This window comes from Apodemus sylvaticus, chromosome 11, assembly GCF_947179515.1.
Source record: "Apodemus sylvaticus chromosome 11, mApoSyl1.1, whole genome shotgun sequence".
In the NCBI taxonomy this organism is placed as follows: Eukaryota; Metazoa; Chordata; class Mammalia; order Rodentia; family Muridae; genus Apodemus; species Apodemus sylvaticus.
The window spans coordinates 104,250,286-104,372,668 of record NC_067482.1 but is presented as its reverse complement, the minus strand read 5'-3'; the positions used below and the strand labels follow the sequence as shown (position 1 = coordinate 104,372,668).

At 39.9% G+C, this 122,383-nt stretch overlaps 1 protein-coding gene and 1 pseudogene across 1 annotated transcript; both read right to left on the bottom strand.

Annotated features, from left to right (window-relative positions):
• Nucleotides 1–3,066: 3,066 nt before the first annotated feature.
• On the bottom strand, nucleotides 3,067–4,039 carry LOC127696812 (40S ribosomal protein SA-like; annotated as a pseudogene).
• A 28,404-nt stretch (nucleotides 4,040–32,443) lies between these two features.
• On the bottom strand, nucleotides 32,444–100,382 carry Efemp1 (EGF containing fibulin extracellular matrix protein 1). Its single transcript, XM_052199173.1, has 11 exons — nucleotides 100,256–100,382; nucleotides 99,033–99,122; nucleotides 92,001–92,049; nucleotides 91,481–91,867; nucleotides 50,106–50,228; nucleotides 46,372–46,491; nucleotides 45,277–45,396; nucleotides 44,019–44,138; nucleotides 39,533–39,656; nucleotides 39,253–39,448; nucleotides 32,444–33,105 (listed from the first exon to the last, which is right to left on the bottom strand). Exons 1-11 carry the CDS (start codon nucleotides 100,271–100,273, stop codon nucleotides 32,944–32,946), a joined length of 1,509 nt encoding a protein of 502 aa, XP_052055133.1. The 5' UTR covers nucleotides 100,274–100,382; the 3' UTR covers nucleotides 32,444–32,943.
• Between the last annotated feature and the right edge of the window lie 22,001 nt (nucleotides 100,383–122,383).

Genomic DNA, 122,383 nt, shown 5'->3' with positions numbered 1-122,383 from the left:
TTTGGGGTGTGTCAAGGTGTTGGTGTAAAATAGTGCCCCTCCTTCATGAGAGGTGTTCTTGGGCATCAGGGATGAGTATACTTGGGTGCCTGCCTAGAGAAGGGACCAAGTGGATGCAGTCAGAATGAGTGGAGGTGGTTGGGGTAGGTGGAGAGTAGTTGTGGAAGTCTAGAGAGGGGCAGCATGAGTTGGTAAGAAGATTATCTTGTTTTCTTGGTTTAGTCATTGTGACTTCATAACATTTTTACATTAATAACTCTTTCACTTTGTTTTTCTGCTATTAATAAATATAATAAAAATTATGATTACTAGTAGTCTAGACACCATGAACTATTAATATAACTGAGCTTGAATCACCTAAAAACAGTCTCAATTGGGTAGTTGTATCTATTAGGCTGGTCTGTGGCATGTCAGTGGGAAATTGTCTTGATTGTTAACTGATAAAGGAGGGCCTAGTGCACTACAGGTAGCATTGTGTCCTGAACTGGACATCCTGGGTTGTATAAACTAGGTGGCTAAACATGAGCAAAAGAAAACTAGCAAGTAGCATTCTTGCATGGTTCCCACCTTGATTTACTTATCTGAATTCCAGTGATGGATTGTGAACTGTAAAGTCAAGCCAAATGAGCTGTTTCCTCTCATGCTGCATTTGTTAGTGATGTTAGTCACAGGAGTGGAAAAGAAAGCAGAACAGCTAATATTTGAGTGATTGCAGGTACTAAGCTCTCTTCCAGGTGTTCTCATGTATATATCTTATAACTCAGTGGTTTGGTAGATGTACTATTATAGTCCTGTTTTTATATATGAGAAAAATGAAGCGACAATGAAATAGTATGACTAATCAACCCTACCAAAGTGATTCAATGATGTGAGCAGTAAGTATTCAAAAACTACTATAGATGGTATTTTAAAGTTGTTAGCCCTGCATATTTTGAAAAGAAACAAAGCAGGACTAACACATCAATAAATCCCCCACACTATAATGACTGCTTCAATCTCAATGATTGTTTTTACTTAAATTGTTTACATCCTCTTGATTTAATTTTGGTAGGTCATTGGTGTCTGGAAAACTATCGATTTACTTTAGATTTTTCATTTTTAAAAATATGTTTTCAAAGTATTACCTAACAGTTTTCAGGACTTCATTGCAATCTGGGCAACTCCCCTTTTATCTCCAATTTTTACTACTTTTGACTTCTCTTTGCCTCTGTCTCTTTCTGGGTTGGTTATGGGTTTGCAGATCTTATTTGTGTTTGTGATTTTTTAAAGACTTCTGTTTGAGTGTTATTTCTTTCTCTACAACTGTAAAAACGAAATGCTATGTTTGTTTAAACATATCCTCTACATGTTTAGTATTTATTTCAGATAATTCTGGCCCACAAGGTCTTAGATGTGATCTCTCAGTCATCTGAGTTTCTGTATGATTTAGTTACATCTGCTTGTTACCATTTCCCTTACTGGCCTCTGAGTGTAGTATTTTCAACCTTGTCTTCTATCTATGATATTAAGTCTATGAACAGTTTTCTCTGTTGTGTATTTGTGTATGATTCATTGGGCTTCTCACTTCTAATGCTTTTTTCTTTTTCTCCCCAATCCCCATTTCCTTGCTGAACTTTACCCATGTTGCTAACCTGTTCATCCATGATCCTGCTTTTGCCACACATTCTGTTGACCTTTTAGACATTTCTCTCCAGTTCCTATATTGAAGTCAACTACTCGTTTGTATCCTCATTTACGTCATTTATTTTTTGTAACAGAAAACCTTTAAAAGCTTCATCTGGCACGTCACCTATTTAACTGTGTTTGAGAACAATAAGGAGTTACCAACTCATTCAGGAATCACATTACTTTGGCTTTCCATGTTGTATGTTTTCTATGGTGTGTGTTTCTACGGTACTATTTGTGTATCTGTTGACAGGAATACTTTTGTTTTCTTGAGTGGGAGTAGCTTCTTACTGGACAACCCACTCTTGGCTGAATCAAGAGCAATTCAGCAAGGAGAAAACTAACTACTTTAGGAAAAAGTTTCTACTGTAGTGCTACAGAGGCTTTCTCTGGCTGACCTCTCTCTGTTGATTTTTCTCGTTCTCTTTGTTCTTCCATCTAACTTTTAACTTCCTTTGTGGTTCTTATCACGGTGTTTCTCTCCTCAGAACAGAGTTGCTCTTTTCTGTCTTTGACCTTTTTCACTTGATCATAAGGAAGCAGGATCTAGTTCCACCATCTTACCTGGAAGCAACTTAAAAGGACAGACATTTGACAAAGAAACCATCTCAATTTGACTAATTTAAGAAATGGATTCTGTTTCAGAAGGGCTCCTGTGACATTACAGTTCCTTTCCCACTGGTTAATTAAGTGGCCACTATTGGAAAGTGATCTTTATTTCCTACCTATTTGGTTTATTCCAATCAAGCATAATTTGCACTAATATCTTATTGAAAATAAAATAAATTGTGAGCAATGTCCTAAAGATCCAGATGCTGGGGCTAGTATTCTGAAAAGGAAGTCTTCTGAGATGTGGAGAAATGGTGCTATAAAATATATGCTAATCCTCTAGATGACCTGAGTTTGTTGGCGCCTGTGTAGTACAGTTCTCAGCTGCCTAGAGCACCAGCTTCAGAGACTCTGGCTTCCTCTTTCAGCCTCTGGGGGCATATACTCATACACAAGTACCTATGTTGAAAATAAACCTTTAAAAAGAAATCATTGTGGCTGCTTATATTATGTCAACTTGGGTCCCCAAAATTGTTTGCATAGCCACCATGTAGGAATTGGGGAATAGTGGCCCTAAGAGGGCTGCCAAACTGGGTCCAGGGCAGCCAAGATGAAATATAGGATTTAGTGAGTAATAACTCAGGAACATTGGAGAGAGGTGGATTGGCCACATGAAGGTTAGGAAGTAGCCCAGCCATTGAGCTGTTTTAGGGATATCAAAATGTAAAGGCTGTCTCTCTCTCTCTGTGTGTGTGTGTGTGTGTGTCTTTTATTTGAGAATCTAGAACATTGGGGCAGGTAGCAAAGAACACCACCACCGCTGGGGTTGATTAAGTAAATAATTGGGTACTGCTACAAATCATCTAGGAGGAAAATCCAAATTCTTTTTTTTCCAGTTTTTAGGGACTTTATTTTCCTCCCCCCTTTTCCCCCTTTGTTCAGGTGTTTGCTCAGGACCACCCACTCAGTGGTGGCTCCAACACACTCTGTGGCCTGTGTTGTGGGAGCTGCTGAGCAGTCCTCAGTGGCTACTGCACACTCCAGTCTTCCAGGCAGGACTGCTGGATGGGCACAGAGGGTACCCTCAGACCAGTCGGCCACCTCAGGCTGAGTAGCAGTGAACTCAGAAGCTGGTGCCGTCCATTCTCCCTGGAATTCCTCCTTGGTCACAGCCTTCTCAGAGGTAGCCTGCTCCTCTCCTTCTCAATCTCCTCTGGGTCTCGGTAGAAGTAAGGATCAGGCATAGCCTCCCATGGCTGCTCACGGGAGACAGTACCTCGATGTGGAGTACTTCCCTGGCCAGCATTCAACACATCAGACACACTGAGTGAGCTGCCTTGCTGTTGCATGGGATGGCAATTTCCACATAGCACAGGGGAGAATCTATGTTATACAGAGTAATGGTGACATGAGGCCTCTCTGTGAGGGACTGGTGATCAGCCCTGGGATCTGTCATCACTAGAAGCCGTGGCTCCCTGAAGGTTGTTTGGATCTGGTTAGTGAAGGTCCCAGGTGTGAATAGGCCAGCAATTGGAGTGGCTCCTGTGGTAGCAGCAAACTTCAGCAGAGGTGACTGGCCATTGTTCCTGGCGGAGATGATGCTGACGTCAGCAGGGTTCTCAATGGCAACAACAGCTCGAGCTGCAAACAGCAGTTCCTCCCAGGTCCTCTTCAGGTTTATGATGTAGATACCACCACTTTTCCATTTGTAGATGTACTGCTCCATCTGAAAGTCAAGGTTGGTGCCACCTGAGTGGCTTCCTGTAGCAAGGAATTTGAGGACATCCTCCTCCTTCATCTGCAGGACATCAAGGGCTCTGGACATTGTGTGCGTTTCCTTTTAAGTTATGATGGGTACCAAGAACAACGCCATATGGACCCGTCCCTGGGTAGTGCAGAAAAGCCCACATTCTTGAAAAAATATCATCATCGTATAGTTGGAGTTCTTAAGCTGAAAACAACTATGTAAATTAGATAAAAATTAACTAGTGAATTAAAACGTACCATATTGGTTAAAGAGGCTCTTGAAAACTATAATACTTTTTATTTTTATTTTAGTTTAAGTAAGCAGTTTTATGACAAATTACAAGAAAAGAAATGCCCCAAATTTTGTATATAGGAAGTCCCTTTGTTTTTAGTATCTCTGGGAAGTGAGTATGTAAAGTAATCTTTTGCACATTGCTTAATCTGTGTATGCTAAGCCTGCACATAGGCAGTGCCAGCCGAGGAGTGTGGAGCCCTTGGGGCTAGGCAGCTTGCACGCAAGTCCTTGCTCCCCTATTTACTCACTGTAGGACTAGCAGGACCTTGGGAAATTATTTAACATCACTGAGCTCTGGTTTCCTCATTTTTCAAACAGTACACGTGGTTTTAATTTATACAAGGTTGTGAGGACTTGGTGTAAACCAAGCATCTGAATAATTCCATCTATCACCAGTATGACTAGGTATAAGAGAGATTGTTTTGCTTAATAAAAAACACCATCTTACTTTTTATGTGTAGTTGGTGTTTAGTAAATGTTCGTTTCTACATCAGCTGTTAAAATTCTACCCATTTCCACTTGAAGGCTCTACAACTCTGAGCACTACAGTTTGGGATGATTAAGATAATTAACAATAACGCATTTTTATATTGTGACAAGGTGACAAGTTATAGATTCTAGATATTTAAAATAGAGGCAACACACAGAAAGGAAACATTCTGAGAAGGCACTTGTAAGAATGCCATCTTAGTAACAGTTCCCCATGTCTCCCTTGTTTCAATCAGGTAAATGCTGATGTTGGACTAAACCCCTAGTTGCTTTCCAGAGCTCCAGATGTATATGACTCTTTTTCCTGTTTGAAGTTTTTCTTTGACAGCTGGTTCTACTTTTATGATGCCATATAATCTTGGGCTGTTGTCAGACTGGCATGAAAGTAATCACTTATTTTTGCCCACTGGGGACTGTTATTGGGACCCACAGTACAAATTTAAAGCCACCCAGGAGAGAAGTATGAAGGGGTACAAGCATTGTTAATTTTAGGCACATTGGTGAAATGACAAAGCAAGGTGCTGAGTTGAGAGGCCACCGGAGAACGGCTTAATGCTAACAGCAACTCAGTTACTTCTTACTGACCTAAAGTTTCTCCAGACAATGAATTGCAGATTCAAACTGCTGGAATTTCTATTTTCTTTAATTCTGATTTTCATGATCTTGTCCCCTAAAACTGAGAAAAAGCTATAGCTTAAAGGCATATTTGTTACCAGTGTTGAACATTACCACTGTTAAGGAGGAGTCATATTTAAAATGCTCTGCTGGGCACTGAGTAAATATTTGCCAGTATTCCGAGAAGAATGCCAAGGAGTTCTGAAGCCTTAAGCGGAATGCTGCTTAGGCAAGAGTGGGGGAAGGGTGGAATAACTTCTGTTCACACAGCTGTGAAGCCAGATTTTGAAGCTCTGAGTTGAATGTCTCCAAAAACTACCACGTGACCATCATGTTCTCTGTTTTTGTGTTGGCAACTGCATCTCTTTCAAGCTGCCTTAGAACTCTTCTGTTGACACTTTGTAAGAGCAGAATTCTCCTCTACTGGTTTGTGTTTTGATCTGTATTTGAAAAAAGGCATCATGGAAACACAGGTCTGAGGGGGTGAGGCGAAGCCTCCCAGCTCACACTGAGGGCTCAGCAAGTTGCTTCATGTTGGCAGTGTACAGCCGCCTCTGCTCTGTCCGCTTGTTTGAAACACTCATAAAACAAAACAGGCTCATTAAATATAAGAGGGTAAATGAAGCTGGCAGTTGTGCCTATTCAAATAGCCTTTTCTTCTTTAGATGTTTACACTCTAGGAAAATAAAAAGCAAGAGACAAATATCTGCTTATCACTAGTTATTCAGAGCCTCCCTTTTGCAGTTAGTGAGGTCAGCCAGGCTTTGGAAGATGAAGATGTTTTGCTCCAGTCCTAACATTAATCTCGGCCACTAAAGTCATAACAAAATGAAAAATCAGACAGGGATTTCAAGTATCATGTTTACATGTAAGGAGAAGACTATCTCACATAGGTTTGTCTCTGCTTGGGCTGACAAGACCAGCAATATGACTATCTTGTAGATAGCTCTCCTTAGCACTTTCCACTCTCTGTTTCTCTTTCCTCTTGAGACCCCACCCCTTCAGCCACACGCAAATTTGTTTTTTTTTCTGAACCCATAGTTTCCATTTTTTAATGAGCTAAAGGTATGCTAAGATGTCCAGATAGCTTTAGTTCTCAAAATCTCAGTTGGTGAGGTAATCTGCAATGATGCTGCACATCAGCAGGCCAATGTGAGGTGACTAGAACTCAGTCTTGAGAGATAGGATTGTTTCTGACTGTGAGAAAGAGCATTCCAGATTGGGTAGGGGGAAGGGAGAAGTTGGATCAGTAGCACAGAGCTCTTTCTAAGCAGTGGATACATCTTGGGTTTTCCTTAATTCGGCCTGAGGAATATTTGAGGCTGTTGACGCCTCCCTTCACTTTGAAGAGCTGTCTTGGCTTCACGGGCCCCATTTCCATCTGGAATTTCTCCTCTCTGCTTTCTGGATGGCATTTTTCAGTCTCACCTCCAGTTCTTTATGACTATATGTGTGGTGCTGATGCTGCAGGACTGTCTCCTGCCAGGCTGCTTTTTTCCGCATCCAGTTGTCCATGCCTGACTGCTGTCTACTCCCCTGCAGCTGACTCTTCTTTAGTTTGGAATATTCAACTGAAATTGAGCTCATTATGTTTCTAGAGCTCCTTTTTTTTTTTCAGTTTTGTGCCTCTGTGCATAAGATGCGGGGAATTATTCCAGGAAGGCAGCAGTCACATGAAGTGATGCTTTCTTTCCCGTCAGCTCTACAGAGAAGTGATCTCTTTGCGCCAGTTCACATATATTTTGTTTGGATGGCAGCAGTAGTCACTTTTTTTTAATTTTGAATTTCAGCATTTTTTCTCACTGCACAGCACCTAGTAGGTTTCCCTAAAAGTTCCAATATTATTTTCACGTTGTTTTTTCCTTCAGGCTATGTGGCATTCTTCTTGTTCTACGGATAGTGTCTATATCCCTCTACAAGGCTTGTTCTTTCCTTGTTCTGGCTCTGATGATTTCTCTTGCCTCTTCTTCTGCAACCAATTCTCAAGTCCCTTGAGCTTCATTCATTCTGGAATGCTTTGTGATGCGTTTTAATATTTCTAGAACTCTCAATATGATTTTCCCTTAGCTTACTCTTCTATGTGCTTTCTATAATCTGGGCTGGAGAATTACTGCTTTATTAATTCATTTTCTGTTGCTGTAAAAAAACACCTGCAGTTAGACACTTATAAAGACTAATTTTATTTATCATATTTGATGCACAGTTTTGAGGATGGAAATTCAAGACTGTATAGCTCTGTCCTGTCAACTAATGGTAAGGCCTCATCTTTGACACAATATGCTGAGCATTGGACTGAGAGTGACATGTCACACAGAAACACAATAGTACAGAGATTGGGAACAACAATGACTCACTCAGTGTACACTTACTACAATCCCATAAGAAGCTTAGCCATATCTGTTTCTCATGATCCACTCACCCTACAGCAAGACCCATATTATACATGGTTCATTATTTCATCCTGCCACATTAGGATCCATGCTTCCAATGCAGAAGCCTTTAGTAGACACTGAAACTACATTTGAACCACAGTAACTGCTCATATTGTGTTCTGCTGCCTGTTTGCTCTCTTATATCCCATTAGACCAATCTTTTTAAAATTTTGTAACATATTAGACAACCAGTAAGATTCTCTTTTTGGTGAAAAAAGATCAGTTGAGAACATGAAACATCCTTCTGGAATGTTAGCTCAGCCAGTGTGACTGGAGCATAGGCTGTGGAAACAACAAAAATGAACCCTACGAAAGAAAGGATTTGAGGTTCATAAGTTGTAGGTTCTGAGCACAAGTTCTGTGAGGAAGAGACCCATGTAGGATTTTTAATTGGGGAATTCCCTTGGGATTAATAACCATGAAGGAATGAAGGAAACAGGATAGGGTAGAGGAAACTTTGAGCTAGATGCAGTTGGAAAGGGAGATTCAGCTGGTCCTGTGTGAAGCTGGCAAGGCACTACAAAGTTGTCCAAGACTGAAGCAAGAGGGCTTAGCCTTTGTGTTCCTCACAGCCAGCATTGCATGTGGGCTGCCTCCTGGGAGAAGATAGAATTTGAGACAAACAGCTCCTATTGCCAAAGGAAACTTCTGGAAAGGGATTCAACTGTGACCTGTCAGTAGCCAGAATTGCTAACATCAAGGGGAATAAATATACTGGTGTGAGGGGGAGGAGGATAATACCTCAGCATTCAGTACCTTGGGCCTAGTTAATGCCAAAATGAGCAATTTATACTTTATTTGATAGGCTATGGAATACCATGGAGGGTGTTTACTTTGAGAAGTAATGTGAGTCAGAGTGTATTGGGAAGATTAATCTAGCAGGGGTGTTTGGATTGGATTGGAGGAGGGGAAATTAGAGTCAGAAAGGCCAGTGGGAGACTTTTAAAACAGTGAGGGCAAGGAAATAAAGGCCTAAACAAAGATGCTGGCAGTGGAAATGGAAAAGGTGGGTGGTAGTAAGAGATATAATACAGCTAGATTCACAAGCTCTGGTGACCCAAGGTGAGATATGTGAAAGGAGAGGTCATAGCTAGCGGCCCAGCTGAAATGTGAGGATGTGTGAGGCTCTGGCATTAGGAACTGAAGGACAACAAATGCACATGGATAGATCTGCTCAGTTTGCAGTGTGGTAGCCACTGAAACAGAACTGTTTAATTGTTGGTCGATCAATGATGAGTGAGGGAAGTCATATATATAAGAAGTTAGGTGGTGATTTAAAAGTGGTTATATATCATTATAAGCATCAACGGAGTATAAACACACTTAATCCAGGGCGACAGAGATGAATCATGATAGTAGTCCAGAGTTATTCGCAGAGAGGTGGTGTTCTGTGCGCATTAGATGGAGGTCTAGTTTTATGATGTGGAAGGAGAGGCAGAGGACGGAATGGTGACACTGGGCAGTGAGTTGAGTGACAACTGAGAGGTAGGGATAGAGCATGAGAAAAGATCAGTTAGGTAGATTAGAGGTTCATTTAAGGAAATACTGCTTTGAGAAGCTGAATTATTGATTGTGGATGAGCTTGAATGACATGCTAAGCGACGAGAAGGGTACAGGAATTTAAGAGGTTTTTGGTACAATTCTGTCTCTGCTTCTAAAGGATGCCCCATTGATTGCCAGTGTGTGGGTCTCCATAAACCCACACAGCTGACCTCTCCACTTAGACACACTCGGTGCCTTTCCATGTAACTTGTGATGAAGTAGACTTCTTGGTCATTGGAAGTTTTTCAGCCAGTATGTTCTGAGTCTTTTACATCCAGGCTTTTCCATCTCAGCTTTTGCTGAGATCCAAAGAATCTGTGGTCTAGTTGGTCAGACAGCTCAGTAGCTCACTCTAAAACGTAAGTAGCATGTATCTGCAAGTGGGAAGTCAGTCTGTGTAATCTAGCTGTTAGTCACGCCTGCCACAAACACTGCTGAAAAGCTTGACCATGGTCTATAAAACTGTCAAGGTCTGAGACCTGAACTGTTTCAACACCAAATAACTTGTTACTGAAATTCCTGGGACGATAACAGGCTGTATGTCTGATTTTCTGGGATTCCTTTGCTCCAGACACATTCTGCAAAGCTGACTAGCTTTGTGTCATTTTATTTTCTGTTTCTTGCTTTTTTATATTCAACACAATATATATTTTTATACCAATCATAAATATAGTAGACATGTTATTAAATGAACATAAAAAGATAAAGTCTTTTTGTTTGTTCATTTTGTTTTTAGTAGAGATTAAAATCTTGTCTCTTACTGTGGTAGAAACCCAAAATACGAAAAATTTCTAGACATTGGAGTTCATTGTAACAAGGTTGTACTTAAGTGTCCCTCACATCACAAAAGAATTTTTCCTCTATAGTAGCTAAGCTAAGAGTTGACAGTTCTGCTGCACCAAGGAATGAATTGTAGGCACAATTATTTGGATACAGATTTTCTGCTATGGTCAAAGCTATTTGACTTGAGAGATCATCATCACTCTCAGCCCACAGGTAACAGATCACATTGATATAAGAAATGGTTTATGTATTAAGATAGTCTATCCATGAAGACATTCATCAACTGTTTCAATGAACAATGGCTCTGCTTGGAGGGTGGCACAGACATTAGATGAGGGTAAGATTCTGATTCATTGGCCATTATGATTTTGAAAAGCATTCATCTCAGAAAAAGAGTAACTTCTAAGGTCCTCTTATTCAAAATTGATACAATAGTTATAAATATCAAGCAAATCATTCACTATCACTTTTTGTAGTTCTCTTACGATCCACCTCTAAATTAATTGTCTCCATTACTTTTGGCTGTATAAATAGTTTTGAAATATCTAAGCTGTTCTGAAAACCATAGTATAGTATCAAAACATCAAATAAACAATCCTACTTATAGAGAGGCTGAGATAGAAGAAGCATGATTTCAAGACCATTATGTGGTTATACAGCAAGATACTGTCAAGAAAGTGTATATGGATTGTGCAATATTGGACCTATTTCTCCAATTACCAAATTAGAGCGACCACTGGATGACAGCCAACAAATTTCTAATTCCTTGTATTTTTGAATTTCAGTCTATTAGGATATGTTGGTAATATTAATTTTCATATTGAGAGATAATTTAGGAAAAGTGATTGTTACTTCCTGTTTTGTTGTTAGAAGTGGAATAGTGTTTGTGTAAGTTTGTTGAAAGATTACTTTCTCGCTTTTGCTAGGGTGCAGTTTCCCTCCTTGTGTTGAAGTTTTCCATTATCCTTTGTAGGGCTGGATCTGTAGAAATATATTGTGTAAATTTGGTTTTGTCATGGAATATCTTGTTTTCTCCATCTATGGCAAGTGAGAGTTTTGCCTGGGCTGGCATTTGTGTTCTCTTAGGGTCTGTATGACATCTGCCCAGGATCTTCTGGCTTTCATAATCTCTGGTGAGAAGTCTGGTGTGATTCTGCTAGGTCTTCCTTTATATGTTACTTGGCTTTTCCCCCTTACTGCTTTTAATATTCTTTCTTTGTTTAATGCATTTGGTATATTGATTATTATGTGACAGGAGGGATTTCTTTTTTGGTCCAGTCTATTTGGAGTTCTGTGGGCTTCTTGTATGTTCATGGGCATCTTTCTTTAGGCTAGGAAAGTTTTCTTCTATAATTTTGTTGAAGATATTTACTGGCCCTTTAAGTTGGGAATCTTCACTCTCTTCTCTACCTATTAATCTTATATTTGGTCTTCTCATTTTATCCTGGATTTTCTGGATGTTTTGGGTTGGGAACGTTTTGCTTTTTGTGTTTTCTTTGACTGTTGTGTCAATGTTTTCTATGGTATGTTCTGCACCTGAGATTGTCTCTTCTATCTTTTATATTCTGTTGGAGATGCTTGCATCTATGACTACTGATCTCTTTTCTAGGTTTTCTACCTCCAGGGTTGTCTCACTTTCTAATTTCTTTATTGTTTCTATTTCCATTTTTAGATCCTGGATGGTTTTGTTAATTTCCTTTGCCTGTTTGATGGAGTTTTCCTATAATTCTTTAAGGGATTGTTGTGCTTTCTCTTTAAGGGCTTCTAGCTCTTTACCTGTGTTCTCCTGTATTTCTTTAAGGGGGTTATTTATGTCCTTTTTAAAGTCCTCTATTGTCATCGTGATAAGCAATTTTCGATCTGAATCTTGCTTTTTCAGTGTGATGGTGTATCCAGGACTTGCTATGGTTGGAGAATTGGATTCTGATGATGCCAAGTAACCTTGGTTTCTGTTGCTTATGATCTTACACTTGCCTCCCACCATCTGCTTATCTCTATTGCTGCCTGCCCTCGCTAATATCTGACTGGAGCCTGTCCTTCCTGTCATCCTGATTGTGTCAGAACTCCTCAGAGTCCAGCTGTCTCTGTGATCCTGTGATTCTGTGACCCTGTGATCCTGAGATCCTGAGATCCTGAAATCCTGAGATCCTGAGATCCTGAGATCCTGAGATCCAGGGTTTGTCTGAGCTCCTGGGAGTAAAGCTGACTCTGGGACCCTGTAATCCTGATGCGACCAAGCTCCTGGGATCCTGGGATCCTGGGCTTGTAAGAACACATTCGAGTGGAACTTCTTCTGTTTGTTGTGGGACTGACTGCAGAGTTTATGCCCAATGTCTGCTCAGGGCTCCAGTCTAGACAGACTGGAAGGAACAGGTGTCAATGGTCTGGTAGAATTCCTGCTTACCTGGGTCCCGCTACCTGTGTTGGAGCAAATGTTGCATCCTCCTCACCTCTGGTCGAATCTATTTCTTACTTCTTATGTATCATATACTTTAATGTGCCATGGAGACTTGTGTTACCTACCTCTGAACACTCACACTGAAGAAGAATCGGATCTGCATATGACTTCACTGATTTAGAAACCAAATCTTTTGACTGGCACTTAGACAACTGAAAGGCAAACTAAACCACACAATTTTGGTTATGTCTTGGAGCAGATGTCTAATTTTACCTTCCTCCAAAGTGGTTATAGGCCACTTTGAGGTTTCTCACTGCTATTAGCCATGGCATCTCTTGGTTTGTTCCCTTTCTCTAATTTTATTATAGAGTTTTTGAAATATCTATGTGAACTACTGCTTAAAGGACTAACATTTTAAGATCTATTTTCTTTATTATTTAGTTTCTTGGAACAAGGAATGAATGCTATATATTAGTTCCCTATGGTTGTTTTACAGGTTTAGAACTAGGGAAAATAAGCAACTGGTAATAAGAACAGTTACTTCTGGTAATGTAAAATGGTCCTAGTGTGTCTGTAGCTCTTCTCACAGTTAATTGCATGAATTCTCATTCAGCAGAAGAAATGTGCCAAACCATGAGCAATTTAGACACACACACACACACACACACACAGTGGCAACTGATATGTAACAGTTTCACATTAATCCCCAAACAAAACAATATTTACTGTTTTATTCATTACTAACTTTTGTCCAGTAAAGGATATACTATTTTATTTTTTGTTTGATTTATGAGAAGTCTGTGTAGCCTAAGCCACAAACTAACGGTCATCCCACTCTTGCCACCTTAGTGCTGGTCTTACAAAAGTGTGCCTGCTTAGGAATTTTCAAAACATATTTATGTTAATAACTTCTTTGACTGGCTTAAAGAGTACATGGCAGTAATCCAAGGAAATAACAGGCACACATTGTGTTTCATATTTATTTATAAATCATAATCATTTTGTATTTACTGATAAATCATAATTGTTTTATATTTAAAGTGTTTTGGATTTAATTATAAATCATCATCATCGTGTCCTTGATTATAAATCATAAAGTCTAGTTCCTAAGTATCACTAAGTCTCTCGGGGTGGTCTTGCGTGCGGTGAGCCGGGCAGGCATGGAGCCGGCAGTCTGCTTGCCTCAGCTTTGTCAGAGCTAGGCCTGACATCACAGGCCTAGCTCTCCTTGCCATGGCTCTGCATAATTTTTATATTTCTACTTTTTTCTTAAAATGAACTTAATAAACACTAGAAATATGACTATATTTTCTTCTGTCTTCTCTGTGTATGGTGTCTATAAGTAGACTGTGACAACAATAGACACTTGGATGTCTATTGAAGGAGATAGTATTAAGAGAGTAAGTTGCAAGACTGGGCCTGTTGTCAGTCAAACACAGATTTGGCAGAGGTTCACAAAGCCAAGTCCCCGATGAATAGGTATATTTGGGGGAGGAGAAGGCATTCTCTTTAGCTGTGTTCTCATGGGTGAGCCCACCAGGCTCCAATGAACCATTCCCACATGTAATCACAGAAACGGTCTTCCTTAATCTTGGTTTGGTAACAGTAGCCTGCCTGTTGGATTACAGAAGCCAGAAACGCACATTTATTATTGACATGCCCATCTTCCTACACTCTCCAGGACTGATCCATCATCATTTCCTTGATTTTGTCTCACGAATATGTGGACTCTGCTGCCTTCTCTCCATGTTCTTTACTGGTGCTTCATGCGCTCTCTCAGTGGATGTCCTACCTGCACACACTCCTACCTCTTTGCAACATTTTCTAGCAAAACCTTTTATCTCTTTAAAATGGCTGAAGTTTCTCATTTCTTTAAGAACAAAGCTAGAATGTCAGTGAGTTCTACATGTATCTCAAGCTTCACCCCTTAGACCCAGCTACCTCAAGGTTCTAGTTTCTCTTATTTTGTTCCAGAAAATATTCTTTCCTTTCAAAGGCATTTGTATGTATATATCCTGTTCTGAAAACTGTCCTTACAAATTCATTTAATTCTTACTAATCTGTAAGAAGAGACACTTTGCTAGGGAGGCCTGAGTAGATTTTTAGATGTTTCCCAATTATAGACTTGTGGAATATCTCATAGCATTTTTTTTTAGAAGTTGCCACAGCTTCAATTTACAAATTATATTCATTTTTGAGATTATTTCATTAGAATGTTTCTCCCACTCACACAAATGATACATTTTTGAAAAAAAATAGAAATGATGTCTTCTTCTGCAACCAGTGACACAGGAGAAAACAATAAGGAATAATAATAAGAAAAGACGGAATAAACAGCTGATTGGAAAGAGATCTGTCACATGGTCAGCAGGAGGAGTCAGAACCTTAGTTGGAAGTTATGAACCACAAGGTTTATGAAGCTTCTTACCCTGTGCTTATGCTCTGCTGTTTTGTGTAAGCTTCCTTGTGTTAAAACAGCCTTTTCCTGAAGAAACCCAATTCTAACATCTTCAAAAACAGAGAAGGGCCTTCTTTGTGCCCTGGATTAGCTGCCCTTAGCTGGGCTGCCTTGGCTAATATTCAGATTCTGGAGAAAGAAAGTTCTTGTTTCCAGTTCTACCATGCCTGATATTTGGCAGTATCCAAATCATTGGAGCTGCCTTTTTACTAGTGAAACCAAACACTAGTAAAAGCACCCCAACTCCTCTAACGGTGAATTACTTCCCAAGGCCTGAAATAGCAAGTTGAAAGCTCCTGTCAGTAATGACTATGCAGGAAATGATAGCCACTTTAAAATGTTAGACTCAAAATATTCTCTTCAATCGTGTAAGCATATTTTACATTTATTGTGTCCAGTGTTTGTATGTCATTGGTAATCTGTTTCCTTAGTACTTAGTCCAGTTTGAGATTCATGGTGTTTGTCCAGTGAAAGATGTAAGCACCATAAGGCAAGATCCAGAGGTGAAATATAATCAGAATATATGCAGCCTGGAAGTCTTTTCTTTTTCATTAACAATTAATTTATAGATTTAAGAAAGAAACAAAGACAGTTAATCATCAGAAAAACACAAGTGAACAGAATGATGATACTCTAAGGAAACCACCTACAGAAACACCCACAGACAAACATATACACACATACAAACATGCATGTATACACAAACACACACATATACACACATACAAACACACACAAACATGTAACACACACTACACTTATACACATACACACAGACATGCATACAGTATTTACACATTCATATCTGCCTGCATGAATGTCTGTGTACAATGTTCATTCCTGGTACCCAAGGAGACCAGAGGAGAGACTCAAGACTGGAGTTCCAGACAGCTGTAAGCTGTCATGTGGGTGCCGAGAATCAAACCTAAGTCCTTTGGAAGAACAGCCAGTACTCTTAACTGCTGAACCATCTCTCAGGCCCCTGAAATATATCTTAAACTTTTGAGTTTGAGTTAAAGCTGCATACATTTAAATCTTCAATTGTTACCAAGAAGATTAAATAATGCTGATTGGTGGAGTCTGAAATCAAAAGTCTTATCTTGTGCCCTTCTCTGCTAATTCAAGTGTTCTAAGACCCAGATTAAGCGTCTTCTGTGTTTTAAAAGTAGTAGTTCTTCTCCAAAACTCACATGGAATCTTGGTTCTCAAAATAATAATATTGAAAGGTCCTCATAACAATGTTTTCTAAAGTAATAGTAGGTATTGAATGGTACTGAGACATTTAGAAGTCAATACCAGAGGACGTTTACTGGGTCAATTCATCTTCATAAAGAGATTAATTTGGTCTCATAGAATCTTGAAGAATTCAATTAGTTCTTGAGAGAGAGAGGTTGTTATAGGAGAGCAAAGCATGTCCTACCTCGATCCCATAACTCGCTGGCTCTATGACCTCTTCCATATTACTCTGCATTTCTATATGTCACATGATACATGAGCATGTCCCATGCTAGGACATAGCCAGAATGTCATCATCAGATACTGAAAAGATGGGTCTACCGAACTGTAGATTTCCAGCCTCTAAAATGACAAATTTAAGACAGTAGTTCTTAAGCTGTGGGTGATAACATCTTTTGTGGGTGGTCAAATGACCCTTTCACAGGAGTCACTTAAGACAATCAGAAAACACAGATACTGACATTATGATTTATTTTTATTTTTTATCCTTATTTTAATGATTTTTTTATTCAATATATTTTTTATTTACATTTCAAATGATTTCCCCTTTTCTGGCCAAGCCTCCCTGAAAGTCCCATAAGCCCCCTTCCCTACCCCTGTTCTCCCAACCACCCCCTCCCACTTCTCTGTTCTGGTTTTGCCCTATCCTGCTACACTGAGTCTTTCCAGAACAAGGGGCCACTCCTCCGTTCTTCTTGCACCTCATTTGATGTGTGGATTATGTTTTGGGTATTCCAGTTTTCTAGGTTAATATCCACTTATTAGTGAGTGCATACCATGATTGATCTTTTGAGACTGGGTCACCTCACTTAGTATGATGTTCTCCAGCTCCATCCATTTGCCTAAGAATTTCATGAATTCATTATTTCTAATGGCTGAATAGTACTCCTTTGTGTATATATACCACATTTTTTGCATCCATTCTGTTGAGGTCTACCTGGGTTCTTTCAAGCTTCTGGCTATTATAAATAGGGCTGCTATGAACATAGTAGAGCATGTATCCTTATTACATGCTAGGGAATCCTCTGGGTATATGCCCAGGAGTGGTATAGCAGGATCTTCCAGAAGTGATGCGCCCAGTTTTCTGAGGAACCGCCAGACTGATTTCCAGAGTGGTTGTACCAATTTGCAACCCCACCAGCAGTGGAGGAGTGTTCCTCTTTCTCCACATCCTCACCAACACCTACTGTCTCCTGAATTTTTAATCTTAGCCATTCTGACTGGTGTAAGGTGAAATCTCAGGGTTGTTTTGATTTGCATTTTCCTAATAACTAATGAAGTTGAGCATTTTTTAAGATGCTTCTCCGCCATCCGATGTTCTTCAGGTGAAAATTCTTTGTTTAACTCTGTACCCAATTTTTTAATAGGGTTATTTGGTTTTCTGGGGTCTAACTTCTTGAGTTCTTTGTATATATTGGCTATTAGCCCTCTATCTGATGTAGGGTTGGTGAAGATCTTTTCCCAATTTGTTGGTTGCCGATTTGTCCTTTTGATAGGGTCCTTTGCCTTAAAGAAACTTTGTAATTTTATGAGGTCCCATTTGTCAATTTTTGATCTTAGAGCATATGCTATTGGTGATCTGTTCAGAAACTTTCCCCATGTACCGATGTCCTCAAGGGTTTTCCCCAGTTTCTTTTCTATTAGCTTCAGAGTGTCTGGCTTTATGTGGAGGTCCTTGATCCATTTGGATTTGGGCTTAGTAGAAGGAGACAAGGATGGATCAATTTGCATTCTTCTGCATACTGACCTCCAGTTGAACCAGCACCATTTGTGGAAAAGTCTGTATTTTTCCCATTGGATGTTTTCAGCCACTTTGTCGGGGATCAAGTAGCCATAGGTGTGTGGGTTCATTTCTGGATCTTCAACCCTGTTCCATTGATCCGCCTGCCTGTCACTGTACCAGTACAGTTTTTAACACTATTGCTCTATAGTGTTAAATCAGGGATACTGATTCCCCCAGAATTTCTTTTGTTTTTGAGAATAGCATTAGCTATCCTGGGTTTTTTGTTATTCCAGATGAATTTGAGAATTGCTCTTTCTAACTCTATGAAGAATTGAGTAGGGATTTTGATGGGTATTGGATTGAATCTGTATATTGCTTTTGGCAAAATGGCCATTTTAACTATATTAATCCTGCCGATCCATGAGCATGGGGGGGTTTTCCATTTTTTGAGGTCTTCTTCCATTTCCTTCTTCAGTCTTGAAGTTCTTGTCATACATATCTTTCACATGTTTGGTAAGAGTCACCCCAAGGTAAATTATACTGTTTGTGGCTATTGTGAAGACTGTCATTTCCCTAATTTCTTTCTCAGCCTGCTTACCCTTTGAGTATAGGAAGGCTACTGATTTGATTGAGTTGATTTTATAATCTGCCACTTTGCTGAAGTTGTTTATCAGCTGTAGGAGTTCTCTAGTGGAGTTTTTTGGGTCACTTAGGTAGACTATCATATCATCTGCAAATAATGATACTTTGACTTCTTCCTTTCCAATTTGTATCCCTTTGACCTCTTTATCTTGCCTAATTGCCCTAGCTGGTACCTCAAGTACAATATTGAAAAGATAAGGAGAAAGGGGGCAGCCCTGTCTAGTCCCTGATTTTACTGGGATTGCTTCAAGTTTCTATCGATTTAGTTTGATGCTGGCTACCAGTTTGCTGTATATTGCTTTTACTATGTTTAGGTATGGACCTTGAATTCCTGTTCTTTCCAAGACTTTAAGCATGAAAGGATGCTGAATTTTGTAGAATGCTTTTTCAGCATCCAATGAAATGACCATGTGGTTTTTTTCTTTGAGTTTGTTTATGTAGTGGATTGCATTGATGGATTTCTGTATATTGAACCAACCTTGCATCCCTGGTATGAAACCTACTTGATCATGGTGGATGATCGTTTTTATGTGTCCTTGAATTCGGTTGGCAAGAATTTTATTGAGTATTTTTGTATCGATGTTCATAAAGGAAATCGGTCTGAAGTTCTCTTTTTTTGTTGGATCTTTGTGTGGTTTTGGTAACAGCGTAATTGTTGCTTCATAGAAGGAATTGGGTAGTGTTCCTTCTGTTTCTATTTTGTGGAATAGTTTGAAGAGTATTGGTGTTAGGTGTTTTTGGAAGGTCTGATAGAATTCTGCACTGAAACCATCTGGTCCTGTGCTTTTTTTGTGGAAGACTTTCTATGACCCCTCATCCCAGGGATGCAGGGATGGTTCAATATAAGGAAATCCATCAATGCAATCCACCACATAAACTCAAAGAAAAAAAACATATGATCATCTCATTATATGCAGAAAAAGCATTTGACAAAATTCAGCATCCTTTCATGCTAAAAGTCTTGAAAAGAACAGGAATTCAAGGCCCATACCTAAACATCGCTAAAGCAATATACAGCAAACCAGTAGCCAACATCAAACTAAACAGAGAGAAACTTGAAGCAATCCCACTAAATTCAGGGACTAGACAAGGCTGTCCTCTCTCTCCATATCTTTTCAATATAGTACTTGAAGTTCTAGCTAGAGTAATTAGACAGCATAAGGAGGTCAAGGGGATACAAATTGGAAAGGAAGAAGTCAAATTATCACTATTTAGGGGTTATGGGACTGTTTAGATGATCTATTTGGTCCTGATTTAATTTTGGTATTTGGTATCTGTCTAGGAAATTGTCCATTTCCTCCAGATTATCCAGTTGTGTTGAGTATAGGCTTTTGTAGTAGGATCTGATGATACTTTGGATTTCCTCCATTTCTGTTGTTATATCCACCTTTTCATTTCTAATTTTGTTAATTTGGATACTTTCTCTGAGCCCTTTGGTGAGTCTGGCTAAGGGTTTATCTATCTTGTTGATTTTCTCAAAGAACCAGCCCCTGGATTCGTTGATTCTTTGTATGGTTCTCTTTGTTTCCACTTGATTGATTTCAGCCCTGAGTTTAATGATTTCCTGTCTTCTACTCCTCTTGGGTAAATTGGTTTTTTTTGTTGTTGTTGTTGTTTGTTTGTTTGTTTGTTTCAGGGCTTTCTGGTGTGTCGTTAAGCTGCTAGTGTATGCTCTCTTCATTTTCTTTTTGGAGGCACTCAGGGCTATGAGTTTTCTTCTTAGCACTGCTTTCATTGTGTCCCAAAGATTTGGGTATGTTGTTCCTTCATTTTCATTAAATTCTAAAAAGTCTCTGATTTTTTTCTTTATTTCTTCTTTGGCCAAGGTGTCATAGAGTAGAGTATTGTTCAGTCTCTATGTGTATGTGGGATTTCTGTTGTTTTTGATGCTATTGAAAACCACTCTTACTTCATAGTGATCTGATAGGAGGCATGGGATAAGGTTGATCTTCTTATATTTGTTGAGGTCTGTCTTGTGACCAATTATATGGTCGATTTTGGAGAAGGTACCATGAAGTGCTTAGAAAAAGGTATATTCTTTTGCTTTAGGGTGAAATGTTCTATAAATATCAGTCAAATCCAATTGGTTAAAAGTTTCAATTAGTTTTACTGTTTAGTTTCTGTTTTCCTAATTGGTCCATTGAGGAGAGTGGAGTGTTGAAGTCACCCACAATTATTGTGTTAGGTGTAATGTGTGTTTTGAGCTTTAGTAAAGTTTCTTTTACAAATGAGGATGCCCTTGCATTTGGCGCATAGATGTTCAGGATTGAAAGTTCTTCTTGGTGGATTTTTCCTTTGACCAGCAAGAAGTGTCTTTCTGTGTCTCTTTTGATGACGTTAGGCTGAAAGTCAATTTTATCTGATATTAGAATGGCTACTCTGGCTCGTTTCCCGAGACCATTGGCTTGTAAAATTGTCTTCCAGCCTTTTACTCTGAGGTAGTTTTTGTCTTTGACACTGAGGTGTGGCTCCTGTATGCAGCAAAATGTAGGGTCCTGTTTCCTTATCCAGTCTGTTAGTCTATGTGTTGGTTTCTGCGCAAAAGGTCCTGTCTGTTCTCTGCGCGGGCCACGGGGATGTGGTGGAGATGTGGGCCACAGTGAGATACACTAGGCCAAACAGTTCCACGTGGGACTTTATTTAAGATGGGGAAGGGGTAGCAGGCAGGAACGAAGGAGAGAAAGAGAGAAAAGAAAAGAGGCCGGGGGAGAAACACTGCCTGGTTATATACGGGTGATGATGTAATTACCAGTAAAGGTGGACCTGGAATGGAATTCTGGGTATATGGTGGCTGTTGCCTTGGCAACAGACCTATATACATTGTCTTAATTTTTGGTTGTATGAAGTCACAAGCCTCGCAGGTCTCGGTACCTACACTATGTCTTTTTATTGGGGAATTGAGTCCATTGATGTTAAGAGATATTAAGGAATAGTGATTATTACTTCCTGTCATTTTTGATGTTATTTTTATATTTGAGTGGTTATCTTCTTTTGGGTTTGATGAAAGAAGGTAACTATCTTGCTTTTTCCAGAGTGTAGTTTCCCTCCTTGTATTGGAGTTTTCCTCCTATTATTCTTTGCAGAGCTGGGTTTGTGGAAAGATATTGTGTAAATTTGGTTTTGTCATGGAATATCTTGGTTTCTCCATCTATGGTGATTGAGAGTTTTGCTGGGTATAGTAGTCTTGGCTGACATTTGTGTTCTCTTTGAGTCTGCATGAGATCTGCCCAGGATCTTCTAGCTTTAATGGTCTCTGGTGAGAAGTCTGGTGTGATTCTGATAGGTTTTCCTTCATATGTTACTTGGCCTTTTTCTCTTACTGCCTTTAATATTCTTTGTTTAGTGCATTTGGGGTTTTGATTATTATGTGACGGGAGGTATTTCTGCTCCGGTCCAGTCTGTTTGGAGTTCTGTAGGCTTCTTGTATATTCATGGACATCTCTCTCTTTAAGTTGGGAAAGTTTTCTTCCATAATTTTGTTGAAGATATTTGCTGGCCCTTTCAGTTGTAAATCTTCACTCTCATCTATACCTATAATCCTTAGGTTTGGTCTTCTCATTTTGTCCTGGATTTCCTGGATGTTCTGGGATACAAGCTTTTTGAATTTTGCATTTTCTTTGACTGTTGAGTCAATGGTTCCTATGGTATCTTCGGCATCTGAGATTCTTTCTTCCATCTCTTGTATTCTGTTGTTGATATTTGCATCTATGGACCCTGATTTCTTCCCAAGGTTTTCTATCTCCAAAGTTGTCTCCCTTTGTGATTTCTTAGTTGTTTCTACTTCTGTTTTTAGATCCAGCATGGTTTTGCCTAGTTCCATCATTTGTTTGTTTGGGTTTTCCTTTAATTATTTAAGAGATTTTTGTGTTTCCTCTTTCATGACTTCTGCCTATTGACTCAAGTTCTCCTGCATTTCTTTAAGTTTGTGTGTGTGTGTGTGTGTGTGTGTGTGTGTTTCTTCTTTATTGGCTTCTATCTCTAGAGCCTTATTCTCCTGAATTTCTTTAAGTGATTTTTGTATTTCCATTATACGGGTTTCTAGCTTATTCATGTTCCCCTGTATTTCTTTCCGAGATTCATTTATGTCGTTTTTGTGTTCTTCTAGCAACATCATGACCAGTGATTTTAAATCAAAATCTTGTTTTTCTGGAGTGTCCTTGCTGATGTTGGAGAGTTTGGTTCAGACACTGCCATATTGTCTAGATTTCTGTTAGTAGCGTTCCTGCGTTTGCCCTTTGCCATCTTGTTCTCTGGCATTAGTTGGCCTTGTCTCTGGCTGGAGTTTGAGGCTCCTGTGAGGCTCTAGGGTGATTTCTGCAACACTGGATGGCTGGGTTTCCCCTGTAGCAGATTGCTGATATGCTGTCCTCCTCTTGGGTGCCCTTGTATCACTAGTGTGCCTTGCTCCAGATTGTGTCTGTGAACCAGGTGGTGCCAGCTTGCTCCTTCAGAGAGTGCTGATGGTGTATGCTGCGGGACCTTTTCTGAGCGATGATCACTCTGCTGGGCAGCAGATCTCCCTACCATGTTGGTGCACACAAGGCTAGCCTAGCTGCTCAGGCCCTGAGTCTAGGCAAAAGCCTGGCAGGCCAAGGTCCCAGGAAAGTTCCCCTTGGGCTATGAGTGTTAACTGGTTCTGTCAGGTGTCCAGGATGGCAGCATGTGTACGCTCCCTGAAAGTGCCGGGAGAGTCTGCAGCGCTAACAACCTCCTGGCTGGGTTGGCACGCAGATGGCCCACCAAGCAGCCCAGGTCTTGGAGGCAGTCCAGGGCCTGTCGGGCCTAGACCCCTGCTATGTTAGCCTTGGGCTATGCCTGTTAGCCGGCTTTGCCTGCTAGAACTCTCTGGCTTCCTGTAGCCAAAATGGCGGCGCATGCTGGGCCAGGCAAACAACCTCCTGGCCGGGTTGGCACACAGATGGCCAGCCCAGAGCCTGGGTGCAGGCCAATGCCCATTGGGCTTAGACCCCCACGATGTTGGCCTCGGGTTATGTTTGTGTACCTCAGGCTGTCTGATCTCTCTAGTGTCCGAGAACCAAGATGGAGGCGAGACTCTCGTAACTGACTGGTGGGAGGCAGAGTTCTGATGTGGCTTCTGTCCTGTGAAAGGCCCTGTAAATCCACCTCCGCTTGCAGCCTGGCTGGCCAGAGAGAGCCAGTGGTAGTGGGCATAGGGCCGGCCTGGACCCTGCCACCTTGATTCCACTCGACATTATGATTTATAAAAGCAGCAAAAATATTGTTGTGAAGAAGCAATGAAAATAATTTTATAGTTGGGAGGGGATAACCACAGCATGAGCAAAATATATTAAAAGGTTGTAGCAGCGTTAGGAAGGTTCAGAACCACTGAAACAGAAAAGAGGATAAAAGAAAAGATCTCTTTTTATTGTGAGGTGTCTATCCTTAGGAATTTTGTTTCAGCAACAACAAAATGGACTAAGAAAATATTTTATAGTTCTTACAAAAGTCCCATGTCTGTAGCAAGAAGGCAGATTTGTACTCTCATTATCAGAAGTGCATTTAAGTTTTGAACAAAGTGTGCACAGATCTGGAGCTCATTATGAGGGCATGAGGGAAAAAGAAGTACAAATTTTTGTTTAAAATAGAAATTACAAATTAAAAAGCTGCCAAAAATAGAAAAAAATCACAAGGTCTGCAAAAATACCCTCTAGCCTCTAGCTAACTGCTGACCACTTTGTTGTAGCATGTTTCACAACACTTTTATCTGTACAGAGTTTTGTGTTATTTTGTATAGGGAGAATAGCAAGATACCCAAGTCTTGCTTCTCATGTGGTTGGGATTTTCTTAAATTGATACTTATAGAAGCTTTTTTTGGTCTTCATTAATAGTTCATAAATTAATAGTTCATAAAATGCCAAGCATTTTTTTCATACTGCCTAATTTGGGATGCCTCTGTCAAATTTCTATCTTGTACAATCTGTGAGTTTGGATTGAAATAAACTTCCTTGTCCAGAAATTCCTATGAATACTCTTTGAAATGGAAAGGCTTGTTAGTGGTGAGTGCTGTCAGTTCTTTGTCTTATGTCACTATTCATTTTTGTTAATGTCTACATTAGAGCAACATCTGATTCCTAATATGTAGCCCTGATATACCTTATGCAATGTTCAGGACACCCAGAAAATATTTTTAAAATTATTCATTGTCTTTTTTGCATGATTCATTCCTCTCTGTTAATTGTGTATGTGCGTGTGTGTGCGTGTGCATGTGTGTGTGTCTGTGTGTGTGTGTGTATGTGTGTGCATGTGTGTGTGTGTGTGTATGTGTGTATGTGTGTGTGTGTGCATGCCTCTATCTGAAGGCCAAAAGCCAACCTTGGATGCTATTTTTCAAGAGGCAAGGTCTTTTGTGACAACCTGGGGCTCACCAATTTGACTAGGCTGGCTAGCCAGCAAATCCCAGCTAGCCCCTTCTCTGTCCACAGTGGACAGCATTGCTGGCATTCTTTCTATATGGGCACTGAGGTCGAGCTTAGGTCCTTGTGCTTGCATAGGACCTTGCACTGTCCCCACAGGCCCATTCTTCTTGGCCACTCCATCCGTTTGTACTGTTGGGTAACTCAAGAATTTGGTCATTACTTCTTTTTAAAAATGTATTTCCTTTCTCAGTAAACTTCAGCTTTTGGTATTTGGCATTATCTGAAGCTCTCTTCCTTCCTTCCTTCCTTCCTTCCTTCCTTCCTTCCTTCCTTCCTTCCTTCCTTCCTTCCCTCCCTCCCTCCCTGTCTCCCTCCTTCCTTTCTTTCTTTCTTTCTTTCTTTCTTTCTTTCTTTCTTTCTTTCTTTCTTTCTTTCTTTCTTTCTGTCTGTCTGCCTGTCAGTCTGTTTTTTCTTTTTTTCTGCCTTTAGCTGCAGCTGATTCATCATTGTCAGAATAGATTTTGGGAATCTTATAAAAATGTGAACAATATTTTTATCATGAGGTACATTGAAAACTGTGCATACAACATAAAGTCTATCGGGGTCACATTAAGAATCAGGTGTTCTGATTAGCACTGTATATCTCTAGTGATTGTAAGAATTCTCCATGCATTAGCTTTTGGCTCTGACAAATAATTTTCCCTCCCCTCTCCTCCCCTTCCTGCCCCTCCCATCTCCTCTCCTCCCTGCTCCCTCCTCTCTCCTCCCCTGCCTGCCCCCTCCTCTCCTCCCCTCCCTGCCCCCCTCCTCTCCCCCCCCTCCCTTCCCCCTCTCCTCCCCTCCCTCTCCTCTCTTCCTCTCCCTGTCCCCTCCCCTCTCTTCCCATCCCTGCCCCCTCCCCTTTCTTCCTCTCCCTGTCCCCTCCCCTCTCCTCCCTTCCCTGCTCCCTCCTCTCTCCTCCCCTCCCTGCTCCCTCTCTTCTCCTCCCCTCCCTGCCCCCTCTCCTCTCCTCCCCTCCCTGCCCCCTCTCCTCTCCTCCCCTCCCTGCTCCCTCCTCTCTCCTCCCCTCCCTGCCCCCTCCCCTCTTCTCCCCTCCCTGCTCCCTCTCCTCTCCTCCCCTCCTTGCTCCTTCCCCTCCCTGCTCCCTACCCTCTCCTCCCCTTCCAGCTCCCTCTCTTCTCCTCCCTTCCCTGCCCCTCCCCTCTCTTCCCCTTCCTGTTCCCTCCCCTCTCCTTCCCTCCCTGCTCCCTCTCCCCTCCTCCCCTCCCTGCTCCCTCCCCTCTCCTCCCCTCCCTGCCCCCTCTCCTCTCCTCCCTTTCCTGCTCTCTCTCCTCTCCTCCCTTCCTTTCTTTCCATCTCCTCTTTTTTGCCCTCTCCTCCATAGAGGAGGAGATATAAATATTCTAAGAACTATGTGTACCCAAATTTGAGTTCCATTTAATGTGTATTGTCATGACTGTGGACTATATAAGTGCTCCCTGCTACATGTTTCTTACTGCCTCACCTGTGCCCCAAATGCTTCTGACCTACTCCAGTGCACTGTAACATGAGAGAAATGTGACAGAGTGTAAAGAAAAAGGTGCTATGCCACAATCAGCTGAAGTATATATGTTACTTCTACAAATTTTCCATGAGAATGTGACCAGGTGGACATAGAGATTGGGTAATTTCCAGCATCGTGGGAAGGGCTGACAATGCAAGGGCTATTAATGCTTCAGCATTGTTTGTTCCCCTGAAGATGACATCTTAGAGTACCCTTTTTCATATGGCAGTCACATACTGATTAAGGATGGCTTCAAGGTAAGATAGACGCCATGTTAAACATACGACACTACACTTTCTGCTTAGGTTCCTTCTGCCTAACTCAGGGCATCATCTTGAGCATGATGGTGCCTGATTTGCTAGTTGACAGTTGGAGGAGAAGAAAACTTTAGTAGAAGAAGAGAATGAGAGAAGATGGGAGAAAGTTAAGAGTCAAAGATGGGGTTCATGTGACAGGAGTACACCATGCCAGGGAGTGACAAAGACTTTAGTTCCCAGAGTCCTCTGAGCTTGGCCTTCAACAGATGCTGATGCTCCACCCACATCCTATCCCATGTTTACTGGGGATTATGGTAGCAGTTTGTAACATTCTGATAGCATGCCACATAAATGAGACTTTCACTTCAGCCAAAGGGATGTTTTCAGGGCCAGAGCACTCACTCACTTGCAGGTAGTTGCTTGCTACACAGTGGTATGTGATGCTCTAGTCTGTTTGGCCTCTTATGGGACACTTCCAAGGTGAATTTCCTGGGATTGTTTGTGGGTTGGGGTTGGATTCTAGATCTGAGCTCCAGTTTTCTATGAGCCCTTATTGGCTCAAGATATATATTTCCCTTCTTTTCTTTCCTTCCCTCTTTCTTCACCTACACTCTCTGAGAGAGAGAAGGCTCTCTGTCTGAGCCTCTCAAACAGCCTCAGCTCAGGCAGTGCTCCTATCAGGGTATGATTGTGGAGAGTGAAAACTGAGACACCTAGCAAGTCATTTGCAACATGAAACATAATCTAAATACTAAAACAATAAACCCATGGAATACAGTTTTTAAGGGAAAAAACAATTTGGAGACACCTACATATTCATTAAATCACTTATCCATGTATGCATTTATTTAAAGATAATGCTGGTCTTTCAGAAACTGAGTTTTGTTTTTGTTTTTGTTTTTTTAAATAAGACAAGTGAGTATTCCATTTGGGTCTTTAAAAGTCTCTTGCATTTATGTTCCAATTCTGCCTTATTAAAGAAGTCTGTTAAACATACACATGTGCTCACAATACAAACAGTTTAACCAGGCCTCTGCATTGACTGCATACAAGAAGAAGGTCAGCTTTGGGCTTTTTTTTCTGCTCAAGAAATCTTGCTAATTTAGTCTGCCAGCCAGATGAAACAGGATTGGCCTTTTTGTAAGCAGATATATAACAGTTTGGTTTTGTAGTTCACAGGTGTGGCCCCTAGCTGGGGGCATGGACACCTGCCATAGTTCAGGGATGATGATTTAGGATAGAAATATGTGCATTAGAAATAATTCAACATGTTAATGGAAAGTTTTGCCTCTTGTGGGCTGCTTATGTATAACATGCAAGCAGTTGTTCTATATTTTAAAAAGAGTGTTAGAAAGTTAAAGCTCTTCAAACCATGTAGAGCTGCTTGAACTCTAGGAGACATGAATCAGTGATAAGCTGATGTGGGGGATCCCCTCCAGAGAAAGAGCCCCACTTACAATCTTCAGTGTCTTAGAGATAATCAGTATTTCTAGGCCATTATTTAGATTCATGAAATCATCTCTCTCAGAGAGAGGGGACAGATGGAGGTGCTTTCTAGTGCTGTCCTACATCTTCATGTTTGTATTTTAAAATAGTTATTTTAAAATATTTTCTTTAAATTACATCTATTTATTTGTGGGGTGTGTGTGTGTGTGTGTCTAGAAGAAAATTTATTGTAGTCAATTCTCTGTTTTCATCCTGTGAGATGGTGATTGAACCCCAGTTTCACACTTGGTAGCACACACCTTTACCAGAGATCTTTTCTCTCTCTTTCATTCAAACCCACCATGAGAGGAGTTAAGGACCCTGCTGACAACTGAGGTATTCACCATACTCCCCTTCTCCAGGATTCTACAGGAATGTACCTTTCTGTGATGCTTGCTGTACATATTCTCTCCCTCAGTAGTAACTTATGACTTATTCTTTGTATTAACTTTTCCTTTACTCTGATTTATGTGGTAACATGAGCTTTGTAAGCTTTTCATCCAGTACCTTGGGCAGCAGAGTGTTAAATCTAGCGCATCTTCTCCACTCTCTTCTAAGAGTTCCTACATGCAGAGCACTCTATTCTAACTTTTACAAACAAGCTTTTGTTTAGAGTTCACGTAGAATCATCTCCATAGGATTATTCTTTCCATTTCAAAGCATTGAGAGATATTTTGTGCAAAGCACTTCAGTCTCTTTGGAATTAAAGAAAACAAAGTTGTTACAGCTCAAGAAAATAAACAACTCTCAGTTTTGAGTATGTATGGTTTCAACTTGACATTGGTTGATGGGGCTGCTGATAGCAGATCATGTGACTGCCCATAGTGCAGAGTAGAAAGGCTGTCCTTAAAAGTTGGGAGGAAAGGAATTGCCTTGTGATGTTGAGATTAGTGGTATGGCTAAATTCTTAGTATCTTACTCCGGGTTCAGGACCTTGGCGTTGCCTTGAGCAAGTGTTGGAAGCCTTGAGCAAGTGTTGGAAGCCTGAGGAACTGAGAAGATCAGATGTAAGTTCATGAGTCCTTTGATTACTTGAGAATGAGGATGTGTGACAGGAGAGATTTTTATTTTAAAGGAATGGAAATTGCATGTTGTCAAGCTGCTTGGGATGACGATTTGGCAATGGTGGGAAAACCCTCTTTTGAGAGGACTTAATCACCAAAGCTTTTCTGTCTGTTGTCAGACCATCCATATCCATTCAGAAAGCACGAAAGTCTGAGCCAGGTCATGAGTATTAGACTGGATCTAGATCAGTCGTCACTCTGACGTTCACTGCGGAAAGGCACAGATATTTCTCTGGAAGTACATTGCACCAGGGGAACATGTGGCTGCCTCTTCTGTGCATAAAAGCAAGGCAAAACGACTTTCACTGAGTAAACCTCTTTCATTTAGTAGCAGTGGAAAGGAAGGACTGTGGCGGCTCTGTTGGTGTGCGCTGGTTGTCAAGCCTAATGACTTGAGTTCAATCCCCAGGGTGTGAAAGGAGACACAGTTTGCCACACTCATCCTCTGACTTCCATGGGCAATGCTGTCCACCCCAACATTTAAAAAGACATTATTTAAGACTGAATATTTACAAATGCATTTTAAAATGTAATTTTAAAAAGTCTGTGGTTAAACTGGATTTTTTTCCCTTTTCTCAGAGGATGAACCCATACAGTGAGAATCTGTTTTTGCATGGGAACTATTTTCTTCCATAGTTATAGAGTACTTCCCAACAATGGCCACTTTCACAGAGCACCCAGGTACTTTGAAGGAGCTCTCAATGCATCCATGGTGTGGGGATTAAAACATTTTTTAAAATTGGGAAAACAGCTTTTTCAACCTTCCCTTTTTATAGATGAAGTAACAAAGGCACTGAGAAGCTATTGCAAATTGATCAAATCTCTTGGATGTATATGATTAGAACTGAGGCTAGAATCCTGGTTCTTCTGCATCACATTGACCAGTGTTAGATGGGGTTACAATAGAAATCCTCAACGACTCTCTGCCAAGTAGAAAAAGTCTAATTATAACTTGGACAATGAATCACTGGTGTAGTTCCAAGCCATGGGAGTTGCTTCAGATCAATGACTTTTAAGGACAGAAGGAGAGAGCTGTAGAGCTGTAGAACAAAGCAGGCCCTGGTCTTCCTGCAGTGGGTCATCACTCATTTTGAATTTCAAACTTCAGTCAAAGAGAACATACAATTTTCATGTGTCCTGAGGATTGTTCACCCATAAAGGAACTCATGTGTTAGCTTCCCCAAGTTCTTTGCAAGTCACTGATCCTAGGAATTGGGAGTGGGATGTATTTACTTGCTATTTAGCAGAAAATGGGTTAATTTCAGTTCTGAAATGGGTGGATAAATAATCAGTTCCTTGTTAAAACATATTGTAAGAAAAACTATAGGCAGAAACAATATATGAAGAGATGTCTAATAGTTGATGAATAAGTGAGCAAAATGTTTATGCAATGGACACAAAAGGAATGTATTACAGACCTAAACTATGTTGTAAGAATTACAAATACAAGGCTGTCAGTGTATTTTGAAACATGTGGAATGAAAGAAGCCAGGCATAAAAGGCCACATGTGTGTTTCTATTTGTAGGAAACATCAGAATTGGCAAATCAAAACAAGTAGCTTAGTGGGCTCTTTAACAAAAGCAGGAGCCGAGTGGTACTGGGGATAATGATAATAAGCTCAGGTTTCTAGCAAATAAAATGTTATGGATCTAGAGAGAACTAATGGTTACACAGTTTGGTTAGTGTGTTGTGTGCACTGAAGTGTACACTTCAGAGCTGCCCACACTAAAACAGTGTGTGAGCAATTTAAAGAAAGGATTTCCTCAATAGGACTGCAGAATGTCATTCTTCAGTGTGTTTGGTTTGTGGGTTTAACCAGGCTTGGACTAAAGAAGTCACTTATTTGGCAGATAATGGTTTCTGCTAATCTAGGTAATGTATGCAGTATATGCAGTGTTTGAAAATGAGGCAAGAATATTCTATAGATTCCTGTTACTACTCAGTCTCTGGTGAGCTAGAAACGAGACTGTCTTTTTAAGATGGAAAAGGGCTTAGGCTTTGGCTGAAATATTTGCAAAGTTTAAAATGCCTATAGAAACCAGCATGCTGCACATGGTGATTTGATGCTTTGCCAAAACATCTGCCTTCAAACTGATCATTACAGTAAAGGCCAAAACAAACATGGTAGATCACCATTTTCTTAAGTGTTCTTGTATTAAGCTCTGATTCAAAGGATTTTTCTGCAGGCAGGGAAATTTAGATAGATTAAATGTAAAGTTGAGGTCATGTGGACTGTATAGTCTGTGTAGCAGGTGAGGGCAGGTGTGGTTACTCAGCAGGGTCTCTCTCCTCTATTTTTGTCCTGAAACTTACAAAGCTCACCCCATTCCTACAGTCAAGGAAGTGGTATTTTGTTCCTCACTGAGGTTTCTTTTTAACAATTCTTGCACAACTGATAAATTCCAAAAGGCATTTGTTTGCAGTAGCAAGAATACTTGTGACAATCTCATTTATTTGTGCTTTTAAATAAGATGTAAGAAAATATTGGTTGTACATATTTGTGTGGGGGGGTTGATTTTAATAGTCTTTGTGCATCTTTGTGACATATATGTATATATGTGACATATATGTATAATAAACAAAAGAATATTTATTTTTATTTAAAATATGATACATCAAAGAGAAGCAGTTATTTTAAACAAGCAAGACATCAAATATTTTTGTAGAATTGATCAGGAAGAATAATGTAAATTCTAAGAGTAAAAAGCCCCCTTTTTCTCCCTCTCTGAGTGCAAGAACAAGGGTCATATTCTTGCTGACAAGCTAGAGGCTTGTTAGGAGTCAGGCTTAGACACGGAGTGTTGCCAGGGAAACGCCTCTCCCTCCTTGTGCTCTCTAGGGCAAATGCATTTCTTGCTTCAGGGATTCTATTATCTGCACTTAACTTGCTCCTTTGCAGAATTCCAAAATGGTTTTGAAAGAAGCTATTTTCTCTACTATTTCAAATAGACTTCTCAAAATTTTGAGAATAAAATTTTTGGGGATAAAATTTGATTTTTTTTGGAATTGTGGGTAAAATTTCTGACAAGGTTTAAGATGCCATTTAGAAACTAACATACTGTACAATATTAATTTCCTGCTAAACAAGAAACAAGGACCTTTAAACGTTTCATTAAAATACAGACCAAGACGAACATGGCAGATTCTCATTTTCTAAAGAAATATATCTTTATTGATTTTTCCCCATTTTCTTACAAAGCAGTTAAAAACAAACCCTCCTTCTTGCTCTTCATGTTAAGATGGCCAATCCTCACGAGATGGTCTGTGGAGGTGTATATTTCTCTATACACCACAGAACAGTATCATTGCTAATCCTCATGAGATGGTCTGTGGAGGTGTATATTTCTCTATACACCACAGAACAGTATCATTGCTTGGTCCCATTTTTGTAGGAAAGAATCCAAGTTTCACTAGACAATATATGCTTAGTTCTCTTAAAAAAGAATGCTGGGTTAATGTTTAATTTACACACAGTGATAAAGATAAACATTGACTCTTATGGATTAAATGCCCAACTCCTACCCTAGTCTAAGTGCTTGAATATAGATGTACTGGACATAGCTATAAATAAAACAGAGTTTTAAGGTAATGATATTCTTTGGTTGATTTAAATGATTATGGTTGGCTTTATATGAATAAAAGGTTAAAATGAAAATGGTCCCACTATTATTGTCAATCTTAACACAGAGCTTGTGCGGAAGGTCCCTATACTACTGACTGTCAGCATCTCCAGGTCCACGATGTATTCTCTTGGTCCTGATAGAGTCTTCACAAGCACCAACATTGCACTCACAGGGCTTGTTTGCTAAAATAATAAGAAAAGAAGGGTTAGTACAATGATTTTTCATGGGTTAGAGTTTCTATTGTTGTTGTTGTTGTCATTAACATACCTCCTGTGATTATCAGGGGAAAATAATAGGTTAAGGAAGTGCTGTTTATTCCCTGCCTGCTTTTAACTTTCATCTTTTCCCTACCCAATCTGCACTAGCTCTAAGGCAAGGGCTTGCTTTTAAAATTCTTATTTTCCCCACATTTCTTGTTAACATGTGTTAGCATTTTAAATATTTTTCTTTGTTATTAACATTTCTCTACTCATGGATTGAATAATTCCAGTCTCTCAAAAGAGTTCACATGAGAATGTGATAATATTGAAATTGGTAAAGAAAGTAGTCATTTGTTATTTTGTTAATGTTGAGCATTTGTTTACATTCTGGTGAATAGGGAGTCAGTAAATAGTCAGGCATGGTAGAACATGCCTTGAATCCCAGAGGCAGAGGCATGCAGAGTTCAAGACCAGCCTGGTCTACCTAGATGAGTCCCAGAACAGTCAGAGCTACACAGAGAGACCCTGTTACAAACAAACAAAAAATAGACAGACAGGTAAGTAGTTAATTTAAATAGAACGTGACAAATTTTTTGTTATCTGGATATACACAGTATGAGCACAAAGGAATATATACATACATACATACATATATACATATTCCTGAAACAATGAGGAAACAAATATTCCTTAGAGCAGAGGTTCTCATCCTGTGGCTTACAATCCTTTTGTGTATGAAAAACCACTTCATGGGGGTCCCTTATAACCATTGGAAACACAGGTGTTTACATAATGATTCATAACACTAGGGAGATTACAGTATTGAAGTAGTAATAAAAATAATTTTATGGTTGGGTTGTCACAAAAACGTGAAGAACTCTATTAAAGGGTTGCAGCATTAGGAACATTGAGAACCTCTGCCTTAGAATCATCAGGGAGCAAGAGAAACTCTGGAAATTAATGTGTTCAAAACTGGACATGGAGTGAGCATTGAAGGGTGAGGGAGTTGTTTTGGAAGGGTCAGTAAGTGAATGAATGAATTTGGACACAAAGGATAGAAGCATAGATTAAAATTTAGCTATCATTACAAGGGACTCACATTAAACTAAGACAGATTACAGAGCCTGGAAGAGGATGGCATTAAAGGAATGGACGGAGGAGAGAAATGGAAAATGAAGCTAGGGCAAGAGAGATGCCCTGGTGGTTAAGCTCAGTGTTGCTATAATGTAGCAGGTTGGTCTAATGTTTCTTGTATTCCAGTGTTAATTTATATTCCCCCCAAACTGCTTGAGAGAGTCACAGATATGACACTGAGGGACCCCTAGCGCCTATTAATTATGATTAGTAAATAAAGATGTCAGCAGCTGATAACTGGGGAGAAGAGACATGGACAGGGTTTATGTTTCCCAGGATTGGGGCTGTGAGGAGGGCAAAGGAGAGAGAAATAAGCTGCAATGGAAGGGTACAGGAGAGAGAGCTGCCATGGCAGAAGAAGAACGTGCAAGAGGGACATGGAGAGCCACCATGGAAAGGGCCAAAAGAATGTGGCCCAGAGAGCGACATAACTGGAGTTAAGAGCAGCCAAGACAGAATATAGAAATTAATAAGTAGTAAGTTGGAGTTATTGGTGGGAAAGTCGATTCTAACAGCATGGAGGTCAGGCAGTTGCCCAGCTATTGTGCCACTTAAGGCATTTTAAAATATAAGGCTGTGTGTGTATCTTTCATCTGGGGAGCATAAATGGTCAAAGGCAGGAAGAAACTGCGCACTGAGATTTATTTAAATAATTAAATCAACACTCTAACATAAAGAATGGAGTTCAGATCCCAGAACCTACTCACAACTGCCTGTAACTCCAACTCCTGGAGACCTGACACCCTCACCGGGCCCCTGCACCTAGACAACATGTGTTCATATACTCATAAAAATATATACATAAAGATAAATAATTTAAAAACTAGAAAAAAAAAGTAGAGAAGAAATAGATGCTTAAGTGAAAAACATGTAAATGGACAGCAGTTTCCAGCAAAGCAAAGGAAAATGAAATATTGAAATTGAAAAGTGTCCTTGGATTTAACATTATGATTGTCATTAATGACTTTTCTCCAACAGAAACTTAAGTATTTAAACCTAGTGACAAAGAAACATGCAAGTTGGCACAACCACTTTCGAAATCAGTTTGGAGGTAAATTGAACATAGTACTTCCTGAGGACCCAGCTAAACCTCTTCTGGTCACATTCCTATAAAACGTTCCAATATATAACAAGGGCACATGCTTCATTATGTTCATAGCAGCCTTATTTATAATAGCCAGAAGCTGGAAAGAATCCAAATGTCCTTCAACAGAGCAATGAATAAAGAATATGTGATATATTTACACAATGGAGTACTACTCTGATATTAAAAATGATGGATCCATGAAATTCTTAGACAAATGGATGGAACTAGAAAATATCATCCTGAGTGAGGTAACCCAATCACAAAAGAACACACATGGTATATACTTATTGGTAAGCGGATATTAGCCCTAAAGTCCAGAATACCCAAGATACAATTCACAGACTACATGAAGCTCTGAAGCTCAAGAAGAACAAAGACCAAAGTGTGGGTGCTTCGGTTCTTCTAGAAGGGGAACAAAATATTCACAGGAGTAAATATGGAGATAAAGTGTAGAGCAGAGACTGAAGGAAAGGCCATCCAGAGACTGTCCCACCTGGGAATTCTTCCCATGTACCGTCACCAAACCCTGGCACGATTGTGGATGCCAGGAAATGCCCGCTGAAAGCAGCCTGACGTGGCTGTCTCCTGAAGGGCCTGACAGAGCCTTGCAAACACAGAGGCAGATGCTCACAGTCAACCATTAAATTGAGCATGAGGTCCCCAGTGGAGAGGTTAGAGAAAGGACTGAAGGAGCTGAAGGGGTTTGGAGCCCAATAGGAGGAACAACAATATCAACCAACCAGACCCTCCCCCCCCTCCAGAGCTCTCAGGGACTAAGCCACCAACCAAGGAGTACACATGGCTCCAGCTGCATATGCAGCAGAGGATTGCTTTGTCAGGCATCAATGGGAGGAGAGGACCTTGGTCCTATGGAGGCTTGATAGATGCTGCAGAGTAGGGGAATTGAGGGTAGGGAGGTGGGAGTAGGATAGGAGGAGGAGCACCCTCATAGAAGCAGGGGGAGGAAGGATGGGATAGGGGGTTTCTGGGAGGCAAAAATCTGGGAAAAGGGATAACATTTGAAATGTAAACAAAGAAACTATCCAATAAAAAAGAGACAAAGAAATGGCAAAAGGTGAGGAAACACACCTAGCCTTCCAAGGAAGAAAAGAGATGGTATAACATCTAGAGGGAGAAACAAATGGAATAGGGTTCCAGAGGAGACAGAATGAAAAGTACGTGGTGCTGGGTTGGTCTTGACTTACAGCTATAAAATATCACTGGAAACAAACCAGATGGAGAATACAGAGGTACATTTTCAAGGGTAGAACAGGAAATTTATGCTGGCTAGTATCAAAGCAGGAAGTGATTCACCTACTAAAAATGTAGGGTATAAGGCTTACTAAATATGGGGACATTTGAGAACAAGGGCTGAAGAGAGGAATAAAAACATACAAGAAGCACAACAGCATTGTTGTACGTACTAGGCACCCATCTGGGAGAGGACACTAAACAGTAGCGTCAACCTGTGCTTACAAGCTTGGTAAGAAATGTATGTGGATCTATTGGGGTTGCGGCTGGAGAAGTGAGGTGCTGGTGACAGTTCAGAATGGGACTGAGAACATTCAGAAATGAGGATTCCTAAACAAACTTTAGGCCATGGCTGAGGTTTGGGAGTTGGTGGCAGAGGGGTAGGTGCTGAGCACAATGGTGAGTGAGATGATCAGTAGGCCTCAGATCAGGTGAAAAGTCTTCGTGACTTAGCTTTCCTTTAGTTTAGGTCCTCTTCTGAGCAATGTGAGCCATCTATACTCGTCCTGAGTGATCTTATCCATAAGAGTGGCCTCTACTTAGGCCAGAGAATTAATCAGTAAATTGACCCAGGGTAAAATGGTACAGTAAAAAGTTCTTTGAAAGAAGGAACTGTGCAGTGAATGTTTTCTTGGTTTCTCAAAGCAGCCAGCACCGGGCTGAGGACACAGTAGGCACTCAGCTGGTGCCTGTTGACTGATTCCTAGGCAGGGAATGCTGTCTACTGGCGGAGCCTCAGTGCAGAGATCACATAGGACTTGATTTTGACAGTGTGACAAATACTTTAAAAGCATCTCTTTATATTATTTTAAGTTATTTTTCTTATTCTTAGTCTTAATTTGAGGTGAGATTTTTCTCAAAAAAAAAAAAAAAAAAAAAAAAAAAAAAAACCTCAGACTAGCCTCACACGTTCTGGATAGCCCAGTCTGGCCTTAATCTTACAGTCTTTCTGACTCTGTCTCATGAATGCTGTGATTTCAGGCATGTGTATCTATGCCTATCTTTAAATATTTTTGTTTTGATTACAAATAAATTAATTTGATTTGCAAACAATTTAAAACTACCTAACACTGTAACAAATTAGTAATGGTTCATTATTATTCATGAAGATGGGATGTCTGGAAAGTAGATCAAAACACCCATGGCTCACAGCCAACAATAGAATGAGAATAGGGTCCCCCATGAAGCAGCTAGACAGAGGACCCAAGGAGCTGAAGAGGTTTGCAGTGCTGCAGGAGGAACAATAATATGTATCTACCAGTACCCCCAGAGCTCACAGGGACTAAACCCCCAACCAAAGAGTACACATGGAGGGACCCATGGCTCCAACTACATATGTAGCAGAAGATGACCATTTCAGACATCAATGAGAGGAGAGGCCATTGGTCTTGTGAAGGCTCAATTTCCCAGAACAGGGGAATGCAAGTCAGGAAATTGGGGGGGGGGAGGTGAGCAGGGGAAGAGGAGATGAGATAGGGGGTTTTCAGTGGGGTAACATGGAAAGGGGTTAACATTTGACATGTAAATAAAGCAAATATCTAATAAAAAAAGAAAAAAATTCAATTTTATCAGAAAATGTTTATAATTATTCTTTCAAGTAACTTAGTAATGTTTTTATGTCTACCATTTTATCTGTATAATTTTTCATGAAAAACTTCAATTTTTGCATGTTTTTCTATATATTTCTTCAATTTTATCAGAAATATTTTCCATGTGAATCTTTAAGTTTATTATAAAATATTTTTAATTCCTCTTTCAATTATTTTAGAAATTTTTTTCATGTCAATCAATTTAATTGTATTATTTTCTCTGAAAATATTAAACAACACATTTTTCTATAAAATAGAAATGAAAGTCAAGCCAATAAAAGCAGATATAAATAAAAATAAATTTCAAAATATCATGTTTACTATAGTGAAAAAACCAAATTGTACTTCATCTAATTGCATGATGGATAGTCTGGGAAGTTTTCATTTTCTTAATGGATTAAAGTTCAAACAGAAAGTTTTAAAGACGCTTTTGAAATGGGCCTGTTGTGTTCTCATGCAGTTACTGAATTGTGTAAAACTCATGCAGAGACAACTTCTACCTAGAATGGCTCAAGTTTAAAACATTGTATGTTAATGAAATGTATTGCTTTCACTTGATCTTAGCCAAAAGGCCGAGAAGCCTTTGTGTAAGATAATGTGTTGCTTTCTATTATGAAAAAAAAAAAAAGCAATTGATTTTGTGTTGAGTTTTTCTCATCAGAAATTAATTACTTCTAATTTTCTGACAAAGAAATGGGTGTGGAGCAAGAAGGTTAATACATCAAGGGACAGGATAAATATGTAAACAAGGAAAGCTTTCAGAACATTTTATCTGCACAATTGAACAGCCTGTGCTTGCAGTACCTGCTTGGGCTATGCTTGTGTTTGGGAGTTGCACATAGCTTTGTTGGATGCTATGACCTGGAATTGGGATGGCTTTTTGGAGACTATTCAATATTTGAGAATCTCACTCTTCTTTGAATATCTAATAGTATTACCACATATACTCCAGACAGCAGAGCACAGTGTTTACACATGAAACTCTGTAGGTTTTAATTTAATCTCCATGTGAGTGCACACAGCAAATGGCCACCTTTACAACCACTAGTGTTACCTAAGCATACTTACTCGTAGGTAGAACTCTCCATTTTCATTTCCAGATTTAATCCGAAAAGTATTGATGGTGTTTGCATAAATCGTTGTGGCCTGTATCTGAAAGATGTCTGACGGCACGGACCTGTCAGAGCGGATGCTCATGTATTTGTAGAGTATAGACTGGGGCAGCTCTCGGCACATATTGTTTGAGACTGGGCAAACACATCGGCTGTGGGGACAAACACAGAAGCAGTCACAAGTTTGGCTCGGGAGGACCAGAAAATACTTATGTTTAGAGGTTCTAGTGTCTTACTTCTCTGAGGTTAGAACATAGGGTTCTTGACATGGGTTTCGTGGGTAACAGCGGAAGCCGCCATGGTAATTCCAGCACATCTCATCTTCTCGGCATTCATTGGTGGTCTCACATTCATTTATATCTGCAGTCATGAGTTAGAGTTTACTGACATTAGCAAATTGTATAAGTATCAGATTCTGGGTTGTAAGGAAATGCATTGGGGGAAATCTGGACTGTGGTCAGCTTACTTTAATTTATTTTTATTTGTTTGGGGTGGGTGTTAGGGTCTTGCTATGTAGAGCAGGCTGGAGTAGAAGTCACTATGTAATCAAAGCTGGCTTTGAGCTCAAAATTCTCCTGCCTTAGCTTCCTAAGATCTAAGGTTACATGTGCATACCACCACACCTGGTTTGTTCAGTTTGGTCTTAGACACGAGACTGGATGCAACCTAAGTTTACTGCATTTATATTAGTCACTGAGTCACTGAACAGGGCAGTTGACGGTACATTAGCTCTCACTAGTTGTCTGACTGTTTAATTCAAAGTCAAACACAAACTACTGACTTTGCTTATGTGAAAGTAAACAAAACACCAACAGAAATTCATCTCCTGTCCCAAGGAGCTGATAACCTAGCTGAAAATAAAGATACAGCAATAGTTTCTTCCAGAGTAAACTGTAATTAAGAGGTAAGGCTATAGATCAGATGTGCAGCTAATTATGTGTGGAGGATTAGGGACCAGAAAAGAAGAGGGGCGTCTCATGTAGGGCTTCAAGAGTGGTGTTTACATGGTTTCTCATGCATAAAGAGGGGAATGCTTCCCAGGAGAGAGCAACTGTTTTGGGAGCCTGGAAAGAGGGAGGAAGAAAGGGAGGGAGGGAGGGAGGGAGAGTGACAGAGAGAAGGAAGGAGGAAGGGCAGGAGAGAGTTTTAGTAACAGCAGACAAGGGGCAGGCAGGGCTCTGGGTGGGCACTCTCCACAGGATGCAGGGAAAGATGAACTGTCAGCAGAGGTATTTTAGGACTGTGTCGAAGGAAAAGAGACTAGCAACAGTGGAAACAAGGAAAAGGCAGTGTCTACTGAACAGCCGGATGAGGAATGAGTCTTGGGGTGAGACTGATGGTGGTTAGACCAGGCTGGACAGAGAATGATTCTAGATTCAACTAATTGGATCCCCAGATGACATCTGAAGAAAAGGTTTTTAACTAGCAAGCAGTATTATATGTTAATAGCAGCAATATTTAATGTCCATATCCTTATATAATTACAGCTTCCTTTCCATATAAGCAGTAGTTCCTATTTTGTCTCATAGAAGCCAGCTCTGAATCATGCCTTCCTACAAGTGAATATTTTCATTCCTTTAATTATCTTTCTATAAGTTATTTACCTAGTCCTACTTCAACTCAGCTATGGGCTAGGTGCTGAGATATAAACTCTTTTGAATTTTTATACCTGATATAGTCCATTTACAACCTTTGTTACTTTCTATTTTACTTTATTGCTTTTTCATTATTAGATTATTAAAATCTGTTTTCATTGTATGACTTTTACTCCCCTAGTTTATAAGCACCTGGTGGAAGGATTACTATAGCTATTCCTGAATTTTTTCATTGATGGATATTAACTTAATTCAGTTGTTTCTCACACAAGCTGTGTGAAGAGAGGTGAAGAGGATGTCTCAGTGTGGAGGAAAAATAGAGGATAAGTTCAAGTTCACAAAAATGGCAGAAATAACTCTATTGTGAGAATTTTAATAAATGTATTCATTAATTTATTTATTTACATCCCAAATGTTGCCCCCCAACTCCCAGTCCCCTTTGTGCAGTTCTTTCCTCCATCCCTCTCCCCTTCACCTCTGAGAAGGTGCCGCCCCAGGTATCCCTCCACCCTGGGGCATCTACAGGATTAGGTGCATCCTCTTATACAAAGACCAGACATGGCAAAACTCTGCCCTCTGCTATATATGTCTTGGTGGGTTGGAGGGGGGACTCAAACCATCTCGTATGTTTTTTAATTGGTGACTCACTTGAGAATAGTTTTATGCCTTGTCTTTGAAGGAAAGCAATTCTATTAACCTTTAGCTGGCTAAAATTTTCTAGAATCCAGGAGTACAATGGAAAAGCTACACAGTTTCTAAGAATGAGTTACAGAAAGTATCTTCTTGGCCTGATTACAGTTAAAGAAAGAATACAGATTCTATGGAAGTCACTACTGACCTGTTCACTAAATAGTTTTACCTTTTTTGTAAAGTGAAGGCGGTGTTCTGCTATAAGGAATACTAAGATTGGTTCATAATATGGAGACAGACAATGGCAAAAGGAAATCTGAGGCTATGACCTTACTCAGTAGTACTTCCAGTAACTTAGGATCTACAACAGCTATATCATTCTGGAAATTTTTTCAGGAACAAAAGATTATTAAAATATCCAATATGAGGGGGGCGGGGCTGAAGAGATGGCTCAGTGGTTAAGAGCACAGACTGCTCTTCCAGAGGTCCTGAGTTCAATTCCCAGCAACCACATGGTGGCTCACGACAATCTATAATGGGATCTGATGCCTCTTTTAGCATGTCTGAGACAGCTACAGTGTACTCATATACATACAATCAATAAATCATTATAAATTATTCAGTATGTCTGTGTGGATAAGTATATCTTCTTTTGCCCCTCTCTAGATATCCGAATGCACGGTGCTCTGATTTTTATGAGCTTATTGTCATGAGAACATCTGAACTTCTCAGAAGAAGATAAAAATCCAAATAGGTTTGATTTTGCTTCGTTCTTATGAATGATGCTGGAGCAGGGTTTCAATAAAGGAAAGTATTTGCTTTAAATGTTAAAAGAAGGCAATTCTTTTTGAATAAAAGATATTTTGCTTCTGTGCATCTTCAACATAATGACACCCATGAACTTATAATTTTAATACTTGTTTTTAACCTAAATTATAACAAAAATATTTCTGAAGATGTAGCTCAGGCAAATAAGATCCTATTATTCATTAACTTAAATATGTCTTTGCTGACTATCAAATTCACTAGTGATTAGAAATACAGAAATTTACTTGAATGATTTCAGGGGAATTGGTTAAACTATTTGACCGCTAATAATTTCCCGCATGGTAATATATATTTCTCAATCAGGATTCAGTGAGATCATTGGAATGCAATGTTTTCCCACAATTAACATTTGCAGAGTTTATAGTAACCTGGAAAAGATTAAAATATGTTCATTGTGCTCCCGATCACATTCTGATTATGCTTACACCTACTGGCTAGAGACTGTGTATCTACTATAAAATCCCAGGTCTTGGATGTCCTCTGAGTTCATAACTTCCTCCATGCAACTGTGATGTTATTCTAAGAATCCACATGCCCTTGGTCTTGTTCTTTTAAAAATAAGTTCTTTCCTGTCCTCATGTATAGTCTTTCTAATTCCAAGTAAAAAAAGACTCTCTAGAGATTTACTATTGCTCATTTACATTGCTAAGTAGATTTCATCAAAACACTGTGAACTGTGTAAATCGTTTCATGTGTTTTTTTGGTTCATTGCCACACTTTCCCTTTCCAATGGGGAAAGCCAGGGTTTAGAGAAGTCTGATTATTTGTTCAGGCTGTACAGCGAGAACGCAGTAAAGTTAGATTCAAGTAGGTTTTCTGTAACTGAGTTCATAGTTTTCTTTTTTCCACTGTTTTGTGTAAGATATTAGATCTTCTGGGATTATCTATGTTTTTTTAAAATTATTTGCCAATCTTTCTTCCATTAATACATCATTGAAGGTTAGGGGAGGAGGGTGTATATTTTGCCATCTTCCTTCCAGAATCTGAATCATATTCTGTAGAGAACTCTCTCTTCTTCCTACATGAAGATGTAAGGACCACCTGGGCATTTGAGACTGGGTCCATGTCATTAGACATTTTCAGATCAATACTTGTTCAAACATATTTTAATGTCTATCATGAAGAGTTTTCTTTTCCTTGACACCTAAAATTCTGCCTTATTTGGCTGGGAGTGATGACATATGCCTGTGATTTCAGCACTTAGGAGGCAGAAGCTGGAACACTACATATTTGAGGCCAAGCCTGAGTTATATAGCAAGACCCTCTAGGCCCCTCCAAGTGTACAGAATTCAGAAGTTGGATATTTCAGAGGCTTTGAGGGTTGTTGAAGGTATGTCTAAAATTGGTGTCTAAACTCAAACCTCAGTAAAATATTTTTATAACTGATTTTTGGTAGACTATTGGAGGTATAGTTCCATAGATTTTAAGACATTATGAGACAGAAAATTTATTTAAATCACATTTTTTTTAGAAAGGAAGTTACTTTAAAGCTTGGAGAAATTCAAGGTTGCCATTGAGTCTCTCTTTCACAAAATGGGATCTGTTACCTTGCGAATAAGGAGCTCAAACTGTGCAGTCAAGGTGGAAAAATGAAAGTCTGAATCCTGTAACTCTACTTACATTCCGGCTGGCTAGCTGCATGTTCACCTAATGAGAAGAGTGAGCTTACCCTGACAGGTTCTGCTTCGCACCACTTGGTAACCCTGTGGGCACATACATGAGAACGTCCCAGGTTCATTCACACATTGATATTGGCATAGGTAGCTTGAGGTTCTGCATTCATCGATGTCTAGAGAGCCAGAGAAAAGAATGGACAGAGAGCTGAGAAACTTTTCTGCCACTTGCTTTGTAATACATATTTTTATAGGCTAAAGAGTATCAAAATAGTAAAACCTCTAAAATAGAAGAAATACAAGGCTCAGTCTGAAATCTTGGGGTTATGTGCAGCAGCAGGATCTGCTCCCCTCTCTACCTCCAAGCCTGCACGGATTTTCTTACAGTAGTTTTCACTGAAGCTAAGCAGGTGAGTAAGTGGGATCATGACAGGCACTCTCCCCTTTGGATTCTACAGACCTACTCAGGTAGCAAGTTTGTATTTGCCTGTTTAGAAATGGTGGGACTCTTCTGCTGAGCTCTGCTGAACTTTGAACTTCAAGTTCCACCCCTGTGCAGCTTTGCAGAGGTGACATCTTGGCATGATATGGCCTCTTGGGGGAAGAATCACTTGCATTTCAAAATTAGTGACCATCTTATAGTTTGCTAAGCAAGGCAGAGGCAGCAGTCCCAAGCTGGTCCCTTATGGTTTCAAACACAATTGCATGGTTTGAGATTTTTTTTTTGGATGGATTATAACCTATGTGATTCCAAATAATTGTGGACAGACTCATGAAGGAGGTATGAACATCAAATGTAATGGCATCCTCTTTGTGATGTCTTAAACATGCAGAATTTCCCAGAATGAGCATATGTACTGGACTGTGAAGGTCACCCACTCCACTGAGTGTCTACCTTTCTATTTATTGGAAACTTCAATTCAGACTTCTTTAAACATGTGTTCAAGTTACACAGCACAGGGATAAAGCAGAGCCAGGGGTCAGGTCTTTTGGTCATCACCACATTCTCAGCTCTTTATAAACCAAAATGTGCAGATTCTATCTTGACAAATGTTGGCTGGGGTCTGAGATTCTCAATTTCTCATAAGCTCCCAACAGAGGCACACTTTGAAAATAAAGACACTCCTAGGCTGCACTTTGTGTTCCAGATACTTGATGCATCTTATCTCTTCTAGTAACAGACTCAAAAGCCAAGCTTTTCACTGAACTGCAGATATAAGATTTCAAGAACAAGTTCAGGTAAGAAGACCATGACCAGGCAAGATGACATAAATAAGTTGACCTTTGCTATAAGATACTCAGAAAACATGTTACCTTCACAGTTGAGCCTGTCACTGCTCAGTTCATATCCTTGGTTACACTGACAGATGAATGAGCCAAGAATGTTGTAGCATTGCTGAGCACACTGGTTGCTGGCATCACATTCATTTATATCTGCAAGGAAAGGTTTTAAATCTACATGTGTCTCTGTGCATGTGGAGCTGGACATTTTTAAGCTCAACCTTGTTCTTTGTGCTTATACCAACTGATGATAAAGTGTTCCCTGGCTGGACAAACACACTGGAGAATATACATTCAGTTTCTCACTTTCACAGTTGTTGGAACAACTTCAAAGGTCCATCACACAACTCTTTTAGAATAACCATGATATATATTTGCTAGGAATGACAGTTTGATGTTTGATAAATCTACCCACAAAGAATTTAATGTTTCCAATAAACATGCATTCCAGCCAGCATCTATTTTCTTATATTGTTCAGGTTCAAAATGCGAACTCCATAAATAATTATTATTAAACATTTGGACTGATATGGTCTCTCAGCATACAGTTGTAAAGGGTTATCTGAGCTATTTACTGCTTTTTAAATGTTTTCTGTTTAATTCTTTGACAATTATAGCATAAGCCTGAGACCCATACAGTCTTGCTATGTTCCAACACAGAGAAAATACTTTGAAAAGGCATTTTCCCTTCTGCACTAGATTCCTTCTGTCAGTCTTAAAATAATGGATCATCCACGACTCTGCACTTGGAAAGGGAAGAGCCACATAAGGGTCATGTGCACTGTTCATGGAAAGTTATACATATGAACTTCCAGCAACCCTTTGACCTCTTCAGCACTCTATCACACTACTGACTAATTGAGGTATATGTATCTTGAGATCTACAGTCACATTTTTTAAATCTACCCAGAGTGAACTATTACCAAGGTTAAAAGAAATGTTTTCCATTCCTATATAATGTGTTTTAAGAAACAGATTAGCTATTGTCTTTTCAACTTTATGACCCCAAGGTAAGCTGATGAAAACCCGTTCACAAAGGAGCACTGACTACCAGAAATAGTGGCACAAGGCTTTCATTTCCTGGAGGCAGAAGCTGGTCGTCTGGATAACAGTTCTCGTAGGACTTACCCACACAAGTGTAGTTGTTTGCTGCAAGCTGAAACCCGGGACTGCACTGACAGTAGAAGGAACCAGGTGTGTTAACACATCTTTGGTGGCAATACGGAGGCACTGTGCATTCATCTATATCTAAGTAGATAACACACACACACACACAGAATCAAGTTGTTAGCTGGGCATAAGTGGTACATGTCTTTTATTCTAGTACATGGGAGGGAATGAAGAGTGTGTATCTGTAAATTTGAGGCTAACTTGGTCTACAAATTCAGTTCTATGGTAGCTAGAGCTACATAGTGAGTGAAAACCTGTCTTGAAAAAAACAAAACCAAAACAAAGCAAAGCAAACCAGCAAAAACAAACCAAACAAAAACCCAAACAACAACAAAAACAGAACCAAGTTGTGTCTCAGGAAATTCTCAGTAGAAATAATGTAGAAACATCTCAGGAAGACCTTGAGTTAGAAATAATCTTCCACTCTCCCTCCCTCAGTCTCTCTTGTTTAGCCTTTCTCTTAAAATTAGGATATATGTGTTTTAAATATAATTTTTCATTAGTAAAGTAAGACATTAAGAAAAAAATACCACTGTCACACCCAGGTTAGCAGTGAATAAATGAGCTGAGATGTAAAAAGAGAAGAGTAATTGAGACTGTCCCACACACACATGAGGATATCTGCTTAGTGCATCAAAAACTCAATTAAAATGAGAAAGAGAATGGAGTGATGCAGTACCTAGTTAAGAGAGAAGAGATGTGGGTGGGATCAGCTGGTGACTGTTGCTTTGCCGTTTAAACATTTATAGCTTGATGTCCAGAGCGTGAGAGGAAAGCTTGCCATGTGTATCTTAGAAGTTTTGTTAGCATCAAATGAAAGAACATCATGAAAGAAAAGGATGCTACACAAGTGACCTTTTGAGAATGTCCTGATGTTGGGTGAAGTGTTCCATCTTGTGTCCTCTGATAAATATTTCCAACTATGAAGTGCTCAGCTGAGAACTTGCAGGGATGGACCCTCTTAGAATCATAATAAAATATCATTACTATACTCTGTGTCCTTTGCCTTACAGAAACTTTGTAATTTTATGAGGTCCCATTTGTCAATTCTTGATCTTGGAGCATAAACTATTAGTGTTCTGTTCAGGAAATTTTCCCCTGTGTCCATGTACTCAAGGCTCTTCCCCAGTTTCTCTTCTATTAGTTTCAGTCTGCCTGGTTTTATGTGGAGGTCCTTGATCTACTTGGACTTGAGCTTAGTACAAGGAGATAAGAATGGATTTGTTTGTATTCTTCTGCCTGCTAGCTGCCAGTTGAACAAGCACCTTTTGTTGAAAAGGCCTTTTTCCACTCTATGGTTTTAGCTCCTTTGTCGAAGATCAAGTGACCATAGGTGTGTGGGTTCATTTCTGGGTCTTCAGTTCTATTCCATTGATCTAGCTGCCTGTCACTGTACCAATACCATGCAGTTTTTAACACTATTCCTCTGCCGTACTGCTTGAGGTCCAGGATACTGATTCCCCCAGAATTTCTTTTACTGTTGAGAATAGTTTTAGCTATCCTGGGGTTTTTTGTTATTCCAGATGAATTTGAGAATTGCTTTTTCTAATTCTTTGAAGAACTGAGTTGGGATTTTGAAATCAGATACACTGAAACTAACAGAAAAGAAATTGGGTAAGAGCCTTGAGTACATGGGCACAGGGGAAAATTTCCTGAACAGAATACCAATAGCTTATTCTGTAAGATCAGTAATAGAAAGGAGTAGAAGAGACAGACAGAGCACCGAGATGCTCAATGGCCTGTTGATTTCAGTCGTCCGTGGAGTATGGATCAGTCCATAAGACATACTGAAACTCAGAATGCATGTTTAGCCATGGCAATTGAAACCAACACATCATTTTTTATGTAGTCTGATGCTTTTACCGAAGTTATCAGACTATAACCAATTGGAAACTTCTAAAAGAGTTCTATTTCATCTTAACTTGATGAGGAAGGAGAGACTAATTAGATTTGGATAGAGCATGGCTTCTAGGGGAGGTGACTCTGAAGTAACAGTGGACTAAGGGTTTGGAGAGGAGTGTCTCATTATTCTGGCAAGCATCTGTGGAGACAGATGCACAAATTTATAACCACTGAGAAGAAACTGTGTAGCTGTGCTGGTGCAATATAACTGATGAGAAAGTACGTTCATGTTCTACTAAGGAAAGTGGAATTACCTTTGTAGGCAAGGGCAAAGTCAGCACACACATGATCAGATATGAAATTATTTTTCTACTTTCTGATAATGACTGTCACTATGTGTTACTTTGTCTTAGTTTACCCTGCAGTGGGCTGTGTTGCTACTGTACTGTCATGCCTTCAGTGTTTATTTTCTTAGCTAACCCAAAGAGCTCTGGCATCTGTGGAATTTTCCAGCACTTTTCTTCTGCATCAAAGCTTCCAGAATTACAAACCCTGTTCTTAAGTCTCGGTACCCATTCCAGCATCTAGACACAACCTGTGGCAGCTAGAGAGCTATGGTCCACGAGGAGCTAAGTGCTGACATACTTGTGTCAACAGCTCACTTCCTCAGGTGGAAATTGATGCTGGCTGCCTGTCCCCAAACTCTCACTTGTTCCTAAGAGAAAATCTGGCCTTTCCACTGGTCTGTGGTAAGAGTTTGGGTGTGTAAACAGATGGGCAAAGGGAGCCAATCACAGTTTCATGTCTTCTGCTGGGCCTCTTGCTTAAGCCAGAGTGCTGTTTTACTTCAGTGCATGCCAGCTGGCCTTCTCAAACTGTATTCCTCAATTCATTCAGAATGCATGCAGGTGAGACACACATGTACGGGATACTGTGTGGGGACTGTGGCAGTAACAGTGACACAAGCTGACATGGCCTCAGACCTCAGGGAGGTTTCCTCTCAGTCCCCTCAGGCATAGTGTTTCATTCTGCACTTGAAACACCAGCAAACACTTGCAGTGTAAAGAGGCTTTAGACTAGTGGTTCTCAACCTGTGAGTTGCAACCCGTTTAGTGGTTGCATATCAAATATCTTTCATATCAGATATTTATATTATGATTCATGACAGTAGCAAAATTACAGTTTTGAAGTAGAAAAAGTAATTTTGTGATTGGGACTTACCACAGCAGGAGGAAGTGTCTTAAAGGGCTGCAGAATTAGGAAGGTTGAGAACCTCTACTTTAGAGTCTGTTAACTTATGCCTATGATCCCAGTCAGTCAAATGGCACAAGACCATACATCTGCTGAGCACTGCCACTCTTGACCAGCTCCTGAGTTGGGACTAGTGCCATCTCAGCAGGACAAATGAACAAAGCAATACACAGAGCACTTAAGTAATCATGGACTCAGATGATTTAGTGGTAGAGCGGACATTTGACCTCAGCACCTGTTACATGCACCATGTTCTGCTGTGCAGTGGAAAATGAAGCCCCCATCACAAGTATGATAGTGACACAACTCCTAACTTAAAATGTAGTTCTTAGTTGTCTTTACTGTTCCATCCAGACCAGAGTTTTGCTTTCACTTAGTCTTTACACTAATATAGTCTACATCCTATATACTATATCATATTTAGGACAGGTTCAACCTTAAAGTTCCTTTTGCTAGTTGAAAACTTCTAGCAAATGGTTATATAAATATAATATATATAAATAGAATGTTATATCATTCTTCAATCAAGTAGGAGGGCTTTGCTTTGATGCAGAAAGATTCCCAAGACAAAATTCTTAACATTGCACTGAAGAACTTACCCACACACTGTTCACCTCGCTTCTGATACCCAGGAAGACACTGACATGTGAAGGAGCCACGTACATTGATACACACTTGGTCCGTTCTACAGTTGTGGGTCCCCGAGGTGCACTCATCAATGTCTAGGAAAGAATTCCAGTTGCTTGTGAAACATGGAGGTTCATTTGCATGTCATTTGCACTTTGGTTTTCTTAAACTGAATTTTATTTTATTCTTAAAAGGTATTATCATACATTATGTTGAAGGTATTTCAAATGAAAAAATATTTTAAATGTTTATAAAATAATTTCAGAGCTTCCCAAGTATACACCTGAGATTGATGCTAACAGTTCTCATGCTTATCTAGCACCTTTGGCTGCTTTCAGCTACAGCAAAAGCCTCATTCTGTCTTTTTCCTTGTATCTGTCACCCACCACTTTATGAGGAGGCACGGGGCCTTCCCCAAGAGAGTGTTATACATTCACTCATCAGGGATATACCGATGATAATTAACAATAGCTACTTGGAGGGCTGAGGCAGGAGGATCTCTAGTTTTGCCTGGGCTACAGAGGAAGTTCAAGCCTATTCTAAGCGCTGCCTCAAAAGTAGAAGTAAAATGGGAATAGCAACACGCATGCATAACTTTTTTATTATGAAACTCAAAATGAGAAGTACTAATTTGGTACAGTGATAGGCAGGCAGATCAATGGAAAAGGATTGAAGATCCAGAAATGAATGCACACACCTATGGCCACTTGATCCTCGACAAAGGAGCTGAAAACATCCAATGGAAAAAAGATAGACTTTTCAACAAATGGTGCTGGTTCAGCTGGAGGTCAGCATGCAGAAGAATGCAGAATTGATCCATCCTTATCTCCTCGTACTAAGCTCAACTCCAAATGGATCAAGGACCTCCACATAAAGCCAGACACTCTGAAGCTAATAGAAAAGAAACTGGGAAAGACCCTTGAGGACATCGGTACAGGGGGAAAGTTCCTGAACAGAACACCAATAGTGTATGCTCTAAGATCAAGAATTGACAAATGGGACCTCATAAAACTACAAAGTTTCTGTAAGGCAAAGGACACCATCAAGAGGACAAATCGGCAACCAACTAATTGGGAAAAGATCTTCACCAACTCTACATCAGCTAGAGGGCTAATAGCCAATATATATAAAGAACTCAAGAAGTTAGACCCCAGACAACCAAATAACCCTATTAAAAATGGGGTACAGAGCTAAACAAGAATTTTTACCTGAAGAACTTCGGATGGCAGAGAAGCATCTTAAAAAATGCTCAACTTCATTAGTCATTAGGGAAATGCAAATCAAAACAACCCTGAGATTTCACCTTACACCTGAATGGCTAAGATTAAAAACTCAAGAGACAGCAGGTATTGGCAAGGATGTGGAGAAAGAGGAACACTCCTCCACTGCTGGTGGGGTTGCAAATTGATACAACCACTCTGGAAATCAGTCTGGAGGTTCCTCAGAAAACTGGGCACATCACTTCCAGAGGATCCTGCTATACCACTCCTGGGCATATACCCAGAGGATTCCCCACCATGTAATAAGGATACATGCTCTACTATGTTCATAGCAGCCCTATTTATAATAGTCAGAAGCTGGAAAGAACCCAGGTATCCTTCAACGGAAGAATGGCTGCAAAAAATGTGGTATATCTACACAATGGAGTACTATTCAGTCATTAGAAACAAAAATGGATGGAGCTAGAGAATATCATACTAAGTGAGGTAACCCAGTCTCAAAAGATCAATCATAGTATGCACTCACTAATAAGTGGATATTAGCCTAGAAAATTGGAATACCTAAAACATAATCCTCACATCAAATGAGGTACAAGAAGAATTGAGGAGTGGCCCCTGGTTCTGGAAAGACTCAGTATAGCATTATAGAGCAAAACTAGAACAGGGAAGTGGGAAGGGGTGGATGGGAGAACAGGGGGAGGGAAGGGGGGGCTATGTGACTTTCGGGGAGTGGGGCTCCAGAAAAGGGGAAAATCATTTGAAATGTAAATAAAAATATATCGAATAAAAAAATACTGAAAAAAGAGAAGTACCAATTTGATCATATTCTGAGAGAGATACATTTTTGTAGGTTAAAATACATATTTCCCTAAGACATTTTACTGTTAGGAGTAATTGATGCATGCGTCTTCTGTTGGAGGAAAGTCACAGTTCTGGAAAAGCAGGTTAAAAGTATTACAAAATGTATTATTTCTAGATGACCAATTACTTCTGCATAAAACCAGGACAGGCTTGCTGAGGACAGAGAAGAGGCTTGTTAGATCATTACTGTTGGAGACCAGGGAAGTGCCTTAAGGTAGTGGGTCAGTAATCATTTAAAATAAGAGCCTCTAGGAACAAGAATTATTTATGCCCCCTGTTCCCATCTAAAGCAGAGAATGCACTTTGTGTAATTTTCCTTTCAATTTTTCTGTGATTTTAAGGGGAATTAAATTGTTGCACTTACACTAAGCAATGCCATAAGGTAAGCAGTTGATTTTATAGTAAGGTTGTTCTGAGATGACCACTACACTTAGCTGGGTGTAGAAATAATAAGATCAATTCTTTCCAAAAAAAGAGGAGAAGAGGATAAGGATACTCAAATATAGTACGCTGCTCACTGGGCAATAAGCTAGTGGATTTTCTTTGACATGTAATTCTTTGAACCTGATTTTAAACTTTTAACTAAGGATTTTGTTGTTGTTCTGAAATGTATTAACACTATTACTGCAATGCTATTTTCCAATCCACCACCAAGTGACCTTTCTAGGTACAAGGCCCTGGAGCAGCAACCCTGCTGGGAAGTTACTGCTGCCTTTCATGCCTCATTATTTTCTCAAATGCACTTGATGAAAACTTTTCTACTGGGGATTCTTTGGAGCTTTATAACTTACTAATGCAGAAATGACAGCAGAATTCCTATTGTTTTATGTCAGGAACATTTGCCAACATTTGCAGTGATAACAGCCCTGAGAGATATAGCCCTGCTAGATTCAGCTGTGGCAAGTTCCCTCTGTCCATGCTGGCCAGAGATCAAGGACGTGGGCCACTTGGCACTGCTAAAGGAGGCCTGGCCAGCAACGGAGGCTTTTCTTTTTGTAACCACTCTGTGCAAATCATGTTTCTCATACCCTGCAATTTCCTTCCTACTTTCCCACCGTTTATTTGGAGTGTCTTTGATAAACTGACTAACATTTCCATTGGGATCGATGTATCGTAAAAAAGGTTTTGAGCATACAAACATGCTCGGCTCCTTCCTAAGAGTCTGCTTTATTTAGCTTCTGAAGATAATTATTTAACAAAAATATTTGGTGAGTTACAGTAATTTAATGAAAGCAAAGCTCCAAATACTACTAGTACCACCACTCCAACTACTCCACTACATTGTTTTCCTTTCTTTACCCAAAACAAAAGAAAGCTGAGCTCGAACTCACCTTGATCACAAGGAAGTGACTGTTAACTGGCAAGTGTCTCTTTTCACTCACCAGGACTTATAAATGCTAAAAGCAGCTTCATCTAATTTTTTGTTTATAGCCACTCTGACTACAGTGTAGAATATTCATTCTCCTGAGCTCCCACACATAGCAGGTTATTTAATGCTGAAGAATATCAACAGACTTAATTTCTGTGGACTGTCTTTACTTAAAGATATATATATATATATATATATATATATATATATATATATATATATGCCATAATGATTCCCCAGCATGTAATAAGGATACATGCTCCACTATGTTCATAGCAGCCCTATTTATAATAGCCAGAAGCTGGAAAGAACCCAGATGTCCCTCAACGGAGGAATGGATACAAAAATGTGGTATATATACACAATGGAGTACTACTCAGCCATTAGACACAATGAATTCATGAAATTCTCAGGCAAATGGATGGAGCTGGAGATCATACTAAGTGAGGTAACCCAGTCTCAAAAGATCAATCATGCTATGTGCTCACTAATAAGTGGATATTAGCCTGGAAAACTGGAATACCCAAAACATAATCCACACATCAAATGAGGTACAAGAAGAACGGAGGAGTGGCCCCTGGTTCTGGAAAGACTCAGTGTAGCAGTATAGGCCAAAACCAGAACAGGGAAGTGGGAAGGGGTAGGTGGGAGGACAGGGGGCTTATGTGACTTTCGGGGAGTGGGGGGCCAGAAAAGGGGAAATCATTTGAAATGTAAATAAAAATATATCGAATAAAAAAAAACAATAAAAAACGTGGAAACTGAACAATACTCTACTCAATGATACCTTGGTCAAGGAAGAAATAAAGAAAGAAATTAAAGACTTTTTAGAACATAATGAAAATGAAAACACAACATACCCAAATCTATGGGACACAATGAAAGCAGTGCTAAGAGGAAAACTCATAGCCCTGAGTGCCTCCAAAAAGAAAATGGAGAGAGCATACATTACCAACTTAATGACACACCTGAAAGCCCTAGAACAAAAAGAAGCTATTTCACCCAGGAGGAGTAGAAGGCAGGAAATCATCAAACTCAGGGCCGAAATCAATCAAGTAGAAACAAAGAGAACCATACAAAAAATCAACAAAACCAGGAGCTGGTTCTTTGAGAAAATCAACAAGATAGATAAACCCTTAGCCAGACTGACCAAAGGGCACAGAGAAAGTATCCAAATTAACAAACTTAGAAATGAAAAGGGAGACATAACAACGGAAACTGAGGAAATCCAAAAAATCATCAGATCCTACTACAAGAGCCTGTACTCAACACAACTGGAGAATCTGGAGGAAATGGACAATTTCCTTGACAGATACCAAATACCAAAATTAAATCAGGACCAACTAGACCATCTGAACAGTCCCATAAAGCCTAAAGAAATAGAAGGAGTCATAGAAAGTCTTCCAACCAAAAAAAGCACAGGACCAGATGGTTTCAGTGCAGAATTCTACCAGACCTTCAAAGAAGAGTTAACACCAATACTCTTCAAACTATTCCACAAAATAGAAACAGAAGGAACACTACCCAATTCCTTCTACGAAGCCACAATTACGCTGATACCAAAGCCACACAAAGATCCAACAAAGAAAGAGAACTTCAGACCAATTTCCCTTATGAACATCGATGCAAAAATACTCAATAAAATTCTTGCCAACCGAATCCAAGAACACATCAAAACGATCATCCACCATGATCAAGTAGGCTTTATCCCGGGAATGCAGGGTTGGTTCAATATACGGAAATCCATCAATACAATCCACTACATAAACAAACTCAAAGAACAAAACCACATGGTCATTTCATTGGATGCTGAAAAAGCATTTGACAAAATTCAGCATCCTTTCATGCTTAAAGTCTTGGAGAGAACAGGAATTCAAGGCCCATACCTAAACATAGTAAAAGCAATATACAGCAAACCGGTAGCCAGCATCAAACTAAATGGAGAGAAACTTGAAGCAATCCCACTGAAATCAGGGACCAGACAAGGCTGCCCCCTTTCTCCTTATCTTTTCAATATTGTACTTGAGGTACTAGCTCGGGCAATTCGACAACATAAGGAGGTCAAAGGGATACAAATTGGAAAGGAGGAAGTCAAACTATCATTATTTGCAGACGACATGATAGTCTACCTAAGTGACCCAAAAAACTCCACTAGAGAGCTCCTACAGCTGATAAACAACTTCAGCAAAGTGGCAGGTTATAAAATCAACTCAAGCAAATCAGTGGCCTTCCTATACTCAAAGGATAAGCAGGCTGAGAAAGAAATTAGGGAAATGACCCCCTTCACAATAGCCACAAACAGTATAAAGTATCTTGGGGTGACTCTTACCAAACATGTGAAAGATCTGTATGACAAGAACTTCAAGACTCTGAAGAAGGAAATGGAAGAAGACCTCAAAAAATGGGAAAACCTCCCATGCTCATGGATCGGTAGAATCAATATAGTTAAAATGGCCATTTTGCCTAAAGCACTATACAGATTCAATGCAATACCCATCAAAATCCCAACTCAATTCTTCACAGAGTTAGAAAGAGCAATTATCAAATTCATCTGGAACAACAAAAAACCCAGGATAGCTAAAACTATTCTCAGCAACAAAAGAAAATCTGGGGGAATCAGTATCCCTGACCTCAAGCAATACTACAGAGCAATAGTGTTAAAAACTGCATGGTATTGGTACAGTGACAGGCAGGAGGATCAATGGAACAGGATTGAAGATCCAGAAATGAACCCACACACCTATGGCCACAGACAAAGAGGCTGAAAACATCCAATGGAAAAAAGATAGCCTTTTCAACAAATGGTGCTGGTTCAACTGGAGGTCAGCATGCAGAAGAATGCGAATTGATCCATCCTTGTCTCCTTGTACTAAGCTCAAATCCAAATGGATCAAGGACCTCCACATAAAACCAGACACTCTGAAGCTAATAGAAAAGAAACTGGGGAAGACCCTTGAGGACATCGGTACAGGGAGAAAGTTTCTGAACAGAACACCAATAGCGTATGCTCTAAGAGCAAGAATTGACAAATGGGACCTCATAACGTTACAGAGTTTCTGTAAGGCAAAGGACACCATCAAGAGGACAGATCGGCAACCAACAAATTGGGAAAAGATCTTCACCAATCCTACATCAGATAGAGGGCTAATATCCAATATATATAAAGAACTCAAGAAGTTAGACTCCAGAAAACCGAACAACCCTATTAAAAAATGGGGTACAGAGTTAAACAAAGAATTCTCACCTGAAGAACTTCGGATGGCAGAGAAGCATCTTAAAAAATGCTCAACTTCATTAGTCATTAGGGAAATGCAAATCAAAACAACCCTAAGATTTCATCTTACACCAGTCAGAATGGCTAAGATTAAAAATTCAGGAGACAGCAGGTGTTGGAGAGGGTGCGGAGAAAGAGGAACACTCTTCCACTGCTGGTGGGGTTGCAAATTGGTACAACCACTCTGGAAATCAGTCTGGCGGTTCCTCAGAAAACTGGGCACCTCACTTCCAGAAGATCCTGCTATACCACTCCTGGGCATATACCCAGAGGATTCCCCACCATGTATTAAGGATACATGCTCTACTATGTTCATAGCAGCCCTATTTATAATTGCCAGATGCTGGAAAGAACCCAGGTATCCCTCAACAGAAGAGTGGATGCAAAAAATGTGGTATATCTACACAATGGAGTACTATTCAGCCATCAGAAACAATGAATTCATGAAATTCTTAGGCAAATGGATGGAGCTAGAGAACATCATACTAAGTGAGGTAACCTAGACTCAAAAGGTGAATCATGGTATGCACTCACTAATAAGTGGTTATTAACCTAGAAAACTGGAATACCCAAAACATAATCCACACATCAAAGGAGATACAAGAAGAAAGCAGGAGTGGTCCCTGGTTCTGGAAAGACTCAGTGAAACAGTATTTGGCAAAACCAGAACGGGGAACTGGGAAGGGGTGGGAGGGAGGACAGGGGAAGAGAAGGGGGCTTACGGGACTTTCGGAGAGTGGGGGGGGCTAGAAAAGGGGAAATCATTTGAAATGTAAATAAATTATATCGAATAAAAAAATAACAATAAAAAAACAATATAATTGAAAAAAATAGATGCCATAATGCTATTATTTGGAAGACCCATCATTGCTTGTTTATACACCCACACAAAGTCATGTCAACCATTATATATTTCTAAACTCTCTCATGCTCCTTTTCTACTTGCTTGTGTCTGTCTTTCTATTATCAGAAGGTACAGTGTGAGCCGTTGCTTACTAAGCTGCACAGTCATTGCTTTTGCCTTTGTTGTTTGTAGGCAAAACTAACTTCCTCCATCTGCATGGTCAATGCCCCGCTTCATTTGACAGGAAAATGACTCAGGTCGGCCATTTTCTCCTGAGAATCTAGGAACAAGCACTCTGAGGAAAGTATTTTTTGTGTTTGTTTCTGTTCATCTATCATTTGCCCTTACAGTTAAGCTCATTTTTCCCTGCTTACTATAATGCATCAAATGTGATGGGTTTTCAGTAAATGTTTACCTAATTAATGGATCAATGAATCATTACTGTTTCCTGGGAACTGGTATTCAAAGTTCACAGAAAGTTGGACCAGTGTTTTAGATTATGGAAGTAAAATTCTTAAGGCAGAATAACGGGTGAGACCCAAGGAGCACAATAGAATCAACAATTTGCCTCTGACTGGAAACAGGTAGAGCAGTAAATTGAGTCACAGGAGTCTCATAGCCTGACCGCATCACTCAGAGCAAGCAGAGGCATTGCAGAGGAAGCATTTTCTGAAGGACAATCAAAGGGGTGAGCTGGTAGAGGAAGGAAGCCCCACAGGAAGAGACACGGGGACTGCAGAGAATGGCAGAGTTCTGAAGCCAGCATGGCTGCGGGGGATGTCTGTGAGAAACCTGGTGCCAAGCTGGGCAACCTGTGCTCATAAATGCTTGCTCAAGTCATGAGCAAAATTCAGAGACTTCAGTGTGAGATTTTGAGGGTTTTGTATTGAACACCGTAGTAAGTAACTCTCAAAGAAGCAGCCATGGACTAATGCTAACATTACCAAAGGGGAGGGGGAGGCAAATAACAGAATCTGCTTCCTAAAATCCTGTAACACTTTTAATCATGCTGATGGAGAGAGAATAGCTAAAGGCATTATTTAGTGATTTTCACACACACACACACACACACACACACACACACACACACACACACACACCTACAGTTCCCTTTTTGTGGTTGATAAAATTTTAGGTCCCCTTGGTACTTTAAATAATTCAGCATAACAATCTTTAGTGAGCTCTCTATCAGGCTGAGCCCCAGTCAGTGTTACCGCAAATCTGACCTTGTTGCACAGCTGACATAGGGATAGTGTCCATTCCCTGGTGTTCCTTAGGCCCTGCGTAGGCCTTTGTTCTCTGTATTTGGCTCCTTCCCTGCATTCTGACTCATAGTTTCCAAATCCCTGACTCATGCTGCTCCTTCTCTCTTATGCAATATTTTAATCTCTGCAATGTTCTTTTCATAATTTGATAACTTACCACGACATGGAGTCACTTCAGTGTGTGTTATGGGCAAGGGTAACCTGTGGTTTGAGTGCTCCTTACAGCCATGTCAGCTCACTGGCTTTGTGCTGCTTTAGTTTAAGAGATGACTCCAAACGACTTTTGAAGAAGGCACTATAGACTATCAGTAAACAAACAGAAAGGAGGAAGGGAGTGAAGCTCTGGCATCAGTGAACTTTTCAGTAAGAGAAGTTGACTGGATAAGGGCTTCAAGGATTTGGAGAATTGGTTTCATTTTCAAAATTATCCTAGAAGATAAGAAAGTCACAACAAGACCAAAGGACATTGTGTTCCATCTCTGCTTAATTTAGTAGTGACTACTTGTAATTACAGTCTTTGTATGCCATTAAAGTTGATGATTGAAATCTACCTAGAGGAAAGTAGTAATACAGGTTTCTGTAGACATTTCGTAAAATTCTAAATAAATTGGCATCAAGTAGATACACACTTTGCTATATGGAAAGGTATTATTGAAGAAGTTGGATTTCTAAAGCTCTGACTTACTCCAAGGAGCCTCCCGAAACAGGTGGTCCTATGATCTGCAGTTAACAGGTCCTATGATCTGCAGTTAACAGGTCCTATGATCTGCAGTTAACAGGTCCTATGATCTGCAGGTAACAGGTGATACGGGAGCATGGCACTTAGATGTACAGTCAGCCTCATGGGGTTACTGTAAACTGAAGTTCAGCTCCATCCAAGGTTTCCCTTTGTTCCTTGCAATTTAGTTTGTCAGAGACTTCTTTCCCAGGAGTTGTGTGTGGGTAGCAAAGGGTGTGCTGCTGCCATGTATATTTAAATTTTTTCCAGGATTAGAGAGGATTGTTAATTATGTCATGACTGGTTTCTTCCCTGTGTTTCTTCTGGTTAGAGTTAGATTCCTAACTCTCTGTGTTTTGTTTCTCTTCCCACTTTATAGTCAGTTATCAACAATTTTTGTCAAAGATTTCCTGGTTCCCTTTTCCTTCATTTATAGAGCTGGGATCAGATTTGTCTGGGCAAAAGGCCCAGTTCCAGTTAGCTTTTCACCCTTCTGGAAATCTCAGCAAGAATTTACCCATGCTAAGCAGTTTTACTCTTTTAGTAAAAGAGATATTTACTAACAAGGGAGAACTGTCATCATCATGGCCAGAGTAGATTTATAGTTCTAGATTCTTATCAATTCTGGCAAAACATAGGTAAAAATTTGGTGTGCCTTCAATGATAAACAAAAACATTATCAAAATCAGCTTTTTGCCCTCTTGATGGTTCAGGCTTTATTCTAGGAGATGACCAAATCAAGTGTTCTGTAGAATTTTGTGATATGTTGTTCCCATGTGGAAGAGAGCATACCACATGTGTTGGGGCTAGTCCTTCAACAGTGAGGGTGGATTTTCACTGAAGATGGACCCCTGCTCACTGACATTCCCATGAGATGAGAGATTTCATGTCTAATCAGATGGAGTTCATCATATCATTAATAAATGTGGGAAGAAAACCAAGTGGTGCACATGAGTGTTGAATCTGTTTTATCTGTACTACTCACAAAGCAGATATACTCATTAAGTCACTGGCTGACATGGGAGAGGAGCAAGAAAGCAAAGCTTCAAGTACTCATTCTTAGTGCTCTCTGGGCACTGGCAAAGTGAGGCTGACCACAGCCAGAGCATGAAAACATCTTCTACAGATAAATACTGCAGTATTGGGGTATTTTCAGGCATCTGTGTGAATGTATCATACTCAGATGAACTCTTTTTTTCCTCAAAAATAATTACTCACCAAATATATTTAGGGAAAGATGCCCTAGAATAGGGGATTCTGTGCCCATTGATCCAACTGTAACCTTGGAGAGCATAATTATTTTGAAATAAGCAGTGCTACCAGTCTTTGCTTTGGGGTAGCTCAGTACTAGGAATAAAAACCCTTTTGTGTGACAATTCAAGTTTGTTCCATACAGGTTGGTTATCTGTTTACAAATTGATGATCTTGGGAGTGATTATGGTCCTACCTATGGCATAATGTGGTTATATCCAGTTGTGTTCTGCTGTTATCTCCAACTGGCCAGTTTTTGGCCCCCAAGTCAGATTCTGGAGAGTGATAAGGCACTCCACATTCTGAGCTTCCTAAATCTGCCAGGAGCAATGCGACTTGAGTTTTGGGCTCCTTTCTGGAGGCCTTACTGGATTACTCAGTACCCCAAGCAAAAGCACACACATTCCTGACAAGTTCCTTCAGGCAAGCCGTCACTCACAGTCACAAAAGCTTCTGGCTATGGCAATGCCAATAACAACAAGCATGGCCTTGCGACCTCCTAATTACATGAGCCCAGTTATATTCTGGTTCATTCAACACTAAGTAGATTTTGTTCCTGCTAAGCACACTACCAAATGGTGAATATAACTTGGCATTATTTCTCCAACTCGTTAAAGGCCTTATGACTTTTTAAAAGTACTCATTCGCAACTCTTGATTTCAGACAGTGATACCGTATTGATTAGATTTTCCTGCCCACTTTATCACTTATGATATTTACACACAATATTCCTTATATATTTTTCTGACTTCCAATGTAACACTTTGTTACACAGTAACAAACTGTTAAGGTAAAGGGTTAGGGGGGCTAGACTCAAAAATATTGCAACTACTTCTCTGTATTTCTGTTTTAGATTCAGAATTCTTTGGAATAAAGAGTAGTAGAGGATAGATGTGTGGGTAAATTGAAGTGAATAATGGTTGTAGAAAACAATAATTAGTTTTTCAGGGCTGAAGAGACAGCTCAGTGGCTAAGAACACTGTTTGCTTTTCCAGAGGTCCTGAGTTTGATTCCCAGCAACCACATGGTAACTCACAAACATCTGTAATGGGATCTTCTGGCATGCAGGCATAGATGCAGATACTAATGTATATAATAAAAAATCAATAAAATCTTTAAAAAATAATTACTTTTTCAGAGGCATAAGATGTTTAAAATTAAAATATAAAGGAAAGTATGTGATTTGTAAAATATTTAAAATAGATGGATAGAGAGTATTGGGAGGTGGCTTGGGGGGAGAAATCTCTTGCTAGAAAGGTGTGAGGACCAGAATTTGGATCCCTGGAAACCATATAAAAGCCAGATGTGGTGCTCATTTCTGTCCTCTCAGTGGAACTCTGGTGATCTGAGCTGCAGAGACAAGATAAGTCCCCAAAGTTCAAGAGCCAGCTATTCTGACTTTCATAGTGGTAAGCAACATAAAACACTCAAAACAAAATGGAAGACAAAGACAGACACCTAGCATCTTCCATGCTTAGGGAGTAGGTTCCCCTGTATTTTCACATGTGAGAACTCACACATATGAATACCAACATATATGAACACAAACACATATGATCATAAATGCATACAAACACTAAGCTGAACTCCAAATGGATCAAGGACCTCCACATAAAGCCAGACACTCTGAAGCTAATAGAAAAGAAACTGGGAAAGACCCTTGAGGACATCGGTACAGAGGGAAAGTTCCTGAACAGAACACCAATAGCTTATGCTTTAAGATCAAGAATTGACAAATGGGACCTCATAAAATTACAAAGTTTCTGTAAGGCAAAGGATACCATCAAGAGGACAAAACAGCAACCAACAAATTGGGAAAAGATCTTCACCAATCCTACATCTGACAGAGGTCTAATATCCAATATATACAAAGAACTCAAGAAGTTAGACCCCAGGAAACCAAATAACCCTATTAAAAATGGGGTATAGAGCTAAACAAAGAATTTCCACCCGAAGAACTTCGAATGGCAGAGAAGCATCTTAAAAAATGCTCAACTTCATTAGTCATTAGGGAAATGCAAACCAAAACAACCCTGAGATTTCACCTCACACCAGTCAGAATGGCTAAGATTAAAAATTCAGGAATCAGCAGGTGTTGTCGAGGATGTGGAGAAAGAGGAACACTCCTCCACTGCTGGTGGGGTTGCAAATTGGTGCAACCACTCTGGAAATCAGTCTGGAGGTTCCTCAGAAAATGGGCACCTCACTTCCAGAAGATCCTGCTATACCACTCCTGGGCATATACCCAGAGGATTCCCCAGCATGTGATAAGGTTACATGCTCCACTATGTTCATAGCAACCTTATTTATAATAGCCAGAAGCTGGAAAGAACCCAGGTATCTTTCAACGGAAGAATGGATGCAAAAATGTGGTATATATACACAATGGAGTACTATTCAGCCATTAGAAACAATGAATTTATGAAATTCTTAGACAAATGGATGGAGCTGGAGAACATCAGTCATGGTATGCACTAACTAATACATGGAATTAGCCTAGAAACTTGGAATACCCAAAACATAATCCACACATCAAATGAGGTACAAGAAGAATGGAGGAGTGGCCCCTGGTTCTGGAAAGACTCAGTGTAGCAGTATAAGGCAATACCAGAACAGGGAAGTAGGAAGGGGTGGATGGGGGAATAGGGGAGGGAAGAGGGCTTATGGGACTTTCAGGGAGTGGGGGTCCAGAAAAGGGGAAATCATTTGAAATGTAAATTAAAATATATTGAATAAAAAAAGAGAAAATAAAGAAGTTGCTATGTGCAAGGACTGTAGACAGCAGATAGTAGGATGGTTTTTCGAGTTTTACGTGCATTTATAACTACAGTGAATAGTAGTGGATAACATGCTATCTCTAAAGACACCAAAAACTGAGCAGATGGAAGGTTCAGTAATAAAAATGCTTGCTTTGAAAGCTGAGGGAATGAGGTCAGTTTCTGGAACTGTGTAGAGGCAGAAGAACCGTGTTTACAGTGTTTCTGTCATATTGCTCATATCAGACACATACAACAATAGTAATAATAAAATATTTTTAATTTTCAGTTAATTAAAGAACATGAACATACTGTTCAATTAATATGATTTAACTGTAAGTGTATGGAAAAAGAAACTTAAAATGTACTTTTTTAACAAGAAAATTTTTACCTTTGTAATTTTAGTATTGGATAAAAGTGACCTTAAAGGGGAAACTCATTAAGGAATAAATTGGGGATAGTATTAACAACAAAAGTTTTAGAGAAATATGGAAACTTTGTTTCAAATATATTTATTCATAAATAAAGTAAAAGATAGGGGTAAAAAAATAACAAAACACAATCATGGCAAGATTTTAACACATTTCTCCCAGAAAATAAAAGAATCAACAAAAATCATTCAGAAGTAAAGAGAAAATAAAAATAACATGACTAATTTTTAAAAAAATGAATACCATTGTATGGAATACAAAGCCTTTTTATGTACTTTGAGAACATTAAAAGAAAATAGCAATGGTTGAGTCTAAATAAATTTCTGTGAGTTTTGATATAGAGACTATGTTTCCCGACGGGAATAGCTACGTGTTGAGCACTGACCGCACAATCTGTCCTCAAACTACCATAGAGAGCAAGCCGAAGCAAAGGATGAGGAGCACAGCAGCAAAACTAGAACAGCTCTTGTTCTGAGAAAAGAGGGGGCCCTGGCCATTTCTAACACTTCACAGCTTAGAGAAGGCTTACAGTAAGCATGAGAACCGAGAGTACTGCAAGCTGAGTGCCGCCCAGAGCTCTGAGAACCAGCAGTCCACAGTGACACCAGCTCCCATTGCTCTTCAGGTTTCTCCTCTGTGCTCAACCTGTAAGAGTCACAGTTGACTCAAGAGTAGACTTTAGCATTTGAAAGGCCATTTAGAGGAAAGAGGAAACTATTTGGACCATGCCAGTTTCCAAAAGGCTGAGCTAGAAGTAATTAGAAGAAATTCAAGGAAGCTAGAGTTTAGTTTAGCATCCAGGAAAAGGTGTTACAGTTATTAGCTGCCTTGATGTAACTGGAAGTGATGCGTTTCCCATCTCTGGGAGTGTGCATGTGGGACAGGATGGAGCCAGGCAAGTGACAAGGGTCTGTCTCCTTGTTTGTGCTTGAAAGCAGCAATAATGTGCTACATGCAAATGTGGCAGCGGAAATGACTTTAATTGTGTTGGTGGGTCTCTTTGTATTGTAGAATTAACTTTTTCTTTAAGTTCAACAAAAAATATGGAAAAAATGAACACTGCATTCATCCTAACAGTAATGTATAAGGATTCAAAAGGATTAAGAATCACGTATTATCTCATTTATTATATGGTGTGCACATATACATGTGTTTGTAGAGTTGATAGGTTAACTTTTGTCATTTATCCTGTGACATCTGACAAGCTTAATAAAATGTACCAAGGAACATTGTTGTCTCAAGGGTCTGTTTATTTCCTCCCCTGAGCAGGAAAGCAACTTGTGGACTTTTTGCTTTCTGCCAGAACTAAGGCTTTCTCAGAAAGGAGAACTCTATACTTTATGATGTCAAGGCATGGGGTTACTTAGTGATCAAAACATTAAATGTGAGCAGCTGCCAACTTGTATTTCATGAAGTACCGTTCAACTATTACATTTTCCCCGAGTTACCATTCTGTATACGTACATTTACTTTTCCAATAAATTGTATTGACATAGACTGTGAGATCCCTCACCTCTTTGTGTTAAAATGCTGTGACTGTTCTGAAAGTTTGAGCAACTTGTATTGGAAGAGTATAAAGGTAATGTGGGACAAGACAAAATCCTGGTCAATAAAGCTGCTGGCCTGTGGGAATTCTCAGTCTAAAGATTTCTGCAAACCAATATATAAAATGGTTTTTGAACTTTTAAATAAACCCGAGACTTATCACCTTGTATCTCCTTGTTGGGAACGGCAAGTTTTCCAGTATGTGTCATTCTCCCATCTGTCTTTCAATCTGAAACAATGGTTTCTTTGATGAGTTCTTGGGTTCCATTTCCCAGTTCTAATCTCATTTTCCCTCTCCAGAGTCCAATGTTGGCTCCAGGAGAAATCTGAAAAATTTACCCTTGCTTCATTGGGCTCAGGGTCTCAACTCTCTTTTCCCTCTTCTTTCCTTCATTTCTCAGTGAACTTCTCCCTTTTCTCTCTAATGAGTTGGGTTAAAGGAAAGTCTGAACATGGACCCCTCTTTCTGGGGAAGGGTTGTTAAATAGTGAGCCCGTGATGTTTAAATGGACGGCTGCATACCTGAGTAGTTACCTATTTGACAGGACTTTAGAGTAACTGAATGCATGTTCAACAATGTAAGATGGAGGAAATCTCCTAAGAAGACATGCACTATGCAGGATTTCTCAATCGGCAAAGTATAAAGACAGATGGAACTGTGCTATTCATGTGGTAGACATGTTAAAGGTAGATGCGAAATAACCCCATTTCCAAGGGAATTTCTTGGCATGAGTAAACACATGCAAAGGAGCCTGTGTGGTTTTGGCTCTCTTACTTTAATGGCTGCTGTATGTAGCACATATATGGAGTATGTCATATTACACAAACATGGAAGAAAATGGAAAATTTGAGCAATTCATATTGTTAACTTAAAAATTCCCTCAGGATTATTTCCCCCTAGGAATGTCATATTTTATTTATGTAAACTGTTAAATGAAAGTTGATGGCTTCAGGCACACATATAGTTAATGTAAGGTGATGGTGAGCCTGCCAGAAAGGTATCCAGAAGTCCCCTGTCAGTGACCGTGAGCCACTGCTTTATTAATAAAGACGTGTCTTTATTGCTTGAAGTAGGGTAGTTAAGCTGTCCTCTCAGTGCTAGGATTTTAAGTCCTAAATTCTCTTATTTGAGATGGCATTTTATCACAGTTGCTTAGAACAAAGATGTTTATGTATAACTCATACTATGAATAAAGTTCAAAGGTAGAACTGTCTAAAGTTGTAGAATTGCAGAATAACTTTTTTACAATTTATTTAATTGTCAGAAATACGATTGAGACAGAAGAGTGAGTCATATTATGGTTTTCTTTTCTTTTTGTGTATTGCAATGTGTGTGTGTGTGTTGTATTATGTACACATGTCCATATATGTATGTACACCCATGTGTGTAGGTGTGTTCACCTATGCTTGTACCTGGAGAGGCTGGAGGTCAATGTTATATGTCCTCTCTCTCACATTTTTTGAGACATGGTCTCTCACTGAGCCTGGAGTTTCCCCATTTCAGCTAGATTGGCTGGCCAAGAAAGCCATGGGATCTATTTCCCCTTGTGCAGAGTGTTGGGGGTGCAGACACATGCTGTTCTTGGCTTTAATCTGAGTGCTTGGGATCCAAACTCATGTGGCAAGTACTTATGTCATGTCATCTCCCCAGACCATGATCACGAGGATTACTATCACAGGTCTCAAGTCCAAACAGAATCACAGTCTTATTTTGTGTCCTAGGAAATTTATTTGACGTTTCCACCTCTCATTGCCGCATCTATCGAGTAGAGATAATACCAATTTAATAATTTTATTTTGATAATTAATTGAAATAATACTTAGAAATAGTACTCTCTAAATTGTTTCCTATAAAAAGGCTAAACGTTGACAGTGGATCAAGGATATAGATCAAAGGGAATGAGAAAACTGCAAATACAATTTCTAACAATTTTCACATTGATTTGCACATAAAGACCCTATTTTCATTTCATTGCTTATTCATGTTTTGAATATAGCGTACCATAGCTGAAGCCTGATCAGGAGGGCCATCCATCACTCCATGACCTTCCCTCCTTTTGACATATTACAGATGAATGGATATAAGGACACATAAAGGTAGACTTCTTCTCATATTCCCCATTGAGGAAATTGGAAACCTTCAAGCTAAAAGGTGTCTGGCCAATTAAATGTTTTGAGATAGGAAAGAACTGCTCATAGCTATAGTATCTCTTTATGACAATGAAGTATTAGTGTTTATAAAGAACTGCTTAGCAGAGAGTACCAAGCAGATCTCCAGTTAATACTAAAATATAAATCCAGGATGGTAGTATTATATGTGTAAGTTCTAGCTATTAAAAAATATTAAAAAATAGAGATTTGAGTGGTAACTTTTATTTATTTAATTATTTTAAGGACATTTTAGTTACTGTCTTTCAAGGCAGTAACAAAATCATAACTCAGAGTTAGAGAAAAATGGAAAAATCATTCCAATAACACTAAAATATCTACATATAAAGTCATGGTAGGGTTTCGCATTTTTCCTCCTAAGGAAAATGTTCAGAGTTAAACTGAAATGAAAGGGTTAGATCCACAGGCTATCTGAATCTCCCATGAGGATGTTCAAAACAACTATAGTACACAGGATTTGGGCCAGCACACAGGGCAATTTGATTGACAGGGGCTGAGGTGTTTACAGGTAACAGACAAAGATTATGGCATACTAAGAAGTCGAAGAAATGCTTTTTGGGAAAGTTAACTTTCAAATACTCTTGGACACCAAATGTGTGGACATTCATTCACATTCGTGTGTCTTGTTTTGTCCCCGTATTAAAGGTGCAGGAAAGAGGAATGATGGTGACATCCTTTGTCATCTTGGACTAGCCCTGCATTTCTTAAATTTAATATTTAATTTTTTGCATTACTTTTGAAATCATTGCTCTAATTAGAAGGCTCTGACTGCTGTTTCTTTAGTGAGGGCCGCAGACCTTGGCACCTCTTCTTGGACAGCTGTTGCCTTTCTCTCGCCCACATTCTCCTGCTGTCTTTACCTTCCTCATGAGGCTAAGGTTGCTAGGCTTTCTGGGATCCCCAGGCCTGGCTCTGGCTATATATCTAAATGCTAATAAGGTTTAGATAGTTCTGCACAATTGTTTCAAACTTCACTGAGACATTATAGGTGAATCCATATGCAAAATGGACTTCATTTAGCTTCCGCTCAGCAGTGCATCGTTATACTACTTTCCATACCACCCGTGGTATAGCCATGTGTAACGCAGTCTTCCTACTTGCCTGTCTATGTCAGAGAAACTTCATTCAGCTCTCTACCTCACCAGCATAAAGTCCACGTCAGGGTCAGCTCATGTCAACCTTCTTGATGCTTCTTTCTTCCTCCCCCCCTCCCCGATTCCTTTGACCAATATGATATCCCCACTGTTCAGCTAGCTTATGGGCCGGTGGAGCCATAGCCTTCCTTGTTAAGACAGAGCAGCAGCATTCATGAACCACTTTGGTGAAGCTCTTGCTCACTGTTCTCCACCTCATTTTTAATTAAAGCCACAGTAAGGATGAAGAGGCACCTGGCTCATGGCACCTTTCTGGCCTAAGCCTCTACACCAGTTTTGTTTTGACCAATAAACTCTGGCAATGTCCACTAGGCAACAGCAGCTTGATAGCCCAATAAAGCCTGGTACCTATCAGTGGCCTGTGCAATTTTATAGTCTCCACAAGTTGAAACTAGCGATTGAGTTCTCCACTGGATTTTAAATATAGTCATCCTAATATTTTTATAATATAAACAAATGAAGATAAATGCTTAAGTTTTCATTGTAAATTTCATTTACAGTTAAACTTGTCTCTGTGATAAATGCAAAATGGTTCCATTTTGCATAATTAAATAATATTGCAACCAAGTAAAGTGGTTATGTGGACAACCTTCCTGGCCTCTGCAAAAATCTTTGTTTCAGTTTTGTTTTCAAATCAATGTTTCAGTCAGTTTTACAGCAAGCTGTAAAACAGAGGAGCCTTCAAGTAGTAAAAACATCTTCAGGAACTACAGCTGTGCTCTGTGGGGAAAAACTAGTAGTGGTGGGAATGACTCCTGGTTACCAAGGGGATCCATAAAGCTGGCTGCATTGTTTGATGGAAAGTTAGTCTTATAGACAGACCTGTGCTATTTGGGGAATGAAATTTGTGCTGAATTTTCTATATAGCATGACTATAAATAGAAAATAAGACCATTTCTATGTATTTCGAATAAACTATGGACTCTAATAAATTATAATTCAGAAATTAGTTTAAAAGTTACTACTATGTTTGTGCATTTAGTCCATCTGTGAACCAAGAGGACACAGGGTACTTCTCAGTGTATACTGAGGAAACTCATTCTGTCACCCTTGCCCACCTTCAGGATTAAACCCAAACTTGACATGTGGGGCGCTTCCTGCTTTGACTCCTGTCTATTCACACCCTTTATACTGAAGTCACACCAGACAGCTTACATTCTTATTAAATGCTTCTTTATACTGAAGTCACACCAGACAGCTCACACTCTCATCAAATGCTTCTTTATACTGAAGTCACACCAGACAGTTTACACTCTCATCAAATGCTTCTTTATACTGAAATCACACTAGTTTACACTCTTATCAAATGCTTCTTTATACTGAAGTCACACAAGACAGCTCACACTCTCATCAAATGCTTCTTTATACTGAAGTCACACCAGACAGCTCACACTCTCATCAAATGCTTTAGGCTGGGCCAGAGCACTTCTTCCTTCTCTTCCCTCAATCAATCGAGTGTCTGAAATCAGATTCCTGCAACTTTCTAAGATCAAGGCCCAGGTGTCACTTTTCCTAGGAAGTCCCTCAAATGAGACTCAATAGTTAAATGGCACAATACTATCTGACCTCATGTGAGAGCTCTTTGTGGGTAGGCCTCATAAACTTTTATCTTTATTTTCTCAGTACCTACTATGCTCAATTCAGACTTGGTGGATAATGTTGCATTTTAAAGGCATGTTTAGCGATCTAGCAAAGGGATACCTTGTTTGTAGTTGGTGACATTTCTCCAACTGTAACAAAGCAAGGTTAAATCCATCTCCTTTTTCTCATTCTCAATGTGAAATATAAAAGCAACCCAGACAATTGGTGTCAGCTCAGCAGATTCCATCCTCAGAGGGAAAGCATGAGTGAGCATGACCTGATAATACACAGGCTAGGCAGCAGACATGACAGCTGCTGTCACCTTTGCAAAAAGGATGTGTACTAGTCTTCAGAGAACAAGGCCTAACAATTTAGTGAAATGAAATCCAAATTCAGCTAGTTTCTTTGGAATATCACACAAACCATACATTCTTATGAACTCAAATTTATGTTCTACTAGCAGATCAGCCCTGCTCCTACTCCTAAACTATACTTTTTTTCTGTGAAATTTGAAATTTATTATTGTCAAAAAAGACAATGTTTGACTGAATGATGTACTTCCTGTAGACATTAAGGGATCCTATTGCTTTCCTATTTCCTTAAGAAGCTTATTCTTTACTTATTCTTATCTGAAGAATGATAGGGAATGGTGAAGAGATGAGGAGATGGATAATTTCTTTTGTCATAATTTAGTACAATAACAAAGACCTTACCTTTGAGCTATCCTGAGTTTAGTGCATTGTGAAGATGTCAGCTTTAATGCCAAAATAATCTAGTATGGCTGTGAACAGCCTATGTTTAGGCAGAGTTTTTAGCTGTAGACTAGTTCTGTAGTCCTCTACACAGAGTTTACAGCTAAGGAACACTTTATAATTTAATGATTTGGGCCTGAGGCAAAAATATCTTTTGGGTTGTCCAAAAGATAATTTGAGAGTTAGTTAGCTGTTAATTATTTCATGAAGCTTAGAAACAGAAATCATAACATCTTATGAATGTGCAACCTTTTTAACACATACAAATAAACAGATTGCTAAGTCAATATACTGTTCACCATCATTGTAGTTAACTTGTTTGTAATCTCTGGATCAAGAGAGGCACTCAGATGTAAAAGAGCAAATGGCACTTAGAAATAGTTTCAAGGTAGTTGTTATGGTGCTGGGAATAGTCCATCCAGTACAAACCACCTTCTAGCACTGTTACCCTAAAGAATAGTCACTTGCCTATCAATGAGACTGATGCCTTTTCTATCCACAGTGAAAATTAGGACATTTAAAACAGGTTTAACCATTTATGTAGGCTTTTCTTCTTCATTATATAGTTATCCAGAGGTAGTATTTTTATTATGTCACTCCTTGATCAAAATTTTTCTTAAACCTAAATGGCTTAACCAACATTCAGGATCCTTCTAGTCTTGTTTTCTGCTGTGCTCACAAAGGTTGCCTTCTCTCTTATCCAAAACAGTGTCACCAGGTCTATGTGGTAGCTGGAGTGTTCTCTTAGCAAAGCCTGCCCTGCCTCCACCCCCAGCCCTTAATTTGTTTAATCAAGGTCATTCTTCATGATACTCATTGTCTCAAAAGTCCAAACAGGCAACAGGATTGCAGTAGCCAGTGCCCTCTGGGCTGTTCGACTGCTTCCATTTGGTATTGCCCAGCTGGGATGGAGGCTCTCAAGAAGGTTTATGGACTCATTGAGCTGAATCATTTGGAATGTTTAAAACTTTGGCAGGGTGGTGGCGGTACATGCCTTTTATCCTAGCACCTGGGAGGCAGAGGCAGATGGATCTCTGAATTTCAGGTCTGCCTGGTCTACAGAGTAGATGATAATTACTTTCCCAGTTAGATAGGAAAGTCTTCAAGGAAAGTATGGTACTAGGTAGCTGATACTGTTTGAACACATGCTGACTGAATGTTTCAGGGCATGAGTCTATTAATACAAAACTGAATAAATGGAGGCATGAATAGTACTGACTTAGGGGCACATATTAAAAATATTAAAATTTGACCTCAATTTATCCTATAGCAGAAAAAGATAGAGTTCTTAATAACCAGGGTCCTGTAGCATTTCACCAATTTCTAATGGTTTGCTGTTATAACCATAGATTAATGATCTCTCCACCCTCATTAGAGAACTTTCTATGTGTAGTGAGCGGTTACTAACAAAATAACACAACTGAATAAGAGAATGTAGAATGCTTAGCCCTAAACAGAACAGATATACCATGCTCCCATCCTCCCAAGTCTCTGAGGTCATTGCAGAAGACAGAGTGAAAGGAATAAGAAATTCAGACAGTAGATGACTATGAGAAAACATTGTCCTTCGGATACAGCTGAGCCGTCTCATATATGAACTCAGCAGCAAGACAGCATGCATGGGACCTGCACAAGCACAAACCAGACCAGTCCCAGCATGCAGAGTGTGGTGGGCTCTAAGCCTTGCCCCTAGCAGAGGAGCTGTTGGCAATAGTGACCTGTTGGGAGAGGGAGTCTCTAAGAATGTAGGGTCCTGGTAAGTCAACCACACTCAGCGCAGAGCCACAAACTTAGAACTACTTAGGCAGTACAAATTTTGTCAATATGTTTCAAAAATGGACACAAAATTAGGTGTATAAGGAAGGGGGAATGGATCTAGGAAGTTGTGAGCATGCTGAATATGACCAAAACATATTGCACAACATTCTCAAAAAATTAATAAAATATTTAAAAAGTCAAGGCTCTTGACCCTTGATTTTATCCTTTAATGTCTACAATGAAACAAACAAACAAACAAAAACAAGACAAAAAGAAAAGGAGAGATCTAGCCAAGAAAGATCTGGAAGCAGGATCTTTGGGTTTGTAACTCCAGTTAAGCCTGTGTGTAGGGGGGGATTTAAGAGCAGCATGAGGTTATAGAGATACCCTGGAGACACCATGCCCATCCCCCCCTTTTTACCCTAGGAGAGACTGAGATTTCATTCTCTAGGGAGTGGAGGCTCCTGAAATAATCTTTCAATGATTAAATGCACTGTGAAGTGGGGACAAGTCTACACAAACCTCACAGTGTGTGCATGAGTTCTGGGGTGGGGGAGGGGTAGTAATTGATATGACTAAAACTTTTGAAAAGATCAACTCTGGTTTCAGTTTAATTTTCTTTTCTTTTCTTTCTTTCTTTCTTTTTTTTTCCAAAAGAAATCTACACGGCCACTTCTTCAAATTTGTTCCAGATGGATTTAGCCATTGAATGATTGATTATCCACTCAGTTGTGAGCTATGTGGTTAAGCTCAGAAACCTACAACAAACTGGTTTGGAGCTATGTTTCATGGTAAGTGGCAGAAAAGATAATCCTTAACCTGTCATTTTAGAGTTAGTGATGAAGAAAGAATATGGGGAGGCTGCTTATGTCAAGAGACTTTATTAGAAAATGGATAGCAGAATACAAAGAAACCATAGGAGCATAAGCTCCTGCCTGCCTAGGTTTCATGGTCAAGGGAACCAGATCCTCACTGAGAGCCACGCCAGTACTCCCTGCCTGTTCCATGGACCAGATGAGCCTCCCTGGGATGCTGTAGGCCAAACGCCAGAGGCCAGCCTGTACCTAGCTGCAAGGCCCCAATAACCAAGTAAGCAGGCCCCTAGGTGTTTTATTATTGACATCAGAGATATTTAGACAACTGTGGAGCATAATCTATGCTATAGTAAGTTTAGGAGCAACACAGTGCTTTATCAGAATTGGATTACATGTTTTAAAAAGCAATTTTAAGACATTTGATCTATCTTCATCTTTTTAAAGAGAAAATCAAGTTCCTTTGGAATTTTGTTATTGTTTATACAGCTGAATTAACTTTTTTTCTTTCATTCTGGTTAATGCATAAGATGGTACCAGATTATTCTGCTGGGAGAGACAGTATGATTAGTGTCCTTCCCTTCACATCAGCAACGGTCTTTGCAGGAAACCTTAAGTCAAAATCAAGTAATCAACAGAAGGCTAGTCTGACACTTGATGCTCACACTTCTCCATTGTAAAGACATTGCTGTTTACACATGCAAGCAGGTATTTAATGTGCATCAAAATTCAAACAATTCTTTCCAACCTAGTATTGAAATGGTGTCCTAGGCTGTGCCATGAACTGCAGTAATTACTCATGCTGGGGCCTGGGGACAAGTGAGCAGTGATCCAGACTTAACGCTTCAGTGATTCGGTTCCGACACCCAGTAGGCAATCAGTTCTAGGTGTGAACTGTTTTGTCAATAAACTTTCAGGTCGTTAGAAATGTCTAGTTTTCTCTTTCTGAGTCATTAACACTTTTGTAACCACAGGACGCCCTGCATGCCTCTCAGGGCGGAATGTAACTTGCCCACTGGCGGCATGCCTTTCTTTCCCCTCCCTTTGAAAATACTACCTGAGGCAAAGAAGGACTCCCACCAGTAGAAACAGCTTAAAGAATCATTCAAGAGCCAGTGCTTTGCCTTGGGCCACTTTGAAGAAGCTTCAGTCTCTCTCTGTACTGTTTGCAACAACAACTGGATATGGCAAATCACTTTAGGAGCTAGAAAACTAAAGCTTCAGAGACGTGAAATGACCAGGTCATCAAATCTCTTAGGGGAGAACCAGAATGAAAATTTGTGTGTCTTGCTTAGTTTCAGGGGGTTTCTCGCACTTTTTGCTGCCAGAGGCTACTTTCTGGAATCCCCCTGAGCATGCACGCATGAAAGCCAGAGAGGAAAATTCTCTTCATTAGTAAGCAATGGAAATAACCGTGTAGTTAGTTGTAGTTGTTGCATGCTAACTCCTGATGGGGAAACAGAACATCTAAACAAAGAAGAAAAAACACCATTCTGCTACTGCAGAAAATTGAATAGGGAGAATGAACGGCCATATCAGCTTTCTGGTGGGAAGTGCATGGGCAACTATGGGGGATGTGTTCTTCACACACAATCAAGATGAGATGTTTTGTCAGAGGTGTGTAATGTCAGATATTGGCCTGAATTTTTGTTTTATTTTAATTCTACTTTAATTTTATTTTTATTTGTAAATTTATTAAAGTTTGACAGTCTCTGGTCTGGCATGTATAGCATATATGAATTTTAAAATGTATATTAGCCTGGATTTTTAATGGAATTGTTTGTATATACAATTTTAATTAGCCTTTAATAAAAAGTTCACAACTAATTTACTCAACTATCTGAGTCATACAGTAGAGAAAACCAAGGAGTCTCATGACTGGCTTTCTCTTCTCATCCAAACACTATGTGGCAATTGTTTTACCTAAGTCATATTCTTTACAACTGCTCTTTCCTAAAGGTGATAGCTGCAGTTAAGAAGTGTGATGGTTAATATTATATGACATTTTGACTGGGTCAGGGGTTTCCCAGATAACTGATGAAATATTATTTCTGGTGTGTGTTCTTAAGGGTGTTTCCAAAAGAGAGAGCCTTTCAGTTGGTAGACTGGATTAAGCAAGTGGCCCACCCCAATTTGGATGGATATAAAATAGTGCACTGATTGCCCAAATAAGGCAAAAGGACAGATGATGGGCAAATCACTCCCCCCCCCCCCCCACACACACATACACACACCTTCTTGACCAGAAACAGCATCTTGCTCTTAGGCATCGGAGCTCTTGGACCCCAGACTTTTGACCTCTGTGCCTTATCCTAACAGATCCAACCTTCTCAGGGCTTCAGACTCAACAGGTTCAGTGACATTCATGATTTTTAATCATGAGACAAACCCTATGCTAAAGTTGTGCCTCTCTCTGCTCTGCCAGCTTTACTCTTCTGGACAGTTCCAACTCCGTCTCTAACACACAGAGAAGAAAAGCCATTGCTTCTGAGGAAGAGTTACATTTTCTTCCTGCTGAATATAATAGCATTGACACAACAGTAGTATGTCATCTATTGGGATAAGCTTATTTTTTCATTTAATTTCCTGGTGTTATCACAAGGGAAATTCAAAGCTTGTGCTAAGGAGGAGCCAGGCTCATTGTTAGTGCTTAGTTTTACCTGTTTTTACAACTGCTATCTATTTTTTATTTTATCTTTGCAATGTATATACATTTGTATATACATTGCAAAGATGTGTGTGTGTGTGTCTATCTCCTCATTTATGCACACCATTTTCTTGAGATCTCCCTTTTTCCATTCTGACCATAAACTGTACCTAGACACTATGAATCTGACAGAAGAAACTAGTTTATTAAGGACAATACATAACTGAAGTGATTTTGTACAAAATTCACAGCATTTTGGTAGTCTGTGTGTCTGCTTATCTCTGATGTTCTACACAACCAGCTTATCCAATAACTCTTCCAAGCCATCTCTTAGAATTCTACTGCAGTTTGTAAATAGTAGTAAGCTAAACACTCCGGATTTTTCTAATAGAGCACAATCCTGGTCATCTATTTGAGCAATTAGCCACCTATGGTAGCCTGGGCTATCGAAAATGACTGCCTTGCTATAATTATGCAACTCCTCTGCATGCTTTAATTTAAAAAGCAATGAGAAGGTTTTTAAAGTTTTAGTTGATTTAGAGTTGAGTTTCACTTTACCAAGGTTTTTATATTTAGCTCCCATTTTTGAATGAGCTGTTCACCAAATAATAGTTCTTGTTTGTTTTTGTTGTTTGTTTGTTTTTCAGGACAAATTCAATTCCCATTTTTAATTTAGACCCTTTTTATCATCAGCTCCCTTTGCCCCTCACTAAAGCTGGCCTCTGTGGGAGGACTCTTTCTCAGTCTTCTTCCCTGGGTTAGGGCTATTATGATAGAACAGGTCATGAACTCTTTTAACAAAAGGGCCCACAATCTATAACGTGAAGCTAAATTCACCATGTATGACTGGAACTTTCTGCCTTGCTTGTTGAGTAGGGCTTCCTTGAGAGCTTCCTTCTGGCTGTATCTGAAGAATATAAGGATTTGGAGATTTAAGAGTACTCCCAGTCAAGATACTATTTTCTAATCTTCATGGATTCTCAAACTTTTTTCTTTGCTAAAAGTTTTTCTAAGTAATAAAAGATTCTAATGCTTCAGAAGTGTGTTGTGATGACAAAGTCAGAGGTTCTGTCTTATCCGCCTCATTTCTGTTTTGTTGACCCTGTCTAGATAAACAGTTTAAATAAATTATTTGTTGAAAAAATAGTGCAGTAGCTTTCCAAGGTGCTGTGTTGTCTCATGAGAGGCATTGATAGGGATCATGAGAGCTGGGACTTCAGCCTGTCTCTGATTAGTATAATCTGAATGCATTGCTACTGCAGATAGTACCAAGTGAATGTTCTGTGCATGCATGCATACAGACTTGTGCTGGAGTAGGTGTCTTAATGATGCATATGTGTAAGTACAAATTCTTGAAATATACTGGCTCCAAGAAAGAAAGGCGATATTTGTCCAAAATAGGGAAGTTTCTTAACTATCTTTCAGCAACATCTGGAATAGTCTATTATTACAAAGTTCTCCAGAATAAATAGGAAAAGGATAGAAACCAGTCTTATGCAGCAGTATCTCTATATCTCAGTCTCAAAGTATAAAAAATGATGGCATTTAATTGCATCAGTAAAAGTTCTTCTTGAATCCAGGTTGTAAAGACGTGGTCTCCAGAGAGGACACTGAATAGGATTCCTGGCGATATTTTTCATCTTTGATTGTGTTACATGACTTCCCTCCATAGAACAGGGTTAGATCACTGCACACTCAGCTACAAAGAATGAAAACTTACTTCACTCTAGCTCCTAGAGCCTTTTAGACTTAACTATATGTACAAAGGCAGGTCCAACTTGTATCATGATTCTTCTGTAAGCTGGGCATGTGTGAAGCGGTTTTTTCTTTTTATTTCTTCTTCCCTTTCTTTCTTTTTTATAGATGCCCTTAGTTTCACTCCTTACTTCACCTTTACTTTGACAGTTGTGAAAGTATAAGCCAGGTCTCAACTCCCAAGATGTTCTCCTGCAGATCCTGAGACCCTGACATTTTCCTTGCCTGCACAGCAATTAAGTCCTCCCTCCTCTGCCTCTAGATCATAAGTGATCTTCATTACTCATCTACACTTGCCTGAGAGATTTTCCTAGACTCTAAGAGCAGAGGACAACCTATGGCCTGGCCGGCAGTCCATGGAAATGTCCAACTCAACAAATGACTGTTAGCTCTTCTTCCTTTCTCTTTCTTCATCACCCTTCACCCTTCATCCTTCCTCACCCTTCACCCTTCACCCTTCACCCTCACCCTTCACCCTTCACCCTTCACCCTTCACCCTTCACCCTTCACCCTTCACCCTTCACCCTTCATCCTTCCTCACCCTTCACCCTTCACCCTTCACCCTTCACCCTTCACCCTTCACCCTTCACCCTTCATCCTTCCTCACCCTTCATCCTTCACCCTTCACCCTTCATCCTTCCTCACCCTTCACCCTTTATCCTTCATCCTTTGCCCTTCATCCTTCCTCACCCTTCACCCTTTGCCCTTCATCCTTCCTCACCTTTCACCCTTCTTCACCCTTCATCCTTCCTCACCCTTCACCCTTCACCCTTCACCCTTTGCCCTTCATCCTTCCTGACCCTTCACCCTTCACCCTTTGCCCTTCATCCTTCTTCACCTTTCACCCTTCTTCACCCTTCATCCTTCCTCACCCTTCACCCTTTATCCTTCATCCTTTGCCCTTCATCCTTCCTCACCCTTCACCCTTCACCCTTCATCTTTCTTCACCCTTCATGCTTCACCCTTCAGCATTCGTCATTCATCAAGACTTTTGAGTTTCTTCAGAATATCAGAGAATTTATGAATATCTGTGAGCCTTACAGAAAGACTACAGAATCTCATGTATGTGGAGCCTGAAGAAATCCGAACTTAGAAAAGAAAGAATGTGGTTATTAGAGGCTGGGGATAGGGAAGGAGGAAAGTCAGAAAATGCTAGTAAAAAGGTGGTTTCAGCTAGACTAGAAGAGTGAGCTTTTGTCATTTTTTCCACATGTTGATAACTATAGCTAGTAAATTATTGTATATTTCAAACATAAAAGAAAGAAAAAAGATTTTAGCTATTCATACCATAAAAATGTCTGTGAAGCAATGGATATATTACTTAGCCCGATTTGATTATTCTATAATGAATTACACCTATTAAAAATCATACTGTGCCCTCAAAATATATAGATTTATTACTTGCCAATTATAATATAAAACATCTCTCCAGGGCCTGGAGAGATGGCTCAGCAGTTTGGAAGATTACTTGCTGCTCTTCCAAAGGACATGGGTTCAGTTCCCTGCATCTTTAACTCCAGTCCCAGAGTATTCAATTCTCTCTTCTGGACTCCAAGGTCACCAGGCACTCATGAAGTACATAGATGTACATGCACACAGAACACATTAATGAGTAAAATAATGATATGAAAGCACATCTGGATATATGCCTCAGTAATAGCACCCCTGTCTAACCTACACAAGGGCCTGGGCTTCATCTTCAGCTCTACATAGTTTTTAAATTAAAAATTAGATAATGGTGCAAAGAAATGATTCAGTGAGTAAAGGCACTTGTCTCCAAGCCTAACAACCCAAGTTCAATCCCTAAGACCCACATGGTAGGAGGAGAGAACTGACTCCTGAAAGGTGTCTTTGGTCTTATACATGTGCTGTGGAATATACATGTACCCACACATTAATTTAATGTAATAAGATATCAAATAAATATTCTGGCCTTATGATTATTTTATTTCAAATACCATGAATGTTAAAATTTCATCAACCTAAGTTTTCATTATGACCAGATTTCTGAGGAAGGATTTAAGTAATACAGAGCTGAAGTCATCTATATAAAAGGCTTGTAAGAAAATAATTTCAGTATTTTCAACTTCCCCCCACCCCCAGGACTAAAATCAACCTGTTTAGTTACCAGTGTTTATTAAAACCTAATAATTTAGGATTGGAAACAATAAGTTTTATGGATCCTTTTTGTTCCAGTAAAAAGTTTAAATAGGACAGAATATCCAAGATGCCCTTCATTAAAGATGGAATGGTCTCTTTAAATAGCTACTTTAGGGTCACTCTAAAAGTTTGTAGCACTTCTGGCTGGGACATATGCCTTACACACATAATGTTTAGTGGCTAGTCCTCAAAGATAATTGAGATCTTAGATTTAAAACTGCGACATTATGTAATCTGACAAAGAATTTTAGTGTTCTTCTGATGTTAAATAAAATGGTCCAGGAAGGTGTTTATCAGGGTTCAGTGAGTTATTAGCAGTTTTTTGGGGGAGAGTTACTGGGAAGGAGCCAGTCATGGGTGTGTGCTGCATAACAGAGACTCTTTCTGATCTGGCTTCTGTCCCTTATTACAGTGTCCCTATTCCTATCAGAAGATACTGCTTGGTTGTGGGATGGTCACTTCTGAGTTTGGGATCTTCATTTCCAACTTCTCCCAACTTCTCCCCAATATTCTCTATCAACTGCTCTACCAAGGAAGGAACTTTGACCATATCTTTGACCATACTTTTGGGGGCATGTTTTCTTTTTTTGGTCTGATATGTGTTTTAGCTAATTGTGAGCCTGCCTCTGTCACATACCCCTTTTATTTGACTTTTAACAGTTTATCAGGTACTTGTGATATTCCATGCATTGTTTGTCTAAACTGTTGTCTGTTTTATTTGTTGTTATTTGCCAAATCATGGGTCAGTTATGCTGAGGTCTCTATTATACTATGATTTTTCTTTCCCCCCCCCCCCCGTTGGACTCTATCGAAATTGTTTTCATCTTCTTTGACTTTATCAAATCACGACAGAAGGTGCATCTCAGGCTTGATTGAGTTTGTCAAATGCTTACTGAATAGTTTTGCATCATAATTGAGCAATCTCATTAAAATACTGCCTACTTAGCACACTAACAGGGATGTACAACTATTTGAAGAGTAGCTAATGTTTTAGAATTTAAATGAAATTTCTCTCTCTCTCATTTAGCACCCAATTTTGCAATGTTGATCTGCTATCTTTCTATGCTTTTATTCTCTGTTCAGATAAAATAAGAACTCATAGCTGTTGCAAACTTCTTGGTGCTTAGCCTTCCTTTCTTGTATTTCTTCACTTTGTTTTTCCTAAATGTTTATGTATCAATTAGGGCTGAACTACAAACCTGCAAATGTTTTAGCTTCTTGTGATGATAGTGGTTTTTTTCTGCCAATGTTTGCATGCAGTTTTCTTGATCAGTTTTGGTTTTGAGTGTACAATTTGCAGTTACCTCCTGGAAAAAGAAGTGTGCTAATGGATTTCAGATGTGGCATGAATAACTTGTTTGTACATTCGTGCAAAATCAAACACATTTGGAATGAATTTTGTTTACTCTTTGGTTTCAAAGAATCAAATCATTCCAATAACTCAACAAGTGCAAAGGCAATTCTTAAAAGGGACTTAGTAATTTCAGAGGTTGGGGTTTTCTGTTGGACAAAGAAATCATAAGCCATCACCCTTGTACATTCCTGAAGTTACCCAGGCTTGCAATGGTACTCTAATCTGCTGTTTTGTTCTGCGGGGTGAGGGGAATTCATTCCACAGATTAAGTGTTAACTAGTCCTAACAAGAATCTCTTCCTGTGATGGGAAGCACATCTTTGATTAAGTTTATATTGAAAAGAAGACACAAATGTACTTTAAATATCTGATGACTCAGAGTATGAACAGAGTGGGGTGGTGCTCTGCATCTCTAGCCCTGGAAAGATTCCCCATTGCTTTGGTAGCTGAAAGATGCTTTCAGGCCAAAGCCGGAACCTTATGTGGTTCAGTGTCAACCGAACCACCAAACTATAATGCTTCATACAAGTCTGTGTCATGGGCTTAAGGAGGATCCATACAGAAGATACAGGTCTCTCTGAGGGCCAGTCGCTACAGAGAACAACTACAGTTTCACTACAGCAGTGTGGAGATTTTATCTTTGCAAGTTGTATGGAGAGATAAAAGGCTCTCCTGTTTACTCCCGTTCTTTGAGATTGTGCATTATCACATCCTTGGTTTAGAGCTACAATCCCAGCAGGGGGCTATGACTGTGTGATCATGTGCTAGTGACATCAATGGGAGGAGAAGGAAAATACAGCATTATCAGACCTACACAGCAGGTGTGATTTATGCTTTTTTTCCTACTACCCACATCCCATGACTGTCCTGATGCCTTCTGATTTATATGGCTCATGCGACTTTCACAGGCTAAAATTAAGCTACAACATCTGTTTTCAGACAAAACACAGGATTATTACAGCATAGGTTTGGGAACTATTTCCAGAGTTTTCTGATCCTATAGGTGTGGGACCCAGAAATCTGTATTTCTAGGAGATGTCTAAATGGGCTTGGTACTTCTGGACATAGTTTTGAAAGCCCTGAAGTAACGAGTTTGGTAGCAGTTTTCTCAGGCAGGAAGACAATCGTATCGATCTAATCTCTTCTTTCACTCCAGTTGTTATTATGAAGGAATTTACTTGAATCAGCTACATAAACATGCTCTTCAAAATGCATATTAAAATGACCTTAGAGTGACTAGAAACTCAATGTCCACAGTATTTTGAAAAGTAAATAATAAAATGTATTATTTTTAGGAGGAAATCAACCATCTCTAATGCAGTGCATCAATCATTTAAAAATTAGCCATGTTTTCCTTATTCGTTTCAGTCCTACCTAGAAAGATGGCTTTGGAAAAATTTCAGATACTCAAAAGTAATTTACAATGAAAAAGTATAAGCAGGTTTTCGTGCCCATCTTTCGCTGTCCTTGAACTGTTTTCAGGTTAATATAATTTACACAATCATAGTCTTCCTTTCTCAAAATAACTGTTTTGTTATGTCAAAGCTCTTTATTGAGTTGTGCACCCAAACACAACAGAAGCTAAGCATTTCCTCACAGAATTAACGCAGCAGCCAGAGGCCTAATGGCATCAGTCACATGAACAAAGATGATTGTGAAGAGCGATGCAGGTGTGCTGAGGTACCTGATTACTCTATAATTTATAAGTATTCTTTTGGATATGAGATCACACCCACTTAAAATTAAAGAGATGAAAGAAATTTCTCTAGCATCTGAAAAGCTGAACATATTAGTTCAAGGATTTTTTAAAAAAGTATATGCAAAATTATTTCCTTTTCAAAACAGTATGCTACCTTGCAGGTGACAGGCTGGAGCATGTAAGAGGACAGGGTTTTTCAGTGTATTAGTTGCCTCTGGGTCAAATAATAATAAAAATCATCACAACGATTTATTGCTTGCTTTTGTGTGTATATGCACGCTCATGCACAGATGGGTATGACATGGCCTATATGTTGAGGTCAGAGGGCAACCTTTGGGAGTCAGCTTTTTCCAATCACAACTAGGGACCTGGGGGGTGAAACTCAGGTTCTTAGAGTTAGAAACAAGTGCCTTTATCCAGTGAACTTTCATTCTTAGTAGACTTGTTCTTGTCATTAATTAGTAGTTGTCCCTGTGAAAGGTGACCAAATTAATAATATCTTAATTACAAGCCATGTAAAGTATTCCATTTTTGTAAGTTAAACAAAAATTCCTTTATATCAGGCAATTTTTATTTTCTCTTTTTCTCAGTTTCAGAATGATTTTGCATCTACAAAGCTGGTACGCAGAAAACTCTATATGATAGAAAAATTCATTTGTGACTTTAGCTAGTGATCTGTTATTCCATTTTCTTTGAGGAAGATCATATGAAGACTGTATAACAACAGTGTAGAAGACTAGAGCTGAGCCATCAGTAGCTTATAATGTATCTCCTATCCACCCGACTCCCTTTTCTAAATGGATTTCTGTAGTCTCTCAAGTAGATGGTATTACATGGAGTTCAGATATGTAACACTGAAATGACCATGTAATTTAATATCTGCAAAGGATGATGCCAGACACAACTCTCAGTGTCTCCCCTATTGAAATCTCCTTTGTCAAGAATTACTTTTAAAAAAAAGATCCATATACAAAATTTGATCTTTGGGGGTTGTATTATATTTTCAAAAAATTGTGCAAAAATTTATTTTGCATAAAACAAAAAGCCCTGGAAAACCATGTAGAAAGAGTTAAGACATATTTATAAAACCTCTCAATGACAGTTCAACAGGTATAAAATGTCTGTCACTGGCATTGTCCAGCAGAAAACGTGGTTCAAGAGTAAAACAAGTAGACACTGTGACACTTGCTAGTTCTCAGTTTTGCATTACGTGATGAAGTGTACCTCTTGAAAAATGTATGTGGAAAAAATAATTTTGTACAACAATGACTCGTGTGTAAGCTTTTGTTTGTCTTAATCCAACTGGCCATGCCATGGTAAATGTGTTTGCCTTAGTGGGCACACATAGGCAGCAGGTAAAAGGGAATAGAGAAGTTTACTAAACAGAGGGCTCCTCCACCAGCATAATGGTGCCAGGAATATAGGTCCGTCCTTGGAGCACACTATTGTTTTCAGGAGAGGTCCCCACACTTTCACACTGGTTATAAAACATTAGTTTGTGCTGCTGGCCTGGAATGAGACCGCCATCCATCTGCAGGCAGTTAGAAGGAGTGGGGCTGTGTATCTGATTAGCTCAATAATAAATGGGCACAACTGTGACTTGACTTATGTTAGTCAAATCCCTAGACAGATTATTCTGTTGTTATCATATGAAGTAACCCATTTTATCTACAATTAAGTAAATCCACATTTATGGGCACTTTGCAAAGTCAGGATGTGAGAAGAAGTTCAACTAAATCCTTAAGTCATTAAAAACATTTAGCCCTGTTTTCCATAGTACAGACCCTAAGAACAAATTTTAAAAATTGCACATTATTCGGAACAGTTTAGGTGACTGTGTGTATGAAAATAAATGCTAAATATTCATATTTTCCACAAGTAACTTGCCTAATAACTTTAATTTATAACTTTAAATATCCCCAAAGAACTAAGAATTATGGTATTTTGATATGTGAAAAAAAACTTTGTAAGGTAGTCTATCTATATCTTTTAGTATTATAATTAGTTTCACAAACATAAGATAAAATTTCATTCAGTGACCTGAAAAAATAGGTAAACGACTACTTAAATACATCACTTTCTGACGAGACAGAGAGTATATAACATATTTGTTACAATACTGGGAAATTATGCCCTACCTATATGGCTAAAAACTTTAAAACCTTTTTCCTTCTTGTTAAGTAAATATATTTGTTTTTGTGGACTTTAAAAAAATGTTTTAAATTGGAGTAGTATTATTTCACCTTTCCCCCTCTCCTCCCTCCAGACCCTCCCACACACACTCCCTTGAAACCCTCCCATTACCTACCATTGCTCCCAGATAGATAGCCGCTTTTGCTCTAATTTTTATTGTTACATATATAGGGTATATGTATATACATATAGATAAATACAAGCTGCTATGTCTGATTTCATTGATGGTGTATCTATGATTTGAGGGTTGCTTACTCTCAACGAATAAAGGGGCATATCCCTAATAGCCAGGAAATGAAAACAACCTGAATGTCATTCAATAGATGAATAGATAGTAAAAATGTGGTTCATGGACACAACATAAAGAAAATGAAATCACAAAATTTTCAGGTTAAGTGGGTGGACTAGAAAGATTATTTTAGTATTTCTCACATTACTTACATTGAATAAGGTAACCTACACCCATAAAGACACCGTAGCATATTCTCACTCCTCTGTGATTCCTAGTCCCATATCCTCAGGTGTGAATACAGAACCTGGAGTAGCCACAGAGATCATAGTTGATGGGATTGTGGGGTGTGGGGTCTGTTGTGGGGTGAATGCTGGGACTTGATAGATAATAGAATACAGGTGATATGAAATGGAAAATGGAAAGACATGGGTGGAGCTCCAACTGGAGCAGATGGAGGTCAGAACCGAAGGAGTGACAAAGGACAAATAAAATCAAGGTTGTTTAAAAAAGCAACAAGGAATCATATTATTTTATGTTTACATAAAAAAGATACAGAATACACATATGTGTGTATCTCTGTGTGTGTGTGTTCTCTCTCTCTCTCTCTCTCTCTCTCTCTCTCTCTCTCTCTCTCTCTCTCTCTGTGTGTGTGTGTGTGTGTGTGTGTGTGTGTGTGTGTGTGTTTGAGTGTGTATCTTAAAGGAAGTTAAAGCACTCAGGCTGTAGCTCTCCTGACAAGAATCACAGGCTAACAAAAATATCAGTACAGGGCATGAAAGTCTTCCTTTTGAATGTTGGTCAGGGTAGTCCATGTGACTCCCAAAACATATAGGTTATTAATGTAGTCATGGACTGCCTCTCAAAGGTTGAGGGTGGTTCCTATTGCTGAAGACACCACACAATTAATCAGGAAACACAACCTGGATGATTGGATCTTGAGCTGACCTAAAAGCCTCTTTCCTGTGGTCTAGCTTCCATAGTACCAGAAAATACTATGCAAGTTTCAAAGAAAAGGAAGCAAACAGTCCTATCCAGATGCAACACCTATGAACCATGACAATGATCAGCCCAGAAAGATGTCCATAAGGCACAGTATGTGGTGCTGGAGTGTTTGTAGTAACCAGCAGCTGTTTAATTGGGCTTAAGGCCACTCAACAGGAGGAAATTCTTGTCAATACTGTAAACCTAGCCAGCTTTCCAGGGCTAGTGGTAGCATGGGTATTAGAAAAGAATTAACTACCACCACTTTGCTAGACCAGCGCAATTCCTTCCTACATTCAAAATATCCCTTATACCTACAGGCAAATGTAGCTATCTCCCCTCAGCAAAGAAGTTTTTCTTTATAGCAAATAGAGACCATGACAGAATCCCACAACTGGACACAGTGCAGAGATCAACAGATCTGTGGTAAGCCCAGCCCTGGTGGATACATCTATTACACATATACTAAAGTTTCAGTGGTAGATATAGTGAAAAGATTGCTAGAACCAGAACACCAGTATACCTGTTGTGACACAATTTCTCTTAGAAATGGTCACATTAACAAGATTGGAACATGGCAATATCAGTGGGCATGTTAATAGGGAAGGGTGGAGATTTTACGGGGTCCCATCCCTAGACACAGAATTAAAGGCAAATGAGTCTAAATATTTTAAAGGAAAATTAAATAGAATTTCATTGTCAGTATTCACAGCATAATTCTAATATACTCACTATGTGTCTTAGATCTATTTTATTCTAGAACTTCTTCATTCAGTTTTAGGCGTTGTTACTGAATTCAGCCAGAGGTGCCAATGATGGCTCATGAACTGTCTTGGTAAGTAATTCGTTCTTTATCTGTTTCTTTTTCCTTTCCTTCAAGTATTATTAAAGTATTAAATACCTGAAGAGCTGATAATAATTCAAAATGTAAAAATCTAAGTAACTTCATAAAATATTTTTTATTTCAGAAAAAAGACCATCAAACCTTAAGCAAACTATTTAAATAGCTCAACTAAATGATGGCAAATAATTTCACTAAATTATGTGAAATAAACTGAAAGTATTTTTCACCAGTATTCATCCAAATACATATATTCTCACATAACCTCATCAATTTATTTCCTTGTCAAATTCCTAAATTAGATACCAGAATATCAAGCCGATGATAGTGCATTCATCATCAGTACTGGAATCCTAACTCAGGACAGTAACACAGAACAGATGCTGCTCCTATGATCCCCTGAAAGGTGATACTATCACAACATGGGTTGGCTCTTTATGTGGGGTGACTTAAAGTTTGCCCACAGAATATTAAATAATAAAAAACAGAACATGGCCTGTTTCTTCACTTCACTTAGATGCAATTTGAAAGCTCCCATCTCCGTACTGAGGATAGAACAAGCCCTGGAGAACAGAGCCATGTCCAACTAATGCTTGATGGCAATAACCCTTGAGGTCTTCATGACCTCCTTCATGACCAGGCCCAAAAAGGAGAGCTCCTAGTCCCTGCCCATTGCACAGTGTGTATGGTGATGGCAGACTGCCCATCCTATGGGGTCGACCGACTCAGCCCCTAGCAATATGAAAAAAGTGTGGGACCTCCTAAACCCTTTCTCAAAAGAATCACCACACCACTTGGACTTGCTTAGTATAAGGAGATAATAATGGATTGATTTGCATTCTTCTGCATGCTATCCACCAGTTGAAATAGCGCCATTCATTGAAAAGGCTATCTTTTTTTCACTGGATTGTTTTAACTCCTTTGTCAAAGATCAAGTGACCATAGGTGTATGGGTTCATTTCTGGGTCTTCAATTCTGTTCCATTGATCTACCTGCTTGACACTGTTCCAATCCCATGCGGTTTTTAACACCATTACTCTGTAGTACTGCTTGAGGTCCGGGATACTGATTCCTCCAAAATTTCTTTTATTGTTGAGAATGGTTTGAGCTATCCTGGGTTTTTTGTTATTCCAGATGAATTTCAGAATTGCTCTTTCTAACTCTATGAAGAATTGAGTTGGGATTTTGAAATCAGATACACTGAAACTAACAGAAAAGAAACTGGGAAGAGCCTTGAGTCCATGGGCGCAGGAGACAATTTTCTGAACAGAACACCAATAGCTTATGCACTAAGATAAAGAATTGACAAATGGGACCTCATAAAACTAAACTTTCTGTAAGGCAAAGAACACTGTCAATAGGACAAAATGGCAATGAACAAATTGGGAAAAGATCCTTACCAATTCTATGTCAGACATAGGGCTAATATCCAATATATACAAAGAACTCAAGAAGTTAGACTCCAGAGAGTCAAATAACCCTATTAAAAGTGGAGTACAGAGCTAAACGATGAATTTTCACCTGAGTAATATCAAATGGCTGAGAAGCACCTAAAGAAATGTTCAACATCCTTAGTCATCAGGGAAATGCAAATCAAACCAACACTGAGATTTCACCTCACACCAGTCAGAATGGCCAAGATCAGAAACTCAGGAGACAGCAGGTGCTGGAGAGGATGTGGAGAAAGAGGAACACTTCTCCACTGCTGGTGGGATTGCAAGCTGGTACAACCACTTACGAAATCAGTTTGATGCTTCCTCAGAAAACTTGGCATAATACTACCACAGGACCCTGTTATATTACTCCTGGGCATATACCCAGAGAGTTCTCCAGCATGTAATAAGGACATATGCTCTACTATGTTCATATTAGCCCTATTTATAATAGCCAGAAGCTTGAAAGAACCCAGATGTCCTTCAATGGAGGAATGGATACAGAAAATGTGGTATATTTACACAATGGAATACTACTCAGCTATTAAAAGCAATGATTTCATGAAATCCTTGGGCAAATGGGTGGAACTGTAAAATATCATCCTAAGTGAGGTAACCCAATCACGAAAGAATACACATGGTATGCACCCACTGATAATTGGATATTAGCCCAGAAACTTGGAATACCCAAGACACAATTCACATACCAAATGATGCCCAAGAAGAAGTAAGAATAAAGTATGGATACTCTGGTCCTTCTTAGAAGGGGGAATAAAATACCCACAGAAGGAGATACAGAGACAAAGTGTGGAGCAGAGTCTGAGGAAAAGACCATCCAGAGACTGCCCCACCTAGTGCTCCATCCCATATACAGTTACAAAACCCAGACACTATTATTGATGCCCATAAGTACTTGCTGACTGGAGCAGGATATAGCTTTTACCTGGGAGGCTCTGCTAGTGCATGACAAATACAGAAGGGGACACTCTCAGGTAGTCATTGAACTGAGCACAGGGTCCCCAATGGGGGAGCTAGAGCAAGGACCCAAGGAGCTGAAGGGGTTTGCAGCACGCCACAGGAGGAACAAAGATATGAGCCACCCAGTGCTCCCAGAGCTCCCAGGGACAAAACCATTCACCAGATAGTACACATGGTGTTACCCATGGCTCCAGACAGATGGCCTTGTTGGACATCAAAGGGAGGAGAGGCCCTTGGTCCTGTAAAGGCTTGATGCCACAGTGTAGGGAAATACCAGGACAGGGAAGTGGGAGAGGGTTCATCGGGGAATAGGGGGAGGGGAGATGGCTTATGTGAATTTTGAGGGGGGGTGTGGACCAAGAAAGGCGAAATCATTTGAAATGTAAATAAAAATATATCTAATAAAAAATAATAAAAAGAGAAAAAAAAGAATCACCACGCCAGAAGTTCTTAGAGGATTTGTCAAGAAAAAAAAGATGCAAACCATCCCTTAGCACTGCCCAGTTAACTAATATCTCATGTCTTCAAAGGCCAGGATCCTGATGACGCTGCTTGCGTGAGTCTGCAGCTGTTTCTCGAATACACAGTTATGTGTACTCTGAAAATAAACAGAAAAGGCCAGGCAGGCGAGTTGCGGTGTAAGTGATAGAAGTAAAATGTGCTGAAATGAGACTTTTAAAAGAAAGTCACGTGAACACAGAGCCGCTCTTCAAAGTGAAGAGAAGGCAGGCTCCTTTTTTCTTTACTCCGAAGTAATGCAATTAAGTTAGTGGCAACTCCAATGACAAAGAAGCTTGAGAAACCAAGAGGGGACATTGCAGAGTGGGTCAAAAGCATGAGTTCAAGTCCCAAACAAATCACCCAAGCCCTCCAAAGATAGCTCTGCCTCTGGCAACCCCTCTCCAGGGTAAAAGCCAGCTGTCCTTAACACCTGTGTGTCCTCAGGTTCTCAAACTTGGCTGCAGACTGGAACCACACTGGGAGCTTTAAGAAACATTGAGTCCTGGAATTCATCCTTGGGAGTGTTATTTAATTGTGCTAGGGTGTGGCTTGGACCCTGAGAAACTTTAAAAGGCTCCTGAGTGATTATAAATAGAGCAGCTGAGGTTGGGAACCACTGATGATTTTTCTGATGCAGAGCTTCCACATTTGTAAAATAATAATGGCATCCACTGTGTCCACTTTTTAGGATTATTGCAACAGTGAAATCTGCTACTGCAGACAAAACACTTAGCATCATACTCTGTGTGGGAAGCCCTTGATAAATGCTAGCTGTTGCACCCTCACCAGGAGGATCAATACAAATCATGCTCACCTTGGCACACGTTATGCTCACTCTGTTCGTAACCTGCTGCACACTGGATCCGGTGGGAAGGGTTGGAAGGGATGCGCTGAGGATCAGCTGGGTTCCTCCGGATGACAAAGTTATTTCGGCCAGTTTGAACTTCAGGGCCAGCAACTGCAGTAGCACTGGCTATGAAGCCACCCCCAGGGACCACTCCACTGGTTGCCATGCTCCTGGCAGCTACAGTCCCGGTGGTAGCACCCGAAGATGCTTCTGCAGCTGGTGTCTCTTGCTGAGGCTGTTCATTATTGACAATAATTTGGGCTGTTTTAGGAAGGCAGAGATATCCTCCATAGTGGTTGACACATTTCATTCCACCTTTGCAAGCGTCTGGGACAATGTCACATTCATCAATATCTGTGGTCAGTAATAAAATAAGTCAGCGGTCTTCTCAGAGGGTGGACTGTGGTCTAGCACTCATGGGATAGGAAGAGGGCCATGTGAGACGGACACAGAGGGCTGTTCTTGGAAGTCTTAGAAGCAAACTTACCTTTGCACTGCTGTCTTACGGGGTCCCATTCATATCCATCGGTGCATTGCTGAAAAGAAAACGTCAGACATGGAACTAGGAGACAATGAGCAGCTTCCCGAAGAGGCTATCTATCATAAGAGCTCTATTCTGCTGGCTGCTGCTAGGGAAGTGAGATGGGTGGTCAGTTCCACACCCTCCCCTTTGAGACAAGTCTGTCTTAAAAGCTCATTCCTTCCCCAAAACAATGCAATGCTCCTTCCTCTCACACTGCCTTGTAGGAATGAGAGACACCATGACATCTCAACTATAGTGTACACTACTCATCAACTGCTTGGTCTGGAAACTTTCTCCTTTCTCTAAAACATATCTAAAGGGACCGTCCTCACTCTGCCATGTGGGTCAGAGCTCTCCTGAGAGCCCCTAAACTCTGCCTATGCACTGGGGCCTGAAATCTTAGAACCTGGCCATGCTATGTCTGCCTGATAATGTCTCTCTCACTAATTATCTCAGTATCTCTCTTTGAATCCCAAAGTTTGAACATTTATAGCAGTGCTGTGACTCAGAAGTGGATACCACTGAAGCAGATTGTCCTTTGAGGATTTCTCTATGGTTGCTACGATTTCTCCATCCCAACACTCTCTCTTCTCCACGGATGAGAGGTTGGGTTCTTCAGGGGCTCTGTCTGTCTGTTGACTTTTTTCTAAAACTCTGGTTCTGGGTCAGATGTTCCCTGAGTTTAGATTGGACTCCATGACCCTAAACTATCTGAGTCTAAAGATACTTTTTTCTGCTTTGTTTTTACTTCTTAAAATATCAGTTGTACCTCCAGAAGGAAGTTGAAAGATTACTAGAATGCTGGTGTCCACTGGACCTGATAAACTTTCTGAAAGCCTCTTAATGAAGAAATGTGTATTTCAAAATTCTTCTTGACTCAGGGAACTTCATACAGTGCAATGGTAAGTAGTTAGACTTTTGTTATCAGATCCTTTGTCTACTTTAGTAATTTCCTTCCTCTCTGACCGTCTATACTTCTTTCAAAATCATTCTGCTAAAAGTCCACTCTCAAAACCTCTTTTTCTGGCTGGCTGCGAACCGTAACTTTTCTCTGTGGAAGATAACAGATCGGCCTCCTTTCTAGCCAGACTCCCTGCTCTGATCATGTGAGAAAGCTCCTGCCTTTCCTATAGTGGTGTCACCAGATTCTCTTCCTTTGCCTGTTCCTCACTCTGAAACTCCAGGCAGGTCTCTGCTGCCATGTCCTCTGCTGGAGAGCTGTGCAGTGACCTCTCTCTCTCTCTCTCTCTCTCTCTCTCTCTCTCTCTCTCTCTCTCTCTCTCTCTCTCTCTCTCTCTCCCCTCTCTCTCTCTCTCCCCTCCCCCGCAATGTTATTTTTCATTATATTTTCACATATGTGTGGTATGTATGTTTGTGTCTTAAGTTGCACATGTGTGGGCGTATGTCAGTGTGTGCATACATGCATTTGCAAGCCTGATTTTGGTGCCAGGGAGCATCTGATGTTTCTGCCATATTTACTAAGGCAGAATCTCTCTATCAAACCCAGAGCTCTCTGATATGGGGCGTCTCATTAACCAGCTTGCTCTGGGGAATCCCTGATCATTTCCTTTCTGAGACTAGAATTACAGATAGACTGCCAGGTTTGCCTAGCACTCATCTGCGGTCCAAATTGTTGTCTTTACCCTTGCATAGCAAATGCTTAATGCCTTCCTAGCCTGCAGCTTCCTTACATACTGACTTTCTCTTGATGACATTTATCAAAGCTAGATTAGGGATTTATTTGATTAATATTTTATGTGTTTGGGCTCATGTGGACCTGGGATTGAACTCGGGTTGGTAGGCATGGCAGCCAGCACCTTTATCCACTGAACAATCTCTCTACCCCAAATTTTATTTTATCATTTTACTGAGTTACATAAAAGCTGTGATTAGATTTCTCCAAATGCGAACCACATTTTCCTTTAGAAAACTGAGTGAAGACTTCACTTGCCAGGCACTTACCATCTTAACATTAGGGAAGCTTCTTTTGCAAAAGATTATTTGTATTAAAATATTTCTGCTAAGTTACATCCTAATAATAAAACATATTCCCATAGACAGATAATTAAGTCTATTTACAAATTGAACTCTTTATACAAATTTTACTTTAGCTATGAATCGCAGTCTTCTATGCGTATTTAATGCGTAATTAAATAAGCAACAACCACCCAAAGTGTGAGTTTTCACAGTAAATCTGTATGAAGTGTGGGAGACAAGGAAAATCAGATGATCTCATTAATCAAAAGAAGACCCCACCCCACCTGGAGGAAACGATTATACTTCTTAATCTGTTATGTGTAGAAGATACTTGAAGTTTAGCTTGGTACACTCCTAGCAATAAGGCTGTAGGCTAAGATTACATTGGGCCCTTAATTTGATTATGTTTTTGATATAACTCTTTACTCAGTCCCCCTAACCTACTTGGACCAAGTTCACATCTTTAAAAATCTCAATATTTTCACTGTCTTTGAAAAAGATAAAAGAAACTTAATTTAGAATAGACCCAAATTTATTTTAAATCTTTCAAAAGAAACTCTATTTGTAGGTTACCTACAATTTAATCCAAACTCTTAGAGCCAAATTTCAACTTTTTCTAATTAAAAAAGAAAAAGAAGAAAAATATTAGCTGAGTCAAGCCATCTAGATTACTACTCTTCTGCCTTGATTCAATTTACTATGGTTGGGTATAACTAAGGATTTAAAATTATTCTTTCTGGAATATACTAGAGCAACTGTTTCTTTCATTTAATAGCTTTACTTCAAGATGTACTATGTTTTTAGTTATTTTAACATTAGACATAGTACTGCTGTTACAATAGATATAGAAGACATGATAAAAACCAGACCAGATCACAATGGCTAATTGGTTAAAATGATCCAGGAATTTCTTCCTTCATAGCTTTGTTAACCACTTCTCTCTCCACAAGACCCACTTTCCTGTATATTCTGCCTGAATTTCATCAGATTCTAAAAATGACCTTCCTGGAAATGTGACACATGAAACATTATTTTTCACATTCCCTCAAAAGCTATACTTGTGTCACTACAACTTCAGAGGCAATGCCTGTGTTGTTAGGATGTCAAACCAAAGGCCAAAGTTTTGTCAGGGGCTGTCTTAAACTCTCTAACCCCATGATACCTCATCAGTCAGCAGCAGATGCCAGATGGTGCCTAGTATCTTAACACCCTCTATATAAGGCTATTCTGTCAGTTTCTTTTATATAAACGAAGAGGCTGGGAATGTTAGAACCCAGGCCAGCTGCTGCGTCTGTACCTGTATCTCCTTGAACCTTCATGGTTCATTCTGCATACAGGCCGTAGGCTATCACACTCAAAGCAATCAGGGGCTACTGGGAACAAACCCTCTATAGTGGTTACACATAAGCTAAATGTGTGTCCACCCCTTCATCAAGATTCTTCCCTCAACATCACATTTCTTCTGCAAAATTTGAGACTTTCTCTCCTCCTCCTGCTGCCCATGAACCCGGCCCAGCCTGATGCTAGTACTATATACTGTGTGTGTGCTGTGTACTCATCAACCATATAGCACGGCAGCCCCTGCCTGATGAAACCCGTCTTGTACAACAAACCTTGTCCAATCTGCCGCGTGAGCTTGATCGTGCCTCAGAGCCTCCACCATGCTGTTTGTGTGTCTGTCTACATCATTAGTGCCTGAAATTTCCTCAAAGCCTCTGCCATGCTGCTATCCTGTCCATCTGTAGCATGAATAACTTCTAGTAAATTTCTTACACAAGAGTGATCTGCCTCGGTTCCTGCTCCACATTCTGAACCCACACTAGGCGCTCTCACTGAGGTCTTAGCCTTCCTGATATTTGACTTCTTTTTTACGTTCTGCTCTGTCCTTTTCTTCAGTTCTTCACTGAACAACCACCAAGCAGCTTCTGAACCGAGTTTTAGGGCTGGCAGCTCATGGACCAGAAAAGCCGGTGAGTAGAAGGAGAGTCGTACTGAGATGTCAGCAGCGTGGCAGATGCTTTTGTGTGGACAGGACAGGACAGGAGGAAAATCCATGCAGAGGAGAGATTGGACTAGGCCTTACTGAATGAGGCTCCTCTCTACCCCATGCACACACCCAGAGAGATGTGGGAATTTTGAGAATGGGGATCATTGTGAACAGAGTCATAAAACTGCTGAAGAGGGGATGAGTTCTGGTAGGGGCTGAGGTCAGGAAGGCAGGCAGGGCTGAATCCAGAAAGCCTTTCATTGAGAGTGAGGAACTAGATTTTGTCTTGAAGGTCAGGTTTTACTGGGCCTCTGAATTATTTGGGGTGCTGTATGAAGGGGACTCTATCTCTCAAGGATTTGTCAATCTAGATAGGATACCTGGAATCTGGTTCCACTTCAGACAGTACTCATATAAGTTGTCAATTATACCCCTAAAGAAGATAAGAAGCCTCTGAAAAGATTTAAAGCCCAGGAAACAGTTGTTCATTTACTATAAGTGGCAACTAATTATGCAAACAGATGTTCTGCGCCTACCAAGCTGGTAGAGGGACTGAGAAGTAAGCTCTTTTGGTGATGCTGGAGATTTACTAGGGTGAAAACTCAACCTACATTATCCCACACACCTACTCCTTCTGGTTTTCCTAACACTGTTTAAGGTGCTGCCAATGCTTTACATAAGAACCAGGGGCCTCAGCTTTGGTGTTTCCGCCAGTTTGCTTTCAAATCCTGACTACTCTCCCATTCTACAGTTACCATATTGACATAAACCTTCCTGGCCTTAGGACGAGGCCAGACTCCTCATGCTCTCATCTGTGAAGCAGGCGTACTGGTTAGATCTGCTTTCCCACCTCCGAGCTCCTGGAGACCTCAGACATGCCCAGCTCTCCTTCCCCATCCACTCCACTTGGCTCTCATCACCTCTTAGGCTTGTCTTGGTGGCTGTGCCAGGCCTTCCTTAGAACAACCTGAGCTCAGAAGCTCCATCAAGACCCAGCATCGCGTTCTTCTCTTGTAGATCAGCACCAACATTATCTACCTCAACCTTTTCTATTTTTTCTAGTGATTTGTATAATCTATGATGTTATTTAAAAGCTTTGTAGTTTTCAACAATATTTTCCCTGATATACAAGGTTGAATTGTCTCAGTAAACAAAAAATGTAAACTTCTTTTGATAGTGAAAGAATTGTTTATGTAGATAGTTGTCCAATAGTAGGTTAGTGAACCCTATTTCTATTATGAAAGGGGAATATAAGACTGCCTGTTTTATAGATACTATTCTTTCAAACCATGCCAAGATGGCAGCTCATTTGAATAATTTCATGATAAATAAAGAAGACTTGTAGTTTGTTTTAGGTATTTAGCTTGTTGCATTGGTGTTGCATTTAACTATTAAGGCTAGCCTGAAGATAGTTTCCTGGCTTCTGTTCAGTCTTAAGTCAAGTGGATAACTTTTCTGTTCTTCCATTCTAGCATTGTGGTACTCAGCTCACACTGAAGTGATTAAGAATAGTCACCCCTGGTCCTTTAACCATCTGTCATTGGGTGTATACATCTTAAAAAAGAAAAGCTTAATCTATCATCTCTTAGCACAAAAAGGGCATCATATGTGGAAGGCCTTCATAATAATAATAATAATAATAATAATAATAATTCAATCCTAAAATTGAAGGGCTTAAGCCACATGGACAGTTTCTACTCAAAACAAGTGAGATGTAGGTGACTGGGACATGGAGGAGGCATGAGATAAGCAGTTCAAAAGCAGTGACATCTGTCCAGGCACTGAGACAGACAGTCACGCCTGCAGGACAGACGGGGCTACACAGTAAGTTCCAGGACAGCATCTCAGAAAAGGAGTAAACTCTTATTAGATGAATATACTGTCTAATCCTCGCTCACTAAGAGGGCAGTAGCTTTAACCTGAATAACAAGGCGTGCTCGTGTGAAGATAAATAGCACGTGCTTTCATTTTCCTTTGTTTTAATGTTCAATTAACACAGCACTTTTACTCAATGATTTTATTTACAGTTACTCTGAACAGAAGAAGGGAACATCTGCTGAATGGGTAATACTATTGTAGGGATAACATGATGCAAAAGTGAGATAATGTTTATTATTAGTAATTGATATTAGCTCACTTCTGAGTTTTATTCTAAAAACATTTGCATTCTTTTGAATAGGATTACTTAATTTTAAGAACTGGAAAGAAGTAGAAAAATGTGTTTTTCATATACTCACCCAGGACAAATGTCATTCATCTCAGAACACTGACTGGGGGTTAGAAAACAACAATGAGGAACAAAGGCCTCATCCAGCCAGGTGAGCCTGCTCTGCCCCCTCCTGACGTGTCTATTTAGGGCAGTGGGAGGGGTTAGATGATATTTTAAGTATTTTATTAAACATTGGTTATACTGATGCAACTAACTGACCAAGTATGTCTAAACATTGCCAGAGATGCAAACAGAAGCTGCAGGATCAAGATGCCCACAGTGTGTTTTCAATTCACTTCAGCAAATGCTGTCTCCTGGTGACAGTTAAACAATTTGCAGTACTCTTACATGAACAGACAGCCTTCCTGAATCCAAGGACAAGCACTTCCTGAGGACAAGCACAGATGAGATAGTGTACTTACACAATACGTTTTCATTTGGTTTGAGTGCTACTCTGCACGCACTGACTACACCCACATGCACCCAGACTTCCAGAGTCCTCAAACCCACTGACTCATTGAATGCCTTAGAAACATAGACCTTACACAGATCTGAATTTTAAAAGAGTTCAGTTTTGGCTTTGCACAAATCATTCTGTTTTGTATCCATCTCACAAATCATCCATCTCAGCTGGTGATCTAAATGCACCTTCAAAAAGACCCAGCGCAGTTTATCAGGAATCCTAAATCCGAATCATATTAAAGTTTTGTTTAAATTATTTTGCTTCACGAAGTACTGCCCACTTGTCCTGGCAAAGATCAGTCAAGTCTTGTATCATAGACTACCACTCAATTCATATATCTCAAATTCCATCACCCCTTACCGTGTATGTGATGGTTTCCTCTGTGTCCTGTGACTTGACCAGCGCCAGAGTCAGCATAGTGAGGAAAAGCGTTTGCAACATTGTGATTCTCTAAGGGAAATGGGACAAAGAGACGTTTAGTATCAGCTACCTGGAAAATCAAATCTTTATCAGTGAAGAAACAAGCGAGGACAGGAGGATGGGGAGCCCAAAATAACCAATTTCCAGTTTGCTTTCTCACTCTCATCCCAGCCACCAAATAAGCGAGACAGGAGAAACTATTGCAGAACTGCATTACTTCATCCTGTACCAAGGTTGTTCAGCATGTGTTTATACCACACCTACTCATAAGGCTCCAGATAACGGTAGTCAAAAGGGGCTATAGAATATGATCAATGCCATCCCTCTGCCCCTCGAAGGTGGAAATGGGGGTGCAGCACCTGTCTGTTTTCTGAAACTGTAGAGTCCCTACCCATCACTCGCCTCTACCCGAAGCTCCACCCAGCTCAGCAAAAGATACCTGAGAACCAATATCAGTCACGTGGCCACAGACTTTAAAAAAAAAAGTCTAAAATACCCGAACAAAACTCGATTGATTGATCTTCAGCTCCTGATAGAATACTCCACAGAACTGCTAACTCACTGCAGGGTGACTTCTCTAGTTCCCACTCTTAAAGCTCCATTTCCATCCTTGTTCTCACACACAACTTTCTTTCCAAACTCAGGGCTTCAGGACCAGCCGCTCAAAGTCACTGAGCCCTTGTTCCTTCGTTCTCAGCTCTCAGAATGTGCTATGCACAGGGGGCTAGGCTGCCTAAGGTAGGACTTCAGACAGCTTGCAGCACAGGGCACCAATTTGGGGGTCCCTAGCCTGGTGCCTGCAGGGAAGTGAGCTCGGCTTTCTTAGATGTAAGGCGCCTGTCAGCAGGAGTTGCTGAGAGCTTTAGCTTCCAGCCGCCAGGCAATCCAGGTGCCTTTCAAACCCATACCTCAGTCACTGAAAACTCAAAATCCTGTACCTCAGTCACCAGTAAAACTCTCAGGGTTGATAGTCAGTCGCATACTCTGCCCATCCCAACAAATGTCACCCAAGTCCTGGCAAAGGCTAACAGAACCCGCACCTCCACCTCCATCTTCTCTGCTCGGTGGTTTCACAGTCAGGGACAGTTCTTGGGTCGCCCCACCACCCTTCCCGGTACAGTCCTCGTGGGTACAGTGCAGATCCCGCGACCTCGGGCTCCTACCTGCGGGGGACCGCGCATCTCTCCTGCCTCGCAACGGCAGCGAAGGAGTGCGTAGGGGAGGGCAGCCTGGTGGGTCTGAACTGGCGAGGTCTGGCAGCAGCGGCAGCCACAGGAGGAGGAGAAAGGGAGGAGAAGTAGGGCGAAGGGGGGCGGAGGGGAGGGAGGGAGGCGCAAGCGCCTTGCCCGGGCTTCAAACCCTGCGGGAAGGCGCGCCTCTTGGCGTTGAGGTCTGGGGGGCCCAGCTGTCCACTGCAGTGTGCCTCTTGGTACCCCGATTCTCAGGAATTTGAGATACAACTAATTTCTAAATATCACTCTCATCGAGCTTTTAGGCTCTACGGGAATGGATTAAATTTCTTTTTTATCTCTACAAGTGATTCCTGGGAGAATAAGTTAAGGCCATTAACAGAACTCCTCCTTTATTATTTTTTTTATCTCAGATTTTTATTTTTTGGAGGGGTGTGTGTTTTGTCTGCTTCTACAAATGGTGAAAGGTGAGAATGAATGTATTCATTTCTGGACGTACTAGATGCTAGGTGTTAGGAATGAGACAAATGAAACTCAAGTTAACAAACTATGTGACATCCTGAGGTGCGTGTCTCATCTCTCTCCCCCAACCCTGTGTGTATGTGTGTGTGTGTGTGTGCACGCGCGTGTCTGTCTTTCAACTTCTCTCCTTCCTTTCTCATCTACAGTTTCTCATTTCTCCCGATCACTGCCCATCCAAAATTAAATTAGGCATGCTCCTTGCTTCTTTCATATTAATGGTGGAATTTCAGGAATCTGAAGAGTGAATCCCTCCACCCCCTTCATCAAGTCATACCGCACAGATTGCAGCTGTTTCTGATGGGTTCTCCCGCCCTACAGTCAGGCACTTAGTTCCCGTTGGCTTCAGGTGTACCTTTTATGAACCAAGTCACCAACCGCAATTTGAAAAGCGATAGAGCCTGCTAACTCCACTGAGGAGCTAAGAACTGTCCTGTCCAGGGCAGACTGTGGAGGTTATGGAAGTGTCCAGTTGGTAGAGAGTGCTGGGGAGCAGCTGTTAGGTGGCTGCTGCTCTTCTGTCTTCAGGGTGGGTGGGCTAAGTGGACATTGCCATCCAATGGTGTGGTGACAAGCCATCCAGTACTGGACAGGATCAAATCTGCAGAACTTACCAAGTATGGAAGGCTTTGATGATTGTAGCACAGGCATTTACTACTAAGTTTCTAGTAAGTTCCCTGACCTAACAAGTCACCTATCACCCCAAACTGATTCTCTGTTTCCACACAATAAAAATCTCTCTGTGTGTGTTGCTTATTTAAACTCATCTCAGCTCTATCTTTGGAGCCATGAGGTTAAAAGTTTCCAATCACCCATCTGCAGTCCAGCGATCTTTCTGCACACTCACTTGCTGCTTTACTGCCTTAATTTAGACATCTGATGGGCATTTCTGACTGAACCCATTCCAGCCTCATATTCTCCCTCAGGCTGCTCCACCCATCAGCCTCACCATCTCAATCAATCGGAATTTCATCTCTCTCTCCTCCTGCCCAGGTCCAGCCGGCTGGCTTCATTTCTTTGCATATGCATTTAGTTCTATAGAGAACTATCCTGACTGTCTCTCTGAGATAGAGTCAGAACTGGACCATTTCTCATATCTTTGCAGCCACCCGGATTTAGCATTCTGCATCCAGATTATTGTAACAGTGCTTGATTGATCTCTCTGTGTGGACCGCAGGACCTCTGCAGCTGTTCCCATCAGAAGTTCCCGTAGATACAATCATACAGTATATAATTACTTTGGATCTGTTTTCTTTCACTCTCTGCTCTGCTTTTGAGATGAACCCTTTTTAGAAGTTTTTTTTTTTTCAATGTTGCATGGCATTGAGTTGTGTGGTTGTACCTCAAATTTTCTGCTGCCTTTTTGATCCATCTTTTGATTGTTTACCAGAGTAAAGCTGGTCTGGATAGGCATAAACGTTCCTTTGAGGTGGATACTTGAGGAGTAGAGCTGTATGTTTATCTGTACAATTAGAGGACACAGTGCGTTCATCTCCTGTGCCCGCTCCGTGTCTTCACTTGGTACGTGACAGTTACAGCACCACCTCTTCTGGCGGCTAAGGGGTCTCGTGCAGTTTTACACTACAGATCTCTCATGTCTCTGACACAGCACTTTTATCTATTGATAAAACTTGTCCAAAGCTTTTGTTGGGTTCCTTATTGATTTTGCCTGACTAGTTGTGGAAGTGATTTTCCAGTCATCTCTACAGTGGTTTATACAAGTTGAATATGTTCTTGTCTTTTTCTTGCATTTCCTCTATCTTTGGAAGTCAGTGATTTTAGTTTTGATGAAGTTTCTGACTTTCTCATATTTTGTCCCTTTTCTACTAAAAAAAAAATCTGTTTTAGAAAACTTACTTTTTGTTACAATTTCTAAAAAGTTACTGCTTTTGTCAAATGGAAAGATAAGATTTTCTACTTCTAAGGTTTTTTAAAATGATTGTGTGTGTGTGTGTGTGTGTATGTGTGTGTGTGTACACATGCATACATGTCACATGTGCAGAGGTCAGAGGACAGCCTGTGGGAGTCAATTCTCTCCTTCTACCATGTAGGCCCCAGGGGCTGAACTCAGACTCTCAGCTTGGCTTGACTCTGAACTTGACTCTCAGCTGAGTCATTTTACTGGCCCCTTGAGGTTGTTTTGAGGCTAGAACAAGAAACCCATGGAGAATATCAAAAACACTTGAATAATTGTTTTTAGATATCAGGACATCTGGTGCTCCACCCTAACAGGATCTTATTCCGGTGTCACTTCCTGTCCTAACAGTGTTCTGACTAGTGTAGAGGTGTGGCAAGCAGCAATGATGTTTGGTGCCTGTTGTTTCATGGTGGACCCTTATCCCACGTAGGACTAGTAAGAACTGAAAGAATGACCTGGTTTGTTTGTTTCCTTTGTGGTCCTGGGAATGAACCCAGGGCTTTAAGATACTAGGCAACTGGTCTGCCACCTAGTTGCAGCCCAGGTCCTGAAGGAAGGGTGGTCGGTGTTCACTGTCCCATGTGCTGTGCTCGCTCGCACTGTTCTCGCTGCCTCTTACCTGGCTTCTGTGAGCAGCCTCTCGGGTTTTCTCTAGAAACCACGAGCTTGTCTAGAAACCAGGAGCTTGTTGAGGTCTGTTCATGGAGAATCTTGAAATGCGCTCATAAGGAAAACCCGCAAGCTTAGCAGTGTACTTAAGGAGAAAGGGTCAGTGCCAGCACAACAAATGCGGCAACGCAGCTGAACCCCGTCTTTGGTCCCAGAAACTGATAATCAGACTATAATTTACAGCTTCTTATTACATTCTTCTTATGCAAAAAGGAGACTAAGGCAGGTAATAAGTAGGTAACTTACCTGGGTCACACAGTGAGGGTTCAAAGTCACCTGGTCTGGTGCCAGGAGTGGGGTTGAAAGGGTTCTCTACATTACTTCTCTCCACCAGCAGGACTCAGCATATCTGGAACAAAAAGAAGCAGACAACTACAAAACTGCAGCCATATCAACTATAAGGAGCCAAGGATGGATGAATAGGCTCAAGCAGGATGTAGTTGAACAATAAATTTGACTTGATAAATTGCTCTGAACTTAAGAGAAGCTGAGAGTTTTAAAGGCTTAAAGCTCTGTTTGGTAGGAAAAATTCAGTTTCAGAGGAGTTAGATGTTGAAGATCATGAGAAGTCAGTGTGCCCCAAGACTCTAATTTTTGAAGCATGTATCTGGATCAAATTTGCTTTGTAAGTGTGCCTTATTTCTAAGAGAGGCTCACGGAGGCATGTGTTAATTTAATACAGTAAGGAGCCATTGTTATCTCTACATTCTTAAAGACCAAGACATAAATCATTAAATTATCTGACACTATGGCCATGTAGCCAAATGAGGCAATGTTAATATGTTCTCATTTTGTAAAAGTACATTGTGTAGAAGGAGAAGTAACAATTGTAGCCAGAATTTGGATGAATTAACTGACTAATGTTACAGAAAGAATTTAAAGTAGTATTCTTAGTGGATTAATAAAAATTGATCACCTGCAAGAAAAATGCTGATCAAATTAATTAATTTCCTTGGTTAGTATTTATATCAATGCTTTAAAATGTCAATAACTTTGAATAGGTAAATTGAACATTATTGTCCATGACAATATTCTCTCAATAGGCATATATATAGGTTTCTAACATACTTACTATGATTCAAGCAAACCCAGGAATGTGATGGTGACTACTTTTTAGTGTTAAAATTCTCCCACCCTGTGTTGTCTTTCATCATTGAATTGGAATTTATGTGAAGACAAAAGAAAGAAATAACTGAAGTGAAATTTTAGCACTTAATTAGATTCTTAAGAGAAAAAAACAATCTAAACCCCCAAAGAGCAAAAGTGGAACACAGCAGAGTAGTCACACAGCCCTGTAATGTCAGAAGTTAGAAGGTTGAGGTAGGAGAATCCTGATTTGTAGGCCAGGCTGAGTCATATCTCCTCCCCTCCTGTACCACCCCTCCCTCCCCCGCCTCTCTCTCACACACACACCACCACCACCACCACCACCACACCCCACACTATTTCTGTCTCTCTACTATATATATGTCTGTGTGTGTCTATATTTGTTTTATAACATGTGCATATATTATATTTACATACATACATTTTTGAGACATGGTCTCATGTATCTCAGGCTTGCACTGGACTTGCTATATAGCAAAGGATATCCTTGAACTCTTGATCTTTCTGCCTTAGCCTCCTAAATTATCAATGTAATTCCACTATGCCTGGCTTGCCAGCAATTCTAAATGTGTTTGCTGAAAATAATGTGTGTTTATGCAATTGATTTCCAAAATGTCCTCTAAACATGAAGCCACTTGTTAGAAGATCAATTCACCAAAATGTGTGATGCTGATATTGAAGCTTGGGACTCAAAGAATATTGACAAGTTTGCATTTATGCAAGATTAATTGATGTCAAGCATGTCATTGGTGAGTCCTTTGTTTTAGTGACTTCCAGATGTATCATTCCTCAGAATCTACTTTGTGAAGCTTTCTTCCTGAATGCCAGATGGACATGAGAAAACTTTCAGTCATCTGGAGCTGGTAAATTGTTCTGAAATATTTGGAATTTTATTAGAGGCTTGATTTCATCATAGAGCAAAGAATATCTTGGACAAATAAAAGTCAAATCAATCAGAAATGATTGGAACCAGTAATTAGAATTTCCTTGGAGAGATAAAAATGTATGATGCAAAGCCCTGAGGAAGATTGCTTTCTAGCAAGTTCCCAGATCCTGTGAGGCAACCTCAGAGGTGGACACAGATGGCAAGCTTTGCTTTCAGCTACAGTGCCTCTTCCTTCCTTTCAGACTTTAGTTTTTCAGAACCCTCCCCCAGGTTGATAGGGTTTCAAGATGATTGTTTGTACTGAGCATGAAATTACAAAACCTCTCTTAAAGGACTAATTTCCCCTCAGTATGCAATTTAAAGAATTCAACTAGTGTTATTCCTTGTTGCCTGCTTGGAACCTCTCCATAATAATTTGTTAACTTTAAGATCTTTCAGTGTTCTACTTTGTAACATTAAAATAAAATTATTTTACTGATTTGTGGGGTGCAAGTGAAATGGGTTGGTAGGTAAAGCTCTGGCTATGAAAGCCTGATGATCAGGATCCCGTTACCAGAAGTCACACAGATGTGGTAGGAAGGAGAGAACCAGCTTTCCAGACTTGCCGCTAACCTTTAAATGAGGGCAGGACCATGCAGACCCTCACACACTCACAATGATAATACAATTTGTTTTTAAGATTGAAAAATCACCCTCATTTTTGTGGATTTTTTTTAACCACACAGATGTTTCTCACCTGTCCTTTAGTGACTACTTAATTGTATCTTGATTATAGTTAAATTGGGTCTTAAAACCTCCTTGGAAATATGTAAACTAATCTTTACAAGATGATGGTCCAAACAAAACCATCAAAATTTTACATATGTTGAAATCTGTAATTGTAGAAAATGTGTAATAGCTTCAGTAATCATGATTTATTATTCCCCTCTCCACATCCCAGAGTAAGCCATAACCTATATCAATGCAACTCCTGAGACCAAAGTCTAAAATGGAATGGACATTGTTATTTTCACTCTCTCCTCTTTGAGAAATTTAAAACATAAATTATTTTTGATAAACTAGTATTAACTTCTTTCTCATTGCAGAATGTGGAAGACCAAAGAAAATACTTTCCATTTAGAATTTATAGTAGTCTGCTAACAGACAAAATCTGCAGAATGGCGTATCTTTTACATGACTTTTACTGATGATTAAATAGGTCAAATAAGGAAATCCACTCATTTGAGGTATGTGGTTAAAAGTTTACATACCCACGAGGGATTTTTTGCATGGATATTGCTTGGATTTCAGTCTCCCCACCCCAACACACACACCCGGTAAGATCTCTGCTCAAGCAGATGCTTCCATTGTAGTTAATTTTTAAAAGGGTCAAGAATTATAAAGCTGTTTTGAGTTTGTTCAGTTCAGTTGGAAGAATGACAAGCTCAGAAAGGATTTTCAAAGCATAAGAGAAGATGAATTTACTTTATAGAAACAGGAAAGAGAAAAACAGGGATCCGTTTGTACCACTCCGTGAAGAGGCTTACAGAGGAGATGAGGTGTTCAAATCCACACTTGATAGTGGCAGAGTCAAGGACTAGAAATGTCTTTCCTTTCTTCTACCTTCCCTTCTCAGTTCCCTCTCATTTCAAATTCATTTATTTTGGTCTTGGTATGTAGTACCAAGGTCAGCCTTGAGCTCCAGATCCATTGGCTGTGAGTTCTGGTATCACAGGTGAGTGTGACCCTGGTCAGCTTGTCATTCCCAGCCTTCCTTGTCTGTTTGACAAAGTTAGACTTCATCAGCACCATCTATCTTTTCAACATACATTACATATTTGACTGAGGTGTGTTTCTAGTCTTTACAGAAACGTTGACTAGTGCTGAAATTGAAGTCTGTGAAATGTGGTGGATAGTCTCTCTTTCACTGGGCCTCTGTGAAGGCAAGCACTGGTCTTATCCTTCGAATGGCCCAGGTGAGAATGTACTCTATTTATGGTTATTCAGAACGCTTTTGCCTCAGCATTGCTTGTTTATCTCTTTATTATGAATGCTTGTATCTGTTTTGGTTTCTGCCCCATTGCTTCTTACTGGGAATTTTTTTTTTATCTCAAGCTCAACTCCCTTTGGACAGACAATTCAGTCAGTCTTTCCCAGATATTATCTTTTGCATTACTTTTACACAGTAATATGCTCTGTAGTCCTGTCCTGCCTTCTTCTCTCACCACCTCTTCTCTTTTTCCTCCTTCCTGTCCCATTCCACAGTTCTCCCCTCCTCTACTTTCCTTTCCTCCATCCTTTGTGGAAAGGTAAACACGATTGGTCAGAGTACAAGAAAGTAGCAGCTGAAGCCAGTAACAGAAAAAAGTTTTTCTCAAAACAGTGAGGCTGTGGGAGCTTGCACTTGGGACTCATCCTTCTTTTGACAGGGTCCAGAGCATGCAGTTCTTACCACACAAATGGCAGCAGTCCTGGGCTGGTTTGACTCCAGGCAGGGGTATATGGCCAGGATTATTTTGTACAATTTCCCTGGTCCGAACTTCTCTGGTTTCTCAATCCAGGGCCATATTTCTTACATCAAGAACCTTAGTCTTGTGCAGGATTTTTCTTTAGTAAAAGTTTTTAGAGCCGAGCAAGGGCAATGTGTGGCCCTTACCAGTTGTTATTTTAGGGTTTCTGTGAGGCTGCGTGGAGTAGAACCACAGCTAAGGGAAGACTAGGTAGAACGTCTGCATTGTCTGCTCTAGAGCTGAAGGAAGATGGGCTTCTAACCATAAAGGTTGAAAGTCTTCCATAGGGATCATCTGGAGATGGCACTGCTGAATCCTTTAGAAGAAATAAAATTGGAAGAGTTTTAAAATGTAGAGTCCAAATATAAGACTCAGTTAGGCAGCAATGAATGATTCCAGAAAGAAAAAGTCAGGACAGCCATGATCATACATTTGTTTTAAAATCACATCAGCTAAAGACTCCTTTTCTTCTTTGTTCCCTAAATCAACAGTGCATTTGAGCAGCATTTGATTTTTTTTTTAAGTATAATAGCTCAGTAGTAAGCAGTAAATATAGGACTTGGTGGTTTTACAATCATTGTAAGTGAATTTAAATGTACTTGGATTATTGGAAGTTACTGAGTTACCACAGTTACTTGGTTTGTGAATCCTTTTTAAGATTTTTTTCCTTATTTATTTATTTATTTATTTATTTATTTATTTATTTATTTAATATCCTGATCACAGTCCCCCTCTCTTGGTTCCCCTTTACACGGCCCCTCCCTCATCCCCTCTTCCCTTCTTCTCTGAGAAGAGGGAGGTACCTCCTGGGTATCAACCCACCTTGGAACATCAAGTCATTAAAGACCTAGGGACATCCTCTCCCATTGAAAATAAATAAGGCAGCCCAGTTAGAAGAACAGGATCCACAGGTAGGCAACAGAGTCAGGGACAGTGCTGTAGTCTTTGGGGGACCCACATGAAGGCCAAGCTACACATCTGCTATATATGGGTCAGGGGCAGTAGTTAGGTCTAGCCCATGTTTGATCTTTGGTTGGTGGTTCAGTCTGTGGGAATTCCCAAGGGTCCAGGTTAGTTGACTCTGTTGGTCTTCTTGTGGAGTTCCCTCTGGGTCCCACAATCTTTTCCTAACTCTTTCACAAGACTCCCTGAACTCTATTTAATCTTTGGCGATGGGTTTCTACATCTGTACTGTTCAATTGCTGGGTAGAGCCTCTCAGAGGACAGTTATGGTAGGCTCCTGTGTGGAAGCATAACAGAGTATCAGTAGTGTTGGGGACTGGTTTTTGCCCATGGAATGGGCCAATTGTGACAGTCAATGGTTAGCTATTCCTTCAGTGTCTGCTTCATCTTTTTTCCTGCACTTCTTGTAGGCAGGAAAAATTTTGGGTCATAGATTTTATGGGTGGGTTGATGTCTTTATCTCTCCCCTGGGAGTCTTGCCTGGCTACAGGAAGTGGCCACTTCAGGTTCCATGTCCCCCACTGCTAGGAAGCTCAGTTAGAGTTACTCTCGTAGACTTTCTAGAGATTCCTCCAGAATTGTGAATTCTAAGGACAGGCTTTTAGATGTGAAAACGATTGATAGGATAACCCTCTATGGCCAAGAAATTCTAATATAATAAGACTTCTGCATTTTTAGTTTTGTTAAAGTGATACTTAACCTTGATCAACTTGATAGGATTTAGAATTACCATAGATACATACAAGAATCTCTGAATATGTGATTCTTCATTGAGAACTGTCTAAAGATGTTTTCAGAAAGGTTTAGCCCTAGAGGGAAGACCCACTCTGTATGTAAGGAGCACTCTCCCTCAGTCAGGAGCTGAATAAAAATTAGGAAGTAGACTAAGCCTCAATAACCCTGTCTCTGCTTCCTGGTCAGGACGCAGTGTGTGTGTGTGTGTGTGTGTGTGTGTGTGTATGTGTGTGTGTGTGTGTGTGTGTGTGTGTGTGTGTATGTGACTATTTTACTTCCTTTCAGGTGCTGACTGTGCTGTGATGGACTATAACTTCGAACCAGTTTGAACCAAAATAAATGCTTCCTTTCTTTACGTGGTTTGATTAGTTATTTTGTCTCAGAGATGGGAAAAGTGACTAACATAGAAAATTGGAAGGAGTGAAGTCATTGCTGTGATCAAGCTGAGCACATGGTAAAGACTGAACTGTAGGGTACCATTAACAACATTGAGAAATGTGTGGGTCATGGTTGCTCCAAAAGGGGCAGGAGGAAGGACATGGGACATACCTATGTAAAAGTTATTTTAGCCTGTGCAGTCAGGTTTTGAGTGGATTCTCATCCTAACCCAGATCACCATTGATATTTTGTGTGATGTTTTGTGATGTTTGTGATGTTTTGAAGCTGAGACTATTTAACTTTTGGAGAAGCAAAACTGATTAGTTATAGAGGGAGGTAGTTCTAAAAATATAGAGCAAGATAAGGAGTCCTATTAGCTAGTACTATGGGCCAACTATGACCACAGTCATTCAAACAATGACTGTAAACAATGGCAATGAGCAGAAAAAAATAGAGCAGTAGGTTTGGAATAAAAAAAAATTACTCCTTTGTGACAATAGCAGGAGGAAAAAAGACTGTTTTATCATATGGCAGTGACTTTTCTTTCTTTTTTTCCTTTTTTTTTCTTTGAAGCCCTTAGAAAGCAGTAGAAAAAATTGAGTTAAGTGACAGATTTATATATGGCTGACTAGTGCATATCAGATGCCTAGTGATATCTTGATGTGGGTCTCACTGAAGGAATAAAGGAGAAGGTTTTGAAGAGCTGGGTAAATTTCAGGCACTGTTGGTTAAGTCTGAAGGTAAGTGTCAAAGGCACAGATATGATGGAAATTTCCTTCATTAACAACAAAGAAAATAGGAAGCAGAGAGCTTGGTTTCTAAATTATCCCCTATGCTTTCCTGCCTCAAAATGATTTTTGGATTTGAAATGAATGGATTTTTGAGATAGGTGTGATGTTTCAGGTAGTTGGAGACCAGCTTGCAGTTGTGTGGTGACTAGAGTGGATGCTATGGAGCTAAGATTAGGTGTTGAGGGAAGATATTCAAGACATGGTTGGTTATGGTGTTAAGAAGAAAGCTCCAGGATTCTTAGCTTTGTTTCTTGGGAGAATGGCTGGATGTTGGTACAATTAGCTGACAGGAACTAGAGTAAACATAGGAAATGAATAGGGGCTGAGAGTGGGGGATGGGAGGAGAGCAAGTTGCTGGCGATTTTTTTTTTTAGGTGTAAATGACATAAATTTCTTCAAATGTAATTCTCTTTTGAGAAACGTATTACAAATGTGAGAGATATCACAGTTATCTAGATCTGGGAAATAGCTTATAAAATAAAGGGACATACAGAGGTAACTCAAGAAATCCAGCTTGTCTGTAATGATAAGCTACTGTCAAACATTCATCCCAACTGACTCTTAACTGCCCCCAAGAAGAGGTGCTTACTTCTATGTCAATGATTGTCATGCAAAGGGATTCCTTATGAACATGTGTTGGATGAATAACTGAATGATTATATTTGTCTTGGAAGCTGTGGCTTGGCTGAAGAATCTCAGAGCATATCCCACAGAGAATACTGTCAAGAAAACTTTGCTCCTTCCCATCTCCTTGTCAAAAATGGTTAGCAACAAATGCTCATCCACAAGTCTATTTTGCTTGTATTTTAGCTTTCGAAATATGTCTTATTATTTTGAGGCTCTAATTGATTTGGAAAATGGTAAAATCTGAAAACATATAAAATGTTTAAGATATGGTCAAACCCTAAAGTTCTTTGCAAATCATAGTAAACTGCATTTAAATATTATTTGTTCATAATAATGCATTAAGTTAGGCTAGCCCTCACTTTGTGGAAATAATATTTATAGGTGAAACCTCTTGGTTTATATTTGAAACTGATTGAGTGTTCCTAAGTTACAAAATCATTACAGTTACTGTCTGATATTTATGTAGTTCATTAAGTCCGTAAATTCTGTAAAAATGAAAACTTAAAAATTCATCCATTTATAGGCAATAATGTAGACTAAATTATTGATTTTACTGTTTTACAGACTTACCAGTGTTTAATTGAGTAATTAGATTTAATTAGATGATTGTGAACTGGCTAACTGCTAATGAGTTTTATTGAAATTATTAAGTACATTTGGATGTTGTAATTTATGAACAGAAAATAAAATTAAGTGTTTATACAAAATTATCAATGACTTACATTTGTGAGTGTGTTATTTATTTCATCATTAAAGTTCTAATTAAAGTGCTATACACTTAGAGGTGCGATATGATACTTCTGTATATGCATACAGTGTGTGATCAGAAAATGGGAATATTCACCACCTCAAACATTGTTGTTTCTTTGTATTGGAATGGTAGTCCTCTCTACTAGCATTTAAATAAGTTATTTGCATTTATAAAGTATTCATTTGTTAAAGTTGCCTTCTGTCTCCTCATCTTTTCTACAGATAGTGCTGGATTAAATATTTTAAGAATATTGTGGTTTGGAGGCTAAGATTTCTATGTAAGCAGTCAGTTCTTTCTTGATGTCATGTGGCAGAAAGTAGTGGGAAAGCAGTCAGCTTAGCATAGGAAGGTCAGAGGGCACCTGATTCAGCTCTGAAGAGTTCGGAATAGCAGTGAAGGAAATGGCTTTATATAGACTCAGAGAGCCTTCAGGGCAGCCACATACAGTTCATCACAAATAAAATCAAGATATTTTGGAAGAAAAAAATGAATTAAAACTGGAGAAATAAGCCATGATTTGGTCATGAAGACCAAATCTTTCAATCAAACTGGACAACATGGGTTAACTCAGAATCAAATAGACTCATTTTAATTGAAAAATATATTTAGAAACAAAGGTGACTTTTCTCTTTGAAGAGAATAGTTTGTGTGTAGTGTTGGAAGTCTGACTGCCATAGGTCAAAAAGCTAATAAAAAACAATGGGCTAGTCCTAAAAAATGGTGGTAGTTGTAGGTATTAGAGAGAGAAAGGGAGATAAATAGAGAAGAAGACAGGAGGGTAAAATAGCAGTAAGGGTATTTGAAAGAGTCATAAGGAATCATACTATTCGTTATCTGAAAAGACCATAATACACAAAAGTCTGTGCATAAGTATACATATATACTTTAATTGAAGTTTTCCCATCTGGAAAATGCTCCCTCCAAGGGCATCCAATAAAAACCCCAACGTGAAGCATGAGAAACACTCTTTTCAGTTGTTGGTCATAATTGTTCAAAAATGTTCCCCAAACATTACAGACCATTGCCACTGCCCTTGGTTTCTCCCCACTCAGAGGTGAGAGGTACGATTTTATTGCTAAGACATCATGCACTTCAGATACAGGGCTGAGAGGATTGACCTGAAAGCTCCCTGGAGCGCTCGCTTTAGTCCTGAGCGTGCCATGACCAGAGGTGCCATGAAAGCCTCCAAGGGAGGGAAGTAGCCAGTAAGCCATGATAGCTATGGACCGCAAAACAAAGACTGCAGTGGCACAAACACCTTGGCAGTAGCAGTAATTCTGTAATCAGACTCAGGCAGAGAGAAACCATATCTCATACTGGACACACATGGCTAGTGAAATCACAGATCTTGGAGAGAAGTCTACAACAGCTACTTTAGCAAGCCTGCATTAGCCCTAACTACACTTTAAATATTTGTTTATATTCCTAAATAAGTGTAGTTCTCACCCCTGTCAATGAATAAACCTTTGTAATAGATGAAAACTATTAGAGAAAACCAATCAAAATGCAGTATTGTGCAGTCCCATTTCAAAAGATATACCTACAAAACACTCCTGACTTAAGGCTTAGGGATCATTGCAGAAGGGGGTGGGAAAGATTTCAAGAGATAATCTGAGAGTTTGTGTGGGATTTTGTCTATTAGGAATGTCAGACACTGTAGTCTAAGTCTCCCCAACATGATTGCTTAAGCATAAGCTGAATTAGGACGACAATAGACATGTGGATGTGGATGGATAGGTGGGTGAGCTCATGAGGCCTCAATCCTATACAAAAAATTACTGGCAACTAAGAAATGCTGAAACTGGGACGAATAGTTTTACTTTGGGAAGAACACACCTATTTGGTTATACAGTACCAACTGGTCAGCCCTGAAAACATACCAGTAACATACGGACTGAGCAAGTGGTATTTGTGAATTGAGGACTGTGTGTGTGTGTGTGCTGTATATAAACAGAAAATGTGTTTCATTTTCACAATGGAGTACTATTCCGCTATTAAAAACAGGGACGTCATAAATTTTGCAGGCAAATGGATGGAACTAGAAAATATCATCCTGACTGAGGTTACCCAGACTCAAAAGGACATTGTATTAGTCAGGGTTCTCTAGATTCACAGGACTTATGGGTAGTCTTTGTATAGTAAGGGTATTTGTTGATGACTTATAGTCTGTAGTCCAACTCCCAACAATGGTCAGCAGCAGCTGTGAATGGAAGTATGTACTCACTGCTAAGTGGACATCAGCTAAAAAGTACAGAATACCCAGGACACAACCCACAGACCATAAGAAGTTTCACAAGAAGGGAGGCCCAAGTGAGGATGCTTCAATCCCACTTAGAAGGGGAAACAAAAGAATCACAGAAGGCAGAGGGAGGAACATGGGTGGGAGATGGGAGGGAAAGGGGAAAAGGTGGGCAGGATCAGGAATGGCAGGGCAGGAGAGAAGCCCAGAGGGCCAGGAGAATGAATGGAAATATGCAGCTTCTGGGAGTAGAGGATGGGTGGAACTTCTAGAAAGTACACAAGACCTGGGATGTGAGAGACTCCCAGGACTCATGGGATGACCTTAGCAGAAATGTCAAACAATGGGAACTTGAAGAGACCACCTTCAGTAGTAAAACAGGGCCCCAAGTGGAGGGATGGGGTTACCAACATATCATCAAAATTTCTGACCCAGAATTGTTACTGTCTAAAACAACTGCAGGGACAAAAATGGAACAGAGACTGAAGGGAACTTGTTCAACTTGGGATCCATCTCATGGGGGCAGAGACGGCACCAAAATCTGACACTATTACTGATGCTATGATATATTTACAGACAGGAGCTTAGCATGGCTGTTCTCTGAGAGGCCCTGTAAGCAGCTGACTGAGACAGATGCAGATACTTACAGCCAACCATTAGACTGAAGTCAGGGACCCCATGGAAGATTTAGGGGAAGGATTGAAGGAACTGAAGGGGATGGCAACCACATAGGAAGACCAACATTCTTAACTAACCCTGATTCCTGGGAGCTCCCAGAGACTGAGCCACCAACCAAAGAGCATACATGAGCTGGCCCAACCCTCTCCCCTCCACACATACACCCAGACAGCAGAGGACTGCCTTGTCTGGCCTCAGGAGGAAAGGATTGGCCTAATCCTGTAGAGACTTGAGGCCCCAGGGAAGGGGAATGCCAGAGGGAGTGGGGAAAGGGGAGCATTTTCTCAGAGGCAATTATGAAGCTATCAAACTTCTGAACTTGCAGACTCCTACCTCATTTTGTATTTTGAATTTCTAAGAGCATCTACTTAATTTTGTCTTTATGAGAATCCATATTCATTTTTAAGTGTTTTTTTAAAATTTCAAACCCATAAAATCTGTATACCTGCAGTTTCTCTATAGCAAATAACCCCTAAAGAATAATAGTGTGAATATTTAAAACATGCTTTGAAACTGTAAGAAAGCAAACTCCAGAAGGGAGTAGCATCTTTAAGTTTTAAGTGGGTGCCAATCAGCAGAGAATACTCTTAGAAACCAGAAACAAGACATCTCTACAAACACGCCATAGTTGTGGCTTTTACTTGTTAATAGCCCACACTCAGGGTTGTTTTGATTTGCATTTCCCTAATGGCTAATGATGTTGAGCATTTCTTAAGGTGCTTCTCGGCCATCCGAAATTCTTCAGGTGAAAATTCTTTGTTTAGGTCTGTTCCCCATTTTTTAATAGGGTTATTTGGTTCCCTGGGGTCTAACTTCTTAAGCTCTTTGTATATATTGGATATTAGCCCTCTATCAGATGTAGGATTGGTGAAGATCTTTTCCCAATTTGTTGATTGCCGTTTTGTCCTTTTGACGGTGTCCTTTGCATTACAGAAACTTTGTAATTTTATACCATTTGTTAATTCTTGATCTTAGCATAAGCTATTGGTGTTCTGTTCAGGAACTTTTCCCCTGTGCCTATGTCCTTAAGGGTTTTCCCCAGTTTCTTTTCTATTAGTTTCAGTGTGACTGGTTTTATATGGAGGTCCTTGATCCACTTGGAGTTGAGCTTAGTACAAGGAGATAAGAATGGATCAATTCCCATTCTCCTGCATGCTGACCTCCTGAGATATCACGTCACACCAGTCAGAATGGCTAAGGTTAAAAACTCAGGAGACAGCAGGTGTTAGCGAGGATGTGGAGAAAGAGGAACACTCCTTCACTGCTGGTGGTGGGATTGTAAGATGGTACAACCACTATGGAAATCAGTCTGGTGGTTCCTAAGAAAACTGGACATGACACTTCTGGAGGACTCTGCTATACCTCTCCTGGGCATATACTCAGAGAATTCCCCAGCATGCAATAAAGACACATGCTCCACTATGTTCATAGCAGCCTTATTTATAATAGCCAGAAGCTGGAAAGAACCCAGATATCCCTAAATGGAGGAATGGATACAGAAAATGTGGTATATATACACAATGGAGTACTATTCAGCAATTAAAAACAATGAATTCATGAATTTTTTAGGCAAATGGATGGAACTGGAAAATATCATCCTAAGCGAGGTAACACAATCACAAAAGAATACACATGGAATGCAATCATTGATAAGTGAATATTAATTAGCCCTGAAGCTCTGAATATTGAAGATACAATTAGCATATCAAATGATTCCCGTGAAGAAGGAGGAAGAGGGCCCTAATCCTGGAAAGGCTTGATCCAGCATTGTAGGGGAGAACCAGGACAGAGAAAAGGGAAGGGAAAAGATAGGAGAATGGATGGAGAGAAGAGGACTCATGGGACATATGGAGGGGGGACTGGGAAAGGGGAAGGCTTTTGGATTGTAAACAGAGAATATAGAAAAAAAATATATATATAAAAGTCCACACTCTTCCAGATGGGGTTCATCTGTGGCTCATCAGAGCCATGCTCTGTGGTAGGACTCAGTGCTGTGTGTGTCTGTAGCACTGAATAGGGAGCCTGGACTTTGTGAACTGCAATGAGCCTGAGGCCACAGATTCAGGGAGCATTTTAACTCTGGTGAGTGTTGTCCAGATGGCCATTAACAGTTAAGACAGTCAGGGTCTGTTGCATACCTGAACCCGTTTAACTCTGCACAGAAGAATAGGCACTAGTGAAAGGGCCCAGCCTCGGCATCACAGGCCAAGGCTTACCCACAGCTGTGAGGAAGACGGAGCCATGCCTAAGCTTCTGTTCGTTTGTTGTTGTTGTTGTTGTTTGTTTGTTTTGCTTTGCTTTCTGAAGGAGATACTGGCATGTGCTGGGAATGACTTCTTACTTTATTTTAGATAAAATGTTATTTTCTGTCCCTACCATTTTATAGTTTTTCACCAAAAGACTAACAAACTACTCAAAAACCCAGTTTGTCAGAAGTAAGAATCTTGTTAGTTGTCAAAAAAATGTCTTTTTTGAAAGGGAAGAGTGAAGCTTAAGGTTTTTTTTTTTATCTTTCTGACAAAATATGAATAAAGGGATGAATTTAAATTAACTGTGGCCACAAGGGGGGGGGGAAGAAGAAATTCAAACTCTTCCTTAGGCCCCTTGAACAGTTTTTATTTAATATGATTCAGAAACTCCAGGCCATATACACATCTATGATGTGCTAGGTTACTTAACTCCTCAGTGTGGGTAGACTTGTGGCTTACATAGCCCATGTGGAGAACTTTATTTCACTAGTAACTGAATAATTCATTTTCTAATTTCTCAACAGTCAAAGCATATATGCTACCCCAAGTAACTGTGTTATGCTGTAGAACCTACAATATTTTTAATTAAATCCTTGTGTGGTGATTCCTTTTAGAAGCCTGGAGAGGCTTTAGTTGTTTATTATAGGCCTTTTCCAGACTATTAACAATCCCCTCAGGTCCCTCCTGCAATATTTTATTTTTAAAGAGCACCTGGTACTCCAAACTTAGTTTATTTTCATATTTCAAGTCTGAGCTCTGACTGGTGAAAGAAACAGAGAGCCAGCACCTGGAGTCAGGCCGGCGACTTCACTTTGGGAACATCGTTCTTCAAAGCATCCATCGGTTCTGTCTTTTCTCTGGTTGTTTTGCAGTCATACAATGTTTCTTGAAGAGGTTTGAAGCAAGTGGATCACCTGGGCCCTTGTCATGTTGTGGTACCCTAGTGATGCTTCCCTAGACTTTTGCATGTCGTAAATCACATGCGCAAAGGCTTCTTGCTAAAATTTTTTGTCAAATCATAGCTGAAAACGCTGCTTCTGAACGTTGCATTTACCTAAATGGTTGACAGATTTATCCTCCCAGTCACCTCTCACCTTTGCCCCCTGACCTCCTACTATTAATTTTGTCTTATTTAGTCATAAATAGATAGTAGTTAGTGATGGAACTTGGTAACTATGGGATACTTCTCTCAACTGGAATTTAAAGTGTTATAAGAAGTCTTCTCAATTTGTCAGATTTTGGGATCCTTGCCATGTATGCTTAGCATTTATTCAATCACAATTTAAAGTGCTATCTCTAGGAAAGAAGAGGTCTTGATACATAAATTTAGTCTTGGAAAGAAAGCCAAGAAGCAGTTCATTGGGTCATCACCATGAAGGACTAGAATGAGTGATTAAGGGACCGTAGGGGATGTTTGTTAGCAAATTGGATCATAATTTTTTATTATCTTCTAATACAACTTTTAACGCACACAGGAAAATATTTCACTGTGAAAATGTAAGATGTTATAAGAAAGTGCTGACTGGGAGTTACTCTTAGGCTGTTCTTTAGATAGAACATAAGGCTTGGAGTTGTCTCAGTAGTATATCACATTCAAAATGGCTCTTGAGGGTCGACTAATTTTGTTTGTAAGTACAGCATGGTTTACCACATTTAATGCAAGCACATCTGCACTTGTGTAAAAGCCTGAAGCTCAATGATAGGATGTGTACTGGAACTCTCTGGCCTTTCTACAGTCTCAGTCCTTTGTTTCTTCTCTTCATATGTGCACTTTTGTTCAGAGCATGAGAAAAGTCAGCGTTAGCTTTCCTTTCTGCAGAGCTGAGGGCTCTCACAGAAAGGCCACCTTAGCAGGCAGCCCAGGGACTGAACCATCAAGCAAGGGGTACACAAGGTTCCAGCCAAAAATGTGGCAAAGGAATGCCTTGTCTGGCATCAGTGGGAAGAGAGGTCCTTGGTCCTGTGAAGGCTCAATAGATGCCCCAACAAAGGGAAATCGAGGTGGGGAGGTGGGAGTGGGTCAGGTGGAGGGGCATATACTTAGAGGCTGGGGGTGGGAGGAGGGGTTGGGGGCTTGGGGGGAAGGGGAAATCAGCAAAGGTTTTAGCATTTGAAATGTTAATGAAGATTATATTCAATTAAAAAAAGATTAAATACTTTTCTTCAGGCAAAGGGGTCAAGCAGCTGCTTAGAATGAAGTGGGAGTTATGATTCTGTTGATCTAAGCTAAGTCCCAAACAGCGGGAGAGTGGTGAAAGATCCGGGGTTCCCTTACTAACTGCTCTGGCATAATGGGCTCCTCTCAACTCCTTACATTATTAACAGTATTATCGGGGGGGGGGGGGAATACAAATACTCAAATCGCCATAGTGGAAGCACAAATATATAAACAATTTATAGTTTCAAAGCTTCTCATCAAGGCAGGATGCCTTGTGTTAATGAAGTCTTAATAAATCTTTTCTTAATTTATTAATTTTTCTTATTTTCTCCTGATAGTAAGTTTATGTTTTTTAATTGCTTTGTGAATCTCTTATATTAAATCTGTGGCCATATTTCAATAAGGCATTTTTAAACCACTGGTGACCTTCCCTATCTGCTATGGCTTAAAGCTTTTGAATTAGACAAAACATTCCATAATCCTTGAGACTTCACAACTTCCCACTAGAAAGTGCCAGGTTTGCCACAAAAGTAAAAAACAACATTTCTAAAAGCTTTATTATATTATTTGGTTTTTATATAATGTTATTTTTCTAAATATTATATTTAAATATTTTTCTTTTAAAATTATTAATTATAGCCAGGCGGTGGTGGCACACGGCTGTAATCCCAGTACTCTGGGAGGCAGAGGCAGGCAGATTTCTGAGTTTGAGGCCAGCCTGGTCTGCAGAGTGAGTTCCAGAACAGCCAGGGATATAGAGAAACTCCGTCTCAAAAAAAAAAAAATAAATAAATAAAAACCAAGTCCAAAAAACAAAACAAAAAAAATTATTTTTCTCTTTTTTCATTTATTTATTTATTTATTTATTTATTTATTTATTGATATATTTTTTATTTACATTTCAAATGATTTCCCCTTTTCTGGGTCCCCACTCCCCACAAGTCCCATAAGCCCTCTTCTCTCCCCCTGTTCCTCCATCTACCCCTTCCCACTTCCCTGTTCTGGAATTCCCCTATACTCTTGCACTGAGTCTTTCCAGAACCAGGGGCCACTCCTCCATTCTTTTTGGACATCATTTAATTTGTGGATTATGTCTTGGGTATTCAAAGTTTCTAGGTTAATATCCACTTATCAGTGAGTGCATACCATGACTGATCTTTTGAGACTGGGTTACCTCACTTAGTATGATGTTCTCCAGCTCCATCAATTTGTCTACGAATCTCATGAATTCAATGTTTCTAATGGCTGAATAGTACTCCATTGTGTAAATATACCACATTTTTTCTATCCATTCCTCCATTGAAGGACACATGGGTTCTTTCCAGTTTCTGGCTACTACAAATAGGGCTGCTATGAACATAGTGGAGCATGTGTCCTTCTTGCATGCTGAAGAATCCTCTGGATATATGCCCAGGAGTGGTATAACAGGGTCCTCAGGAAGTGTCATGCCCAGTTTTCTGAGGAACCGCCAGACTGATTTTCAAAGTGGTTGCACCATCTTGCAATCCCACCAGCAGTGGAGGAGTGTTCCTCTTTCTCCACATCCTTGCCAACACCTGCTGTTTCCTGAGTTTTTAACCTTAGCCATTCTGACTGGTGTGAGGTGAAATCTCAGGGTTGTTTTGATTTGCATTTCCCTAATTATTAATGATGTTGAACATTTCTTAAGGTGTTTCTCAGCTCTCCGACGTTCTTCATGTGAAAATTCTTTGTTTAGCTTCGTACCCCACTTTTTAATGGGGTTATTTGGTTCTCTGGGTTCTACCTTCTTGAGTTCTTTGTATATATTAGATATTAGCCCTCTGTTGGATTTAGGGTTGGTAAAGATCCTTTCCCAATCTGTTGGTTAATGTTTTGTCCTTTTGACAGTGTCCTTTGCCTTACAGAAACTTTGTAGTTTTATAAGGTCCCATTTGTCAATTCTTGATCTTAGAGCATAAACTATTGGTATTCTATTCAGGAACTTTTTCCCTGTGCCCATGTCCTCCAGAATCTTCCCCAGTTTCTTTTCGATTAGTTTCAGTGTGTCTGGTTTTATGTGGAGGTCCTTGATCCATTTGGAGTTGAGCTTAGAACAAGGAGATAAGAATGGATCGATTCGCATTCTTCTGCATGCTGACCTCCATTTGAACCAGCACCATTTGTTGAAAAGACTATCTTTTTCCACTGGATGCTTTCAGCTCCTTTGTCAAAGATCAAGTGACCATAGGTGTGTTGGTTCATTTCTGGGTCTTCAATCCTATTCCATTGATCCACATGCCTGATAGTGTACCAATACCATGCAGTTTTTATCACTATTGCTCTGTAGTAAAGTTTAAAATCTGGGATACTGAATCCCCCTGAAGTTCTTTTACTGTTGAGAATAGTTTTAGCTATACTGGGTTTTTTGTTATTACAGATGAATTTAAGAATTTCTCTTTCTAGCTCTATGAAGAACTGGGTTGGGATTTTTATGGGGATAGCATTGAATCTGTAGATTGCCTTTAGCAAGATGGCCATTTTCTGTATCCATTCCTCCACTGAGGGACATTTGGGTTCTTTCTAGCTTCTGACTATTATAAATAAAGCTGCTATGAACATAGTGGAGCATGTGTCCTTATTGCATGCCAGGGAGAACACCAATATAAGTCATGCTCTAAGATCAGGAATTGACAAATGGGACCTCATAAAATTACAAAGTTTCTGTAAGGCAAAGGACACTGTCAAAAGGACAAAACGGAAACCAACAGATTGGGAAAGGATCTTTATCAACCCTATATCTGATAGCAGGCTAATATCCAATATATACAAAGAACTCAAGAAGTTAGACCCCAGAGAACCAAATAACCCTATTAAAAATGGGGTACAGAGCTAAACAAAGAATTTTCACCTGAAGAACTTTGGATGGCTGAGAAGCACCTTAAGAAATGTTCAACATCATTAATCATTTGGGAAATGCAAATGA

Excerpts from the sequence above, each read along its gene's own strand:
- Efemp1 (XM_052199173.1), bottom strand. Across the intron at positions 92,050-99,032 it reads AGGAAACCATCACATACACG|CAATGCACCGATGGATATGA; the intron begins GTAAGGGGTGAT and ends TTTTCTTTTCAG. Across the intron at positions 33,106-39,252 it reads ATGGAGAGTTCTACCTACGA|CAAACAAGCCCTGTGAGTGC; the intron begins GTAAGTATGCTT and ends TTATTATTTTAG.